Raw genomic sequence first — 136,830 nt, forward strand, 5'->3', positions numbered from 1 at the left:
TGCCAAAATCACTCGTATCCTAGGAAATACTAGCCCCAACCATCCGACCTCTGTTTTCTTATAGGTTACATCATTTCCCAAAATCAGTCTTATCTTAGCAAGTACTAGCCCCGCCCACCCGCCCTCTATTTTCTTTGAGAATGTCATTTTCCGAAATCAGTCTTATTTTAGCAAGTACTTTACAATACCGGATGTATTAATAAAAATCTAATTTTGACAAATGATATACCCTTTAATAAAATAGAGGGCGGGTGGGAGACCTAGTACTTCCTTAGATACGACTGATTTTGGCAGATGACGTACCCTCTAAGAAAGTAAAGGGCGGGTGGGTGGGGTTAGTAATTGTAAAGATAAGACTGATTTTGGCAAATAATATACCTTGTTAGCACTAGCCCTCTATTTTCTCAGAGAATATATCATTTGCCAAAATCAGTCACATCTTAGAAAATACTAGCCCCGCCCATCCGACCTCTGTTTTCTTATAGGTTACATCATCTGCTAAAATCAGTTTTATTTGAGCAAGTACTACCTCCGTCCACCCACCTTCTATTTTCTTAGAGAATGTCATTTTCCAAAATCAGTGTTATTTTAGCAAGTACTTTACAATACCGGATGTATTAATAAAAATCTAATTTTGGCAGATGATATACCCTCTAAGAAAATAGAGGGCGGGTGGGCGGGGCTAGTAGTTGCCAAGATAAAACTGATTTTGGCAGATGACATACCCTTTCAGAAAATAAAGGGCGGGTGGGTGGGGCTAGTAAGTTGTAAAGATAAGATTGATTTTGGCAAATGACATACCTTTTAAGCACTCGCCCTCCGTTTTCTTAGAGGATTTATCATTTGTCAAAATCAGTCTTATTTAGCAACTACTAGCCTCACCCACCTGCCTTCTATTTTCTTAGAGAGTATATCATCTGTCAAAATCAGTCATATCTTAGCAAGTACTAGCCCCGCCCATCCGCTAGTATTTTCTCAGAGAATATATCACTTGCCTTAGCAAGTACTAGCCCCGCCCACCCACTCTCTATTTTCTTAGAGTGTATGTCATTTTCCAAATTCAGTCTTGTCTTATAACAATTACTAAGCCCCGCCCATCCGCTCTCTATTTTCTCAGAGAATATATCATTTGCCCAAATCACTTATATCTTAGAAAATACTAACCCCGCCCATCCGACCTCTGTTTTCTTATAGGTTACATCATCTGTTAGAATCAGTTTTATTTGAGCAAGTACTAGCTCCGCCCACCCACCTTCGATTTTCTTAGAGAATGTCATTTTCCAAAATCAGTGTTATTTTAGCAAGTACTTTACAATACCGGATGTATTAATAAAAATCTAATTTTGGCAGATGATATACCTTCTAAGAAAATAGAGGGCGGGTGGGCGGGGCTAGTACTTGCTAAGATAAAACTGATTTTGGCAGATGACATACCCTTTAAGAATGTAAAGGGCGGGTGGGTGGGGTTAGTAAGTTGTAAAGATCAGATTGATTTTGGCAAGTGACATACCTTTTAGGCACTCGCTTTCTGTTTAGAGGATTTATCATTTGTCAAAATCAGTCATATCTTAAGAAGTACTAACCCCACCCACCCGCTAGTATTTTCTCAGAGAATATATTACTTGCCTTAGCAAGTACTAGCTCCGCCCACCCACCCTCTACTTTCTTAGAGTATGTCATTTTCCAAATTCAGTCTTGTCTTATAACAATTAGTAGCCCCGCCCATCCGCCCTCTGTTTTCTTAGAGGATATGTCATCTTCCAAAATCACTTACATCTTAGGCAGTACTAGCCCCGCCCACCTGCCCTCTATTTTCTTAGAGAGTATGTCATTTTCCAAATTCAGTCTTGTCTTAAACAAGTACTAGCCCAACCCACACGCCCTCTATTTTCTTAGAAGGTTTATCATTTGTCAAAATCGGATTTATCTTAGCAAGTACTACCCCCGCCCACCCGCCCTCTATTTTCTCAGAGAATATATCATTTGCCAAAATCACTTATATCTTAGAAAATACTAGCCCCGTCTAAAGCGAGTTTCCACATTTATAGCCCCGAAGTTTGGGAATAACAGTTTCTAGGACATCCAGGTTAGATCTTTTGAGTTATATTCTATACTTTGACCAGAATTCTTGTACGAAGTCTGCGCCAGATTTCTTTTGACTTCCACTAATTTTTATGAGGGCTTAACCAAAGACCCTTGCAAACTTGCCGCAGTCGAGATGGCTGGGAGGGGGTTTGTCGATGTACCGTAATGAAGACAAACCATACTCAAGACAGAGGTCGGGGTAAGTAGACAAGTTTACAACGGTGGGTGGTTAAACCCTCATCAAAATTAGTGGAAGTCAATAGACGCCTGAGGCGGACTCCGCACAAGAGTTCTGGTTAAAGTATAATACAGGGTTTCTTTAAATGATTATAGGGTCGAAGTAAGTCATAGAAACGTGCCGCCTCTCAATTTTGAACTTTACGAAATGCCCAAGGACTCACGACAAATACCAAATTCACCTGTGTAACTGGTTGCCTAAATGCTTCATATCTTATTAAAAAAAACCCTAATTTATGAGGAAATCTTCCTCAGATACTGAAGGTCTTCCAGGAGATTTCCCTTTGTCGATGCTGCCAGTTCGAACAAATATGTTGATTACGTCTCTAATGTGGGCCTTTAACGATGTTTCTTGGATTATTAAATCACTGGCCAGATATTCTTGCTTGCAAGCGGTTACAGAATACACTGACTCTTCGTTTACGAGGTCCCATTGCGACTCAACGATGTCTAAAGAGTCTTGTTCAACAGAATAAACTAATTTCACAGTCTTCGTTTCCTAGCACAAAAACAATTTCCGTACTTACTCTAATTCTCACTTGAAAAACCTTAAAACAATAAAAACGACGACTTTAAATGACAGGTTACAAATGACATTAATGTGACAAGTGAGAAGTTGAGAACTGTCATAATAATATACATAATTTCAGCTAAGCGGGATTTTTGAAATCCATGGCGAACTACACCCTTAGAGTCATTTATAAATATATATTCATATTCGGGCGGGAAAATTCCCTCCCAAAAGTATATTTGTCTGTTTGGAGGTTAAGTTTTGTAGACTAGCGTATTTATTAAGTTCTTTAAAATTTAAGCGTGTATTGATCTGTTTCTTTCGGTGGTGGAATTGCAATGTTAAAAATTTAAAATATTTCCCCAAACGGGCACGCACAGCAATGATTGTGTAACAACGTACTTAATCGGGTGGTAATTTATGAAGAAGTCTTGTGTTTTAATGAAAATTCTTTTAGAAGTCATAACAGTGCCTTTTCTGCAAAACGAATATAAAAAAAAGCAATAAAAAATTTATTCGTGAAAGAATAAAGAAGGATATAACTGTACTTTGTTTTAGAACAAAACGCTATGGGGCTTTTTTATTGAGAACTTCATATTAATGAAAGAAATAAATAAGATAGCGTAAATAGGGTGGATGTTGTTTTATACATTCAGACAATAATATTTTATATCGGCAGGAGTATAATAAGGGGCATTGTTACATAAAACATAAAGTTTTACGCCTATTTCGAATATGTATATAAATTGGGTTATTCTTAACTAACAGGTCAGGCACAAAGGAAGCTTTATCGCCAAGGAAACCAAGTTATAATTCTTTATCTCAGTGATATAGCGCCATAAAATTATTAATATCTTTAGCTATAATTGAGTCGAAGCTTGATAGGTGTACAATATATTATGGCCCTTTAACTACCGACCGTTATGTGACGTTTAGGACTTATTCGTTATTTTCCTTGCAATTACGTGCTTGCTTTAAGAACGCGATTGTAATTAGTGAAGATATATTGGACGACAATCGTACAGATATGCAGTATGATGACCGGACTGTGACAACCGTAGCGTAAAATACTGCTCCGATTATGTTGTTTTTTGACCGAGCAAATATGAGAGCATTCAAAAAGCAATTCCGGCGTGCCGTATCCATAGATTGATTTCGTGTGAAATTGCCGTATACTAATCTACATGAAATAATATTGTGGCGCCCTCCGCGGGCCTAATCTGCATTGTGAATATTCCCAATCCGTTTTGGGTGACAGTTGCTGCGTTCACCCTCAACAAATATACATATAGATTCATAGGCATGTTGCATCTTCGTGCGCATTTCCATACAAGCAACCCCTTGTCAATCATTCGTGTATGCTGACGGCACTGCTTTTAAATATGTTTGCCCGAAATTGTTTTTATTTCGAATTTAAAGTGGGTGTTTTGTACGACATGATGGATGTGTGTTTGTAGACCTCGTTTTCTTGTTATTTCGGTTTTTGATTTGAATTTTAGAACGGCTCTTCCTTCAGGCACTTTATTGACATTTCGAACAGAAGCTGTTCCTTATTTATTTACGTAACGCGTCTCTAACCAATAACTGCTTTAAATAGACGTCTTAACTATAACGTAGACAAGGTGATTCCTTTTCTCCTGTCGCTGACGACAGGACAAACAAAATAAAGAAACTAAATTAGCCGAAAAGCCAACTCAATACTGTCGATATTTCTTTACGTAACCCAGTATATATCATTTTGATTAAATTAGGATATGAAAAACAAATCTCTTTGTAATATATTGCCTTTGTTGCGAATCGGATCACCGTCCCAAGAAACATTCAATCATAAAAGGCAGGTTCAATAATGTAGCAGATTTTTCCAGGGAGATAAAACAAGCCATGATGAAAATATAGCAGTTTATCATCCACTGACCGAGATAATGGTTTATCAAACAAAAGGATGCCAGCCTGTGAGATACGCTGAAAGCACAATCATCCCAATAAAGCATTTTGACGATTTATTGACATTCATGGCTGCGACTCAATCTGCGTTAGATTTGCGGTCACATCTAAATATTTTTTATCAAGAGGGATTTTCACAAATCTGAATGAATTTTCCGGATTATATTTAAAATATTTAGACTCAAACTAAGTGTTATGACCTTTTGACAATGTAGACTTTTATTGACATCACTTTGTGATTTAATGAACATACATTTTCACTCTGTTGTCAGTCACCTGAACAAAAATTGAACAAAAAACTTAAATTACTTAATTCTTTTGTAATTTAACATAAAAAGTAAACTTTCAACGATAAAAACGCTTCTTGTTTTTGTTTAATCTCACGGGCAGATACAATTTGCTTTGACTCGTTGCTCCGGGCACTTTATTATATTTTCGATTTTAAAACATGAGCCTTAATTGTTCTTATATAGGTACAGATCGAGATATTGAACTCCTAGAAATATGATTAGAAGTTATATAGTGGGGCCTCTGGTCACTTTCTGGCGGGAAAATTTGAATACGTGGACAAGCGCGGGCTCTAGGCCACTTGTTGACGGTGCACTTCGGTAGGGTCGACTAACTTCTGTCAGTGTCAAATTAGTCAATCACGTTTGACTAACTTAAGACACTATGGACGTTTGCATTTTGCGTAAATTAAGGTTTCAATAAAACACATTTTGATTCCATGTACTTGACCCCTAGATTACGAAAAAATAGGTCTCCCGTTTGCGTATGTCCGTATTTCTGTCTGTCTGTCTGTCCGCCGTGTGTGCTGATTTTCATTAGACAAATAATTGCTGAAACCGACCAATTTTAGTCAAATTTGATATCTGCATTATGGTAAAACCCTAACCAACTAGTTCTACACACGCAGTTTATGAGTCTGTCTTGAAAAAAAATCAAAATTTTACAGTTTAACTTTCGAACTGCAAAACCGAACTCTCTGAAATCTTGCAAACATTTTAATGTTATACCAAGTATGACAAATCGTTAACAAAAATATATCCGTCTATCTTCTCTTTTCTTTACCTTTACGTTAACATTAAATAGATATCTTTATTTTAATTTACAGGGGTTATCGTAAAAAAATAAAATTCGCAGAAACAAATGGTATAATTTTTCGAAAAAGCTGAATATATTGTACTGTACTTCAACGTAAATTCTGTCTAAGTAATCGAAGAATTTTTGCTTTAAATTGATGCCGAAATGAAATTCAAATTTATGCGCCTAGAACCTGAGCATGCGCAGGCTCAAAGTGGCCAGAAGCCGCGCCTGCGCACGAATTCAAATTTTCCCGGCAGAGAGTGAGCTAGAAACTTAATTTAGTACATTTCAAACATGTCACTAAACGCACGGTTTGTGATATCTCATTAATTATTAGAGATATAAAAAGTCAGAGAATAAAATTGTACGCCTCCTGAGTAACATACATTAAAATTATTTTTGATTAAATAGAGTCTTTTGTTTTCGAGGCACAGCACACAACTTAGATTTTTACTCTCCATGCGTAAGCTAAGGAAGTATAGTAATCGAGTCTGTCCGACGTATTCCCACTTTCATGTTTTCTCGATGTTTCATGACTCCTACAGTACGAAAAAAAGTAGTCTTCCGTTTCCGTCTGTCTGTCTGTCTGGTGTCTGTATCCATTTTTATTAGATAAGTAATCTCCAAAACCGTTGATCATGTTCAAAATATTATTACGAAATAAACCCATGCGCCGCCCCGGTACAACGCCTATGGGCCGTCGAGAGCTTTCTGGTATGAGACGGTGGCCGAGCGGCGTTCCATAAAGACAAGTCTGGAGCGAGTTACCGGAAGTGGCAACCCAGAAAAACCTCGAAGCGACGTTCGCGATCCATCGAAAGGAACGTATAGGTTTAAAAAAGACCACCGTCGGAAACGAATTCAATCAATTCAGTCCACGAGAGTACAGTTAAGTTGCGCCGGAATTATTTTGTACATAATCGCTGTGTAATCAGTCGTGTAAATTCGAGGTATTAAGAAATAAATTGTTGATTTTTAATCACCGATCGATGTAACAATATTTTGTTCCGTTGTGGCTCAATTAATAATTGTAGTCATCTGATTGAGGCGATCAACTTCAAATCAAAAAAATTTCTACGTGACATTCTTTCGATGTATAAACATAAACAATCGAACTTAAGCATACTCTTTTCAGTTGGTCGGTGGTTCGAGGTGTCATTTACACCACTGCTTTTTACCATATAAAGGTTATCAGAAAACAAATATTTTATATCATTTTTCAAAGCGGAATTTGTTGGACTCTATTTCAAGGGGGAGGGAAGTTCTTCGACCATTTTTTTTAATAGAATACCTAATTTGTAAGGATACTTTATTTTTGAAATTTCGATTTGATGTTGCCACTTCATTTCAATTTTTTGAAGTGTTCACAAAAAATCACAATAATGATAATTTTAAAATCCGTGTTGCAATATTGTATGGAGAGGTAAACAGAGGTACGCTCTTTGTTATGATATTAATTAAACAAAATTGTAATATACAGAGTGTTTATAAAAAAATAGACTTTAGAATTTTCAAATACTTACTGTATTTTTCATTTTTATTTAATATGTCAGGGTGGCTTAAAAAAGTAAAAAGTCATAATAACCATCAACTTTAAAATATAGAAAAATCATCAAAAATAGAGTGTTATTATTTTAAAAAAATTTAATATCTCTTACGATTTTTTTGTGAATCCTTCCTTGCTAGAAAATTTCAAAAAAATTGGAATAACTATCAACTATCATCATAAAACCCAAAAAGAGTTCAATCAGGATACACAAAATATATAGGGTAAAAACTAAGTGGTGTTTTACGCCTTAAAAACAGAATAATTGAAAATAATTTTGGTGCATAGTTCTCAAAGAACTGCACAACTTTAGTCTTGGAGCCCAATTTGAAGTTGATTTAGCGACGTCGCAAACGACGTTGCCGTGGTGATGTCACAAAACTCGTTTAGACTTTTGCGACATCACCGTTTTGCGACGGCGCTAAATCAGATTGAAATTGGTCCCTTAGACTTTTTTTCTATTTTTGATCATTAATGTACCTTACTTGGTACCATTAATATATGGCGTCGGCGTCGCAATTTTGTTTTAAATTGCGACATACAATAAACACAACATATTCTATGCGCGCTGTGAAATGTCAACCAACAATATATAATTTTTTGTATGGCAGCTGTCACCTGTTTGTCACGAGAGTAGAGAATAGTACGAATCTGTTAAAAATGTACCATAGTACCCGAAGAACGATAAATATGTAGACGTGAAAATCAATTGCCAATTTATTAGTATTGACCCAGAGGCGGCGATCACGTGGGTGCAGCAGGATCCAAACACCCACGGTGTCAAATTATGTGGATGCTGTGCACTCATTTCCAATTATTATCTGTTGCTTGTATTCAAAATCTGTAAATTCTGTCTGATTTTAACCGGTTAAGGATACTTTAAGTACGGTCAGATTATATATCTTTTGAAAATTGGTCCCCAAACTTCGAAAAATAAATTTAAAACCAGTTGCTGCCCGAATAACTCCATATTTGTGATATCAGCCAGGTAAAACAGAGACGTGTGAGATATGTTTATTATAACCCATAACCTAATGTACACAAATACAATGTTAATATTACTATCACCGTCGTCACTTGAATGATAATCCTCAATTTGATAAGTGATAACTTATGGTTTCGTTTGACCCCAATATTCTGTTCCGATCTAGTATCCACACCAAAACGTGTGTTGTATCTGACAGCACAATATAAAAAATAAATCAGACTAAAATAATGCGTGTCGTATCTACTGATCTTTGGACGAGCGGTTCGAACCCATTTTTAAAGCTTAAAGAAAAGATTTTTTGTGAGTCGTTAAATTACAGAAGTGTAAATATCGACAAATCTGGCTAAGTCTGTATAGCACTTACGTTATCAATTTTTTTAAGTAATAAATTCACGCTTCCGTCTACATCTTATTATGAGTCTTTTTGTTTTTTGGTATCATTAATTTTACTAGTGATAAGTTTATTACGTGAAGTAATTTAATTTAAGCATGAATATTTCAACAGACTACTTCAGTCGAGATGTCTGCGACGTCATTACAAAAGCGACTTCCCTCAATTAAGTTTGTATGCCTCTTTCTTCAGTGGAGATACTTTACTTGAGACCTGAAGACTTCATAACATTTGACTTGCGGCATTCTCTTATTTCATTAATTATCTGAAACCCAACATTTCTGTTTTACTAATTTTAGCCCTCCACAATGACAAAATGAATGTCTTTCAGGCGGGCGTTACTGAAACAAGAGAAAAAGAGTGGAGATTTGTTTGCTGGAACTTATTCAATTAATTGTCACTTATTAGTGTTACGCAAAAGCTTTGTATGCTTTTTATAACTTTACATGAAAATATTTCGAGTGATTTTAAATTCATAAACAAAGATAGTGTCTAATGTGGAATTAAACCTTATCTGTTGTGTCATGTTTGTCTTCGCTCGTCCTGAAATCGGCTGTAATCATGCCCACGCTGACCTTCTATCCTGTCGTTAATTAATTATTCTACAAAATTTCCAACGCTTGATGCTTACTTATTACGTTTATGGTAAATTAAAAACGTAATCTAACGCAGAAGTGTAAATCTTAAAAAAAGTTATATATTAATTTTTCAATTCAACGGACAGTTGTTCCAGTAGTATAAAAGCAGTAAGTCAGGTAAAATTCGCTTTTAATTTGAGACATCACGTGTCGCAAAGTTGTTGCACCGTAATATGTTGCTTTACTACGTAAATGACCAGTATCTAAATAACTGATTGTTAGTCATGGCGCTATTAAATAAAAAGGTAGTAACATTAAGCCCTCGCATATGACACTTTCCCAAGAAATTGTATTTATCTTGATAATGCGATTCACGTGTGAGACAACGATTTGTCGCCTAGTGAACATGTCGTTGACGTGAATTTATTAATTTAGGGCGATAAAGCTCTTAAAATTATCTACCTCTAAATCGAAACTAATTACGAATTCTGGACATGCCTGAATAAAATTAAATAAATTAACGAAAATCTTTCTCGTATTAAAATTTTATCTTACAAAGAAAATTAGTTTGGTGTACATAAAAGTGAGGGGTAATTTCATGCAAGCTGTTTTATTCCTGGAATATAATCAAAGTGGCTATTAAATTTAATCGGATAAAACAATTATTTTTAAAGAAACATGCCGTTGACTACAATTATCGAAGACCTCGAGTTGCAACAACCTCACACTCGTTTGTCGTAAATTCACCCATCCAATTAGACAGCGTTCGCGGCTAGATTGATATTTGAAAAAATTAATTAGATGTCATTTCTGGAGAAACCGAGATCAATAAATGCCTACACAAAAGCAGAAGTAAGTTTTGTCAGTGTACATGTTCTGAGTATCGGTGTATCTGGCGTCTGGATGCTCGCAAGCAAATTGACCACTCAAGTTGGCACTTAAAAGCGCTAAATATCCCTGTTTGGAATTACCACCGTGCACGAAGGGCTTAGAACATCTTAAAGGCAACATTAAAGTAATTTACTATAAGATAAAGCATTTCGGGTAACAATAAATTCTCGAGATGTAAGCAAATGCCGAAAAACAGAAGCAATTTGTCGTGATCACAGCTCCCTTAGAGAATGAGGCCGCACAATAGGATTATCCTGATAAGTAGCTCTTTTCAGCAAAACGTACAAGACTAATTTCGTTTTTAATTTAATTCTACTGCATGTGGAAAGCAAAAATGGATCTAAAAAATTTACTTCGCCGTTTGAAGCGCACCGAATACGTACACGTGGGGACGTCTTTTTTTGTAAACATTTCCTCTACGGACACAGTTTAGTGTCATTTTCCTACATCTTTAATTTTTATACAACTTCAATTTGAACATTTATTTTACGGCGCCGGTCAAAGCGAAGCATGACCACTTTATTTTGATTTTTACCAATTTCATATGTGCCGTCGTGTTTATTTCAAATGTGTTTCAGGCACTCTATCAGAAATATGAGATTGGCATTTTTGTATAGTTTACGGTGTGAAACGTCTCGAAAACCGGAAATTAGCCATTCGTCAAAATCGAAAGTGGTTAGAAAAGATAAGCAACTAATATGTCACGAAGTAGCTCTCGGACGGTAAAGAATGGCCATAAATTTATTCTGTACTAATTAAGCAGTCCAAAGCGTGGCTTTTAGCTTTGTACTTGGTCTAGTGACTTCACCTCTGTCACGCCTATAGGACATACAAGAATTCGGAATCGTTCGAAGATAAAGCAGTAATTTGTAAGTCGTTCTATTTCTGGTTCGTTTATTTACGACAGTGCCCACCCATCTGACACAGTTTCGAAAATTTGACACTTGACTTTTTGTTTGTCGTAATGACGAGTGGAGAAATGTGGCAAGTCGTAGCTTTGGACGTTTAGATTTATTTGCATTCTTGTCACCGTGTCTTACTTCTGTTCCCGCAGTACAATCTGTGGAAATCTTTCCGGCAAATATATTACGTGGGGTTGCAGTGGAATATTTATTTTTAAGCGAGCAACTTTAGAATTTTAAATGATTACCGAATGCCAACCGCAAGATTAATACACGTTATTAGAGAGACCAATGAACATGTTTGCTTTCGTAAAAAACTACCTAATTCATATGTCTTAAGAGATTACACTTAACAAATTGCCTTTGTTTTGGAGCAGAGCTCGTACATTACTTATCTTTCACGTTCACATGTTGCGACGTTATCGCACAATTATAGTAATGTTTGTGATAATTTTAGTGACGGTCGTGCGATGCCTCAAGAAAACAAAGACGAGTTGCAGAAAAATGGCAGTGACGTCACATTCACTACAACTGTAAATCGTATTGACAGATTCCGGAGATTCCTCCGCACAATATTGCCGCAGTGCCCATTGGAGCGGCTAAAGTGGAGAATTTCGTTGATCACCAATTTACCTCACAGATAGTAGTTAAGCCAGCCACTATAAATTCAGGATTCCAATAAAAGACTTACTACTCACATTAATTAAAAGAAATGTGCTGCTGACACATAGATGCCGAGTGCTAAGGAAACGCATTTCACCCTGTTTTATCTTTATTTATTGACCGACTTCCGAGCAAAAAACACATCTTTAAAAAGGGTGTTAAATTTATTATTCTAAACGACGAATACATTGCGTTGCGATGGATTATGCAGATTACAAGCTTAAAAACGCTTCTGTCCCGGTGGTTTTTTGTTATATTTATCTAAATTATATAAAATATTGTACTTGTGGTTTATAAACCTGTCTTGAGTTTTTTTTCGCAAAGAACATCAAAATTGTCTAAAATTTTATTATACTATGTAATATACTTAAGAGGAATGTTGAGCAATAACCTCAAGAGGTTCAAACGCGTGCTAATAACACGAACGTCGCGGATTCGATACCCTCATGAACCACTTTTTTACTTTTGCGAACATAAACTAAGGAAGTATTGTAATAGGGTCTTTCCGATAAATGAATACTTTCATGTTTTCTGGACGTTTAATGACGCAGACATGCCCGATCGGTCTAAGACAAAAGATCAGGTTAAAGCAAGTCACGTCAGGTCAGGTCAGGTCGGGTCAGGTCAGGTCAGGTCAGGCCAGGCCAGATCAGGTCAGGACAGGTCAAATGCAAAATGATGGAAAGTTGACAGGAGAGATGGCAAATTGCAATGGTTGGGGCCTGGACAAGGAGGTTGATCCCTAAGGTGCAAGACTGGATTGAGAGAGGAGAAGGAGGAATAGACCACAATTTTTAACGGGTCACGGCTACTTCGGGACATACTTAAGAAGAATAGGGAAAGTCCAAGAGGATACATGCAAGTACTGTGGAGGAATAGACGCGCCGGAGCATTTGTTGGGCTGTGTGAGATGGGAGAAGGAAATCGGTATGCTACTACAAGAGGATCTTACGGTAGATAATTTTAATAAGGTCATCAAAGAAGGGAGGTGGGTAGACATTAAGAAAATGATCCCCTAGGAGCGAAAAAAAAAAGGTCAGGACAGGTCAGGTCAGTGCTGTATTTCAGAGACCTAGATGAGCTAACCATTAAGGCGGAAATAGAAGGTGCACTACGTACCTGCGTAACAGAGGAGGATTGAATGAAATTAAAATAACGTCGATTAGAGAGACATTTGGAAATACAAAGGTGCCAACCATACTGGTCCCAAAACACCTAATGCAAAATTACCAATAAAAAAACGATCAAGGTTGGTCTAGTATCCTGTAGGATCAGGGAAAAGATAGAAGCCAGTGCACAAAATGCTGGCAAACTGGATCCAAGAAATGGGAGTGTAAAGGTCCAGATAGGATATCAGATGTGAGACGGAGGCCACAGAGCAAAAGAGTGTGAAGAAGAAATTCTAAAGGAAATGGAAACTCTGGAAAATCTAGGAAAAGAACGAACTAGAAAACGGACTTCCAGGAGTCCACCTGGAAGAGACGTCCGAAACCGAGAAGATTATTATTATACAAGACAAACTTTAAACAATCAAGAACGGCTTGAGACCTAGCAAAGAAAAGAGCTAGAGAGATACAATATCCTACATAGACGTGATAGCGGCCACCGCCGGGATAGCTAGGAGGGTGACGCGATAGGAAGTCTATGACGACCAGGAAAACCTAAAGACCATAATGAAATCGAGATAGAAATAAGAAAAGAGCGACAACATAACATGAGGAAAGAACAAGGAACAAAGTGGAGGGCACCGAAAAGAAGAGAAGAAGAATTCAAAAAAGGGATAAGTATTTTGATAGACCAGAAAAAGCCAAAAGATGCAGAGAAGTTAATGAAGGTTATCACAACGACCTGCGGGAAAGTACTTACTAAGACGAAGACGGAGGAAAAAATAGGCGGTTTGTATTGGTGGACAGAAGTAGCAGAGTTGAGAAGAAAATCTATAAAAAAAACGAAGGAAAAGGCAGCGAATAAACGCAACAGCTGGAACAAAATAGGACGAGAAGGAAAAAATGGAAGCTGAATACAACGAAGCCAAGGGAACATTTAGGAAAATAATAACACAATCAAAAGAGAAGAAATAGAAAGAGGTATGCAGAGAAGTGGACGCTGAGCCTTGGGGAAAAGAGTATCAGATAGTAAGTAGAAAAACTGGGGCGAATGCGAGAGCGACACTGGAGAGTGAAAAAGTGGGAGAACAGAACAATAGCAAACGATAGAGAAAAAAACGATGTGACGGAAGAATAGATTGTTGCAGTGGCAAGTCGCATAAAGGTAGGCAGGCCACCAGGACCCGATGGAATACCACCTGAGGCGATAAAATGGATGACAGAGAAGAGACCAAGAGAAGTAGCAAAGGTATCAGGAAGGAACATTTCCAGCACAATTAAAGAAGGAACAAGAAAGATCGCTGGATATAGACCCCTGTGTATGTTGGACACAATGGGGAAGCTATATGAACAGAGGTCATAGTCGCAAGGTTTAGAAAGGAAATGGAGGAAAAGCAAGCCATCAGTGACAACCACTACGGAAGGAGCATACCGACACAAGAACCTATGCCTACTGGTCTCCCTGGATGTCAAAAATGCCTTTAATAGCGCCAGGTGGAATGACATCATGAGAGAAATTCAAAGAAGACAAATAACGACAGAATTGACGAGTGTGGTTCAAAGCTACCCCTCAGATAGATAGCTAAGTGTCCATGGCCAATGGATGGAAACAACAGCAGGAGTACCACAAGGGTCCGTTTTAGGGCCAATACTATGGAAGATTCTATAAGATGACGTGCTGAAATTGGATATTCCGGAAGGGGTGACAATAATAGGATACGCAGATGACTTGGTGCTGATGGTGGTAACGAAATACAGGACCCACATAGAGAATGAGGAGACTACAGAGAAAGATGGCCTTGGGGATTTCTGCCGGATATCAGACCACATCCACTAACGCGCTGCTAGTGGTAGCGGGGATGCCCCCGATCGAACTGATAGTAGAAGAGATGGTAAGAAGAGCCAAGAAGGAGAAAAGATCGGTGGAGGAAGAGAGACATGACACAGTGAAGAGGTGGCAGAGGCTATGGAGTCAAATCAATAAAGGGAAATGGACGGGGAAACTGAAACCAGAGGCGACACCATGGTACTACAGAGACAATGGACAGAAAAACCACTTCTTGACACAACTAACTACAGGCCCTGGGGATTTCAACCAGTATCTCCACAGAATAGGGAAAATTCCCAACGCAATGGTCAGTGTGGAAGCGAAATAGAGACGGCAGAGGATCTATTTCTAAAATCTGAAAGATGGCGTAGCAAAAGGGAAAGTATGAGACAAAAAATAGGCTCAGATATTAACACCGATGAAATAGGAGGACATATGATTTGGACAGGGACGCAATGGGACGCGGTGAGTGAGTTTACGACAAGGGTTCTAAAGAGGAAAATGAATGAAGCAAAGGCCACAAATACACGAAACATGGGAAAAATGCGGCACGGGCGATCAACCACCCCCTCGAAAAAATGCCAACGCGATTCCGGGGGAGTGAAAGAACAGCTGATCGGGAAGGGGTTTTGGTTGGTACAAGTTCGACACTACCAGGGGCGCTCGAGCCTAAGTTCCTGGTGCCCATGAGGGTTTCTAGTTTCGAAGAAAAAAAAAGGTCCGATCAAGTCAGGCCAGGTCAGGCCGGTCAGGTCAGGTCAGGTCAGATCAGGTCAAATCAGAGGAGCAGAAAAAACAAGAATTAGAAATAGATCTTAAAACAAAAATCAGCGTAGGAATCCTGGTGGAATTAATGCTCTCGAAAGCCGAAAGTTTGAAAAGGATTAAAAGATATATGAGGAACATAATGAAGATAAACGAGAAAGATGATGGAAAGGGAATTTGAATATAGACGATCGAGGAAGAAAGGGGAGGGCTTTTAGTGATGTAAGAATCCTACATTTCCCCGCAGAATCGATACCTTCCCGCGGGAAGCCTTTTAAAAGTTCCTTCCCCCCCCCCCAAAAAAGGTCAGGTTAGGTCAGGGCAGGTTACATCCTTGCGCTTTATCAATGCACTCATATTTTGCAGCAATTTTTAATCGATCGAGTTTCCGCTTGTTATGGTCGATGGAGAAGTGGCAAAATTTTGAGATGATGTCGTCAAATTTTTGGGGATAATCAAATGACTGCACGATATTTTTAAAATACATATGTATCGCTAACAGGCACACGGAAACGGGAAACCTATTTCTTTATATTCTAGGAGCTATGAAAACCATGTCCAATACGTGCATCTCTATTTGTACCAAAGAAATAAAAAGAAAGTCGTATATTTTTGGACTGAAGCTAAACTCAGTGTGTAAATGTTTGCGAATCCACCCAGTACAAGTTTAGCCGTAACATTTTGAAAACTGACTGACACTAAGAAGATTCCAGCTGCAGGGGAAATTAACAGTATTTCTCAGAGACAATAATTAATGAACAGTTTTGTAAAGCTGCGACAATTGCCTGATAACGCCTCCGTTATCACACAATTAATGAGAAAAGAGATTGAGTTTCTGTGGCGAAGCTTGTCTACGTCGGCTCTGACACGCGCTGTTCATTTGTTGTTGTTTCCTATTGTATCCCGTTACAACTCTTTATACCCAGACTCGAAAATAATTACAATAAATGGCTTATAGACAGAACATACATGCATATAATAATAGTAAAGTAATTGATTTATATTACAAAGGATGTCGCTACGTTCTAACAACTACTCACGTACATTGTCGGCGTTAACATTTTAACGCCAATGTCGTCCACAATGGACATGTTTATATTATTTTAACGTATCAAGATACGGTGTAGAAAAACCGTAAGAACTACTTTCAAAGATGGCAAATTTAATTATATTTAATTTTGGACCCTTTTTTACTAGTTTTTTAATGGGAAAAATTAAACCATTAGTTAGCGTTACAGTGTGCACATGATCGCATGTTTATGATTGGGTTGCTATACACGTTTCTAATTTTAGATTCTATTTGTTTTACTTTTTTCATGTAGTTGATTTTTTTGTGAATGTCGAATTTTTAATGAGTCTTTTGGACCGTAAATCACGTAAACTTTTATCGATATAAGTTTATATGCGATAAAGTAATTCATGCATGAAAAATGCACCATAAACGTCTGGAATTTTGCATGCCAATTTAAATTAAAAAAGTACATTCATTTCGGATAAGTCAATGTAGAATTGATAAGGGTTTATCTGCGCAAAAAACTAGCAGCTTGCTTACATATTCATGTATGCAATTGACTGTGTGGTTACAAAAGCGCCAATTTTAATAATAATAATAGAAGCGAAAGCAGCAAAGAACAGGTTGGGTTTAATTTCTATTAATGGCAGTTAAGATAAGCTTCTTAAATCGCAATCATTTTAAGTCACGCTAATAAATATGAATGACAATAAGGTGGAGTAATAAGCATGTAGGTATTTATTGTCGCACCCCAAAAGCCGCGCAGTTCGACCGCAACCGTTGCCGCTAGACCCAGATGCAGGCAGCAAGACATGGGGTTGCGTTGTTAAGAGATGTGACCAAATTTAATTCCGCCCTCGTCTGTCAAAGCACTCTAGTGTAAACAAATTTCATTGAAATACTTTCAATTTTTAAATTAAGGGGTAACGCTACTGCGATTTTTGAATGTGACGTTCAGGAAACGTCAAGCGCTGAGTATTATTGAGACTGTCACGACATCTGCCAGGAAATCCGTCAGCCAGAGTTTGATGCAGTGTAATTAATGCTTTAATTTTGATTCAAAGACATCAACTGTCACGAGTTCCAAATCCATCTATCACAGCGGAATACCCGTTCGAAGCTTAAAACCACCCAACCGCGAACTTTCGTAATCCGTATCGACAAAAAGCTCGTGGTAATTGCATGCGTTAGACTATGTTTAAACATACCCGACAACGTGGAAACACGTGTACTGTGTGAATTACTCTACGATAAAATAAAATATAGCCGTTATTAATTCCAACAAACGTGAATTCTATTCTACGAATCACGGATCAAACAAGACGAAATTAAAAACAAACCTTTCCATGAAATCGGTGCGCTGCGTGTTTTAAATTTCAATTCTATTATTATCCACCTCACTTTCAGGGAATATTACAAAGCCGACTGTAAATTTATGTGCACTATTTGTGTGAATCAAAACCTAAATGGATAAAGTTAGACAAATGTGTATTATACAATACATTTCACTTTACCCTCCAATTTCGTGTTCACACCCTGACGTTTCAAATTTATAATCGGTTCAATGACGTACGCATATGACGGTTTTAATTTTTTTGAATTATTTCTACACATTTCCTCCACATCAACGTCCTTTTTAAGTTCATATACTTGCATAAATATTACGTACGATTTTTTAAATTTGTTCAAATTCAAGTCGTTCATGACACCAATTTTCGACGTGTTCACTTTTTTAGATCAAATATTACTAAAAATTCGCTTCGTTCGTACTTAATTTTTTCACTTGAGTGTAATAAGCTTTTTTTCGTCATTAAGTAAACCTAATCTTAAATTTTAAAAGTGACAAAAGTGGTTCTGTCAAATGTTTTTACTGTCTATAAGGTTAGGTAAGTGACCTCATATAGTTTTTGTTTTTTTACCTCCCGAGCGTAAGCTAGAGTATGAAAAAGTAAGTCTTCCGTTTCCGTCTGTCTGACATCTAGCGTCTGTCGTCTCTTTGTAGTTTATTGGCGATGTTTATGTTTGGTCTGGCGTGGAGTGTCAGTTCGTAGCTCTCCACCGATCTTTCTGACGAAGATGAAATGTATTAGGTGACCAATTCCTCCAAGAAATATCCGCATATAGACAGTATATATTAAATATAAAGATTTATATCAAAGGTTACTTAACCGTCTACCAGCATAATGTCGAAGTTTCTTGTTATTCTAATTGCTGTGTTAGTGCATGTTCGGAACTAACAACCTTGCTCTACTTGCAGGAATAATTTGTCACTTGGAGTAGCCTTGTTTGTCATTTGTTTAGTGTATGAAAGGGATTTTATGATTTTGTCGCTCATATTTTGAAGGAACCTCCAGCAGATAAAGCTGTAAAATTGATTTTAGTATTTTTCTGTTGAATAATTTACATTCGAAGAATTTAATTCGAATTTTATGTCACAATAATATTCTTGGCTCACTTTCCGGATTATTTTTACGATGTGTTATAAGAAATTAGATACTCATAAACACACTTGGATTTATCCACGCGGAATGAATTAAACCAGCAATAATTTCTTATTTTACAATTTTCCACATTCGCGCACTTTGCAAAATCAATTTTCATTACTCATCGTTCGAAAGCAATAAAAAGATAAATAAGAAGTCTGCAATTCCACGCGATGAAGACCGTCTGATAATGATAACTCGTTTAAATCATTTCTGTCGGAATGTAGAATATTCGTATAAAATATGAATATACTTACTACCACAGTTTTCAAAGGTAAGCGTCGTAGCTTGCTTATCTAAAAGCATTTTAAGTAAAATACATCAGTAAACGCGTCTTCGTTGTCGCGGCAACATAAAAGATGGCTTTTAGACCTAGAGTAGGTTGTACTTTTGTCAACGAAGAATAGTGTCCACTAATAGTAGATTTTTTCGCATTAATATAGCACTTTAGCTTATGACCAATTACTGGTTTCGAGTTAAGTATCTTATCTTCGCAGTTACGCTTTGAATATGAGTGCATTAAGTGCTAATACAAGATATTTATAAGAGGCAATAATATGAATGCTTTTAAGAAAACAAAAAACAATATGTTGAAAATCATCTGAGACGCCTCTTTCGCATAGCTAATGGCACCAGGTGCTAAGTTGATGGTTGGTCAATAGCTTTATGCCGTCCCGCATAGTGTAAAACAAATCTAGCGTTGCTTAATAAAACTATATATAAAATTATGTATTAAATCGACTGACCGTGCAAAGAGCAATCCTTGCTGAACCTTCGCTCGCTAAACAATAGCTCTGCATCGGTGCGGTTCATTTGAAATGTTATTAGGCACTCTTCCGGGTCTTCGTTTATAACCAGCATGATAATATCTCCGAACGTCCCTTCGTCATCTTTATGGACACTAACGTGAATGATCCTATTATTTGCACACCTTTTATTATGCCAATGCCATTAGGTGATTTTAAATAAAACCCACTCCCAGAACCTTAACCGAATAGGCAGTGAATGGCTGATTAAGCCCTGTACATCGTCCCCTAAAATTCAGCCCTACATTTTTATAGTTTGCCGCTGTTTTTTACTTCACGCTGTCAAATGCCTACGCGCTTTCTGGAATAGAAGTCCAAATTAACTCTAAATACGTTTTATAGCACAACAGATTTTGGTTGAGAAGTTTCTGATAACCGAATTTTTATATATATTGTGACGTTAATGTATTATTAGACTAATGTACGTTTTCCGTTTGAGAAACTTTTTGCACGGAAGTGTAACTAATATCTAATATGTTCTTTACCCCTTCAAGTTATTGATTGATAATGAACGCATCGCATTATTATATTTTGGTTGAGAGCGAGTCATCCGTTCAGTTGGGGTTACATTTCCACCATTTAGTTCGCAAAGCGAAGAATGTGTTCATAGAAGCCAGGCATAATATGTTCTAACTAGTTAGGCAGGCGACCGAGCGGAACTAACAGCACGCCTAAGCACCGACTCTTATCAAAAATTAAAGCAATGAACAAATCTCGAGAAGTGTAGATGGAATACTTATGGTTTATGTGGGTGCCAGAATGGCGGATGCCCGCTGAATCTTTAATAACGCGAACACGTTCCTTGGTCTTCTTTTATCGCTATTAACTCACTGCGCCACAAAAGAGACACTTAGCAAAGCTTCAAAATATTTAAAGTCGAGTTAAATTAGACGTGAAAAATGATTACACGATGTTTTCGGAAATAAATTAAACGTCCCCGTGAATAAAACAGCTATCAATAGCTCACACAAAACCAATGGATCATAAATCCGTAAATTAGCTGCATGACTAAACCCGCTTGATCCAACAATGCTTAGTTCGTTTTTTATATTATATTATACGTGAATGGCAGATCTTTCCTAGATTTACCACCTCAACCCCAAAATAGAATTAAACATCGCCACCCCAAGATCTAACGCGACAATCTCGATACTTAGGGTGACACTTGTAATAAAAAGTGGCAGTTGCACTGTGGACTGCGGAGATCATTTAAGCAACCCTTATGTCACTGAAAAAGCACTCATTCATATTATTGTATTTCACGCAATTAAATTTTGTATTAAATGCGTTCACTGAATCTCTTGTTACCGCGTTTTATCGTTTCGAATTGATTAGATTTACCGGAGACAGCGCGACATTTTAACCCCATTGAAGACACCCTTTCAAATTTTTAATTGCCAACGAAATTTTGCCGCGCCATCACTTTACACGTTAAGGCATAACAAACATATTCTTCTCACTTCAAAAGAAGAATCGTTAAATCCACAATCCCAGCGGGATACAAAACGAAACCGACAATATTATGACAAGCATTTTTTGGCCCTTTTTTAAATTTATTTTTACTGTGACATTTGTGAGCCACCTAGATTGATCTGAAATGGAAATTTAACACTTTTTATTTTTAATACAGGGTTTTTATAAATGATTCCAAGGGTATAGTTGACTATGGATTTCAAAAATCACGCTTTGCTGAAATCATGTTGTTGTTATTTATGTCTGAATTACGTACGTAATTGTCGTTGATCCAAGCTCAAAACTCTTTCATTGTTATGTCTTATTGTCGCAGTGGGACAGACGTTCGTAAACGGAGAGTGGGTGTATTCTGTAACCGCTTGTAAGCAAGAATATCTGCCCAAATACTTGTTACAAAACATTTTTGAAAATAAGAAAAAGACATGTGTCTTGAAAACAAAACATTTTTAACATTTACTGTGATGTTTAACCACAATAAATTTGTTTATTTTTGTTGTAAGTTTTATTTTTTAATAATATAAGATGTGGATCGTTTAGGCAACTAGTTATACAAGGCGTGTGGTATTTGTCGTGCGTCCTTGGGCATTTAGTAAAATACACAAAGTGATAGGCGGCACGCTTCCGTTTCGACCGATATACGAGAGGAATCGTCTTATTTGTTCATCTAGTTGTCGCAAGTCTCTTTGTTTATATTAACTGGTGTCAAATAGAGAATGTTGTTTAGCCTATTGTTCTTCAAACGACATCGAGCTTGTTATGTTTTCGATAGTAGTAGTGAAGTTACGATCTTCACATTAATTAACGTATTGTTCCTTGTTGTACAATAAATTGAAAAAGGACGTTGTTTTGTCCGTAGCCGCTTATTGGCCGTCTCTTAAATATACCTGCATGTTAGATGCTTACGATAATTAAGTTTTGATGTACTTGTACTAAGTATGCTGAAAGACAATGTTCAAGAGGTCATTCATAGTAATCAACATTTATCACCGGGCTGGGATCTCGTTGTCCAGATTTTTGCGTTTAATTTGTCTGGCGGTGGCGGTAATGAAATATGGTTTAATAATATGGTGCGATAATCCAGTTGAGATATTTGCTAACTGAAGCAATGTCGTGGAAATTAATCTGTCGTTGCACTTGTTGAGAGCAGCTGTAAAAAGCAGGGTTTTTTCAATTTTGTCAACCTATCCATTAATCTTGCCGTGTGGGATCTCGTTTTTGCGCTCGGTATTTTATTGAGTATCCATTTGGAGAGCGAGTAACAAATTTCATGATGTGACAAGCTGACCTAATCTAATTGGATGCCGGCGGCCTAATGACATTTTTCGTTTATTCGGTATCCGTTTCGCAAGTCGAACTTAACTCGATTCGTCCTAATATCGGATTACGGGAATTCGCAATATGGGAAGCCGTTAAAAGAAATCCGTTGTTAGTGTTGTGAGACAACGGCAGAAGATTAGTTGAGAATATTGTATGATTCGTATCACGTGCGGTGCACTAATGCTCAGCCCAGTGTAAATATTTGAACCGTGTCCTGTGTTTTATATCGATCCAATATATCCTTCGAGGTTTTTATTTGCTGCTTTTAGGATTTCCGCAGGAAACAAAAGTTGTCCTTTAATTAATTCTCTCGCCACTTCTCAAGGATAATGAAATAATCCCATGTCACGTTATTTTTAAATCCTTTGTCTCTGTGCAAGGACTCTTACGATAGCATTGATTTTACCCTAGCACACAGATATGGGTCATCAAGTCTAAACTTTATAAATAAATCCAAGGTAAAAATTGCACTATTATCATTATTTACAACCCCACTTCAAATGCAAGAAGCGGAATGGGAAAAGTTTCAGCGACTGGCCCTCCAAGGACATGAAATACGCGCAGGAAATGTCACAAAGCAAACATCCTATTTCAATATTGTTTAATATGAACATCAAAGAACTCACCTTTGTAGAAATTCATTTCTTTAAAAGAGTATTGTTATTACTGTCAATCCACATGTAAAATTTAATCCCAAGAGCTGCATTTCCCCCACGATGAAGTCTTTCAATCATCCAATGTTCTTCTATATATTAGAACAAACGAAAACGAGACATTCAAGGTAAATAACAGAAATACTGAATATCTGATGTAATGAACTGTAGGCAAAGTCATTCCGAATATGCTTTTAATAAAGATCACAAGCTTCCGCTGCTGTTGCTTTAAACAGAACATTTTCGACGGATTTACTTCGCCAAATTACTCGTAGCTCGCTCAATATAAAGAAACACAAACTCAGAACTCTAATTATTTTCTTAGACCTTTGCGAAACGTTCTACACCCAGGCCGTCATTTCTCTTAGTATAAAACAACCCATTATTGATGTTAGTATTAGAACAATGACCCGACAAAGGTCCATCAATAAATCTTTACTGGCAACCTTGAAATAGCCTTGGTTAGAATCAATAGCCCAATAGGTGGAAAAATCAAATGTCAAATTCTACTTGAGTCAATCTAGATTTGGAAGATTTGTCCAACAAGGCATTTTTGAGTTTTGCCTTCGGGACCACATTAGTCCTAAATCAACCTAACCTATCCTTACAATATACAACACAAACTTACTTTATTAGGGTATTAATGCGTCCGGTACATACAGCTTTCACGAGACGACCTTTACTGCGTCCACCCGTTTTTTTACAATTCAATACACTATGTTTCGTTGCGACGGGCCAGGATATCCAGTTTAATGGGTATCTGTGAGCAAAAAAATATTACTTTGGGTCATCTATACTCATCGATGGCTTCGCATCATAAGAAAGACTATAATTTGGAATCAGCAGCGAGGTCTAATGTCAGCTATAAATTTTCCGTCAACAACGAAACAACGATAAAGCAATTGGTGTGAAATTCATTTGTCCCCTCGCGGTCTTAATCAATCCTCATAACACAAAGATAAAGCTTCCCAATCTTGAAGAGTTATTGTCGTACTCGAACAAAAGTCAGGCGAGGAAAGCTGATTGGATCTAAAAGAATACACTACTTTATAGAGGAGGTGAATTTAGATGACAAATAGCAAAGATTACGCTGGAGCGCGTTTGGCGACGCCGGTCGTCGGGACGGGAAAAGATCCATCATTCCACACTCCACACGTATAACAGTTACCCTTCGTCTCTCACCATCTGACCTACTGTAACAACAATCGCCCACTTTATCTGAAATCTAGACGCCATTACACACGAAAACATACTTATATCTTTTTCCCCGTTTCGTAACTCCACTCCACCTCGGTGTTCGGTGGTCGTCATAAAAAGTACAAATAACGCGTTGTTATTTTAGCGTGGTCGTATATGACTTCGATGACGTTCTTTACTGCAACGTGCCATTAATCTGTAGGTATCTTTTTTTACATAATGGTTAGATACCGGCCGAAACCGCAACCCCACTGATGATAACACGCTATTTTTGAAACAGAGAATTTGATTAGAGACTACTGCGCCAGTTGTGCTATAATTGACATGTAAAGTGCATAATGATTCAGAAAAATCTATAATTTTACCTAATTGATGTTAAAAGGCAATTTGATATCTTTCAAGGGTAGCACTGGCCGGTACTGTCTTTCCCCAATTTTAATCACGCAAAATGTCATTTACCGCCTGTTCTTACATGTTATGAGTGTTTCCTATTATAAATGTGATACACATGTCACTATATTTGTACGTACACAGGTGGCCCATTATTAAACGTCATAAATTCAAATAGACCGCTAATTTTCTATATTTACTTAATATTGATTTCTCCCGCCTTCTCGCTATCCAGATTTAAAGGATGGAACTGTAGTTAATTGCACAATTAGCCTACGTGTGCAGCTAAATTCATATTACATTATCGCCGGTCTGCCAACTTTACTGATTGAAATCGAGCTGCTTCAAGCTGAATTAAAATTTAATTTTCCGATATTTAAAACGGACAGAAAAATAGGGAGCTATGAATATTACTCACCGCCATGTGAAGCTTCTTTGCCATATACCTACTCTTCTCGGGTTAAAGAATATTGTGCAGAGGGCAGCTACGCGTTCACTACGTGAGCAACCGCAACGATTCTGACTCATCGCATGCTAAATCCAACGCATTATTCGCACGAAAAATGGTCAAAGCGGAACGCATAGTCAATTCAACTATAACTGCATCAGTTGCGTTTAAAGCACGCTTGATTTATTTACAGCAAAAAGTGGCGTTTTGCGCTGTTATGAAGATTGACATTCGTCTCATTTTTTCCGAAAAACAGTTTTGATCTTATGCTTTATGAATTGTCTCACCAGAATATGGGTCATGTCTGAAAATCAAGTTTCAAAACACGCAAACACCAAAGAACATTGTTGTCAACAGCGAAGACGGTAAGAACTGAATAGTTAACAGCTATTGGTCGCAAAACATCTACCATTTAGCTAAATCAGTTTATTCATTATGTTATTTCTGTGTTTACCTTTCTAAGGCACAGTAGTAATACCTAAATTTACTGAGTGTTAAACGAGACACTTCACTGTTAAGTGGAACTGTATCGTCATTAACAATAAGTGAAGATATATAAGGCAAATACGAGTAGTTGTCTTCAAGTTCCACCGGCCAGAATTAACACTGGAGTGATAGACGGAGTTGTGGTACCAGAGATATAGCCTTCGGGTTCAGGGGATCCTGAACCCGAAAGCGTTCTCTTCCGGGATGACAATAATACAGTGCGCACACGTCCCTCAAAAATATTCTAACACTTCGGTGGATTTTTATAATTTTCGTAGATTTATTTGACATTATAGGAGATTTCTGGCGCTTTTGAGGTTGGGTTGAAACTAGTATTTACAGGAAACACAAAGTACAGATTTACTTGCAAGTGTAAGAGTAGCATTAAGGTCATGTGGTGTTGTAATCAATATTCTAATTAAGAACCCTTTATGCGATTTCAGTCGATTACAACATTGTGCTCTGTTAGATACTTGATCTCACGTGCCATAAAGGAAATCAAAGGATTCAGAAAGGGACCTTGTAGGCGAAGAACCAACTCTTTCTCCTTCCTTAAAGCGCCCGTAGAAAACACCAAAGAGTATCCAGATTACGCCATCTTCAAGAATGAGGGATGTTGAACCTAAATCAATAGGGACGAGTACATTGTGTAAAAAAGACATGGATTTCCAAATTTTGAAGTTACATAAAAGATTCGGGGTGTACCTGTAGGGGTTTATTAAAGGCACAGGACTCTTACAGGATTCGACACTACAGAAACTGGTCCAAAAGACCTCCAAGTGCAGCTCTACATAATAGGGTCTCCCTTCCCTACCAAAAAATACAACTTAAGCTTTAGATGCGAAAACCGAATGTATGCACATGCGCAATTCAGTTCTTTCCGGGTACGACTTAAGTGAACCTTGATAGACCCACAGTTACTACTCACAGTGGATTTTTGTAAGGTCTTGGTCGCGTACAAAATGTGTGTGGGTGAAAGTATTAACGGTAAGAGTGATTTTTTTAACCTTCTGGGAAAACACACATGTATAGGTTTATTTATTATGAAATGCTTCACGTACTTGACTCACGAGCCGTCATAGTGCTCCACACCATAACCCTTGCCCCCATTGTTTCAATTGAAATTCATGACATACTCAGGAAGCTTGGCATCATCTACCCAGGCCCGGATTTGCTAACTGTGAGACCCTAGCCAAATAATCGTTTTTAGGCACCAATTTTAAAGCCTCTAAAGGTGTGAACTTCCCTTGCAGCTGAACTGAACCACGTAGCAAATATCGGACAAAAATTTTGTAAAGTAGGTAATTGTGATTGTAATAAAGATAAACGATCAAGGCTGATTCATAAACCATAAGTATATTTCATTACTAAATTGCAACCCAAATGTTGCATTGTATGAAATTACTCATTACAACTGGTTTTATCACAGAATCATGTGAATTTAAGTTCTTTTTGTTATTTTAGCGTCGGTATCTAGTTACTCTACATTCGAATAATGATCGACGACTGAAGCGTCCGTTAGTCATTACAGGTCGGAGTAGTTATTACGCAGTTACTTCAATAGCAGGTTTTTGGATTGGATTAGATAGAAAAAGTACTTCATTCTCAAGCGATTGGAATAATGATCAAATGAATCAAATACAAATAATGTTCCGATCATCGTGGTTTTAATTACAGGTGTTGTATAAAACCGACAAGACGGTAACATCTACAACACTTAATTTTATATTATTATCATAGCAACATATAATGTTTCATGTCGGAATTGTGAAATACCTAGAGATGGTAATAAGTAATTCAAAAATGTATATAATTTCGTGCGACATGAATATGTGGTTGCCTAATGACACGCGGAAATTGAAATATACTATAATAAATTTCAGAGACCGTCGGGCTGTTACTACATTAGTGTATCGAAATAAAACAAGGACAAATGTTTTCCCTGTGGCTGTCTTGGTAGATTTAATCCCGTCTAGTTGATTAGCAAATTATGATGATTTAGCTTATGGGTAGTGGCGTCTGGGGCGAGAATCACCGTCCCTCCTTCCGTCGGAACTGGGTGTATAAAGCTTGTTTTGTGTCTACTTTCATATTCCAAGCAAGATTCTCTTAATACGGTAGTCTGTAATCCAGCAAATACTTTGAAGCTCTCGACAACCAGTTAATAATAGCAGATAATAGTAGCGTTTCAGGAAGTTTATTCTTAGCATGCCTGATTAAGCTGTAATGATTTAGCGGGTGTAATTTCTTACAGTTCAGTGGAAGCAACATGTGTAGCTACAGGCAAGTAGAGGATATAACACGCCCAGAGAACAAGCTGAGTTTGTTTGAAGATGTCGAGTCCAGAACTCCTTTACGCGCAATCTTGTTTTGTCAGAATTTTATTTTCGGTCTAGTGATCATTATCGTCCGGTTTATATTTGTCTACTGAAATAAGCGTTGATTGCATCGATAACAATGAGGGTTTATACGTCACAAGTTTTTATACCATTGCATTGTCGTATTTTACTCCAGATAACTTTTAATCATTTTAATGGTTTCTGTCGGAATTAATATTCGCTTTACGAGCGAATAATTTTACTTCTCCAGAGGAAATTGTATCGATATTTCTTGAAAAGCCAACTTTTTGCGCCTTAGGGGAGTCCTTATTCAAAAATACATTGCCATAATACACGACACTCGAACAATCACTTAAGGAGTGTTTGAATTTATGAATCCTCTCGGCTATCCTTCTCATATCTTCTATTTACTTAGCGAAAGAACTGTTATACTTTAATTACTTCTTTAATCGTCGAAAACATTCCTACTTAACGTGATGGTGGAAGTTTTTAAGTGATGAAAATATCTAACGAAGGGCGCACACCTCTGAAAAGTAAACGTCTTAAAAGATCTTAGTCTTCTTTATGAGTATGAGATTAACACTAATTATATTATTCGCAAAAAAGGAAGGGTGCTGTAAAATAAGCATCAAAGGTAAAAACGTGACTAATTACTCTTCAGGCAATTCTTAAGAAGTTTATTCCTTTGTTCTAATTTGTAAGTATTAAGTTGTTCCGACGGAGTACAGCGATGAGTCTTCTGTGTGTTATTGTAATAACAGCTCTATGAGACCACATTATGAAGAGGACACGAAACATCCAACAAATTAATTATTCATGATCTGTTATCATTCACAGATCTTGCAGTGTGGGTATGGAGCTCACCCCCAATTCTCACAGAGTGAGATATCAAAAATCAATACAGTATAAAAATCTTATGCAAATCTGAGTGTAAAGATAAAAACTGTTTCGATTCATTTTGCTGTATGAAGATATGCAAATGCGAGGTATAAAATAAGCTGCGTGAATGCGTTGCCTTCTATTCTCGAGGGATGCAGATACATTTCCTAATCTAAGACGACGCATCGTAAAAATACAATAACCAACATACCCTCGCTTAAGGCCGATCAATTCCCTGCAGTGAAAATTTTCATTTAAAAATTCTTTGATCCAATAAACAACGACGTCTATTGTAGAAAACCTACAACCACAACAAATTAAATGGATTAATTTAAGAAAATTCGTGTGAGAGCTGCGGATTTTATGACAGAGAGGATCCCATCATTTTAGATTGTATTGTTTAGGCCGACGGCTTCACATGAGTGTGAATAGATTAGGATTATGTTAAGACTTCTCATAAGATACTAAACTTTCGATAGTAAAAAGTATGGTCTGATTTCGGCGTGATTTACGCGCGGTTTATTCAAAGCAAGTCGTAAATGTGACTTTATAGCTTATAACGAACGTTACTTTGGGGGATACTTGAATTTGTTTAAACTGACGTATCTGCATAATTTCTGTTTATGTTTACTACTTTAGCCATGTCTTGGCTAAAGTAGTTGCACTTTGAGTTAACCCTTCTTAAAAAAAAATCGACAACCGTGAAATCGGATCAGATATGACTTTCGCATTTTAATGGGGCTATAGCGTGAAAATAGCTTCATTGTCAAAACGGAGCATATGCGTTATTGTGTCCCGTCGGTTTATTTACACGCAATTAAACCTAATAAGTCGAAGGAGGCAAATGTCAAGTGCGAAGCAGTGTCAGGTGTCAGAAGTGGGATGCAGACCAGGATTCAATTAGGGAGTGATGCATGTATCGTTGCCTCAAAACAGGCACTTCGCTCCGTCACCTAAACACTCCTCGTTAAGTTAATTTAGTTTAGTCACTAAAAAGCCCACACTGAGAATGCATCATTGTCAATTTACAGTTTTCCTGAAAAATACCACACCTCTCCTGGATCTCCTAAAATTGGCAAATGAAAATCCAGCTTTAGCTAAAAAGAACAAGTGTGCTGCCGCTGATTGAATACATAAAACTTTTATTGCATTTCGTTGCATCAAGCTGAGTATTGAATTAGAATAAATCGATGAGTATGGGAGATAAAACTTTATTTGCAGTTGTTCGACGCTCCCTTCCATAAAAAAATTCAAAAGCAAAACTTTTTTTGAATAAAACTGAAGACATATGAAGCGTGTAAAATTGGTTTTGAAATGCAGTGCCATTGACGACTACAACAGACCCAATAATTTTGGCACCCTTCAAATGTCATTATAATAGGCGTTCTTACCCGATGCGGAGTGGTCAGCAAACCTAAGGAATAATAAGAAGGGGACACTTCGCTCCACAATTCAATTTTTTCGGCTATAGATCTCACGAAATGTGAAATTGATATGACGCATCCTTAAATTTCGCTTTTATAGAGCACGCTCGGACGCCCTTGCGCTTCCTCCACGGAGATGGATTAAAGCAGTTTAACAACAAAACGACACGCACTTGATTATGATGTGTACAACAAGCAGAAAAAGTGTCGCTATCAATAACAAAACAATAATTAACACTACCAAATAGTTCGCATAGTTTCCTAGTTTTCGATGACAACCTCAAATTCACGAGTATTTACAAAAAAAGGACTCAAGAAACAATATAATGTTACGAACTACAAAAGGAACTGCGATTTTGCAACCCACTGTATTGCTATAACCGTAAGGCTAAACGGTCTTTAGTCTTCCTTATGAATAACTTCACGTACCTCATTTTTCAGAACATTACATAATATTCCGCATTTATAGTTCTTCCACGTGGGAAAAATTCCTCTGAAAGAAAGTCATGCAGGTGCAAAAACACCGCTCTTGCATTTTTTGATACGTCAATTTTTGACTTCAGTGTGAAGTATACACCTAGGTTTCAACAAAGAAACTCGTTACTTTCCAGCTAACCACGACGCAAAAATACAGACTTGGAGCCCCAACAAGGGCAAACTTTGCGAAATTCTGGGTGATCGTGCATAATTGTGTTAACACTTGCAACTTTTATGCTTATGATAGAGCAGTGTGTCGTACTTTCACCTATATTTCAAAATCAGGTTTTCGACACGACGAACGTTCGTTGAGCGTGATTATGCGACATATTTGCAATGTCTTCACGGCCTTCGGAGACCATTCATATATGCTGGAACGTGAGAGAGTGTTTGCCCTCTGACGTGCTTGGTATAATTTCTGTCGGTTTCAAGAAATTTTGATGTGTTTTGTGTACACTATTTTCATGCATCTGAGAGTAAGTAAAAGTACCTTTATTTAAAAATATGGCAAATCTAACGTGGAAAGTGAGGAAATGGAACTAGAGAAGCAGTTTAATAGGATCCATAGAGTATGAAAAAGTAGGTCTCTCGTTTCCGTCTGTCTGTCCTTTATTGTAATATATTTTAAGAATATCATCTCCACCAGAAATTAATGAGGTCACTTTTCTTTTTTACAAATATTCTAATATGTGGGACAACCTTATCCAAAGTGATTTCTTTTGTACAAATTAATCACTGCGTTTGAGTGTAGTACAATGTGAGGGAGTGCAATCTTTCACATTTAGCAGTGACGTGTGACGTCGATTTATTGCACAGGATCCCAAATATGTGCCAATTTAAGTTAAATTTGTAATCAATCAATGAGTAAATGCATGTCACATGCATAAGGCTACCAGGGGTGGTAGTGGACCACATACGGTACCACATAATAGCATGTTACGATCCAACCTACCTAACAGGATCGCAACATTAAACCTAATTACTGGAATTAATTGACATTAATTATTAGATTCTGTTACTCAGATCGTGACGATTAATTAGCCGATGATTCATTCAATATTAACAATGACTTTAACCTAAAATTGGTAAAAACGATCAATACTGAGAACAATGCAATTAATTAAACTTTCAACAAGTTCATATTTCCGTCAAAACAACGCTTTACGACTGTCCAGAGAATTGAAATTTTCGAAAAATATATCGTGTATTCTTTTACAACTGTTCCCAAAAGAAAAATTTAACTCGAGGTAAACCGTAAAATCCGCAATAAAATTTGTAATGGCTCTATTTGCTTAATTACTTAGTCTTTTATATGTTTTTCGTTATCAATATAAAGCCGGAATAATAATCCGTTTTCGGGAGACTTACGAGAGATTAGTTCCTATTAGATGAACAAACAGATATTACGTTCTCCCTACAAAAATTAATGCCACCTAAAAATATCAGATACGACATTAAGTGTCCTATAAAGCGAAACGCACAACCTTAAGCAAAATCTCCTTCAATATAATACGGGAGATGCAATCTAAAATTACTTCCTTGAGATACATAGTTGTGACTTGCAACCTCAATTCGCGCGGATATTAAAGGTTTTACTCGACTTTTCTTTCATACAGCGTGTTCAAAGTTTTCGCTTCGCAACGATAAAGCGGTAATTGGATATCTAATTCGCTTTTCGCTAAAGAACTGTTATACCGGTAGTGAATATGATGTTCTTGTTACTAGAGAGCTTGATCCTAGAACATAATACATGCCAGTAGCTGTAACAAATCGATACAGATTTCCGTCATCTATTGTCGATGTCAAACTAATCACTTGCATAAAACTGTCATCAAATATACATATTCGGGGTCTATCGCTCTAATACTTGAAGCCAACGATTTATTCAAACGCAAAAAAAGATAGAGAAACGTCATTTTTTATTCAAATGCATTAGGATATTAGGTCCGCGTGTAAGATTTATTACTTAGGAAGAATATTACGAATGATAGGAAAATATTGTTGCAAAACTTCATTTGTTATGAAATTTGATTGTAGACCGTTTCAGCGTAGGTAGTTTTTGCTGTCGTAGACCATAAAGTCCGCCATATCGGTACGTAGGTGTACATATATACTTACACAGAAATATTTTACGGTAGTAATGTGGATAAAATTATGGTCTTATTTGTTCTATGTAACATGTTTAGAATCGCCACAAATGCTGGCAATTACTAACGTATTAAATAAACTTATGTTAAAGTGCTACGACTAAAGTAACACTCGGTTCAATCGATTATCTGATTTTTGTCGATTACTAAATCTAGCACATTTATCACGGTGGTAGAATTAATATTATGTATATTATGGTTCATTTAAAATGCAACGTAAAGTTTGTTACGCGCAGGTGAGACTGCGCAAACCATTTTCGATGAAATGACTGTACTGAATGAGCGGCAATTATAAACTTCTGTCTAAAAAATATTATCATAATTTTTATATCTTATAGCTGTTAGAAGTTGCTTACGTTTCAAGTACAATAAAAATGTACTAAAATGAAATAAATTTTTCAAACCGTTAAACTAATACGCGTTTACTTGAAAATCCATAAATTGTCTCGTAGCAATCAAAAGCCAGATATTGTAAGTATATCGCGTTACAGCTCCTATAATTATTGAAATTTGTTTTACGTCTCCTAAATTTGGTATCCTCCATAAAGTTTACAGTACGGATTTTACTGCAAATAAATCTGTTGGTCAAGGAGGGTGCATTTATCGAAGGGTGCGGATTACTTTTTAGTGTTGGCTATCTTCCGCATCAATATTCGTAAACGCTCAAAACAGTCCCTAGAAGAAAATTTTCCCTAACCACGTTCTGATGTTATTATATATCAACGGTAAATGCAACATCATTCTAGAAGCAATCAGTCCAGTTTATTATAGAATGCGCGCCATCATCCTTGTTTGCAGTACTTCCGACTTCCTCTGAACTTCACTTGGAGTTTCCGGCGAAAGCACGTCCATTCCTAACCCGGATGTTGCGTCTTCTTATATATTTGCACGGAGATTGCGCCCATATCTTGTTCTCGTTAGACATAACTACTTCTATTACTTAGACTGGTGCTATAACTTGAGTTATTGTTTCCCTAATGTTTCGATTTATTCAGAGCGAACTGGCCGGATATGAGATTTCGTCTGGGTTTAGGACTCCTACTCGACCGATTGGTCGATTTATTGGACAAAACGTACCAAAGAATAAAGGGAAAAGTATCAATCAGGTGCGTGTTTGGAGGTGCTCCCGGGGATGCCTCCAGCCACAGTATAACAACCTCCCCAGAGAAATTGTCACGTTCCAGGACTAAACGCCGCGTCCAATTTGCAAACTGCTAACAATTCAAATGCAGCTGGAGCTATAGGGTTGCGTAAATCACTTAATACTCAGTTGATGATGCTCCCAGATCATAAAAGCTCAACATGAACCATAAGGTGAGGAAGTCTCTTGTAAAATCTTTTTATGAGCATTTGCAGTGGAACGTCTTTGATTTGATATTGAAGTATGTTTTCGTCAACTAAACTGATCGTTAATAGAGAAAATGGCTGCTTGACTTCCATATACATGCAAACGGTTTCATCCCCGTTAGGTTATATTTCATCGCCATGGCTCATAGAATTTCATTAGGTCGTCATCGGGAAAGCAAGTTCAGTCAAGGGAAAAGCGAAACACTATGACGCTTTATTAGGGTTGTACACCACCGAGCCGATGCTGTTCCATCTCGGGCTTTTGAATTATATATTTCCTTCTTATTTATGTCAATTTACATTCTCCTGCGGAATACGACGATTCCATATTTTATACGTGTTTTATTGCTGTACTGCAAGCTTAATTCCTTCATGTCTTTTCGGAACACAAATTTATAAACATAAATAGAGTCATTAAAAAGTCATTCCGTCTTTACGTTTTACGATATACTGTGCACATTATTATTTCTTCTGTGTTTACTCATCTTCGTGTACTAATTTTGTGTTAATACCGTCTGATGTTATTATCATCAGGGTTGTCAGACTAAAATAAAAGTGGACAGGTGTGCTGCCACCTATTGTTATTCATTACTAATGCCTAAACATTATTTTCACTTCGCGAATTAGCATACGCGGGGGTGAACACATGCAAGGGTAATATAAACGTTCCAACTCCATCTGTTGTGAGCGCATATGACAGTTATAGCACCCTACCCTTCTAATAAAAAATGCGGCGATTCTTTTTATCACTTCTCGGATAAACCTTGATTCCATTACCGCGTTTCTCATTACTTGTAGTTATATCATTGAGGTCATCACTTATAACAATACAGAAGCATAAGTTACGTAAATCAGATGTTTAATGGGTGGAGATAATAGCAACCAAATAGCTTTGCAATTTTTTTATCAATTTTATTGCAAACGCTGTCCCAAATGGGTATAACATTACGAAAATACAATAAACAAGGAATGGTAAGGTCCACATATAAGTGACCATGCACAAAAAAAAGTTATACAAAACGAACAGGTACAAACATATAACGATAGTATGTTCAAAAAAATATAATAATGATTTGTTATCACTAATCTTTGGAGTGTGGTGGAGACCAGAAGCAACATGATGGAAAAAAAACAAAGCAAACTCCCAATTCATGCGTTGTAGGTGTACTTTTTGATCAACTTCTCGTACTCTAACCTATAAGGAAATAAAGGAATAACAAATACTGAAATGTCATCGGCCGATGAGGGTTTGCCGTCTTTAAGTTGCCAGTTATGTTCATTAATTAATGAACCTCTTGCAGATCCCACTAAACATGTAGCTGCACTAACGTAGCGTTCTTTTTCCATAAAAGTGTTTATAGATTTAGCTACCACTTCGGCGGCTTTGGTGCCGCAAACAACGTCCCATAAACCATCGGTGCCCATCACTAGTACTTCCTTTTCAGTAGCACTTGTAAGTTTGTGAACCTGCACTTCCGGGTGACACGACAGGAATGGCTTAATTGGAGATTTCTGGTAAACTGAAACGAGATCGTGGTCGCCGAAACCACGAGTTACGCCGATAGTCCCCATCACGCGGCTCTGCAAAAATCGGGTCAAAAAATTTAAAGAGGGCTTACGAACCGCTTACTCTTTTGCCTTGACCGGTTATGACGGAAAGTTTGAGATCGTCTACTTGAAGCGTTTTGTAAGCCCAGCCGCTCATGTGAGCGTCTCTATACATTATTGTTTTACCTAGTTCCGTTGATTTTGGGGGTCTTACATACTCTTTCGAGGTAAACTCTTGTCCTGAAATGAGTCTCGAATGCAACAATGTTTAGCAACAAGGCAGACAGGCACAGGACAACCACTTGATTAGTTTTCAAAAATTAGGATAATCAAACGCCTAACCTGATTTCTATGTATGCTTGACTAATATATTATAAGATCAAACTGCATGCAAAATACAAAACTGATTAGCAAACAATTAACACTGGACTTATTTGTTAAAATTAAACCAGAATTGATTCGGGTTGAACTAGGCCATCTATTAGAGAATTTATGAAAATATTTGAAACTTATTGTAGTTTTCCCATTGGTCAGTTCCATAAAGTATGCGACATCTCGTGTCACTTTTTCGAACTGTCCCAACTACGGTGTAAGTCGTGATCTACCAATAAGTATTTCCTTAAGCTAATTACTATAAGTTCTAATTTAAATAGTCGACGAATTTATTTGTATGAAGTATCAGCAAACACTTGTGTATATAATTTCAGTAAATTGAATTTATAGTATCAGTACACACATGTTTCGACTTATTCGTTGTGCCACCTTCAATACCGCGTCAATTTTAAACACTTAACCTAAAATTTATATTTTTATAAATGATCGAATCGTTTATCACCGACGTAATTACACATAAAAAGATTTAAAACTTTTTAAGAAATAAAGCAACACGTGTGTTCCTACGTTCATTAATGCGTTGAATTTACATAATGAAGTAACGTAACAAAGACGTGTTGAATGTAACCTACAGCGCCATCTATTAACGAAACGTTCTATCTTGCTATTGATTTCTTCTATTAGCAAATGAGCACACTTATAGATAAAAATACAAACAAAATAAACAAAACTGGAAAACAAACTGATAGAAATTTTTGATGAATCAAAAGTCAAAGTGGAAGTGGCAAGTGCCCTCTATTATTACCTTAAAAAATGAATTAATAATCACCTAATAAATTTGGTTGCTCTTCTGCAAGTCTTCTGATTCTGTCACGTTCATTTTCAGGAGTAAAATCCATGGACATTTGACTAAATTTATTCTCATTACAAAGAATCGCACGAGAATCGCCCGCATTTGCAACAAATAACTTGTCTAAAATAAATAAAGCTACCAAAGCTGTGCAACCACCAGCAGCTTGGTACTTAGTCCTGTCTTCAGCTATAACTTGATCCTGTGACGAAACTATTGGTAACAACTTGTCATATAAAAATACAAAAACACAAACCATTTCTTTAAAAGCCGCTTCTAGAGCACCTGTTACAAGTAAGTCACTAGGTTTAGATTTCAGCCTCTTTTTTTCACTAAAATCGATCCAAATGTCATCTTGAGCATCAACCAGTTTTTCCTGGAAAATTTAGTAATGGTTGGATTAAATTTTACTTGGGCGTGTTTTAACATACATGCAAAATGTGGTGCAGTTGGTTTGCTGCACACAAAGCAGCCCCCACTCCGGCATGTCCATCAAAAATGCCATAATATGTGTATGGAATGGAGAATTTCTGCACACCCTGTTTATCGTTATATTCGACCCTGGTCAAGACACCTTGTCGATAAACGGCTTGATCTTCGTTCCATTTCGATTTTCCAGCGTTAACACATTCGGCATAACCTGCATGATGTGGCAGTGACATGCTGGGATGAATGATAGGCCGTAGTTTGTGGTCGGCTGACATTTGGACTTCATCTTCGCTTAAATTGAGAAAAGCAGGACGACCGTATGAGAATTTCGGGGCTAAAGTTTGTTGTTTAAGGTGGGAATGGGACTCGCCAGGAGTTAAGCCGTTTGTTTCTAAACCACTCACAGCACCTATAACTGCACTTTTAAAGCGACTAAACATATTTGTCAGACTACAAAAAGCTAAATTAAAAGTTTGTCAATAGCGTTATCACATTTATTTTATTTCATTTAAATACTATTTACTGATTACACATCACTAAATGTCATTGTCAAAATACTTCGAATCGAATGGTGAAACCAGGTGAAACTGTCACTTTTCCAGAGTACCAACCCCACGGTAACAAAAGACGAGCATTTCCTGAACTATTTTCATAAAAAATGCGGAATTAAACGTTTTAAAAAATCAAAATGTATGCATTAGTCGCCAACAGAAAAGTACTTGTATCGTTGAAGTACCGTTAAAAATACCGAAATGCAAAAAACTACTTTTGGATTCAAAACGAGTTTTTTTGTTCAAGGTCCATGTTCAAATTAATGGAAGCAACTACTTCATTCAATAACTATCAATACTACTCCTAAAGTGAGATTTCACGCTAAATTTGTGTGTTATTTTTTCTTTTTTTAGTAAAAAAGTAAACCCTCACTTGATAACCTATGAGATAGGCAACACATAATTCACTCAGCTGCCCTTTGACAATATCATGTCGTCACTCTCCTCTAATTACGATTTTCTATGCGTTTATAACACACAAGAGGTCACTGTAGTGTGCTATACGTTTCGTTAATGCAACTGAATAAAAGTAATAATACAATATGCAGTCATTTTATTTATTTCTATCTTACAGCGCTTCCTATTGGCGAACTGCGTTGAAATCAATACAGACAGGGTTGTTCCACCTTCACATGAACATTATTACCCAGGACAGGTCTTTGACAAGCCCAGAATTTAGAGAAAGAATTCTTTTACGTTTTATTTTGTCCCTGATTTTCCAAGCGGTTACCAAGATTTCTTAGATCTTAGCAGAAAACATTCAACATTGTTCTTCCGCGATCCAGAAAACAGAAAAATGTTGCTGGTTTTATTTGTATCGTATAACGCCTTCTGGTGGAAAACTACAAAAAAGCTTCTAAATCAAAACAGACAAAAGCTTATTCTTCCCCTGTAAAGCCAAATGCTATGTTACGCCCCTTTTTTAACACCAATTCAGATGAGGGACGAGGCTGGAGGAAGGGGGCTGAGCGAGGTGTCATCTGTATGTTGGTGGACTATTCTGTAAACTAAGAAAAAGCAATCCTTACTGAATTTTAATGGGACCTTTAAATACAGAATTTTAATTTTTGCAGAAAAGAATACTATATTTAGGAAAAATTCTATATTTACAGAAAACAGCCTTTATGCTAGTATCTTCTTTGTAAAAATTAAAGTTCTGTAGCATTGTTTATAGTATAATCTCTCCCTTCTACTATCAGCACACAGATGGGAAACCAAAAATCCCTCTTTCTCCAGCCTCGTCCCTCATCCTAGTTAATAATAATAATAATCTCTTTATTTTCCAGCAGGTGATTTTCACCCAATTACAGGAACTAACTAAAACTTACATAAATGTAGGTATAACTAACTTAATAATATGATTAATTTAAATAGGATACACTAATAAAAATTAAAAAAAAAAACTAAAAATTAAGAAATTCTATGATGTAATGAAAAAAAAAAGATCAGTCGTACTTCAATAAATGAAACAACAGACACAAGGACGAAAAAGGACGAATAAGGGCGAATTAGAACGAAAAAGAACGACAAAGGACGGAAAGGACGAAAAAGGACGATAAAGGACGAAAAGGACGAAAAAGGACGAAAAAGGACGAAAGGGGCGAAGAAGGACGAAAAGGACCAAAGGACGAGAAAGGACGAAAATGTCGACAAAGAACGAAAAAAGACGAAAAATGACGACTACGGACGACAAAGGACGAAAAAGTACGAAAAGGTCCAAAGGACGAGAAAGGACGAAAATGTCGACAAATAACGAAAAGGGACGAAAAAGGACGAAAAAGAACCAAAGAGGAAGAAAAGGTCCAAAGGACGAGAAAGGACGAAAATGTCGACAAAGAACGAAAAAGGACGAAAAAGGACGAAAAAGATGAAAATGACGAAAAAGAACCAAAGAGGAAGAAAAGGTCCAAAGGACGAGAAAGGACGAAAATGTCGACAAAGAACGAAAATGGACGAAAAAGGACGAAAAAGAACGAAAAGGTCCAAAGGACTAGAAAGAACGAAAATGTCAAAAAGAAGGAACAAGGACGAAAAAGGACGCGAAAGGACGAAAAGAAACGAAAAAAGACGAAAAAGGACGAAAATGATGAAAAAGGACGAAAATGATGAAAAAGGACGAAAAGGTCCAAAGGACGAAAAGGACCAAAAAGTACGGAAAAGGACGAAAGGGCCGTAAAAAAAACAAAAAGGACGAAAAGGTCCAAAGGACGAAAAAGGACGTAAAAGACGGAGAAGGACGAAAAGGACGAAAAAGGACGGATAAGGACGAAAAATGACGAAAATGGAACAAAAGAGGCGAAGAAGGACCAATAAGGACGAATAAGGACGAAAAAGGACGAAAAGGACGAAAAAGGACGTAAAAAGACGAAAAAGGACGAAAGGGGCGAAGAAGGACCAATAAGGACGAAAGAGGACGAAAATGGACGAAAAAGGACCAAAAAGGACCAAAGAGGACGAAAAGGTCCAAAGGACGAGAAAGGACGAAAATGTCGACAAAGAACGAAAAAGGACGAAAAATGACGACAAAGGACGAAAAAGGAGAAAAAGTACGAAAAGGTCCAAACGACTAGAAAGGACGAAAATGTCGAAAAGAAGGAACAAGGACGAAAAAGGACGCAAAAGGACGAAATAGGACGAAAAAGGATGAAAAAGGACGAAAAGGACGAAGAAGGACCAAAAAGGACCAAAGAGGACGAAAAGGTCCAAAGGACGAGAAAGGACGAAAATGTTGACAAAGAACGAAAAAGGACGAAAAATGACGAAAAAGGACGAAAAAGGAGAAAAAGTACGAAAAGGTCCAAAGGACTAGAAAGGACGAAAATGTCGAAAAGAAGGAACAAGGACGAAAAAGGACGCAAAAGGACGAAAAGGAACGAAAAAAGACGAAAAAGGACGAAAATGACAAAAATGACGAAAAAGAACCAAAGAGGAAGAAAAGGTCCAAAGGACGAGAAAGGACGAAAATGTCGACAAAGAAGGAAAAGGGACGAAAAAGGACGAAAAAGGATGAAAATGACGAAAAAGTACCAAAGAGGAAGAAAAGGTCCAAAGGACGAAAAGGACGAAAAAGGACGGATAAGGACGAAAAATGACGAAAATGGAACAAAAGGGGCGAAGAAGGACCAATAAGGACGAAAAAGGACGAAAAAGGACGAACAGGACGAAAAAGGACGCAAAAGGACGAAAAAGGACGAAAGGGGCGAAGAAGGACCAATAAGGACGAAAAAGGACGAAAAAGGACGCAAAGGACGAAAAAGGACCAAAAAGGACCAAAGAGAACGAAAAGGTCCGAAGGACAAGAAAGGACGAAATTGTCGAAAAGAAGGAACAAGGACGAAAGAGGACTCAAAAGGACTAAATAGGACGAAAAAGGACGAAAATGACGTAAATCAACGAAAAAGGACGAGAAGGACGAAAAGGTCAAAAGAACGAAAAGGACCAAAAAGGACGAAAAAGGACGAAAGGGGCGAAGAAGGACCAATAAGGACGAAAAAGGACGAAAAAGGACGAAAAGGACGAGAAAGGACCAAAAAGGACCAAAGAGGACGAAAGGGTCCAAAGGACGAGAAAGGACGAAAATGTCGACAAAGAACGAAAAAGGAACAAAAAGGACGTAAAAGTACGAAAAGGTCCAAAGGGCTAGAAATCACGAAAATGTCGAAAAGAAGGAACAAGGACGAAAAAGGACGCAAAAGGACGAAAAGGGACGAAAAAGGACGAAAAAGGACGCAAAAGGACGAAAAAGGACGAAAGGGGCGAAGAAGGACCAATAAGGACGAAAAAGGACGAAAAGGACGAAAAAGGACCAAAGAGAACGAAAAGGTCCAAAGGATAAGAAAGGACGAAATTGTCGAAAAGAACGAACAAGGACGAAAGAGGACTCAAAAGGACGAAATAGGACGAAAAAGGACGAAAATGACGTAAATCAACGAAAAAGGACGAGAATGACGAAAAGGTCAAAAGGACGAAAAGGACCAAAAAGGACGAAAGGGGCGAAGAAGGACCAATAAGGACGAAAAAGGACGAAAAAGGACAAAAAAGGACCAAAGAGGACGAAAGGGTCCAAAGGACGAGAAAGGACGAAAATGTCGACAAAGAACGAAAAAGGAACAAAAAGGACGAAAAAGTACGAAAAGGTCCAAAGGACTAGAAATCACGAAAATGTCGAAAAGAAGGAACAAGGACGAAAAAGGACGCAAAAGGACGAAAAGGGACGAAAAAGGACGAAAAAAAAACAAAAATGACGAAAAAGGACGAAAAGGTCCAAAGGACGAAAAGGACCAAAAAGAACGGAAAAGGACGAAAGGGACGAAAAAAACCAAAAAGGACGTAAAAGACGGAGAAGGACGAAAAGGACGAAAAAGGACGGATAAGGACGAAAAATGACGAAAATGGAACAAAAGGACGAAGAAGGACGAAAAAGGACGAAAAGGAGGAAATAGGTCGAAAACTTCGTAGATTGTTCCATTTACAAAATCGAAACTTTAATTTCTGAAAATAAAGCAAATAATAAAAATTTCTGTTACTTTCCTCTTATACGCCTTCTAAAACTGTAACAATTAATGAATGGTACAAAAAATTTCCCAAATTGGTTTTTATACAAGATATGACCTTCTGCAAGCCAAAACTTCAGATAAAGGATTCTTTTACGTTTTATTTTGTCCCTGGTTTTCTAAACGGTTGCTGAAATTGCATAGAACGTAGCAGAAAACGTTCAGTGTAGCACCAGTGATGATAGCACTTGTAGGATCTTCTTTTCGCATTCCAATAATAGAAAATTTTAATGCACTGGTTATACCTTCTAGCGCTTTCTAGTGATGAACTGCTAAAATAGCTTGTTTTAAATTAATACAGACAAGGGTTGTTCTTCCTTGTAATGACCAAATGCTAGGTTACACACCCTTTTTAACACCAATTTGGATGAGGGACGAGGCTGGGGAAAGGGGGTTGAGACGGATGCCATCTGTATTCTGATAGGTTGTATTGTAAGCTAACAAAAAGCAATTGTTAATGAATTTTGATGGGACCTTTAAATACAGAACTTTAATTTTTGCAGAAAAGAATACTATATTTAAAAAGAATTCTATATTTAAGAAGAATTCTATATTTAAGTAGAATTCTATATATTTAAAAAGAATTCTATATTTACAGAAAACAACCTTTATAGCAGTATTCTTTTTTGTAAAAAGTAAAGTTCTATACCTGTATTGATTTAAGCGGAGATACTTTTTCTAAAGCATATAGAGAACTTTATTTTCTCCAAAGAAGAATGCTAGACTCTCAAAATCAGACAGTTAACTAACAACAGCAGACAACTGAAGTGTCGGACGACAGTGAAAATGTCAATGGTAAACATTTAATGTGTGTTTTAGCAATTAAGATGTCAACGATTCAAAATATGTCACTTCAAAAGGGTTTTAAATTGTATAAAATAACGTATTCCTACACGTGCAGTTTATGACTCCGTATTGAGTTTTTACACGAAACGTATAGATTTTTGGGAAAAAAATTAAAATTGCAAAACAACATTTTGAAATTTAATTTTGAATCTGCAAAACCGAATGCTTTGAAATCTTGGACATGTTTTAAAATTATCATAAGCATTGTAAATTTTTGATTAAAATGAATTTGCTCATTCCGCCTAAAAAATTGATGACGTCACGTCAAAATATTGCTGAATAAATTATTATTAAATTATAGTTATAGTCTTCGACCAATTTTTTATCGATCATATTAAGAACCTCATTTTCTAGAAAATGTGAGAATATTAATATTTTATTTAATTATTATGATCATATAAGAAGAATAATCATGTTCAAACAATTTTGTAGGTTGATGGCACTGTTTCGACGTATAAACACAAACAATCCAAGTTAAGTACGTGAACTGATAATAATACACAGACATTAAACAAATATTGACTTGTACCAATTCTTCCCTATTTGATCAATATTTGTTAACAGACTCCCAGATGAAATTAACTATGTCAATTAATTGATAAAACTAAAAAATAAAACAGCTGGGGGACCCGGACGACCAGGTCGGAAGTGGCCTGGAGGTCCAGACGGTCCTGTGAGAGTCGCTGATCTAAGCGCAAAAGTGAGACATTTTTGTAGAATTTATAAATTGGGAGAAATTTTACTTCTTGGACTTCCTCCTCGTTGAAGCTTTTATCCTGAAACATGATTTTGAACTGTCAGTTTTTAAATTAATTTGCAACTAGTAAGAATTGCTAGTTGCCTACATAACAATTTTAAATTTAGTGCAGTTCTTTTGATTGACGTTTCTAACCTTGAATTTGAATGCATTCCACCAATCACATGCGCTGACGGATTTAAATGTCTAGCACAAAAATCATTTCCACTGTGTAAAGAATATGTGAGTTTTTTATTTTAAATAGAACTTTACCGTTTTTATTTACATAAAACTGGATGGTGAGTTATTTGAATTCGTTTATTCATTTGAGTGTTAAATTGCTTTTAATTTTGAATCTGAAGTACCTTTTTTTTATGGCGGTTTTTGTCAAAGGTTTAAAGCAGTCAATATCTGTCTGAAAAACTATGTAATAAATTCTCGCCCATTTAATTTATTTAGTTCAGGCCTTTCACGTCATACTGTGAGATCTAATTCCAGTAAAAACGCTGCTTTAAAATCATTTAAAAATAATTCAAAACAAAGTTAAAAACTCGATAAAAACTATCCGTGATAATATTTTCCTTCTTTTAGATGGCCCACCGCCACCGTGACGTTGTTCCTACACTCACTGCGAAAGCAGGAAAATCTCACCGCATTAAACAAATCAACCTGACAAAACGACCACCATTAGACGAGCTAAGTAACAAACTTAACAATAACAAGCCCGAAATCAAGAAGCCAGATGCCGCCAAAGAACCAAAAGAAGCCCCCAAACCCGTCCAACCAGCAAAAAAAGAAAACCACCCCACCATTAAAGCCTTCTCTACTTCCCAGTTAATGGGAGCTCCTGAACTTGACTCAGAAACGAGCAGTAACCCCCAAATGGTATCAGAATACCAGGCTGATATTTTCAAATACCTCTACGAAATGGAGCTGAAGTACCCCATAAGAGAGGATTTTCTGAAAAACCATAAGTCGACGTTTCAAATGCGTGCCATTTTAGTCAACTGGTTAATCCCAGTCCACGAACACTTCAGACTTTGCCCCGAAACCCTACACATGTGCATTTCTCTGACTGACAGGTACCTCCAAGACAACACTCAGGTGGGTCGAGACACTTTGCAACTAGTGGGAACTTCGGCTCTGATGATCGCTTGTAAATACGAGGAAATATTCTACCCGGAACTGCAGGATTTCAAGTCTGTATGTGACAACTGTTTTTCGACTGAGGAGATTTTGAAGATGGAGATCAGTATTTTAAAGACTTTGCAATATAATCTAGGGAAACCGCTTCCCATACATTTTTTAAAGCGATATAGTAGATTAGCGGATGTCAAATTAGAACAGCATAATCTTTCCAAATACTTGTTAGAACTGGCCCTTTTGGACCACAATGTGTCACATGTTAGACCTTCGTTGCAAGCTGCAGCTGCTTGTTGTTTATCAATTGCAATTTTTCGCAACGCAAGTTGTCCATCTAAAGTATGGACTACACGTCTCGCCCAGTATTCTAATTGTCAATATTCCGAATTCGAACACGTAGTTGTTAAATTTGCAAGACTCCTGATAGCTGCAGAATCCTCAAAACATAAGTCTGTTCAACAAAAATACGCGGATAGTAAATATAATAAGGTTAGTTTGGATCACAAATTAAAAGGGTTTTTAGTTAGAAAACTGGCGAGACTTCATTGAAAGTGTAATTCTTTTTTATATAGTTTTTGACAAAATGTGATAATCTTGTCGATGATAAAACATTCTGTACTACAATTACAGAAAAAATGTGTTTGTATTATAGAAATTGTCGAATAAAGAAGTATCCACAAAATATTTTGATATCCTTTATACTATCAATTTGGTCCACAAAATCTTCTATTATAGTTTATAACAACCAAAGTGTAACATTAAAAAATTGTAAATGAATTATTAAATAAATAATTTGTTGTGTGAAAAGTGTAAATGATAGGCAACCCATAATTCTGGATAATTGGGTAAGACAAGGTAGGCGTTCGACGGTCAGAAAATGTATACCGAGACATTTTTACTTCCCGAGTGTAAGCTAAGAAAGTATAGTAATCGAGTCCATCGGGCGAATTGACACTTCATGTTTTCTCGACGTGTCATGACCTCTAGAGTACGAAAAAACTGGTCTCCCGTTTCCGTTTGTCTGGTGTCTGTATCCATTTTTATTAGACAAGTAATCTCCGAAACTACTGGACCGAAATTTTACTAATCATCCTCGCCACCACGGTGGTAGAAGTAAGGTGTGGAAACAAGCCGCTCCAATTTGTTGAATAAAACACGCATCCCAGTAGGCTTATTTACTACGAAATAGTATGCAGCACAGTATGTCCATCTATGTCTTAACATTTCAACTTGTCAGTGTATTTATGAATGAATTAAGTGACAGATTCGTTGGAGGGAAAATAAATCACAGCACTACGGTTTGTGGTTGGTCTTTGGTGTGAATCGTGTGATTGGTGGATGATTCGACATTTGTGATTGGGTAATAAATAACATTGACATAAATGTCAAAGATTTAATGCAGTTTTCTATTACTTAATTTCAACTGATCTCTCTAGACGTCGCTGCGGTGTGGACAGCTAATGACATATAATCCAAACCACGCGATTTGTGTTTTCTACCAATGATTTTGAGGAAAGTTATGAATGAGGTTTCCACACCTTACTTCTACCACCGTGCTCGCCACTAATGGGATGACATGTCGAATTTTCTCCCTAGACATCCAGAATTTTTGGAAAAAATTAAAAACTGTATAACAATATTCTGCAATACAAATGCTCTGAATTTTTGTAAATATTATAAGGTTATCGTAACCATGGTAAATCGTTATTCAAAATTTATGCGTTTATCCCCTCTCAAAAAGTTAATGACGTCATCTTAAAATTTTTCCCAATAAATCCACTCTGAAATAAGCAAAATAGTATGACTCAATGCTTGTGGTTTACTAACGTACTCATAGTTTTTAGAATTACTTATACAAGATGAGTCAACAAATTAATGAAAGGGTCAATTTATTTTATTGATTAAATGCACAACCGAATGCTCTGAAATCTTGCAAACGTTTTAACCGTACCTACCGTGAGTATGCTAAATTTTTAATCAAAATATGTCTGTTCCCGTCAAAAAACTGATGACGTCATCTCAAATATCAGTATATCTTTATTTTAACTTACAAGGCTTCTCATAAAAAAATAAAATTCGCATAATCAAATTTGATCATTTTTCGAAAACGCTGGATTTGTTATAGTGTACTTGGACCAATTTTTTTATAGGTGTGCTGGTTTCTAATCAGTTGAACCTCACCAAACTGGCTACAAATTTTTAAATTTTAGGGAAAAATGGCACGTTTTCCTAGAACATCCTACAATTGCTGTCAGAAATTTTAGAATTTGTAGAATAAGTATTTCTGGAAACCGGGTAATCCCAAACGCTTCCAGGCTCTCAACGATTTTGGAGTTACTTCTTGCATTGTGTTTGGGTCTTCAGTATCAGACAGTTAAATTAGCAGCAGGTGTCTACATAGTGGATATTTAGCAAAAGAAATACTTATCTAAGCTAATATTCCATTTTAAAATATAACAAATAAAAATTACATATGTCTTACTTGGTTACAAATTTTATTATTACTTTGTTCGAACACATTATTGTGCAAACTGCAATTGAGATCGTGTATTAAGGGTCACAATCACACTATCCAGCGAGAGTTGTACTGTACAAAGGATCACTTTGTTGACTAAATGTGTTACGTTTAGTTACCGCAGAGATGGTAAACATATAGGTGGTATGAGGGCTTAAGTCTGTGATGTTACCACGAGATATAGCATTGCCAGGAAACGTGATATTTGTTGCTGGAGCTAAAATGAAACATAGTAAAAAAGTAAAATACAGAGTGAGCGAGTACCTGTGCATTCTGCGTGAAGCGGTCCTTTAATGGGACAGTAATAAGCAATGTAGCCGTAAACGTTAACTATTCCATCTTTACAATCGCGTGCCCAACCAAGTTCGACGAACGTGACTCCCACCCTATAAATCCAAACGTTTCTCAATTTACCCCTTTTATTTTTGTAATATTTAATCTTGCAATCGGACCACAACATGCCGCTACTACTGTCTTTCGTGTTTGCTGCTATGGCAAGCTGGAAAATTTGATTTTTATTCACTTTCATATCAACAGCTGTGGTTTTATTTGAAACTACCTTCCAGTTAAGCAAACCCTAAAAAAGTTTTCGTTACAATACGCATGTTTGAAATTTTCCAGAATCATACAGTACACTGATCAGGTCTATCCCTTACGTTACTACAAGTGAAGATCGTATAGTTTGTGATATATTGATTCGTCGATAACTCAGGAGGTTCCCAAAACAACTCAAAATCTCCTTCGCTGAATTTTACTGCAATAAAATTCTTTGGTTCTTTCACATCTGAAAAAAAATTATTAGTATCTGCACACAAACGACTTAAGCTATGTCGTACGATCTGCTTCCTCAGGGACACGAACAGTTGATCTTCCAAGCGATGATCCGTTCATATTTTCTGACCAAATGTGGAAAGTGTAGCTTTTAGACGCAGGTAAATTGTCGAACTTAGCGTAAGCGTTTGTGATTTCAGTGGGTTTAATAGAATCATCCTCCTCGCAACTAATTCCATATCTAAATAAAGGCCCGTTCTTTTGCTTTTCTTTAATATGCTTCCAGTAGATGTAAACTTCTCTATACCCGTCATCAAAAGCAACAATCTCAAAACTGCCAACATCCGTTAGTGGTGGTTCATCTGGTACTGAAATGTAAATGTTATCATCGACACAGTTTTTGTACGACAACCTCACTTTTACTGCCCGTTCGCACAGTAATAGATGCGTTTCGAGACCACATAGATTTATCATCAGGTAAAGCTTTGGCCGAACGTAACGAAACTCTAATTTCGCATATAGTGTGTGCATTTGGAAGATTTGTTAAGTTAAAACTTGTTCTTCCGCGAAAGCTTCTACCAGTGAGCATACCTCCAAGCTTCCACTCCTTTTTTCCATATTTACATTGATACAAGATTCTATGATGTACGCCTGGTGGAAAGGTTTGCATAGACGAAGGAACCCTCCAGGACAAATACACAGACGAAGGTGTCACACTCTCTGCCATTAAGTTTTCGGGAGGACCAGACCACACTAAAAGAGATTTACGTTGTGCTAGTTCTAACGTAACAAAGAAAGACAAACCTTTGGAAAAATGAACGAAATACACATTTATCTGATTCTGGCCAAAAGTGTTGTTCATTTTGAGAGTGAAATTGAAACTCTCGTATACTAGTCTATAGTGAGGTGTTGTTAACTTGTCCCAGAAGCAATACTTGCGTTTATTATTAGCTTCAGACTGTAGAACTGGGCATAAGTAGATATATCTACAAAAATAATAATTCGTTTACTTCATCTGAAAATAAATAGCAACTGCACAAAAATTATGTAAACAAAACCAGAATACTATTCGTTCCCAAATGATCAGTTTACCTAGCCGCCCTTCCTTCTCCGACAGTAAACGTTAAATTGTAGTCTGTAGAGACATAGTTGTTTGGTGTTGTCCACGAGCACGTTAAGTTATCATAATTATTCGATATGCAACTGAAATCCGTAACTTTTTGTGGTTTAACTGGAATCTAAAAATTAGCTTTTCGAACTGAATATTAAATATACGTACTTCCCACTGAAACATACGTCTTACAAACGGTTGTATCATTTGATATACATGTATACAAGTCTTTGGATACTAATGCTGGCTTTGGAATGTGTAAATTTATGACAGTTGAATTAACAACATCAATCTGCAACATTTATTATCAACACAAAAAAGAACTATATTGAACTTTAACTTACCATTTCTGATGGAATTGGTTCATCATTTCTAGTAAAAGATAAACTATCACTTTTATAAGTTGTGTCAGTTATAACACATGCTAAATTTAATGGATTGCCGTATTCTATTTCAATATCATGTCCTTTGGGTGATATATCTATAAATCAAATACCTAGTACATATTTAACAACTTATGTTCCTACCTACATCCAATCTGACAAGCAACTGCAAAGTAAATACTTATACAGAAGAATGCGAACAGTATTTGCATATTTATTTTCTATATTTGCAAAGTACAATTAATGTTCTAAAAATTTTCGGTAATGAGAAATATCAGATTAACAACTGACTAGAGTAAAATCAGTAGAGCCAAATTTTAGTTACAACATACTATCTAACATCGCGAATAACGAAAGAAATTAAGATGCGTTACATACATACTATATCGCAGTGGTGTATTTTTTATTTTTGTTATGGTTCCAAGTAACGTTCGCAAATTAAAGGTATTCACATTGTGTCATTTGTATGGTGATAATGATTATTATTATTATCACTTTCTTTGTAATTCTATTTGATTTTTTTTATAGGTGTGCAGGTTTCTAATCAGTTGAAACCGCACCAAACTGGCTATAAATTTTTAAATTTTAGGGAAAAATGGCACATCTTGCTAGAACTACCTACAACTGCTTTAAATGTTAGAAGTTTTAGAATTTGGTTGAAGTTGATCACGTGATCAAGAATTTCTGGAAACCGGGTAAACCCAAACCTGATAATAAAGTTTCTATCTCATCTAACCGATACAATAATTTATTCTTCTAAATTTAGATTTATACATACCCAATGTTAACTGCCAGACTGCTGACGTTGTTATTTTTTTATTAGAACACATACTCAATTAAGGATACTAAATATAAGCAGTATTATTATTATTAGAAATGTAGTTTATGTACAATTATTTGTCATTTTACCATAATAAAATTTATTCAATAATAGGTGTACACTTTAATAAATCTATTCTATATTATCTAACAAAACCAAACTTTGGTTATAATATCAATTTCTCACAAAAATTTAACACTCTAAATTGTAACTGATAAATAACAATAAATTAATTATAAAAACTTATAAATGTAGTATCACGCCTTTTTCACTGCATTGTTGAGCATTATTTCTTGTGTTGGGTCTGCTTTTTGCTTTTTCTTTAGCTTTCGCCTTCGTCTTACGAAGAAGTATGCCACTATAGCTAAAATCACCGCAGCACCAATTGGGACAACTATTAACAATATAGTCTTCATTTTTGACTTTCGAAGTTCTTCCTTCAGTTCACCGATACATTTCTCGTACACTTTAAAATCGTCTATGGGAACATCCTGAAGGCATTCTGCAACGACATTAAAGATACATCAGAACTACAATGTTTAACGACGATTATTATTAAGTATTTTTCAACTTTGTTTTGAAATAACTCATTTTAATCTGATTGATATCTGAGTGAGGTTCAGAGTGATGTGATAAGTTGCAATGTTTATCTAGTGGGCGATAGAACTGAATTTTAAACTAAAAAAAAATCACCATGTATAAACCGGAAATTGCTTAATTCCAGTTTTTATCTTGTGATAATAAGTGTGTTAACGTGAAATGGCTTGATTTTTAATCAAAGTGCTTAATTTAAAAGGCAAAGCAATCATCTCTCTCTCTCTCTCGCATTGCACCAGATACTTTGGAATCATCTAAGTTAATCGCTTGTTTTTGTGTGGATTTCCAACAAACGTTTGAAGTAACTTATCTCGGGTCAAAGATTATTATAGTTGATACATATAATATAACATCAACATAATTTTTTCACAGGTTATGGTTTTGCGGCAACATTGACTCTATATATATGCACACAAACATATTAAAAGGTTATCGTATAAATCTGATCCAATTAAAAACGATAGCATGTGCATTTTCTTCTGATAGTGCGACTTATTTGCTTTCGAATTCGATTTAACCACAATAGAGTTTAATAAACCTACTCTGTTTACTTAAATTTTATCACGAGTCAGGTGTACTTACCAGCTTCTTTTCTATGACAGACGAAAGGCTTAAAATTGACTTTTCGACTTATCAGCCACCTGTTTATCGTCCAACATCCACACCCGTCTTCTTCGTATTCGATCGAAACATTCGTCGTGTCCAAAAATTTCAAACTGCAAAGTCCCGCAAAATGTTTCGTAGTCATCGAGATCAGTTTATTTCCTGATATGTTATACTTTTCCAGAGTCGGCATAAACCCGAGGTCTGGTAATTCACCGGGTTCTTCGGTCATCACGTAGCTGATATCTAAATGAAACAACGGGCTTTTTATAGGTTTTGCTTTTTCGACGACGTCCACGATGTTCATGTTTAAGTTCTGTCCTAAATAGAGTGACTGAAGTGACGGAAGTTGGAATAATACTGGCGGTATTTTCGTCAAGGAATTTAGCGACAAATCGAGAGTTTGTAAGTAATCACTTCCTTCGAAAGCTTGCTTGTCAATAGCAGCTATAGAGTTGTCGTTTAAGTACAAGATCTTGAGGTTCGAATATTTCGTTAAGTCTTCTTTCGCTAATTTTCGTATTCTGTTGAAGGAAAGATCAACAACCTATAAAAATGTTATTTGTTTGCTAAATGGTGATTAATGTGTCATAAATTTACCTCAATGTCTTTTCCTAAGCACTGCGTAAATTGTGTCATGTCTTTACCGTGGCAGTCAGCCGCCTTCATAGAATGAATTCTACTAATTTTACATTTTCCTTCTCTTTTGCAACTTAGTGTTTCAATCGAAGCGAAAGACACGCACAGAGTAACTATCCAAATGTAAACGTCCATATTCAAAACTGGAAGCACAATAAAATATCAATCATAAACACTTATCAACATTCTACTATCAACAGATTTATTTACTTCATTGCAACAGTTCAGTTATTTCACATCGTTCATTGGATGCCACTGATGCGCAGCATTTAAATTTTCATTTTAAACTCATTAAAACCGTATTATAATAAAAGTTTTCAACTTGAAAATTACCTTTATGCACTTAACACATTTTCCACAACACCTACTACAGTTTTGTATTAATTAAAAAAACACTTAGGAAGCGGTTTCTGGACGCGTCATCTTACTCATCATTAGCAGCGTACACGATTAACTAATTATCTAAAAACCGCGTAGCCAAAATCTGACTTAAGTCACTTACACGGAAAACTTACTTACGCTTTATCACAGGTTTTTGTTATGAAACAATTATCCGAACAGATGTGAGATAGCTTACAAGAAGATAAAAACTGATAAACGTACCATTTTATATAAAACAAATGAATTATATTACATAGTAATTGGGAGTTTTTTATTTAATCACTACGAGCACATCCACAGGCCACAAAGCTACCCACCAATAAACTTAACTGGCTGAATTGCATAATTAAACCAACGATCAAGTCTGTGTTAAAGACACTTATGACAAATAAAAGCACGTATTACATTGTCCTCAAACCGAAATTTCTAAAGAAATACTTCAGTCATATAAAAAACCGACTGGAAGATCACGACCTCTAATTAAAAATACTTAAGTTCTGCGCTTATCTTAAAACCGAAGAACGGAGATACGGGACTTGATGAAAAGATAATCTTTTAGGTTTATATGTTCGGTTTAAAACAATTGCGCATCTTGTTACGCCTTATCATAAATATAATAAATTGTACTAGTTAAGTATGTACTGTATTACACAACTAGGTGATGTATTTGATAAGCATCAATAAGATGAAGGAAAGTTTTTAAAAGATTTATTTATTTGTAAGGCTCGACGTTTGACTGTATTTAATTGAATGTGTTTATTGGTGCAGAACTAATTTAGATTCAGTAAGGGGTGTAGCTCATTGAACTAATAGAATAGGTGACGTCACTAACTGATTGTTAATTGGAATTACAACCTGAAAACTTAAATTAACCCAATTAGAAGAACTATCAACAGTGTTGTGTTATAATTAACACTGATAATATAGTTTTATTTTTTATTAGTGTATTAATTTGACTGTCTGTGATGAGGCGCATAACATTGTTATTGCATACTTTTATGCAAACACTTGGTAGCTCAGTCTTAAATTTAAAATATTGCTCTACGTATATGTAGTTCTGTAATCCCTAAATTCCAAAGAATATAGTATCTCACACGTATGTACAGTATTTTCAGAGTGATGTTTTTCCATTGCAAGTGCCCATGACATTATAATTGTTTTATTTGAAATCTATTAAGATAATTAAATTAATACCCAACACCAATTTTGTTTTGCGCAGAAAACACGCGCATCTTACTTTAAGTACAGTTTAAAAAAATTGTAGAGATTGGTGTTTAAACTTTTTGATAGCAACTGTCATGCCTGCTCACGCCTTGCAGATAATGTGAGTTTTAAATTTGTCAAAAATATTGACAATGTATTTTACTCATCCCTTTTAAAACCCGTCTGACGACTCGTTTTGGGATTTTACTCTAAAATAATGCCTTGTGAAGCTTGTTTTTTGATGTAGCTACTAATATGGCTTTAGTGAGTAATTATTTTAACCAATTTGGGGTTTCTTTTGGATTTTGGTGTACGTGATTTTTTAAAAATGTGTGTCTGGTGTGACAACACTGCACTGGCGAATTTGTCAAATTTTGAATTCTTAACGCGCGAGAAATCAAGTAGTTTGAGGCTGCGCGTCCTTCTTTGAATCAGCCAATCACAAGCGACCACGAATTTGATGACCGATGTTGGCGGATTTGGATAAGACACCGGCTCAAAAATTCGATTTTAATAAATTGTAGACAATATTCGGTTTATCATAGAGCAAACCAGTCTGAAACAATCACTTAAGCGAAATGTTTAAATTATTAGGTGAGTTGGTTTGTAATTCGTTTAGTTATAGGTTATGTAAATATAAACATTTTTTCAGTTCTGGCTGCCTTGTCAGCTAGTTCTTGGGCCCTTTACCCCTCAAGCTCAAGTGTTGTTGAATTGACGCCTTCTAACTTCGACAAATTAGTGATTAAGAGTGATGAAGTCTGGATCGTAGAATTTTTTGCCCCCTGGTGTGGACACTGTCAGGCCTTAGTCCCCGAATACACCAAAGCGGCAGCTGCTCTCAAAGGCGTGGTCAAAGTCGGGGCTGTGAATGCAGACGACCATAAAGATCTGGGTGGCCGCTATGGAGTGCGTGGTTTCCCCACAATCAAAATCTTCGGCGCGAACAAAAACAAACCGGAAGACTTCAATGGGGCCAGAACTGCTCAAGGACTCGTGGATGCAGCCCTACAAGCCGCCAAAGCCAAAGTCAAAGCGAGTCTTGGTGGAGGCTCTTCGAGCTCAGAACAGGTACCAACCAAACAAAATTTGCTTACACTGGACTCATTTTTCAATTTTTCAGGACGCTGATAATAAAGACGTAATTGAATTGACTGATAGCAATTTTGACAAGTTAGTTATGCAATCGGAGGATATGTGGCTGGTGGAGTTCTTTGCTCCATGGTGTGGCCACTGTAAGAATTTAGCGCCCCACTGGGCTAAAGCTGCCACTGAACTAAAAGGAAAAGTGAAAGTGGGAGCGCTGGACGCCACTGTTCACCAAGTTCAAGCCTCAAAATATGGTGTTCAAGGATACCCCACTATTAAGTTCTTTGCTCCAGGGAGGAAGAGTTCTGATTCAGTTTCTGATTATGATGGTGGACGTACAGCTAGTGATATCGTCACCTGGGCTTTGGAAAAATTGGCAGAAAATGTGCCTGCACCTGAAGTTTTGCAAATCATAGATCAGGGTACTTTTAAGCAAGCGTGTGATCAGAAACCTCTGTGTGTTGTGGCTATTCTTCCACATATCTTAGATTGTCAGTCAGAGTGCAGAAATGACTACCTTAAAATATTGACAGAACTGGGAGAAAAATATAAGAAGAAAATGTGGGGGTTAGTGATACTTTTTTTTTTTGTTAGTGTGAAATACTTAAATTAATTTTGTAGCTGGATTTGGTCAGAAGCAGGGTCTCAATTTGATCTTGAAAACGCGCTAGATATTGGCGGATTTGGTTACCCAGCGATGGCGGTCATTAATGCAAGAAAAATGAAGTATTCGACACTCAGAGGTGCATTTTCACGAGACGGAATTAACGAATTTCTTAGGTTAGTGGTTTGTAACATCTACTACTGAAGCAAAATTTATATATGTATTTTTAAAGGGATTTGTCATATGGTCGTGGCAACACTTCTCCTGTCAGAGGGCAAGAACTTCCAAAAATAGTTGGTATTGAACCATGGGACGGTAAAGATGGGGAACTTCCACAAGAAGAAGATATTGATTTGTCTGATGTTGACCTTGATAGCAAAGATGAACTTTAAAGAAAACTACAAGACTAATTAGTTTTAATACCGTTTTTATACTACCATTTTGTGTTTTTGGTAACCAATTCCTGATGTAATATTGAATGTTTGTATGATAGTTATTATTTAAGTGTTTCCTTAATTATTTTAATAAACATATCTTTCGTAGTTTGCTTTTTTGTTTCGAAATTGTCGCGATCAATAAAGGAGGGTGGTTGACATAAATAAAAAAGTTGGTCGAAGTTATTGACGTCATAGCATCGTTGGTGGGGATGATCAGACAAATTTTGGTTAGCGTTTTACCATCGACACGATATTCCTAATGTAACATCCGGTACAATAGTTTAGAAAGTTATTTTGAGACCTGTGTTGTATTCGACGGGTCACGAAACGTCGAGAAAACATAAAAATAGTCAGTGGCTGAAATTTTGAAAGTTTTAGAAATGAGATCAGTTTTTGGCAGTACGTATATGAGTAGGTGTACAATTCCTCCAAGAAAAATGTTGCAAATAAGTGTCTAATGTTTCCTAAAGGTGGATTCATTTTGATAATTTTTAATAAAAATGAATTGTCCTCGTACTTTTTATATATTTTGTAGGTTATCAAAAAAGCAATAAAATTTATCCTATTTACGACAGCAGTTTCTAATAATTAAGGAATAACCGCAATCATGCACATGTCAATTCTAAGTATTAATATTACAGTTACAATTATAAAATTTGTGGCACGATTTCACAACATTCGGTTTTAGCAAGTTAAACTGTAACATACCTATTGTTTTTACAATGTTGATTTTTTTTTCATGAATATCTTATTTTATAAAATTTAAATAATATTTGCTACCGTAAATTTTGGAGATGACGTCAACAAATTGTTGGTAGGGATGATTAGCCAAATTTTGATCATCTACACATATAAAATTTGACAACAGGTTCAGCAGTTTCGGAGATTATCTGTCTATTAAAAATCCGAACAGACGGCAGACAGACGGCAGATGCTCTTATTTAATATTTACATATATCGTTTTTTATGCATCATATGTGAAAAATGTAAATAATTGTATAAAAAAAGAGAAATCGACTGTTTTGGGGCCCAGCGGGTAATTTCCCGGTATCCCGGCGGCACAATCCGACACTGGGTGAGATTAAAAAAGGGTTTAGAGTAGAAACTTGGTTTTCTGTTTTCTAGAGATATCTGACTAAACCCCAACGTGTTTTTGTGCCGCTTATTTCGAACATGAGCTACACCACTTTTGTGCCGCTTTCGTTAAACTGGAAATCCCGGACACGATTTTAATTTCCGAAAATTTACTTTCTGATCAATAAAAAAGCTTGAATTATTATTATTATTATTTTGAAAGACAGTACTCACCGCATACCCACACTTTTGAATTGCTGTAAAACAATTCTACATTTCTATTCCGGTTGGGCTTATTTATCCTGGCCAAAGAGACCATTTGGTATATTAAATTCAACAACTGCCGATTCTCGATTACATTTATTGGGAAGATTAGATAGCATTTAGCAACATTTTATATTTATTGATTTGATTGTAGTAGCAACAAAGAATGCAGCAGTACTAACTTAAAAAAAAATTTGCCTGCAAGTACCTGGAGTTTCTGTACTGGAAGTACTCTTACAGACAAAACGAGAAGGTTTGAGTGTTGTTATTCTAGCTGACGTTTTGTTTCGAGTGGGTACTTTCGTAGTACCGTTTTAGTCCTCATTTGTATTATTTCAGGTACCTCTATTCTTTTTTCCATAGATAGACGGACAGACAGACATACAGAAACGGGAGACCTATCTCTTCGTCCTCTAGGGGTCATGAAAGCAGGCGCGGATCCAGGGGGGGGGGCAATGGGTGCAATTGCCCCCCCCTGACACACGACCGAGGTACTTTATTTTGACCAACTTCAAAATTTTGAAATCGCTTTTTATTTTGTAAATACAGTACAACCTGTATAATCCGAATTCACGATTATCCGAACATCCAGTAATCCGAACAGAGGCTATTTGAAGTCGATGCTTCTTTAATCCGAACAAAAACTCGGAACTGAACTTGGAAACACGCACCTACTTGCTAAAATAACGCAAAATTTTTCTGCATATGTTGTATGGAATATTTTGAAATTTTTAAAAATTGCCATATTTCAATGCACTGAATTAATTAACAAATTCTGGAAAAAAGGTTGAAGTTATCAAAGAAATGATGATCTGCAAGAAAAAGTATTTAGTTAAATTTCGAAAATCGTCGAAAATGGGTCGAAATTTGCATGAGGAAAATTTCATTTTTGAAAAAGTTTCCTAAAAATTCTGAAAAAATTCAGGGATATATGTATATCCCGACGTGCTGATTCCAAAATATAGCATGTTAATGGTAACCGAGCAATATTTTCGGAAAATTTGGTGTGAAATTCGATTTTTTGGAAATTTTTAAAAATCGAGCTATTTCAATTAGATGAATCTGGAAAAATGGTTTAAGTTATTGAAGAAATGAAGCCAGAAGTGACTTCTGAGGCCCAAAATCTACAAGAAAATGTATTTAGTTAAATTTCGAAAATCGTCGAGAATGGGTTGAAATTTGTATAATGGAGGTAATACATAATGGAAAATTTAATTTTTGAAAAATTCATCAGAAAATTCTGAAAAAATTCAGGGTATAGATCCCGGCGTGTTGATTCCAAAAAGATAGCGTGTTTATGGTCACGGAGTAATATTTTTTTCGAATGTATCTATTATCCATTGTTGCTTAAGAATTCTTTAATATTGTTTAATAAATTAAGGTTTATTTCTTGAAGTTTGTTTTCAACTGTGTATGAAGTTGTTATTCAATTCCCTTTTTTGATTTTTGGGAAAATCGCTGATCCGAACAAATCGTTAATCCGAACACACCTTTTTCCCAATTAATGCGGATTATCGAGGTTCTACTGTACATTGAACGTGTAACGAAAACAACCAAATGTTATGTGAAAAAGAGTATACTAGCTAAAATTAAAAAAATTTTTTTTTCGAACGAATTTCTGAGAGATAGGTAAAATCGCACAAAAATTGCCCCCCCTTAACGAAATCCTGTATCCGCGCCTGCATGAAAGGTCGAGAAAACGTGAAAGTAGAGAGTTTCGGGAAATAAATAAATGTTGTAACAATTGACCTTGTTAATAAATAAGATATTCTGAATGTGTATATCGTTCCAAGGGCACATTTTTGCGAATGTGTTCATTCCTCCTGATAAAAAATAAAACATCCTGTATTAATTTTAAATGAAACGAACAGTGCTACCACTACAAGCTTATGTCACTCGTTGACGTAACAAAAGTTCCTAGTTTTGTGACGTTTGAATAATTTTCGAAAAATTTGTCCCTGCTCAAGTTATCCTTTTATCTACAGTGATCAAAGGTGAATGAGGTCAATTTACAAGCTTTATCGCTTTAGTATTACCTAATATCGAAATAGTTAACACATTTTTTAAAGTCGCTGCCCGAAATGCCGTCTGTTGCTGTGCCAAAAACCAAACCATCTGAAGAAACCCCAACAGGCATTAATGCCATACTTTTAGGGCCCCCGGGGTCGGGTAAAGGCACCCAGGTACGTGACAAACCTAACCTCGACAAACATTCAAAAACGTGTTGTAGGCCCCCAAACTTAAGGAAAAATATTGCGTCTGCCACCTCTCGACTGGCGACATGCTGCGTGCCGAAATCCAGTCCGGCTCAGTTCTAGGCTCTAAATTAAAGAAAATTATGGACGAAGGTAAACTCGTCAGCGACGATCTCGTTGTTAACATGATTGACAACAACCTCGACAAACCTGAATGTAAAAATGGATTTTTGCTTGACGGTTTCCCAAGAACTGTGGTTCAAGCGGAGAAGGTATGACTATTTGTTTTAAAAAAAGTGTCTGAAGTTGCTTTTTAGCTGGATGAGTTGTTAGAGAAGAGAGAGACGAGTTTAGATGCTGTCGTTGAATTTGGAATCGACGATAGCTTGCTTGTTCGTCGCATAACGGGGCGTTTGATTCATACCCCTAGTGGACGTTCGTATCATGAGGAGTTTCACCCTCCTAAGAAACCCATGACTGATGATATAACAGGAGAGCCTCTGACCAGACGCTCTGATGATACCGCTGACGCTTTGAAGAAACGTTTGCAGGCCTACCATACTCAGACAAAGCCTCTGGTTGATTATTATCAAATTCGTGGGATTCACCACCGTATTGATGCCGCTAAGTCCGCTTCAGACGTCTTCAGTTGCATTGATAAGATTTTCACCAGGACTCGCAGGTCCAGGGTTGGATTGTAAGATTCTCTTTCTAATTTTTTCATTTTTTTTTTTTGTTTTTGGAGGCCATTTTCTGCATGGCTAGATTTGTTGCATTTATCCATATAGTTTTGTGGGTGCAAATTTCATATATTTTTGGCGTTTGTTATTGATTGACCAATTATATAAGCATAGTTGTGAAATTTGTTACCCATGGTTTACCACAGATTCCAAATACAAATTTTATACTTTTTGTGAAGTTTGTATTTTGTTTCTTTTTCCTTTCAGTTTTACACAAGAGTTCGTTTTGTCATTATTTTTAGAACCTTGATGTAGTTGCGTGATTAGAGTTCTTTTTGTTACTTTAATAAATATTTGTTTTTATTTTGTTTGTTTTTTATCAAAGTACAAATCGGTCACTGCCCATCGTTTGTAAAAAGCTTTTTATATCATTTTTTAATAAGTGACGACGACGACAAAGGTACTAAAGTTTATTTATTTGCATGACAAAGTAGACAAGCATTCTGGAAAGTCATTTGGGACTCGAAAGCTGGATGATGACACTGAGGACAAAGCCATGTCTGGCTTAGTTCTTCAATGATCGATTTTCCAGAAGCAATACACGTGGGAAAATGGATTTTGCACTTGGGACATCTAGTTCTCCTAAAATGTAAATTCTTTACTTCTACACAAATTTCGTAGATCGACGTACCAATCAGATACAAAGTGTTGACAGTTAGAGCATTTTAGTTTATTGTGTCTTAAGTCTTTAGGCTCATTTTTTGTAAATATGTCCCATGCAAGTTTTATGTAGTGACTTCTAGTTGTCTGACTTAACTGTAAAGATAAAATTTAGATATCTGTTGACTAGTTGTGAATAAAATGTAATAAATCACTTACTTCTGGTAAAGTTTTAAGTTTTATAAGCGCCTTTGAACAAACTCCGAAAGATCGGTCCAAACAAGCCGTCAAAGCTAGCAATGAATACACGTCAATGGGACGTATATAATTGACGTAATCTTGAAGTTTGTACGCAGTACATAAAGCGTCATGAAGTTTACCACTGTATAGTTGTTCCTGGGCGAGCATGTAATAGTGATAGGCCTCCGCCCCTTTCCACGCGTTTTCGTAAATCATGGGGTCCGAAGCCCACTCCGCTACAAATCACAATTTAAATAAATTTATTCAATTGACATAACTTCCCCTAAATTAAATGTCACTTGTGACGTTTTGCACGACAAAAATGTTCCCAAAATAAACAACACTAATAAATGGAGTAATTAGGGGATGGTGGATACAAAGGGAAACATGATTCTAGTTTTAACATGAGTAAAGCTGTCATACCCGGATTTGGATTTTTCTTATGCATTTGAAGCAATCGAGCTGCATAAACGTAGTGTTTTTTTATCCTTAAAACATTTTTGTTTGACTTCTGACTTTCCTGATCGGCTAACTGAAACAAATTGTCGTTTTATCCGTTTCAAAATATATAGTTATACCTTGTATGCGTGTTCCGCTGCGTGCAAATAAAACTTAGCTTGAATATTAACATCAATTGCCGCAAAAAGCGACCCCTGCTCTTCCAAATGGGAAGTATATTTAATAAATAAATCGGAAATTTTAGTGATGTTGAATTTTTTAGCTAAATCGATCGCCATGTTCCACCTATTATGTAAAATGCATAAGTCGATAGCCGCGTTAACATTTCCAAACTAAAAATCCACATTTATTTATTTTTTTAAATCAGAGTGACTTTATTACTTTGCAATAAGCCTGAACCGCCTCCGAATTAACAGCATTTATGGCAAACATATCACCAATTTTTTTCAAAAGAGGGTCGCCTTCTTGTAAAATCTGGATAAACGACTCGAGTTTTTTATAATCTTCTAACTGAAAGTAACACTCAATCATCTCTTCAGTGTTTCCTGCCAGTTCGTAATACTCGACTGCGGTAGCCCTACAACAAAATTGACATTTCTTGTGTTATTTATCGTCTAACTGTACCAGTTATTAAAATGGACAAAATATTCCGCCGTGGAATTGTACGCCGTCTTGAGCAAATAATCCGGAGCTGAAGCCCCGTTTTTCAAAATTTGTATCACCCTAAACCAGTCGCCTAAGATTTGTCTCAAATTTAAGGCGAGGTCGCTAAAATCCATGACTTAAGTTAATCACACAACGATTACACTAAGTACCTGCGGTCCGCTTCCATGTAAATCTTCTCCGCTTCGTCAAAATTTTTAAGATAGGTGGCAACGCGGGCCTTCCTAATCGCTTCAGAATTAATATCTTTTAATTTTTTGACGAAGAGAAGCTTGGAATAATCGCGTGATCGCACGAACGCGGATTCCGCCATCGGTAGATTCATCTCCTTCAAAGCGGCTTCTGCTAATAACCGCCAGAGTCTCGGGTGTGGGTTTTCTTCAATGAAAAGTGACGCTTCATTGATGCCAACCTTCTCTAGGAGTTGTCTCGTATCGCGCAGACTTTTTACTTCGAGTTTGATTAAGTGGTCTTTGTTGCTGGGGCGCTCTGGCGATTCCATGATTTCGTCCAGAAGTACAGCTTGAATCTCTAGATCCTGTTAAAACTGGTTTGTTTATTAAGTAGCGCATGCGTGGAACGTGTTACGTTAAAACTGCAGATGTAGCCAGAGCAGGACACAGGTTCCTCTGGATATATCCCCTTGAATATGTACATTCTGGTTTTTTCCATGATGGCAAGTAATTGAGGGTTGTCTGACGCCCAACACATCGCCCAGACGTCTTTACGTTCCAGTTTGTTACCGTCGGTGTTGGTAGATGGACGTCCGACGGCGTCAGATATATCAAGAACTGTCATAATGCCAGCTACATCAATCACAGACAAACGTCTATAATTGATCGTTTCAAACGACATACATTTCATTTTAAAATAACTTACGTTGAGTTACAATTTATGGCGATTTTGTGAGGCCTACTTGCGATTTTATATTTATTTGTTAGTACGACGTGGGGTAAAGCATAATACTGTAATAATCCCGACTCGCGACCGATAATTAGACACTTATCTGTACATGTTATACAACAAGCGGGATCTACAGACTGGTGAGTGCTTGTAGGAATCTTGTCTAAGTGTTCCAAGTCTTGGATAACTTCAACAGCGCCTGTGGGGTTATCGTCGATGTGAAACATAGTACATTTCGCACGATTTCCTAAAATAAAATGTGTTGTCTAACCAATCGGAACGGTTCGAACGTTGTACTTACCAGTGACAGGAGAAGATTTAGGTGTTTTGTATTGCCACACTATGAAATTGTTTTTTGACGTTACAATGACATGTAACGAGTTCATTGTAACCGCGATTGGTTCTATATCGACATATTTACCGTCTACAGCAGTGCCCAGTGTATTGCAAAGGATCAAACCATACTGACCAGGGGCTTCGTCTGCTTCTGATCGTGTTACCAACACACAATGGTCACCAAATCCATCTAGCGCCAACAGTATTGGTACATAAACACTGTGACACTAAAAACAAACACGTTGATAATATAATAGAAAAATGACTTGTGTATTCACCTGGTTGTTACTAATATCCCAAAACGACACACAAATTCCCGGTCTTTGGGGTCTACAACACGTAAAAACTACGGTTTTTTTGAAATAGCACCACTTATAATCTGGACGGATGTTAGCGAAGTAGACGAACGAGTCAACAGCGAGGGCCACCCGCAACGACCCACCCTCCCATACACAACAAGAAATCGAGTTTCCTGGTACTTTGAGTGTGCGTAAGTGCTACAAAAAGTCATCAGTGTTTTGTAGTAAACCTTAATGGAAACAAACCTCGCCGAAAGGGTTGTAAAATTGGACTAAATTGACTTCTTTTTCGTCGTTGTATTGTCGGCCTGCTACTGCTAATAGTGAACCATTGTGGTTCCAACTACAGTGCACTGCTATCATTCTTGTGTCCAAAATAACAGGATCTGGGTTTTTAAACACTAGTATTGGGATAGTACAAAAGTATACTTACTTATGTCACTCTCATTGCGCATGATCTGAGCACGACCGTTTTCATAACATATAGCTAAATTGGGACAAAGCGCGTGCATGTGGCCATTTTGTCCATTGTACCAATCAAGACCAACCACTGGTATCAGCTCTAAAGTAACTTCATTACAAAAGATTTCAATTTGCATCTGAAACGTCATCAATGTCACAAGGGGATTAAACGTCAGTAAAAAACATACAATAAAATTGCCTTCGTTGTCATACAAGTGTACCTGGCCGTTTTTAAGACTGAATAACAGTAGTTTACCATCAGGTGACCATTGCACACCCGATAGATACACATTTTTGAGTTCTCTTCCCCAAATCCTGTTACCTTCCACAGAACCAACAATCACGGCGCCATCTTCATATACTATACAGATTTTTAAACCATCGGCGCTCCACGCCATACCCACAACCGTGGACTTTTTCCTATTGTTGATCATTTCTTCATACCAAGCACCCTACAAAGTTACTAAATTAGCACCTCCAGGATTGTACATTTTCGTACATACTTTATACATCATCCATACTATAATTACGCCATTTTGGTCACTAGTGGTGAGTTTTTTGTGCGCTTCGTTCCACACTAACACTTGAATGCTTTCAGTGTGGCCTTCCAAAGTCTGATTCATTGATAAATTACTGGAGGCGGCAAGTCCTCTTGTTTTAATTCCAGTTTCATTTTCACCCCCTGCGTCCAGTTTCAGTACTTTGAGTAAACCATCTTCGCCCCCAACCGCTATGTAACCATCTTCTTTGTTCCAAGCGATTGCGTTGATTTTGGTGTTGTTGGGAATGGCAATCTACAAATGGTTGTTAGAAGTGGTTTTGGCACCTGTAAAACTCACCTTCTTGCTGAGATAAATAAACATTTTGTGTGATTTATTGATGCCTGAAAAGTTAGATGTTTGTTGCCATGTTACTATGGCAACTCGGTTGTAACAATGATCAGATGACGCTTGACCGGTCATTAACTTTGGTGAATTGCGGGTTACCTATATCACTGGATATGTTAATTAATAAATAAGTTAATGACTTGTCGCATCAAAGTAGGCATTAAATTTTGCCGCCTTGTTGAAAATTGGAATTATAAATAGTCATAGTGACAGCTTTACATTACGATTGATCTAGTGGGTGTCAGTATAAATACAAGCGGTAAAATTAAAGTTGTAGTTTGATGGACAGACATACATTTAGTAAAAACTACATTATCTAATTAATACTAAAACTAATGTTTGCGAATTTTAATAAATTGTGTCTGATTATGTCCTACCTGCGTATTAAATGAATTTTTTGGGGTTATCTACTTTACTGTGTTCTACCATCTATTGAGTTTAATTAATAATGTCCTGAAATGTAATAATTTTATTTTTCTTTTTGAGTTTTTTGTTCTGCAATAACAATCACAAATTGTTACAGTGTATTTAAAATAAAACTGCTAGATCGTTGTCTCTTACAAGTTAATTAATAACGGTGATCTAACACAAGTGGGCAATTAAAGAGAAAATGCTGTTAAACGATACGGGGATTTTCATACTGAATGAAAAGCAAAGTACTATTAAAAAATGTTTGATTTTATAATCCTTCTATACATAACATTTTTTCTTTAAAATATTATTGACATGCACAACTCATTAGCGACTGTCAATAATATTATACATTGTAGTATACCAAGTGACCTTTTTATAAATATTACAAAGGTATAAAACTGGAATACCAAGCTAAAAATTTGGCACCTGCAACATTAATACAATCGAAAAACCACCTCGGAAAAAACAAAAAAAAAAAATGTATAAGAACATTTATTTGAAAAAAATATGGTAATGAAAAACATACAAAGTTTTTTTATAAATAGTTAATTGATGAAATAAACTGAGTATACAAAATTTTTAACAAAATAAAATAAACGAAAAAAACAATACTTTCAGGAGACTAAGACCTAGATGCTTAAGCATAAAAGGAAAATACGTTTTCTAGAAAAAACTAACCTAATAAATAATTTTAGAAACATGACATAACAATATTTTTGCTTCAGTAGAAAAGAACATACACAAACATGTGTGAACTTATTGCAGATTTAATAAAAGAGCTGTAAATCTTATTTGCACAGATGTATTAAATTTCAACATCTGTCTGATAGACCTATTAGATTATTATATACAACGACAAACTGCACATGTAATTTAAATATTTTACATATACAAGGAAAATTTACAGTTAGAGGTACTAAAAGATTGCAAACGTAGCAATTACTATACAAGTAATCATTTTAGTTCATCAGACGATACACCACCAGCTTTCAGATAATTTGTACTAAAGTGCATCCACTCGATAGCTCGACTAGTCAACAGAAACAACTAACAAATTTAACTTAAATACCATGCTATACACGTGTGCACTATCTTTTCTTGTTTAGGAAGGCCTTCTTGTGCGGAGCCGGGGTGTGAGGTCTCGACGATGGTCTCTTTCGCGAAGCGCCGCCATCTTGGGAACCATTACAACAAGAACACATTTTTTTAACACTGCGTCTAGCACCCCTACCACTCGGTGAACAGTCTAAATCGTCTTCACAATGTAACTCTTCACAGCTTTCGTCATCTTTTAATAAATCACTTTTTGATATAGCTACCGTTACTACTTTATAGCTTCCATCACTGAGTTCCTCGTCACAACTAACACTGTGACCGTGTTTGTTGGTACACGACTCCGGACTATGGCTAGAACTTTTACCTAGTTCCGTACTACCGGTCGTGTCTTCCGAACTCGATACTTCCACCGTCCAAGTTTCGCAAGCCTGTTTATTCCTTTCTCCTTTTCGGCGATTACTGTATTTAAATTTGTACTTGTTCAAAGAAGGTGGTGTGTTTTCGTGATACGGATCCGGCGAAACAGGAGAATTCAGCGTGACGTCGGACATCGAGGCGCAATTTTGCAAAAGCGTGTGGTCCTCGCACGAAGAACCCGACTCGTTACTCGCGCTGCTTTGACCGTTCGTCAACTGTTGATTCTGTTCGTACTCTAACTCAGTTCCCGATGGCTGGTACTCGACCGACTCAAATAAAAAATCCGTCCGCAAAGAACTCGAATTATCGTCGTCACTAAACAATGTCATTCCGGGCTTATTCTCTTCTTTGATTTCTTGAGGCGGAGGTCTCTTCACGAGATCTTGAGAAGACTGGTCAAACGATGGTGAATGATTCGCGTCGAAAAGAATATCTGCTTCGGGAAACAGATCGCTGGTACTCGGTTCATCTACGCCTAAATCTTCGCATTCTTCGGATAAAGATTTCTGAAGACGTAACTCTCTTTCGAGCGCTGCTTGCTTCCGTTGCAAACTTAACTGATGCATCTCTCTGTCTAACCTCGGAGGATTACTATTTTTCTTATTTTTATTCTGGAAATAGGTAGCATTTCCTTGAAACTGTTTCTGCTCGGTATTGTTTTGCTGGAAAAATCATTTATTATCGTTACAAAAATGACCAACTAAACTCTCTGTGGCGGTATGAGATACTGATGTCCCAAAAACTGCATGATAGATGGAAATAAAAGCAAACCAGTTTATACTACACGCAACAACAAAAAAAGTCGCAACTGTGACTAACAAGCGACGAAAAATGTTTTCTTGTCGTACCCTACAATACAACAAATACACAAGATCTACTTGTCCCCGTATAAACTAATTTACTAATTTATGATGAAACTTGTCTTTTCTATAACCACCCCGCAGCTTAAGTCCACTACAATACTTTTAGTTGGACCATACACAACACTATCTATTACATAATCGCAAGGATTTCTAAAGCAGTAAGTAGCAAACAATTAACGCTAGTGATTACTGTTGAAATGATCAGCACATATGCATTTTGTGAGGTTAAGTGCTATATTATTTGCGTACTATAACGGGCGTACCAAAATATTTTGACGTTTTTTTAAGTTTCGCTTTTATGAAGTCATTGATGTAAATAAGAAACACAACTGGACCCAAGACTGACCCCTGAAAGACGACTAAAATATGTAACAGGGTCCAGTTGGCCAATGACCAACTTCATATTTTCTCAACAATTCATAGCTCTTAGAATATGAAAAAGTGGGATTCAAAATCTTACTACGCGGACAAAGTAATCTCCAATCAAAATTCAATTGTTCATCCCTTCCAAAAGGTTGATGACGAAATATTTTGACACCCGGTATAGTCGCACACTTATTTTGGAGCCGAAATACCGTGTGTCCCAGATTTTCTTATACAAGCAATAGTTCCCAATTTCTGAAGACACCATGTAATAAAAGTTAATTTTAATGACAAGTGGCGTGACGTACAAAGCATTATCGATTACCGCACCAGGCTGCCGACCTCCATCTTTAAATGTCATCTGTGATATGTTTACTTTTCACTTATCAAAACTTTTACTAAAATGTTGTATCCGGGTTAAATTATAAAAATATATACATTGTAAAAAACGCTTACTATCCTTTTCAAAAGCTTTTGTAGCCCACATTTTAAATCCAGTGGTAACCGAGAGATTGCTTGTAGAAGAAAATCTGGGTGACCCGGTATATATGCAACGTCGCAAATTACTGTATCATTTGCAACAGCCAAATGACTAACATTAAATGCTGAAAAAATGCTGATTACCTTCTCCCCATTATGTAAAAATTCCTCCTTGTTAGAAGGTTCATTATTTGTACCTGCTGATTCCGAAGGTTTGCGGTATCTTGGAGGTGTATGCGACAGCATGGGTCCATTTGACGTGCAAGCAGTAACTAATACTGATTGAACCCTTTCTAATGTCTTCCCCGACTCACCTATAACCACAATTCTTAAAAACGGTCGCACGTTAGGGTGCGAATTCCACCAAGCGAGCACTCACGAACACAACCGTCGCAAGTGCTCGCTTAATACACAGACGTCTTAAAAATAATCTTGCTTACTTTTGTTGTTTTCAGAAGTGATATTTAAAGTCATTGAATTGTGCGTGGTGTTTTGTTCATTTGAAGCTATTTCTTCCTTCACACAAGAAGTCTGGGCGATCACGGGCGTTGCAATCGGTGCGGTACCCATCGATTTCTGATACGTATGGTACACTTTCTCCGACGTGTTGTCCGAATGAATAATGGTTTCTTCTAATTCTATGTTACCAACAGTGCTAGAGATGCTATTAGTACTATCGGGATGGGTCGTCGACTCCGTCGACGCATTTCCGTTGTCTCGGGGTTGCGAAATTGTTAAAAGCAACTCAGTATTCACTCTATCACTGTCGTCGAGTTTTTTTAAAGTCAGGGGCTGCCCGAGCGTCACGGCGGTCAAATGTTGGGAATTCGGCGGCAAAATCACAGGCGGTTGTCCACTAACCCCAGCCAAATTCTGCGACGAAATTCCCGAAATGGGTTGGATAGTTGAATACTTGACGGTCGGAACGCCGGATTTACCACGATTTTGGTTTAAAAAACTTTGAAATAACAACATGTTGGGTCCAGATCTGGCCGGCACGGTGGCTAGAATCTTACTCCCGCCAGACACGACAGCGATCTGTTGCCCGCCTTTCACCATCGACACCGGCATTATGTAATTCCCCGGAACCAGGACCGCGGTATTCGGCATTTTTAAGGCCTCCCCGACACTAGAATCCGCGATTATCAAATTCCGCGTTTGATTATTACTAGCGTCGGTTAAAATCAGCTGCTGCCTCGAATTCGAAGTACTATCGTTCGATTCAGTAGTGACCGTCTGCACGTGTTGTTGCTCCTCTTCTTGAACGGAAATCTGGACCACGCCACACGAGCTATCTTCACTACCTACAGTCCTATGGTCTTCTATATCTACCTCTGACACCATACTACTACACTGTCCGGTTTTCTTTGAACCGGAGTTTTTTTTCCGCTTGGAATTCTGGTTGGGGTTAGTCGGGGGGTTGGACCGGCGTCTCGGCGCCGGTTTGTTATTCAAATCGGGGGAATTCCGCAGCTGCTCGGCGTATTCCGCCAAAATATCAAAAATCCTCTGCGTCGTGTGTTCGTCTTCTTGCGGTTTCTGTTGCGGTTTAGGAATCGGAGACGACTTAGACGCTTGCGTCGTGGTGTTCTTAACAGTTTTGCCTTTCGAGCTTTTGGACGAGGTTTTGGGAACGGAAGGCGCAGGCGCGGGAGTCACACACGGACTTAAGCTACCTTGCGACGTAACGCTTAACGCTGGGGATGCCGCTGGTTGCAAATTGCAGTAACTACTAACCACGACTACCGGGGACAACTGAGTGTATTTTTGACCTTGATTTAGGTACGTCACGCTTATTCTTTGGGAGGTTTCGCTCGACTCGGATGTGTTTGCTTCAGACGGGGTATTGGTGCTACTTCTTTCTTTGATTTGTTTATAAACCATGTCGAACTCTCGCAGTTGTTCTAGAGTGGTGGAACTTAAATTGGATTGAGGGCTTGTGCGTATTACGTTTGATGGTATCTGAAGGACCGGTTTTACGATACGCGCGTTTTGCACTAGGGTTGGACGTGTGACGGTCACCCGAGTGCCTGCACCTTCGTCGTTAGTATTTTCGCCGTCGGACTGAGCTTCTGAAGGTTTTTGTTTCCCTTGGAGCGCAGCAGCTAACAAAGCACTCATTTTACTATGGATTACTGTATCTTTAACTAGAGATATCTGGTCAGAGTTTGAGGTTGCGATCCGAAACACTTGACCTCTTCCCGGGGGGATTAAATTGATAGTTTGTCCTACGGGCATTTGTCTCGTGTAAATCACTCCACCTTGAATGGGTTGTATATTAACCGACGAGTTCTTGGCTTGCGCTTTTTTATTAATGTCGGTATTGGTGATGGTTTCTGTACACGTGCTACCCGCTTCGGTCGTTTCAGTATTATTCTGATACACCGACTTTCCGAAAGCTTGTTGAAACTTAGGCAGAGTCGATTTACAAATGAACTGTAAAATAGTCCCTTGGCCACTTGAGTGTGTATTAGACACAGTTTTAGTAGTCGTGGTGGCTGTAGTAGCAACCGACTTCGCCAAATTCGCGTCTTCGTGACCCGACTGTTCCACGGTTGACGAGACTTTCGCTGAGTTAGTCTAAAACAACAACAATTAACATTTGTACCACATCCACACAAGTTGCGACAACTTTACCTGTACCTCTTGCGACGAGTTCAGTGGGGTTTTGTTGGTCTGAGTAGTCGCCGGTCGTATGATTTGTTGCGACAAAATGTTGATAAGAGGCGACGACCGGTTTCTAACGCAGTTGCTCTGTCCGGGTCTTATGATCTGCTGCGACAGTATGTTGATGAGAGTCGACGGCTGAGAGGTGCTGGGTTTGGTGGATGCAGCTGACGCAGGAGTAACCGACGTGGACGTCGTAGGCATATCTGAGTTCGAATTGTGTTCGGGTTTATCGGAGCGAGGCTGTCCGATTCTTTGAATGTGAGGCGTGATCTGAGTACTTGTTTGCGTGTTTTGTACTGGAACGGTGGAGGTCGATCTTCCCCCGGAAATTTGAACGACGTTAACGATGTGATTTACGTTCGTAGGTCGGATCATCTCGTAGTCGTTTAAACCCGGTACGTTTGACAGCACGGACCTGACGTAGTTGGAATCTAGTGGCAGTCTTTCGAGTACTACTCGTGGATTCATGTCGTTTCTTTGTTTATCAATATCACCCTTCTTCGAAGAAATTAGCTTGTCGTCTTTATCACTAAAATCTTTTTTTGGTTTCTTTAATTTATCACTATCGTCATCTGAAAGCTTCTTTTGTTTATTACTGTTAAATTTTTTTATGTTTTTATTTGAGCCAGTCTTCTTTTGTATATCACTATCTCGTTTTGAATTCTTAGAACTAAGTTTCTTAAGTCTATCACCATCATATTTTCTAAGCGCTCTTAAAGAATACTTATCGTAGTCTATTCGTTCAAATACGCGATTTGCCGAAGAATTCGAATTCTTCAAATGAGATAATTTATATTTACAACACATAACTTTACGCGGTCTTCCGACGGCCTTCTTTTTATTGTTGTAGCCGCAGTTACAATTCTGGGAACCGCTATCACTGTACGTAGGAATGAAACTCTTGATAACTTCGTCGGATAATCGGTGCAGGATTATCTTGACTTCTTTGTTAGTGCTCGCCTTCGACTTATCCTCCGGTTTCGACTCGTCGTCTTTGTCTTCCGGGCTGGAAACGCGCCTCTCGAACCCTACTTTCTCTTTTATACAATTGGTGAGATCCGCGCGACAACCCTCGACCTCTTTGATACACCCCTTGTCCGACTTGTCGGTTTTTTCAACAATCATAGGAATATGTTGTTCTGAAAGCGTTTTGAGCAATAAACTTCTACTTTGGTTGATTTCGTTCTTTATCGACTCCTCCACGTCTGTTTTAATGTCTGCCTTACCGACGCCACTTTTGTTAGTTTGCGCGGGACTTCCATCCAGGTTCTTGCAACAAGGGGTTTTAGGAACATTTTTGTGATTATTGTTATTCGCACTTGGAGTAGATTGCGTAGTCTGTACAGTTGGTGTTTTACAGTTGATCACATTTACCTTTTTGCAAGAATCGCCCTTGGTGTCGTCCTTGTTGTTACTAGTAGGCAGACAACAATTAGCGTTTTTTGACGAATTTTCATTTTGTACACAGGTTTCCGACTTTTCGTTATCGTTTTTAGTCAGCAGCGACTTTATTATCAAGTTTTTATTCAGCTCTTTTTCAATCAATGGAGGTATTCCGTTTTTTGGACGAAATGTTTTGCTTGCGCCCTCGTCAAATTTTACCTTCTTCTCGGGAATAACCTCCATCTCGTGATTTTTTGTCCGCTTTAGGTGGGACTTGTCGTCGGGTTCTTCGTTTTTAGGGTTGTGAAAAAAATTCGCCGGCTTCCTTTGGTCGGTGGATTCGGTTTTATTGCTACTGGCGACCGTTTGAACTTCGCACTTGTCGGTATCCGGGTTCGAGAGCAGTTTTTCGGTTTTTACGCACGTGATGGTTTGGGTTTGGTTGTGTAGCTTGCCGTCGCCTAGACAATTCGAGTCGGTTCGTCGGGAAGGGGGTGGCGGGATTTTGTCAAAACTTGGAAAACCTTTACTTGGTGCGATCGTTTCGTCCTCTTTGTTTTTAAAGTCTTTGAAATTCATGTTTGAGATGACTGTCTCGGTTCGGGATAGGTTTTTGCTATGAGAGGATAGTTTGGTGTAGTTCGTCAGGTTCTGCGCATGCGGTGTTGCGTCCTTTTTTGACAAATTGATACCGTGGGCTGGCAAATTATCACATTTACTTGAACTTGATTTTGGATCACTTTGTGCTCCGCGCTGGGTTTGTGATGCATGATCTGATACTAATTTATCATGTTTTACTAAGTTCAATGATTCACTGTGAGATGGCACTTTGTTTCTTTGGAGATATTCAATTAATGACATAGGTTTGTCAAGTAGAAAATGCGGCCGCGATTGTACTGTTCCGACTTTACTTACACTACGTGAGGTTAACTTATTCTTCACCAAATTTAACGTTTCACTTTTTACATGTTCTTCTTTAACTGAGGTTGAACTTGATGGTGAATGTTTCGAAACGGGTGGTCTTGGTTGCTGCGATTTCGTAGTCCTTGTACAACTTTGGTTTTCTGTTAAGGTATCCGGTTTGCTTCTTTTCATTTCGGAAGTGACGCGAGCGAATTCATACGTAATCATATTATGCAAAAAATTATCACTAGACGACGTTACTAAATTTTGATAATTTTCATAATCGAACATCGTGTTTTCGAGATTATCGGTTGGTTTTCTTTTATTGAGATTATTCCGAAAATCGAGAGCTTCCTTCGCGTGCCTTTCGCGACTCGCGCTTGTCGAAAGATCGGTGATTCCCTCGGGCGAGTGCTTCGTTTCCGAGTTATTTAAATGGTTGAAGAAGACGCCAGAAAACGACCTTCCAGAGTTATAAAAACCATTTCCGCTCTGTTGTTGGTATTCTGGAAGCCTCTGTTGACTATTATAACTAAAAGCCGAATCCGAAGAATGTTCAGAAAACCAACTTTCTCTATAATTTTGTGAGTTATTAACTAGATTATTGCTTTCTAAGACAGCTTGTGCAGATTGAGGTTTATTTCTCTTAATGTTATGCCTAAACATCCGCAGCGTCTTCAAGGTGTTAGGATCGGACTTCGCCTGCGGCAATTCAGGAGGTTCAGGACTGCAATTTTCTATCATATTAACTAACTTTTCGTCCGCGTAGAGAAAACTTTCGTAACCCCTTTCTATTCCAGCTAACTCGTCCACCGGCTCGCGCTTAACCGTCGCAAACATGGAATAATCTATATCGACGAATTTAAGCTCCGTGACAAGATTTTTAGTGCGTTCCATATCATTCAAGTACATCTCACACAGCCTATGCAAATCCTCCCACCTCAACAACCAACTCAGCAAGTGATACCGCGGTCCGTTTAAAACAACAGCAAGATCATCACATAATTGGGATGAAATTCCCAGAGTTTCAAAATTCAAGGCCTCATTAAGAGCAAAGTTAGTTGTTAAGCGTAAATCTAGATTCGGTTTGCACATCCATTTCCCGCAGGAATTACACATCCAACAAATTTCGTCAGACGCGGTGACAGGTGGGTGGAGCTTACACTCCCAAATCTGACCGGTGTCCAACACATTGAAACCAGATTGTCTTGCCAAATCTTCGATTTTTCGCAAACGTTCCAAGGTCGGTTCTAAACTAAACGCGGTTAAAGCACACTCCCTACTAACTTGAATGTTGTCTTTTAGAATATCAGCCAAATTGTAGAAGCCGCTGGCAAGACGTTTCGTCGTTTCTTCCACCTTCTCGGCGTCGTTCTCGCTTTTTTGGGACTCGAGGTTGTTCATGTCCGTCGTTAGCGCCCGTATGTACAACTCGATGGTGAACGTTCGCAGCTTCAAGCCAAACTACGGGAAAAACAGTGTCAGAGTGATTCTTCAACAAATGTAGTTATACCTTATTGTGGATGATTTCGCAACAGATGTAGATGTGTTGCGCCGCCGTCGCCGCTTGAATAATCCGTCGGATGGAAACTTCCACTTTATCAACCATGGAGTGTTCTATACTAAACGCAATCCAAGTGTCCAAAAGCTCCTTCAGAACTTCCCCACTTTCACTAATAGGTTTTGTAACAGCAGCAGTAACAAACACTTGAGAAGCCAGAAACGTTATTTCAGGGTAATTCCGCCAGACTTTTGAGATTTTCACCCGTTTTTTCGCAAAGCGTCGAATTAAATGTAAACCTTCCTCCAAACTTAGTTTCTTAAACTAGAAAAAAAATCGTCAATACGAGACTGTCATTCATAAACCCTACTCACCAATCCAACTATATCTGATCTTCTATTGTATCTGTACAGTAGCGCTACATGAATATCAAAACAAAACAGAATGTGAATTTTAGTTGCATTGAGACTGAAATTTTGTGTTTGAGACAAATTGTAACAATTCATAAAAGCGGTAACCAAATTCAACGCCAAATCTTCACACTGGGATTCACACAATTTCTTCAATCGAACGGAAACTAAATACGCCGTTTCAACGCAAAAAAACTCAATTTCTGGAAAGAGACTGTTAGGTGAGAAAAACACTCAAGTGTGGTTACCTTTTTGCCCGATGGTTGCGTTGCTGTCGTGTAAAAGGTTGGCCAAAACGGGATCGTCCCACGGATTCTTGATAACGTCTGCCAATTTTTGAAACTTTTTTGAGAACACATCGCTTATTTTCATCAATTCGTGCTGGGTTTTTTCCACCTCGCTTAACAATTTTGTTTCGAAATCAGCTGAAATCAAAGATTAGGGTCGCCGGGGAAGGTGAGCGTGTCGTACCTTTAAACATTTTCCATTTTCCTGTTAAAACAATATTCAAAGTGTGTAATTTCGCCCAGTCCATAATTTGTATGATGTAACCAATATCTGAATTTTGTTGATTGCACTGACCTAAGCTTTTCCATATTTCAATAAGCGATTCTATTTTCTTTGAGAACGGTTCGAGCTTATTTTTGAGGATGTGTTCAAATTTCTGAAAGAGAAAGTCACATTACTCATAAATACTACAAAAGGTGTATGATATGCAAATCTAATGAAGCAAATTTAAATGAAAAAAAAAAAAGTGAAAATCTCAACTATCTGAACTAAACTGAATAAATTATAAAGAGTGATATCATAAATGTTGTGAGGGATAATGGGATGGTTTAAACTAAAACAGAACGTGCATACAACAAATTAAACGCCCTTTGGGGCAATGTTTGTGATTAAGATGTTTGCTGGCGTGATGTGGTGGTAATGAGAAAGTGACAAAGTGGATTATGAGATCACTCTTTTAAAAAAAATAATAGTATAAAAAAGATGCGTGCTTTAAACGGTGTGAAGTCGTTAACTCCCTGGCATTTAGAACTCATCTTGGATGGTAACACAGGAACAAGCAATTAAACAAACAAATCTCCAGCTCTAACAACAGAACTGTCGGGAACTAGGTGGCATTTTATTCGAGGCACTCCAACAAAAACACAGTCTACACGAAACATGATCATATTGCACTCAACAATTTTGTCTTAACATCTCAAACTGGCCAAACTCTTCAATTTTCGTAAAATTTCTTAATAGAACATGGCGGCCATGCGAAAATGTAACTACACACTGTCTTTCACAATAATCATGCGAAAATTAAACAAACTAATGTGCAAAAAGCACAAAAATTTAAATGTTCACCTTATACACATTTATAAAGTTTCTTTCTTGCTCTTTGTTTATATTTGATTTACTCTCAAGTTTGTTATCGTCCTCCTGTGACGCCATATTTACACCAGTTATCTGCACGCATACGCTCTCACCCCTACCCACAAATGCCAAGTTATGAAACAATATTACCAACAGACTTATTTTTATTTTACCCCAAATCATAACACATAACCTAAAACGTATATAAATAAACCGAATTTTGCATAAATAAAACAAACAACGCCAATTAACACTCGGATTTAATTATACTACGACACAAAAAAAAACAAGGGACTACAAATAACAAAAAGCTATTTATTTGTCATTAAAAAAACATTATAATGCCTATATTATACAAAAATGGTTATATTCAACACAACGTGATAAATAATAAAATTTTAAAACTTAAATTTAGCTTGACCTTTCACGCTCGCAAATTATAGCCACCCTCAAGTTAGTTATGTAAAAGCATTAGCAATTTTATAAATTGCATCTGCTTTTGTCATGATGCCAATGTCAGAATCTAAGTAGCGAAATATAGGAGCGACTTCCTCAGGTGAGTCCTAAAATAATAAAAAAAAATACACAAAGTTGATATACTATACACACAGTATACCTTATTAATAAGCGGCGAAATTTCCCTCCATGAGAATGCATACAAATTGGTTTTGCTATTTATAGGCCCAAAATCCACAATACTGGGTTGATCTGGATATGACATAATAACATCAAATATATCTGAAATCAAAAATTTTAATTCCGCTTCAGGAAAGTGCGCACCTGAATTACAGTGTTTGCGTGGAAATCTGCCAAGGATATTTTCTTTAAAAAAATTTGTTAATGTGTCAATGATTAAAGGGCCTTCATCCTTAAAATGCGCATAGTAAGTGGGCCAGTCTCTGGGGGTTATTCCTAAAATTACAATTAACATGAAAATATAGTAAACTCATACATTTTGCACCTCTCAATACATTGTTGATCACTATGCAACGGAATTCAGACGCTGGATGTATACTCTTCCACGGCTTCAAGGCCAAATAAAACGGAATGCTACTCTGTTGTGAAGAAAAATCTTCAGCAATAATATTTGAAGTAGTTAAGTATAAAAACAGATCATTCACGTTTGTAACTTTTAACTCATTCCCAAAACTGAACATTTTGGCGTCCTAAAATATTGCTATTAGTATTGGAGCGTTGTCCCTCATAATAGTACCATAGGGGCATGCCAGTTGTTTTTCACAAAAGCATTATTGTCCAAATTATTGATAACATTTTTTAAAGCACCCATAAACTCTACGGGACAAACCTAAAAAAAATCATCTAATAACAACAATAACATTTAATAACAACAATACCTCTGCAACATCTGTATCTGAATCATCTGATTTAAGCTTGTCTACAACTACCTCTGGCAACTCCAATAATACTGTTTGAAGCGCAATATGCTTAAACGGCTCATACCACCTGTGAATCGAAAAATCTTTCAAATCTTGAAGTTCCTGGAACAAAGTTTACAATCATTTTTTTTTTTATTTCGTGTTTGACAACTACTAACCAACATATTCACGCCACGAAAAGCTGTCAATATAATTAAATACAAGTACTTTTAACAACAAGAATAATTTGTAACAGGGATTAAATTCTTTTTACAGGCAAATTGTTTCAATCTGAAAAAGTCGTAACCTCAATCTTGAATTACAAATTACAAATAGTGCAATTGCGCAAGCGCACAGTATGGTCTCCCATGGTCCCCCCCTCTGTGACAACAGTAGATCAGAGGTTCTCAAACTCTTGGTCGTGTCTTGTGTTTACGGTCTCGCTGGTGGCCTATCCTTAGACATCCATAGATGTCAGCAGTGTCGTGGCCTCTTTTTATTGGTTGGCGTCAAAGTTTCCTCTAAAAGCTAACAGTGTCCTATTTATACCTGTCCCAAAGAGTGAAATGGGCTTACACTTCTTAATCGCGTTTCAAACATATTTCCCGTTCGTTATTATATTTGAAAGATATTTTTTTGCAAGATCATATCATTTTTATATAACTAAGAGAAACACTTATTATTGTTGTTTAAATTGTGAGTAATCTACAAAAATATATAAGTATCATGCTATCTCATATTTGTTAACGTATTATCGTTCTATCTTATCGCATGTTGACTCAAACCAGAGAGGTAGTAATCCGATTTATGCCGTGAAACAACCTAACGGTCCAAAATGAGAGAAATATTGCATCTTCAAGTGGGTCAGTGCGGGAACCAAATTGGCTCTAGGGTAAGTTTTGATTTGACTAAATTCAAAATGAATCCGCTTCGCTTTATTCCTAATTTAATTACACCCAGTTATCAGTGCAAACATTTCTAGTGCACCGACGCCCTATGTAATTGCACAACTATTAAATTTCAGTTTTGGCAAACCATCTCTAAAGAACATGGAGTTGACCCAACTGGGAAGTACGTCGGAGATAACGATCTCCAGTTGGACCGGATCAACGTCTACTTCACCGAGGCCGCTAATGCCAACTACGTACCAAGAGCCGTCCTAGTTGATCTAGAACCCGGTACTATGGACACCATTCGTAGCGGACCCGTAGGTACTCTTTTCAACCCCAACAACTTCGTCTTTGCCCAAAGCGGCGCAGGTAACAACTGGGCTAAAGGTCACTACACTGAGGGAGCTGAAATATGTGAAAATGTCCTCGACGTAATCCGTCACGAAATCGAACGATGCGACTGTTTCCAAGGGTTTCAATTCACTCATTCGCTTGGTGGTGGTACTGGGTCGGGTTTTGGTACTCTCTTGACAGCTAAAGTTAGAGAAGAGTACCCCGATAGGATGGTCACTAGTTTCAGCGTAGTACCATCCCCCAAAGTGTCCGAGGTTGTTCTGGAGCCATATAACGCCACACTATCTGTCCAACAACTGATAGAAAATACGGATCAAACGCAATGCATCGACAATGAAGCTTTGTATGAAATTTGCTTCCAAACTTTGAAAAAACCAACGCCGACGTATGACGATTTGAATCATTTGATTTCTTTGACTATGTCGGGGGTAACAACGTGCTTCCGTTTTCCGGGACAGTTGAATGCCGATTTGAGGAAATTGTCGGTTAATATGGTACCTTTCCCCCGGCTGCATTTCTTTGTTCCGGGATTTGCCCCCTTGACTGCTCCCAATAGCGTTGCGTACAGGAAGTTGAGCGTTAAGGACTTGACGGAGCAAATGTTTAGTCCCAAAAATATTATGGCGGCTTGCAACCCTACAGCCGGTAGATATTTGACAGTTGCGACCATTTTTAGAGGACCGGTGTCTATGAAGGAGGTGGACCATGTTATGTTCGATACACAAAGCAAAAATTCTGCCTACTTCGTGGAATGGATACCTCACAATGTGCAAACCGCAGTATGCGATGTTCCGTCACCTCATGCCCCTATTTCGTCTACTTTCATTGCCAATACTACCGCTATTCAAGATTTGTTTAAACGTATTCAAGAACAATTCTCTGTCATGTTTAGACGTAAAGCATTTTTACATTGGTACTTGGGAGAAGGCATGGATGAACAAGAATTTACAGAGGCAGAGAGCAATTTAATTGACTTGATTTCAGAGTACCAGCAGTACCAGGTATGTACAAAATTTGTATTATTGTTATTTTTGGTAATAAAATACATTCTCATCAAGAATAAGTACCTTGATATATAGGTATACTTTGAGATAAGTGAGTTTTACTTAGAAATCAAAAAGATAAATATCTGGATTAATTTTGTGTTCGTAGAATTTGTTGCATAACAGAGATTTATTAGATAAATTAAAAATTATCTAAAATGACATAATCGCTTTAAATATAACTACTTTTATTGTTGTTTCCAGGAAGCTGAAGCTGATGACTATCATGACACTGACGAGGAAGAGCCGCAAGAAGAGGAGGAGTGAAATAAATAAGTTATATCAAACTGTAAATGATATGAATAAACATTAATAATAATAATAATAAAGTTTTAAGGTCCAAACACATAATGCAGAAATTAAGAAATAAGAAATTTCATTTCACTATTGTGGATTATTGCTACACCCATTTGTACGTGCTGAAAATTTTTATTTCTTATTTCTTATTCCTTGTATTGTGGTTTGGGCTTTTATTGTTACCCAAAAATATTTTACCACGAAGAAGAAAAATTATACGATTATATATACCCCATGATCATAAATGATGTTTTCTATGATTTCCAGTTATCAGCTGTCAAGATTAACAGATTCTTGACATTTTTAATTTGCAAAATGTATCCAAAACATACCTAAATTTATTGCATGTCACGACTGACATATCTGTCCACAATTAGTTCCATTATGCCAACATAAACGCAAGAAAAGTTCACACACAACTGCAAAAATACATTTTATTGATAACTTGTTGTATTGTGTGTTGCATAAGTTCAATTCAGTACTCAAAATGTTTTTTTTTTAATTTTATCATTTGTTAAATGATATAATACACGTTTTAGTTTGATATGGCGATGTCTAGAATAATTTTTAGACATATTCTCCCTCCTCCAAGAACCAAAGAAAGTCTCCTTGATCTGGCGCATCCACCCAATTAGATCAAATTGGTCTAAATCGTGCTTATCCGAAATTGCTAAAAACTGGTCCCAACTAATTGAAAAAGCGGCTATTCTATGTGAAATTTCTTTAGAATCGCGAATTTATGTAAAATAACAGAGAAAAGATGCGTTTACTTGACGCATCCACCATGTTCAACGAAATATGAAAGTTACTGCATTAATTTTTCATAAAAATGCAAAATGCAAGGTGTATTGAATAACAAAAGATACAATTCAACAAACGTTAATACAATTCAACCGAATTGTATTAACGTTTGTGATTTTTTTGTCAGGTTGGCAACATAGCTAAGATTTTATTATAGAATATATCTGATGGAAAATAGAAATTTTGGACACCAATTCAGTATAACAACTGTGAAGAGACATGCGAACATTGCTTCCAATAATTCAGAATTGTAAACCTAAAAATTTGCTTTAGGTACGTATATCAAATGTACAGACATTTGAACCAGACGTGATAATCAATGAACGAAGTTTTCGTTTGATTTGTTATCATTCTGTTCTATTTTCTCATGATTTTGCTTTTTATTTATTTTAGTTATTTCCTACACATATTTTCATAAATTTTACAAATGTAAAATTGCATCCGATGAATTAATTTTTCTGTTTTGGTGTTCCCTCTCACACATTTTCGTTTATTCTGCAAATTTTCCGTTTGCTCTTACTTGGACCCTCGTGATCGGCGCGTCTTACACGCCACTGCTCCACAAATTTAAACTTGGCGCCGTTTCGCGTATGAAAGAAAGGATTTTGCTACCTGACAGAAAATAATGTCCCTACACCTAAAAACAGCAGCAGGTGTAAGGTCATGAACCTTGTTCAAAGCATTATTTCTCTTTATCATGCAACGAAAGGTCGCACAGTTTTTAGTAAACCCACAGGAAATTTCGTTCATTTAAGGTAAAGTCAATGAAACCTTAAGATCTCCAATTTGGTGGTTAGAGTGTGTGGGCAAATCGCAAAAATGGATATAGAACATAGTATTAAATCGGAAATATTGAGTGATAAAATTAGAAATAATTCGAATAACTTGTGCCTGACGGTGGAACTGTGTGTGGTCTGCGGCGACAGAGCTTCAGGGAGACATTATGGTGCTATTAGTTGTGAGGGCTGCAAGGGGTTTTTTAAAAGGTCTATTCGAAAACAACTTGGTTATCAGTGCCGGGGAAGCAAGAACTGTGAAGTTACCAAACACCATAGAAATAGGTGTCAATACTGTAGATTACAGAAGTGTCTCGCATGTGGAATGAGAAGTGATTGTAAGTACTTTGGGGACAGAATAAAGTTAGGGTTGACACTGTGTATTTTAGCTGTACAACATGAGCGCAAACCTATTATAGATAAAAAAGACTACTCGAATAACATAGGAAATAATTATAATTCCCATAGTGTAAATAAGATTTTTATAAGGAAGGATTTGAACACTGATTCGTCAGGATTGTTACCAGCGCCTTTTAATCCTTGTGATTTGGGGTTACAATTTCTCAACAAACGCATAGGTAAGTGACAAATTCATCTACTATTTATGTTTACGCGCGAATATTTATTTGGTTCTTCACACTTGATAAATATCAAGGGGTGAAAGGTCATCACAAATGTCACTCTTGTGACATTTACAACTAATGATCGTGCTATATTTAATTGATAATAGTCCAGACAACATAATTGATTATTTGCATCCATTGTTAGATATACAGGCTGAGTCACCTCAATATCTCACGAATTATCACAAATATAAAAAAAATTGTGTAATTCTTCCATTAAAATTATTTTCAACTATACAGAGTGTTTTACTGTCAGTTTATTTTTGAAATTCTGAAGCGACGTTGTCACGTTATTCCAATGTTCTTAACAGTTCGCTAGTTCCGACGGACATCTGTCAAAATAAAAACCGAAGATGAAGGATAATGTACTGCGCAAGCGCACATGGTCGCCAATGAAAATGTGTCAATTTAGCGGCAGATATGAAATTTTCAAATTGACTGACTAGCGTGTTCTTTCAGGCAACAGTGGGTCCTCTGATTTGCCCTACCACTTATCTCCCAGTCAAGCCAGCATTGAAGATGACATTTCAATGGACAGTACAAACACTGGAGCCGGCGAATTAAGTGACGCTCTAATAATGGCACGTGATAAACAACTAATATCGAAAGCCTTGGACACCATGGCACGAGTCCAATGTTTAAACGGCACCGATTTATCTTCCTTAAGCGCATCCGACGAAAAATGCTACGAATACGAAGGACCAATTTTGCAGGAACAACATATTACTTTTAATCTACAAATCCCAGGACCAGTACCACCGTATTTAAATATCCATTATATTTGCGAAAGCGGATCTAGATTACTCTTCCTCTCGATACATTGGACGAGAAATATTCCGGCTTTTCAGTACTTAGCAACTGAGACTCAAATCACGCTACTTAGGGGCTGCTGGGCAGAGTTATTCACGCTGGGTTTGGCGCAGTGCTCGCAGACTTTGTCTTTATCCACGATCCTGTCAGCGCTGATAAGTCACTTACATACGTTGATCGCGCAGGACAAGATGTCCGCCACTAAGGTGAAACAAATCAGCGATCATATCGTGAAACTACAAGATTACGCAACCTCCATGAATCGATTAAATGTGGACGAACACGAATATGCGTATTTAAAAGCCATCACTTTGTTTTCAGCGGACCAACCAGATATATTGTTGAGGAAACACGTGGAGAAGTTGCAGGAGAAGTCGTTCCAGGCTTTGAAGAATTATGTGCATAATAGTTTTCCAGACGATACTGACCGGTTTCCGAGGTGAGTAGACGTCTTACACACCCTAGAAATCGTTACGTTGTATTGGTTTCAGGCTGCTGCTGCGTCTTCCTCCACTTCGTGGCTTGGAACCGATAGTCTTAGAAGAGTTGTTCTTCGCAGGTTTAATAGGACAAGTGCAAATAGACAGTGTGATTCCGTACATTCTGCGCATGGGCAGTGGGATGCCGACGCCTACGAGTAACAGACACGTCAAGTCGGAACAAATTGAAGATTTTATGTGTAAATAATGTTCGTCGTGCAATGTTCCTTACACTTTTGATGTTTCTTTTTCGTGATTTATTTATATTTTAGAATTATTTTTATATATATACAATATCTTTTGTAACAAATGCTCTCCTTACTTTACATATTTATTCATAACAGGTGTGGATGAATTATCTCATGTACCTTTATAGTTCTAAGTTGTAGTTTTAGTTACGTAGGTATGAAATAAGTGTTTCATTCCTCTGCGATAAGTTTGTGTTTTGAATGTGTGAAAAGGCAGTGTCGAAATCATCCAAAGAACCAGTGAAAATGGATGGAACTGAAACTTGCTACTTAATGACGTGTAAAGCATGCGCAGTGTCACTAACCCCACTTTTCGTAACGTCAGCCAATCACGCTTGTCATTCGAACATTCCGTAATCGCTTCCGATATTTATTTGATTTATCGTTTCATAGTTTTGATTGCAAAATCCCATTTGGTCGTACTTAGTTCTAGTGCCTGAATTGTGTAGTATTAACAAAAATTGTAGGAGCATTTTGACTTTATTAATATGGCGAAACTTTTAGTTCCAGCCATTTCTCATGTTTTATGAAATTGTCCAACCTTTTTGTATACTTAATAGTTTATTTATATTAGTGTAGTTTTCTACCGTAACTTTGAAATTTCTTAACTGACTTAAGGTATTTGGTGCAATGCACTTATGATGTGATAAAGTAGGTTTGTGCCTTGGCAATTTTATGGACAATATGACTTAAATTGTATTGTATTTTTGGATCACTTAATAAAACTTTTCTTAATACCCCCTCCTCTCTCATTATTTAGATAAGTACGACATTCGAGATAAGCCTTATCTGATTTAGATCACACGCTCAGTCCAAACCAGGTTGTTAAAAAACAATGTTCTCTTCACCAATTTAACAAATTAATTTCATTTTTCATTCATTTTAAAGCCAAAAATACAAAATGAGATATACTCTGACATATACAGCCAGCGTGCTAAGCACCACAGTCATCCTAATTCTAAGTAAGTAAATTCACGTAGGTGTGAATGGTCATGTGATTAATCCAACCAACCTTTTTTCGTAGCACTGTATTACGTCTTCACTGGTAAAGGCGAACAAATCAGTCTTGCATGGTGAGTATTTAACCCAATTTACACCCAAAAACTGTATCCCGTTTCCAGGATCCTGGAAGGCTTCTCCCCCTATCTATGGGCCGCCATAGGCATAGGGATGGCAGTCGCCCTCTCCGTCGTCGGTGCCGCAGGGTAACCTCCCTAAACTTAAAAAACCCACCCACACAAAATCATTTTTCAGAGGAATCCACACCACGGGGGTCAGTATCGTGGGTGCCGGAGTCAAAGCGCCAAGAATCAAAACAAAGAACTTGATTTCGATCATTTTTTGCGAAGCTGTGGCTATCTACGGCCTGATTACCGCCATCGTCCTGTCGAGCAACTTTCAGGTGAGATTCAAATTCAATTGGTCGGTTTACACAAACTCCATTGGTCTGTTCAAAATAACGGTCGAATGCGTGACGCTCATTGGCTTTCAGGAATACACTGGTGTGGTCCTCACTGAAAAACTTCGCGCTACCAACTGGCTGGGGGCTTACATTATTTTCGGGGCTGGAGTTACCGTGGGTTTGGTTAACCTTTTCTGCGGTTTGTGTGTCGGGGTTGTGGGTTCGGGCGCCGCGATTGCAGATGCCGCGAATTCGTCGCTTTTTGTCAAGATTTTGATTATCGAGATTTTTGGTAGCGCTATTGGTTTGTTTGGGCTCATCGTGGGAGTTTATCTTGTAAGTATATTGTGTGTGTTTTCTTGTCTAACTGGTTTGATTTTAGACGTCGAAAGGCTCGATGGGTGTGTAGAGGGCTCTATATTAGGGTACAAGTTAGTTCCGTCTTTGTATATTATCCATCTATGTACGTATTATTTAAGTTGTGATGTAGACAAGGAAATTAAATACACTGTTAGTTTAATTGTTTTTATTGAAATGGAAACAAATTAGTGTAACGAGAAATGTCATACGCACATACTCACGAAATTAAAGAAAAACTTAAATAAACTCTAAAAAATGTAACAAATGAGAAACATGAATATAATTAAATCACACAATGAAAACCTGAACGCTGCCATTGCAGTTTGACACAATTGTGGTGCCGTAATGAAACATTTGTAATAAAATTGCAAAAAAACTTTCTTACTCAAAATATATTTTAAAAAAATAACAAGACTTAATGGTCGTTAGGAAAACATTAGTTCGACTTTTATAATTATGTGTTACTTTTGAAAATTACTTAGTATCAAATCCATTAAGTCTTAATCACAACAGTTTACTAAATCACATGGAATATTGCATAGTTTCCACAAATAAGTTAGGTTTGGTGACTTAAGTTAACAACTTGATAACATAGAACTGGTAACAGAACGATACCAAATAACTGAAGGGCGAGTAGGGAAAGTACAATTAGTCCAAAATGCCAGCCAATTTTCTGACTTAGCTATGAAATATACACCTAAACGCTACGAGAAACAGAAAAACACTAAAAATAGTACACTTACTACGTGTATTAATTTTAGACAACGAAGACGACTAAATTTGACATAATTTGTAGGTGATGATTAGTTCGTGCCATTGTAACAACGACCTTATAGCAAGGTTCGTTAGGGTTACAATCGCACGTACCAAGTTATTTCGTTACCACCTACAAATTCGATTCGATTTTGGACTTATTACATTTTTCCCAGGAAGCCTCCAAGTTCATAATACTTATATATAAAGTGAAGCCATTTTCAGTCTTTTGACTATAAATCCTTAAGTACTATAGAAATATCACATCTGGTTAGAAATCATCGAAGAATACTAATCAAAACGCTAGTTTTACCCTGGATAAACCTCGACGATTAGAGCCCAAACCAGGAGAATTTCTTTCTTCTAACGTTCTACATGAATCACTTGAACTGTTTGACTCATCTATGCACAAGTCTCTAACCTTTTCACTTCCATGGCTTCTATGTACAATAAATTTAATTCTCTTGTTTTTAATTTTCTGTTACATACTTACAGACTGTTGCGTACTTCATACAAGGGTCTTCTGGGTGTTTCTACAATGTTATTATTATCAAAATGGCTACACTTTTCGAACGAAAAAGTTTCTTCAGATAACCCTTGCTACAATAAAGCATGAATCAACACAAAGAAACTCAATAACACTTACACTTACACAATAATTATTCCTAGGTTGCTTCAAGTCTTGTTTTTGAATTTTTTTAAGGTGTGGATTTTTGAGTAATTTAGCTGCTTGTGGTCTCTCCCAGTGAACAGTAGACATCATTTTTTCAATAGTAACAGAGAATGACCTTGTCACACCTGTTTTCAGTGTATTAGACACAATTATAAATAAAAATTTCAATAACACACCTTCATAAAACGCTGATGGTAAATACTGTTTACGGATTTGGTGCCACAAAGGTCCAAACTCTGGCAACTCAATATTCGTCGCTAATTCCAAAAGACTGATCCCCAAACCAAAAATATCGCACGAATAAGTATAAATCCCATCTAATACTTCACACGCCAGGTATTTAGCATCACCATCTGATATTGTTGATATTTTCCTTCCATTATGCTAAAATCAAGCCACTTGAGAGAAATTTCTAATTTTTACTCACACCTTACTTTATTTAGGTCAACAAGAAGACCAAAATCCGCCAATTTATAGAAGCCTTTACTCATCATAATATTCCCCGGTTTGACATCTAAATGAATGAGATTCTTGGAGTGTAAATAGTCCAGTGCCTTTAGCATATCATACAAAATCTCCCACAATTGAGCCTCCATGATATTTTGTGCCACAGTTGCATACTGAGCCAAACTCAGATTACAATATTCCATTTGTATATGAATAATTTTGAACTCCTCCCATGCCATAATAAACTTAACACAGTTGCTGTGCTCCCCCACTTTTTCATAGTTTTGAACTTCCGCATTCCCATATTGTAAATTATGTGACGACTTCAACTGTTTCACAGCATAAACATGATCATCTTCACGCGACTTCACTTTAAAAACAACCCCAAACGATCCCTCTCCAATGACCGCATTCTTAGCAAAAATTTGATCGAAGTATGGTTGTTGTTTATCCGGACAATACAGTCGGCTTAAATTCACTGAAACCAAGAAGCTTATGTTTGGTCACATGTCCCTTCTGTACTCACCTGGTTGACTAAAGAACACCGGTCTCGCAAAACCTTTTTCCTGAAATAGGCTCCTTTGTGACGTTCTTTTGTTAACTTTCGGAGGTTTCGGGGGGCACTGGGGGTAGCTCCTTCGTTCCGCTAATTCCTGAATGACAACATAACCTAACTTTAGCACCACCACAATTCGGCACAGAAATCGTTTCAAAATCGCAGTTACGTGTAATAATTACCCTTTTGGTTGTGTATTCTTGTCCTTTGGGGGGCACTGAGCGAAAACCGCGTTTACGTATATCCATTGTGGGTTACCGAACACGAATGTGATTTTCAGACGAGAAACCGTGGCTTTTTCATTTATCGAGAAATTTAACAATTTTTGGGAATAAACAACACCATAACAACACAAACTTTTACAATGGCGATCACAGTTGGGAAACCTATTTAAATTTGATTGAAAAAAATGTAATTGGTTCCATAAATAACGGAAACTGGGTTCGTGACCAATCAGAGGAGAGGTCGGGCGGCCATTGTCATGTTACATGACCTGCGCGGTGATCGTTTTTAAAAAATTTAAAGAATTTTTTAAAAATTGCAAACGACTTTGGGTTTTTAGGGGGTATAAAGTGGCAATTTGGTGATTTGGGGGGCGATTTTTTGGCAAATTTCGCGCTGACGTTTGCAAGTGAGGCATTTTTTAGCGTACAGGGACGCGGTCGCCGCAGTGGCGTAGACGAAGGGGGAACGTGGTCTCAGCAATTTTCGATAACGATTCTAAATGTGTGTTATTAATGTTTAATTTTACGTGTAGCAGCACTTATTAGTGTTTAGAACACCAAGTAATTATTTGTTATTCTAGTGCTTATTAACTTATTCGGACATCTTCATGGGAGTAAGACTGCAACTATAGTACCATCTATAGTATTCTAGCCGCAACTCAAGCTATTTGACGGCCAATAAAGTCCCTAGATAACCATCTATCTAGTGACTTTAACGGCCAAACATTGGGTGCACCATCTCTCATAGGATGGGACTATCGCCCAAAGTCAAATCTGGGTCGTTTATATAATAGTTTTATAGCCTCATTAACAAGTGTCCTTAAATAAAGTAAAGTTTAACTAGTTTACTATACTATATATCGGTGTTACAAAAAAAGATGTTTGAAGGTTATTTTTTATTTTCCGATTTAATCAATAAAATAAAATGACTCATTCATTAATTTTTATGAGTCACCTGTATAAGAAATTTAAAAAGTTGTAACGCAGTGATAATCACAAGTACAATATACATATATTTTGCACATTTTGGATGGGATTTATTCGGCAAAATTTTGAGATGATATCATCAGTTTTTTGAGAAGGGGTAAACAAAAAAATATGGCTTAACGATTTACCTTGCTTCCGATAACCTTAAAATATTTACAAGATTTCAGAGCAATCGGTTGTGCAATTTCAAAGTTATATTGCAAAATATTGTTATTCAGTTTTGATTTTTTCCAAAAATTCTGGGTGTCTGTGGTGAAAATTCGACACGGATTCACGCACCACCACTGCACGAGTATCTTATTTTATGAAATTTCAAAAAACTTTTCATTATAAATTTTGGAAATGACCATCCACATGATATTTCTAGTATACATACAAATTGTGACAACAATCGGTCCAGTAGGTTTGGAGATTACTTGTTTAATAGACAGACAGACAGACGGAAACGGGAGACTACTTTTTTCGTATTCTGTGACTATAGAAGCGAAATTAAAGTTAATTCGCAATTAATTTTTAATTGAAGTCCGTTGCTAGGAAACGCACATATTTTTAACCAATCACGGGCTCATATTCTAAAAACTCATCATATTTTGCACATTTCGGGTAGACTTTGGAATTCAACTCGTTACTATGGAAATTTACAATTTAACATCTTTAAATTTCACAAGTTTTCCAAGATTAATAGGGACAAAATCACTTTTATCGTAACAAATACTAGACCCACCCACCCGCCCCTTATTTTCACAGAGTTTACGTCATTTGACAAGATAAGACTTATGTTAGCAAGTACTAGCCCCGCCCACCCGCCCTTTATTTTCTCATAGAGTAGTACTTGCTAGTACTTGCTAAGATAAGTCTTATTTTGGTAAATGATATAAACTCTGAAAAAATAGCGGGCGGGTGGGCGGGGCTAGCATTTCCTAAGATATGACTGATTTTGACACTTTTGACATTTTCAACCATTTTTGAGATTGAGCTAGACATTTTCGTGTAGATTTCGACATCCAGAAGTCATTTCCGACTTCCTTTTTTTCGGAAATTGATACCGATTTTCCAGAATCTCCAAACGAAATATGGCAATTTTCACAATTTTTTAAAAAGTTCACGTCATCTCATGTCAACGAAATAAGAATTTAATATTGTAGCACATAGTATAACAAAAAAAAAAAAAATATATTAGCGCTTTTTTTCCTTTTTTCACATCTCGTATTCTAATAGTTCCCACTCCCACTCCTTAGGAAAATATAACTAGCCCCGCCCACCTACCCTGTCTTCATTTCAGTGATTAATTTTATCCAGTCTGAATGAAATGAATGATCTTTTATTGCACAAAAATACTATTAGTCGTTAGAATGAAAAAATTGGGGGTGGGCAGGGCTAGTACTTACTAAGATAAGACTGTTTTTGGCAAATGACTTATTTTCCAAGAAAACAAAGGGCGGGTGGGTGGGCCTAGCATTTCCTAGGATATGACTGATTTCGACACTTTTGACATTTTCAACCATTTTCGAGATTGAGCTAGACATTTTCTTGTAGATTTCGACATCCAGAAGTCATTTCCAGCTTCCTTTTTTTGGGAAATTCCTACCTTAGCACTTGCTAAGATAAGACTGCTTTTGACCCTATTAAACTTGTAAAAACTTGTTAAATTTAAAAGGTGTTAAATTGCATATTTCCATAGTAACGAGTTAAATTCCTAAATCTGATTGGATTTTTATTTTTTAACAACTCAGTCATTAATTTTTCTGAGACACATCATATATTAAAAATAAATCGCAAGTATAGACTCATCATATTTAGCACATTTGAGATAGGATATATTCAGCAATGTTTTGAGGTGATGTCATTAGTTTTTGGAGGGGATAAACAAATATACTTTGATTAAAAATGTATTATGCTTATCGTAAGTTTAAAACATCTGCAAGATTTCAAACCATTCAGTTTGGCAGATTCAAAATTAAAATGCAAAATGTTGTTTTATAATTAGGATTTTTTTCCAAAAATCTGGACGTTTTGGCTAAAAACTCAACACGGAGTCAACTACTAGTACCTAAATGTAAATATGTATACCAAAAATGTGTAAATTTGAAGATTCTTTTTACTGTTATTAACAAATTTTCGGAAAATTTGCAGTTTTGTCTCGACATTTGCATATTTTTTTGTGAATTTGTACAATAGTTATAAATCTCATGTTGCAAAAGTTGAACGTTTTTAGTTCCCGAACGAACGCTAAGAAAGTAATAGGGTCCATCCGACAAATCGCTACTTTCATATTTTTTAGATGTTTCATGACCGTTTGAGTACGAAAAAGTAGATCCCGTATTTCCGTCTGCCTGTCATCTGTCTGTCTGTGTCAATTTTTATTAGGTAATTTCCTAAACTAGCATTATCAGATTTTATATGTATAGTTGTCTAATTGACACTAGTAAATTTTATATAAATTTTATAAAATAAGATGCTCCTGCATTTGTGGTTTATGAATCCGTATTGACTTTTTACCCAAAATTGCTTCGAAACTGCAAAACCGAATGCTCTAAAATCTCTTCGGGACCACTGGTTTTTACTTTATACAAATCACCACAAAATAAAAATCGTAAAATCTAATTTTCTCATTTTCCAAAGAAGCAGGATTTGTTGAACTGTCCTTTATAGGCGAGGGAAGTTCTGTCCAAATAATCTACGACTAATTTTTTACTGTTGTAGCGTTGTAACAACGTTCTATTGGTGGTAGATTACAACCGTGGTAGCAACGTTCAGAATGACAGCTTCGTCACATTTTTAAAAACCGCGCTATTCATCAACCAATCAAACATGGCGTCACTATAGAGATGGCCGACATCACTTCCGGCCATACTGCGGTGTGTTGCTGTTGAGTATTGTGTCAACGCTTGTAATTGTTGCTAAATTAGTAATGCGGACTTTATTTTATTAAAAAAAGTAGAAAATGTCAGAAGGTGAGAGTAAAAAATTATCCGAATTACGTGTGGTTGATCTCCGAGCCGAGTTAGAAAAGAGAGGTTTGGATAAAAATGGAGTAAAAAAGGACCTCGTTGAACGACTCCAAAAGGTAGATATTAAATAATCTGTTACACAATCGCATCCTCGGTATTCATTATAGGCGCTCCAAAATGAGGGAGTTGATATTGAAACTTACACTTTCGACATTAATGATAAGAAGCCAAACAAGCGGCTTTCGACGTCGTCATCATGTAAATACCGCTAAAACAAACAAAATCGTTGTAATTATCAGTTTTCGTTATAGATCAAGGTGACGATAGCGTGAGTGAAAAAACCGAACTAGACGCTGATAAAACGGAAAAAAGCGGCGAAAAAGAAATGAATGATTCAAGCCAGGATGAATCAGAGAGGGCTGAGCGTGTAGACAAGTCAGAAGAAATGGAGAAGAACGCAAACGAAGCCGAAAACGAGAAGAAAACTGAGGTTTGTGTGTTTATTAGATAACGTGTATTCATGTTTGCGCTAATCAAAATTTGTGTGAAAACGAGTTGATGACGTCACCTCGAAATTTTGAGTGTATGAATCTGCCTTGATTTTTACCCTAGGTTTTTGTTATTTTTTTTATGATTTTGTTAGGAGTCTGGTCATGATGATGGAGAGGAGAGCGGGATTGCTGATAAAAATGAGGAACCAGAGGCCATCAATTTGTCGTTAGAAGAAGAGGAAAACATTAATGAAGAGGTAGTGCAGTAGACGGACCTTTCGTGATTGTTAATTTTCCGATTTTTCAGAATGTGGAACTAGACGAGGAAAATGCAGAGAAAAATATCACATCATCAGGTAAGTGATTGTTTGATGTATGCCTTTTATCGCGATTCTAGGCTTTGATGTGAAATAACATGAAAACTAAAGTCACAAGTATAGTGTTAGTGATTGGACTGAAGAATCTCGAGTGTACTCAGGAACGTCGTCTTCTAAGAAGAGTGATAATAGTGTAAATAGTGAAGAAGAGAAGTGCGGATTACTGTGAGGAAGATTTTGTGCTAAAGGGATTGGCGACACTTGTACTTTAGTTTTCTTGTTATCGGTAGTCATCGCCTTGAATAAATCACGTTTGAAGAACTTGCATGAATTTGGTGTTTAAAATTAAGTGAAGTGCCGTATCAAAATTTAAGCCGTTTTAAATACTTAGAGTTCCGGGGAATCGATATTGTTGGCTAAGATTTATAAATCACAACGATTTCATTTCTTCCTGTAGATGAGAAGACAACAGCTGCAAAAGAACAGGGCCAGGTTGAGGAATCCAAGGAGTCTGCTACAACCAGTTCTCCACAAGAGGCCTCCAAGAAAAATCAAGATGCCGAAACTGGAGCAAGTTCTAGGTTGGTTTTGTTATGCCATAAAAAGGCCCTAACTTTTTTTATCTCACTTGATTGCACAAATCATTCATTGATATCGAGGAAAGACCTCATAATTCGGAGCAGTGGACTTTTCAACTTGTTTCTTTAACCCACTTTGGGCCAAAGATACTTTTTGATCATATGATCATGGATTTTGATCGATAGATCAGATAATGAAGCTCATATTTGTTAGTGGGTTGAAGGATTGTTCTATTCTCAAGAGAGTTATGGTATGGTGGTGTTTCAAGGTAAAAAGAGCTGTTCAAGCGGAAGTTTACAGATTCCAGTTCTAGTGTATTTAGACACAGTAGCATTATTGGGTGAATGATTTTTGCCAAAGATTTCTGGAAAGTTGATGAATGAATATTTTCATTATATGTTATTTGAGAAAATTCAGTTTTCTTATTGTCATGATTTTTATAGCAATGGAGCTACTGAAGAATCCAATCCTCAAAAGAAGCCGCAATCTAATCCGAGAATACTCTGGATAACCAATGTTCCAAAAAATACGCGCGCAAACGAGCTTAAACAACTTCTTTCGCCATGTGGTAAAGTCGTATGTGCTAAAGTCGTTGTCAACGCAAGATTCCCAGGATCTTGTTGCTTTGGTTACGTCACAATGGGAACAGCCGAAGACGCTTCAAATGTTATCGCAAAACTCAATAACACCGAATTTAATGGACAAATTATCAAAATAGATAAAGTATGATCACTTTTAACTGATGTTACTATTTACTTATTAATTTTATTTAGTTCGAAAATATAAAAGCAGATAACTTAAATCCTGCGCGGAAAAATAAAACCGAAGAAAATAAGAAAGCACAGACTAGCGAAAAGAAAGAAGATAAGACTAAGAAAAGTCCCGAGGGTAAAGAGAAGTCTGAACAAGGGACGAAAAACGATGATAAAGACAAAGCTGAAAGTCGCGCCAGCCCTGAAAGGAGGGTAACTATTGTTTGTTTTATCTGTAGTTTTGGTTAATGCTGTGTTTTCTGGAAGAAATTCGAATATCACCTATCAATTAAGACGCGTTACATCTTTAGTTCCAATTTTCTATTTATTTTTCGGATCGTGCTATAACACAATTCAGGACAATCAATTAACACTACTTTCATTTCTTTCTCTTCGTTTTCTCACGCGAACGTCAATCGACCAAAATTATCAATCACATTCCAGAAACTATTAATCGTCACCGCCACAAAAACCACCCACCCATTCGCTTTTTTGTTTTAGAAGTCTATGACTTCGGACAGGTCGAGCCGTGGTCGACGGCGCACGCCCTCTAAGGAGCGCGTAAAAGACCGAGAGCGACCCTTCCCCAAAGCCGACTCCCGGGGAGCGGCACACAAAGTCAGCGTCCTCACTTTTGATAAAATCAAAGTAATTTTTTTGTGTTCACCCGTAAACGCAATAATCGCTGTGTTTGTAGGAGGAGCGAGAGAGACAGCGCATGCGCGACCGCGAGCGCGCCCTGCGCGAAGACAGCCGACGCCGGCACGAGGAAGCCATGCGCATGCGCGAGATGCGCGAAATCTCCCGTCGACAAAGAAACGAAGCCGAGCGTCTTGAACGCGAGCGCGAAAAACTTCGACTCGAACGCGACAGGATCGAGCGCGAAAAGAGCGAGTTGATCAAGCTCGAGCGGGAGCGGCAGAGACTCGAGCGCGAGAAACTCGAAATGGAGAAGATGGAGCTGCAGAGATCGCGCATGCGTCTGGAGGAGGACCGCAGGGCTGTGAAGAGGCCGCTGCCGGTCCCCTACAGGCGCGAGGAGCCCTTCGAGGAGCGCAAGCGGCCCACGAACGACAGGCACTTCGAGGAGCCGCCGCGGTTCGAGCCGCCGCCGCACGCAAGGTAAGTCGCGAACGCTACCATTAACGGTGTTTTTGGTTAGGATTGAGTTTGTTGTTTTACAGTCCGATACAGACTAAAAAATTCTCGGCTCCCAAAGATTTTAAGAGATTGCCTTATAAACATGAGAGTTTCTCGGAAAAACGTGATTTTAATTCCGAACGGTCACATCATTCTTCATCCATAAATCGCTCAAACACTTCCGTTAAGTATGATCGATCGTTTGATAACGTGAGGGGGAGAGATTCCAGAGACGCTCCATCTAGGGAATCTGAATCAAACCTATCGCTGAGGTAAAGTAGCAACTTTTATAAATAAATGACTACTTTGTTTTGTTTAGGACGAAAGAGTCGAGATACACGGAGCGCGATAGAAGTCCGCATTTTAGACCAATGTCTGACAGTAGGGATAGACACGTGTCGTCTCAAGTTAAGTCTGACAGAGATCATCACTACTCTGAACCAAATGGTACTTAGTTCAACTATTTCAACAAACTTGTGACTTAATCATGTTTGTAGTGTCTGACCGTTGGAATCATCCGGTGGGGTCCCAAACGAAGTTTGGTTCCAACAATCAGAAGCCTTGGGCTGCAAAAGGAGGAACGTGGCGTCCAGACCCGCCCACTGTTGACAGGTAAACAATACCAACCTTTTAAAATGCACTTTCACTGAAAAAAATATAGGTGGAATCCGGGTTCAAGTTCTTCGAGCAGATCTTCGCTGAACCAACAATTTTCAGGAAATTCCAGCATGGCCCCCACCTGCCCCCCACCACCAGGAATCAACAATTATTCAGATAGATTCGATTATAATAAATCGAGTAGCATTAGGAAATATTAATTGGAGTGTCTCTGTAAATGGTCTTGTGTAAGCTTGTTCATTTTGTTTTGTTTTTTAAGTTTAACTACTTACAATTTAATTTACCGGTTTTGACCAATTGAATACATATTTTAAGCTGTGAGTGTTTTATTTTATTAACAAAGAATACAAAATACTTGAACAACACAAACACAAAAGTTAACTAAAGTCGTGTTCCACCAGGGTAAGTAAAGAACTGCGTTTGGCAGAAGGCGCCAACAGGTAAGATTTTTTATTTAATTTGAACGGAACTAAAACTCTTACGTCATCTAGTTCACCCGAAAATTCTAATTTCCATCCTTCTATGAACCAATATGAATAAATGAAGTATTCGCCGTTGGTGGTCACCAAGCAAAGATAAGCGTCACTGATCCCAAATCCTAAAAAAGTACTTCATGAATTAATACAGCTAAAAAGCATACAATTACAATGTAATTTTAGAATCATGACGTAATTTTACGACACAAGCAATTATTTTGTGCCCTTTATCTATCTGATCATAAGAGACATTTTCCCGCTATACGAAGTTTGGCAAGATAGGCAACCAACAATTCATCGTTTCGTAATGAGGTGAAACTAACATTTTTAACGCACGGAGACTTTAAACACGATGCACTTACAGTTCAGTTGTAATATTTATAATACAAATGAAAACATTATGTCTTGTTTGTAGAAAACGTGGGTTTTATCAACAACTACAAATGTAAGATCGCGTCTTTCGTTTTTAAAAAATAGTGGCGCAAATCATCAACTCCCATCAATCAAAAACAAGTAATTTCAGAATGTGTTTGTCACCACAGTGGTACCATGACGTTAGTCTATGAGTAAAGTGTGAAAATACGCATACTTGTAATAGTGGTATCTACGTTATCTGACATTTTGACTTTTGTGGTGTGGGTGATGGTAAATTGCGCCACTTTAATTTACCCTTCAAATCAATAATACGTATAACATTGTAACATATATTTACCTTCTGCGTAAAAGACGGACAACGATGATATCGAGTAATCCAATTTAAAAGTCTGATATAAATAATAATTGTCAAAATCGGGTTGGTATTTTAGAATAAGTAAAGTTGCTCGTTTGTTAGCTAAAATGATCAGACTGTCTCTTTCTAGCACAACTCCTTCTGCATATATACTTCCAAACGTGGGAATGTCTCTCAAAAGTTCAAACTAAAAACAAAAAACAAAAAAAGTTGTAGGTTAAACACAAAATTATATTTAAAATACCAGTTGTTTTTGGTGATTAAATCTAAAAATGTGTGTATTTGTAAAATTATCACTTAAGTCAGATATTTCGCTTCCCATTATTAAAACAACGCCCTGTGCCGTAGGGAATAGCGAAACTGTTTTCATCCCTACAGTTGGAATTTTTTGGATTTCTTCAAGTTCAGTCTGAAATTAGAACTATTCAACCGCAGGGAGCTTCACGGTCGGGGCTACCAACCTTATCACCGTTAAATCTAAGCACCAATGTATCTGCATTGTGCGTATCCAACACCGGATCATAATAAATTCCAATAACTACATAAGTTCTTCCATAAATCGTGAAAAATTCAACACCGCTTATAAACCCGTGGAAAAAACCTCTGTGAATGAAAAATCCTCCAGTACTATTTTCACGCGGCGGCAAATTCCACGTCAGACTAGATACTTCATTGATGACTTTCTTTTTGCTCGTCCTGGAACACTTTCCGCGTTAGTACATCAATAATTATTACAAAAATATTTTGAAATACCTGCAGTATGAGCTAGTGCTAACACTGTGGGTGATTACATGTATAATTATATCGTCGTTAAAATAACTGTAAATTCTTTGCGTTGCCTTATTCATAAAAATGTTGATAGAGCGTTCTGATGCAATTTGCATTGTTTGTTGAACTGGACATTTACATGTCTGAGGTAAACCGCAAAAACTACCAATTTCTTCACTTTCTAAGTGAATGAGAATCTCGTTTTTGGTTTCTGCGAGACGAGCATTTATTACATTGGGTAGCGGAATTTGCAGTTCTGTTGATTTTTCCAAATATATTATCTCAGTTGGCAATCCTGAAAACAATCGTGAAAGTGAAACGTTCATTGAATCGGGAAATAAATTAACTTATCGTTGAGTTCAGATATTTATGGATAAAACGTGTAAGAATTTTAGTGATTTCGTGTATTTGGTGAGCCTCGACTTGTAAAGAGTATTTAGCATTAGTGTCCAACATGTACTCCATAGGAACATTATTTATGTAATTAGTTTGGATGTTACCCTCCAGAAGTATTGGTTTCATCATTCGCTAACAAAATTTTTTTTTAATAAAATAATAATAGTAATAATGAAAAACTTACCATTATCCCTGTGAAATTAGTCTTCTCGTTTTTCAATGCAGCTTGTTCGTACGACTTTGAAAGATCCAAGCCGTTAATTAACTCAGTTCTCATGTTACCAGCAATTATCAAATCATTGATGAACCTTTTCGGGCTTGATATTGTTTGGGTACCTTTATCATAAACCATATTGTCGATGTTGATATCATTGATATGAGGTGTTTCAATATTTCCTAGCAAAACAAAGTCCAGACAAGTATTAATTGATACTAATTATATAACTCACCACGGAACGAAATTTTCCTAAAAAAGTAATTTCCTATCACCACTTGCTTCGGTGCGTCTTTTAAAAGCCGCTCGTTTAGAAGCACATCAAGTGGCATTCCATTGATATAAGTGATATTAAAATTATCAACAACACTTAGCGACTCGAACATGGCATTTGGCACTTTCTTTGGATCATCAAAACTGACTAAGTTTTTCGCTTCGATTCCTGATATAAAATCAGTCTAAAATTTTAATAATAGTAGGGATAAAATGATAATGTTAAACTTACTTCAATCTTGTCGGTTTGCAATCCTCCAAAAAATACCTTTTGCCCTCGTATCGGTCCCTTTAAGATTGAGTTCTTGGTGACAATTTTAGACTGGACGTCCAAAATGTTGATATCGTTTATTGCCGAAACGTTGGTGTTTCGCAAACTTTTCATTTCATTGGCTTCTATTTGGGAGAAGGTTTTTCGGCCTGTTATGACCTTTTAAAATAACATAGAATAGAAATAAACCTTGACGGTCAGAAGATTTACCTGTTCTATATCTGGTTTGTTCAAAAAGGCATCTTCTATTATTTCCATGATATCAACGTCATTGATAGTTTTCAACGTTGTGATATTATTGACAGAAATGTGGTTAGTAAAAGTTACCTAAAAAAGCAATAATTGGAAACAATACACTCTGTGTTTTAAGTAACTCACTTGTCCCTCTATTACGGGATTATTTTTTTCACGTGTCACAACTTTGTCGAAAATTCGGCTCACTAATGACTCTCTATCCCAAAATGTTGCGTTACCAATAACTGTAACTTTGTTCCAAAATTGTGATAGGGGATTGTGCAAATTATTTAAGCTTTCACTAATATCACAGCTGAAGTTACCAACCAAATTTTTGATTTTGGTGCGGCTAGATATTGTCAAACCATGAGAGGCAGAAATGGTTTGTGGTTGACTACTCGAAACGTCAACTATGTTTTTCATGTTGAAGTCATTAATTTGTTCGCTTATCAAGTTAGCTACAATTTCGGTATAGTTTTCTAGTACATATACAGTTAAAAAAAAAACTCACTTGTTTTCAAGGTAGTGAAAGTAAAATGTGCCACGATTGGTTGGTTCCAAGACTTGTATAACATTCGTTTGGAGAGGTTTTGTAAATTAACATTATTAACATTGACGATATATAGATCTTTGACTTTTACTTTGCCAAGGAACTTTACGGTGTTATGAATGGTGTTATTTTGATATTGCGCACTCTAAAACGATCGTCAATTAAACGACAATCATTTGAAAATAATTAAATAAAATTACTTACGCTTTTTGCCAAGAGGTCACTGACTTTTCTATTATTGATTGTCGATAATTTCTCCACATTTGTTATTGTGACGTTGTCAGTCACATAGACAAAATCAATTTCGTCAAGAGTGTCAACGACTTTCAATTTTGCCGTCAAAGCATCCATCTTATTGCCATTTAACTCGGAATTAACAAAAACGCTGTGACCTGAAATTCTCGTTCTAGGAACAACCTCAAAATAAATATCACTGACCTGTAATATTTTCAAAAGTGAGTTTTGATATGTTTTGTGGTACGTCAATGTACACCGTATTTTCAACTAAGTTTTGAAGATCAACATCATTAATGGTTTCAACTGTGATATTGTCAAAAGTGAAGTCGCCTTTAACAATCAAGTTAGAAATTCTTCGTGGTCCTAGAAAGTCTATAATAATGTTGATTCGTGATATTAAATTACTCTTACCAAACGTTTGCAGTGGCTTTTTTTTCAATACTATAGTACTATTTCTAGTTTGAAGATGACTAATTTCAAGAGCGTCCACTTTCAACGTGTTACTATAAGTTTTACGGCCGCTTATGACGAAAGTACCATTAGTTCGTACCCCTTCCTTTTGAATTCGTTCAAAATTCGGCGAGTGTTGTTCACTAGAATTCAAAAACACATTTCCTTTCACTATCACTGATTCGAAATAAAATTTAGAGCCCTTCTTTTGTTCTGTACCATTTAGTAGATAATCGTTCACTCTAACTTCGTTGATAAACTCAGTAAACAGATGAGGTACCGACATTCCATTTCGTGCCTCAAAATGTGTATGAATCGTTTGTTGGGTACTTTTCGTCCAAAACTGCTCCATTTTTGGGTCAAACTCTTTCCCCGCCACAAAAATGTGCGCATTTTTTCCTAAATCAAAATTTTTGACAATCAAGTTTCCTTTAATGGTGACGTTCCCGTTATATCGTTGTAGAAAGTCAGATTCGTTAGTACCAACAATGTGGGTGTCGTTGATTAACAAAAACTCTCGACCTACGGTACCATTCAGGTGTAGGTTGTTTGTAACATTGAGGTGCTTAATGCTAACAGGACCTAAAAAGAGAAGTAGAATTTGGAAAAAACGAGACAGCGGTGGTACCAATGATGGTGTTGTCGTTGAAAGTAGCCACCGAGTTTCTAAAATCGATTCCATTTATCGTCGTGGTCTTGACATTTTCAGCAAAAATTTTAGAAATAGTGATAGACGATGTTACTGTTTGATTGGTGGAAGTTGTGAAAAAGCTTGATTGGTTGCTTAGTGTTTTAAAAAACATTTCTTTAGCTTGTAATTGTGTAAAAATCAGGTTGCCGTCAATAGTGTCTCCGTGTCCAATACGGAAGACAGAATTTCTGAATTCGTCAAAGTTAACACCGTCTATGTTCTGTACCCAAAGATTATCGATTTTCACGTTTTCCGCAAAACTGTATTTTAGAATAGATGAATTAGTTAGAAGTTTTGCGACTCGAGTTCCTGGTATCTATAACAATATCGTTAAACTATGAAATAACCAAAATATAACCGTACTCCGTTTATGGTGGCAGTATCTATATTCTTGGCCTTAAGTTCTGGAAATGACTTTAGACCTTGAATAGTGACAGGTTGGCTCTTGTAGTAAATGTTGTCTACAGAGATATTGTTTAATGATTTAGTTTCAATATCATTTGCTTGTAAATTATTCGTGGTAATAAAACCGGAAACAATCTGGTTTCCATTTGCTAGTAAGAGATCTGGAATGACAACAATAGACAATTATTTCGGTTTTTGTTGATACTACCGACCATTGAAGAGTGGTTGATTTGTTTTCAATGTGTCAGTGTGAAGAACGTGAGCTTTCACAGGTCCAGATACAATTTGTGGCAGACTATAAGAAAGCCATTTATGTGGCTGCCATTTTTGGTTATTAAGGGTGTCAAAATGAATATTTTTAGCAGTAACTTTTTTGGCACCTAGTGGAAAATCAAGAATCGCAGTTTTGTTTATAACCTATAAAAAATCTATATTGTAACAATATTACAATAATTATACCAATACCAGTGTTTGTGATTTTTTGTTATGCGCTTTAAGTTTAATGGTACTATATTTATTTTGTAATTCTTCCCATTTTCTAAATGAAAACTGAAAAATATTAACTTGTAGTTACTGTTATACCTACCAAGCCCAATATATTTTTTTTTATATTTACTAAGAATACAAGTGTGCTAAATCTTTTGTTTAACATCTAGTTCTCACTTGATGACATTTTTGTTGTACTCTTACTCACACCAGATTGTGATGTGTCGTCATCTGTATCTCTCATCAATAACCTACTACTATTTTCTAATTCCGTAATTTTATTCCTAAGAACGTAAACAGCTTTCTCCAGAGTTAGAAAGCAACTGGACAATTTTTTCTCTTCGACAACATTTTCGTCTAGAAGATTGTACTTTTTGACTGTTTTGTGATATAAATAGAATACTAACGTTGTTCAGCGACGCCTATGGAAACAGAAACCGTTTTTATTTCTACTCTGTTCTGTACAGTTTTTCCTGAAACTCCGAACACATTTGGACCTATAAATTTGTGGGTCCATATATTCGTCCAATTTGAGTTGAACTCGGAATCGTAAATTTGTAAAAATTTATCTGACAGAGTGAAAATTACAAATTTGGTCTAAAATTTTAGCTGTTAGTGGAGGGTTTTTTAAATGACTGGTTATTACGTTATTATTGACAAGAAGATAGGGACTGTTGTTGATGTAAAACACTGATTTACTTCCTGTTAGGGCAAATCCGGTGGTGTATTGCTCCCAGAACAGTAAATCGGAACCTGAAAGCAAATTTTATTGTAAACACTCAATATATAGACTATATGTTTCATGTGGAATAAAAAATTTCCGATTGTACTTAAATTTTGACAGTGAGTGTACTAATTAATAGCAAATGGGCGGGAAATCTTCACAGTTTAAACTTGGTATTCAAATAAGACGTTAAAATTCTGACGTTATTAATAATATAAAAAAGATTTCATAATTTAAGAAAAATAATTTAACTATATTGCACAGAAACAATATAATGTCAACACTGTGCAACGTTTTATCTCGTAAAACCACACCGAATTGACCATAACTTCACGATTTGGTTGGTTATTATACAATACATACCGGTCCAAAAGTACACGCTAACACTAGTCGTGTCAGTAAAGATCATCAAATACTGTTCTCCAAAATAACTATAATTTAATACTTCATCAGCGTTATCAGTGTCAATTTTTTGAATTTTCCGAATTCTGTCATGTTTGAACTCATACAAAGACGCCGTCACCTTAAAAAATACCTTGTACAAAACAAAATTAACCAAAATGTCCAACAAACTCCAGATTTTTGCAGAACCATTATAATTTCGCTTCCGTTGTTATGAAAAGTGTGCAAGTTTGTGGCACCTGAGGCAAAAAATTTCTCGGTTTCATCAAAATGCGAATGCATGAATTTGTACACCCTACAAAAAAGGAGTGGTGAAATGTTTACCACGAAGTAGCTGCCTTACACGATGGATGTAAAATCAGAACTTTGGTAATTCGCAACAATTAAGTATAGTTGGTTTTGGCATTCAAAGAGCTCCATATCTGTGACGTTCAAGTGGACGAGATTTTGAATTTTGAAAAAGTCTTTGGTTTTGTTGTTAAAGCCAAAGATGTGTAGAAGGTTTGTTTTCGTGGCGAACACCAAGAAACCCGTGTTTTGGAACTCGATGCTCTAGAAGTAAACTTGAAGGGGGAAAAATAAGTTTTGGACTTACCTTTAAAAGGATTATGTTATCATCCGGTAGGATTATGTGGATCCTGCTGTAATTATTTTGCGTTATTTTGTAGACTTCTCGATCCATCACGGCGTAAGCGGTGCCGAAAAAAGAGAAAATTTCTCCTTTGGTGTAATTTCCGATCAGTTCCACAGTGTTTGTGTCATTAAATTTCACAGTGTAAAAATTTTCTTGGTTTCTGGCATGTCGAATTAATTTTGCACTCACGATTTTAGCTTGGTCGTCTAAATATTTCATCAAAGTGGAGTTGCATTTCACAGAGTTAATTACATGGAATAGACACTGAATTGATTATTTATTGAAAAACAGTTATTTATTGTCTTACTATAAATAAAGGCAGAGAAATTTTCATTGTTAATGGAACAGATGCAAATTTCACCGTGGGAAACACGACTGAGATACACTTAACTGAAAAAACTGATAAGGTATTTCTTTGACATGTGCTGAATAAGTGGCGCGAAACAAAGCAGAAATCTATTTATTTCAACTCATTATTATTTAATTTATTAGTTATAATTGAACTTTGAATCCTGGTCACGGCACCACTCAAGCATAAACAAAAAAAAATGTAGTCAACAATGTAGTTTATTTATTAATTCTTTGGTAAAGTCAGTACAATAAATATTGATAATACAGTTTTTGTCACATAAATATTTACATAAACAAAGTACATTAGTGAAAATAAATATATTCAAAGTGAAGGTTAGTGATGGTAGTGAAGATGATGATAATGCGTTCTATACGGGCTACGATGCGGAACTCTCTTTTCATTCAAACCGTGAGATTTCCCGCCGTAAAAGTCAAAAGAATGCGATTTTTGTACTTCCACGTCACTAGAATAGTTATCCAAATTCTTCAACTTGTAAAAATGTTTCAATTTCTGCAACTGCTTCTTCCTGTCGTTGATATACGTTTCCAAAGAATCATCCTGAACCCCCGGTCCGTCATAATTATGATTCGGAACTTTGGAAGTTGTTTCAACTTTTCCATATGTCACCGTGGGATCAGGCGCTTCCAACTTAACCAAGGTATTCCTCGTCGTTTCGTCAAACTTCACGTAATTGTTACTACCATCAGCACTATACGGATCCGTAATTGATGAAAAAACTTCTCCGCTTGGTGCCACCTGCTCGGTCCTATGGTATGGCGAGTCATAGTGAATCGGTGCTTCGTGCTGAGTCGCCGGCACTCCATACGAATTCAGCGCACCTGGAGTGCCATAGCTCGCCGATGACGTGTCATACGTCAGCGGATGCGTGTGGAAGTTCTGCGGAATGTCATACGCTTGGTGGTACGTCACTTCCGGGATGCCATAGCTCGGGGACGAATGACTATACGAAGTCGTCTGCGACTCGTATCCAGAAAAATGCGACGGCGGCGCTCCATACGACTGCGACGGAGGCGGTCCGTACGAGTTGTACGAAGGAGGCGGTCCGTAGTTGCTCGAAGGCGGCGCATACTGAACGGGAACGCCGTACGAAGCGGAAGGAGGCACCGGAGGACTGTAGCTGGGAGACGGAGCTCCGTACCCTGATGAAGGCACCGACGGCTGGAAGGAGGGCGGGCCGTAACTGGGCGAAGGCGGGTGGAAAGAGGGCGGCGCGTAATTGGTGGGCGGAGGCCCGTACACGGGTTTCGGAGGCCCGTACACGGGTGTCGGAGGCCCGTATATGGGTTTGGGAGGACCGTAAACCGGTTTGGGTTTAGAGGGAGGGCCGTACACCGGGCGAGGGGGCGGGCCGTAAATGGGTTTGGGTTTACGGCGAGGGGGCGGGCCGTACGAGTGTTTTATGGAGTGGTAGATGGGCGGTTCTCGTTTAAGGCGCGAAGGGAGGGTCGACGAGTTGGTTTCGGCGCTGCAGGGTGGTATCCATGTCCATATTGATAAGAGAATCTGAAAAACAAAAATCTGAAACAGCATCGATGCCCAACTTTTTATATACTCAGACTTTCATCGGGAAAATAAATTTACTTGGCGTTAAATCACCGAGACTGAGGGTTTGACAGACAAACGATGACATATTGATGTATGTAAAATATTTAATCACATTTTTATCGGGAAATTCCTTCGGAAATGGAAAACTTGTGTTCCAATCAAAATTTAGAACGAGCAATTAGATAAAAGAGAGTGAAAGCTATGGTGAAAAGAGACTGACAATCTTACTTTTAATGTTTTGATTTCATTAAACAGTTACTCGTCATTAAAACTATGATATTAAGATTTTTTTTAAATCTGTTTCGACGTGATATTGGCCTTTTGAAACTGTTAACATCACGTTTACTGCATTTTAAAACATGTAATTCTGTTAGTAGAATATAAATTTACTATTAAGTAGATATAACTGTATACTTATGGCACACAATACTTTAAATGAATAGAAATGGTATATTTTAAGTTGAAATTTAACTAATTTTTCTAATTTTTTAATGTTTTGATTTCCGTGTGTTGATATTTTTGTGACTTAGTAATTTTTAGGTTGTTGTATTTTGCACATCAGGTACTTATTCGAGCATAAAACACAATAGGTCATAAATGAATTACTCGGTACGCGTAAAAATGTCCCGAGACGTGCCCATCACATTGGTGAAAAGTCATTTATACCCATTTAAAGCGATACACAACGTAAATAGAACAATAATAGTGAACGTATTCACATTACAATTAAGCGGGAAATTTCTAAGATACACTTTGCCTTTATTCTTTAAAATAATGCCGGGTTTAGCCTAGTTTAAACGTGTCTTTACGGATTTGATCTACTTCGGCAACGTAAGAAAAATAAAAACAAAACAAATCTTACTGTCAAAGCAATATATAAGTCCATAATTTCCACGTTTTTCAGAAATTAAATCACCGTTATTGCACGTGTAACCACAATAAACATATTCGTAAACAGTGACCGCACTACACCACTTCTGGCCGAGCGAACAGTGAATGGGCAGGCATGGTGGTAACGTGCTCTTTAAAGTATATAAGTAGTAAGAGTAAAATTGGAGTTTTGTCCCACATAACGCATCAGTTGATAGTATGATGTACTCAAACTGTCTTTTTCCTTTTGACCACCCATCGCTGGAGAAAGTCTCGAGCGGTAACTTTACAACACTTTCAAAATTTTAGCAACAAAAATCAATTTTGCCCGCGATTTTAACATGCGTTTGATTTTTCAACTAATCAGTCAAATTTTTTATGTGTTGCGTCACGAGTGGGTTGATAAACGAATGTTTAAGTACCGGCATGAGGGTTTTCAATCTTACTTTCTATAACAATAAAGCGTACTTATTTTTATTTAATTTATAGGTATTTTAGTACCCGAATGTTGATGGTTGGTAATCATGTTGAAAGTTTGTCTCATTTTTGACGGTATTTAAGCACTCTTCTAAACGTGCACAAAAGTAAAAGGAAACAATTTAAAAAATAATTATCAACTGCTAATGTTTATAGCGACAATGATAGCGCATGTAGGTTTCTTGGTTCAGGAATAATTGCAGCCAACATTACCAAGAGTGATTGCAATGCGTTTTATTTTTTACGAAAAGTGCAACACAATAGGTTTTCAAAATAATTAAATAGGATGTATTTCAGTTATTACAGTAATTGTTAGGTTGTTAATTAGTTCTGCATTATTATTACAGTGTTATCGTTTGTCGGCAAATTTAACTCTCTCTAAAACCACAATCAGAACTGAAAATAAGTTTTCTCTCTCACGCACTTATTAATAATCGTTTCTTTCGAAGCTTGATGTTGATAGCAAAAATTCGCAATTCGGTAATCCCCTCCAAAAAACTGATGACGTAATGTCGATATTTTGCTAAAAAAGATACTTACGTGAAATGTAGCTTGATGGATCGCTTTATCTCCAGAACGCCGCAGTCTCGGTCGCTGACCAGCAGCTCTGGGAACTCGGGTGATTAAATGTGCGATGTTCTGCGACTGTTATGCGACCTCCTGCTCTTTTTGTGGATTCTCAACACGTACATATTTTGTAAAATAAAAACTTTGGGGGTATTTTTGGTGGAATTATTAAATCTGAGTTTACTGAAAAAAAGTACTATTCAAAATAAAAGCTAAAAATATCTTGGCTTTAAGTTAAATTAAATGTAAATTAGTAATGTGAAGCACAAAGTTTTGGTTTTAATTCAGATTTTGTGGACCATATCATACCCAACAATATACTTACCATACGTAATGATACGTGTTTTCACTTTCTTTAGTGCATGACAAATTATCAAGACGCATTGGTAAAAAACTCAAGGTTAATTCGTATTATCCATATTTTAGTGCTTGATAATGAGCATAAAAACCATTGCTGTAAAAATGCATACAATTTCCTTACACAGACGACACATGCGATTGCATGCGTTTCTTTTTTAGAATATTTACTATTGCATATACAGTTCTATTCATTGAAATAAATATTGCTAAATATTTGAATCTGAATCTCTGTACGTACCTAAATTATTTGAATCATAATTAACATTATTTAGGTCGTGGTTTTTTATTTCCAGTTGGCGGGATTTGCTGACGCGTCTAAAAATACCGTCTTTGAAACTTTAGTCACTATTAACACGTTTTTTGACATTTGGGCATGCGCACATTAGTCTATCAACAATTTTTGTTTGTGTGTGTCAATTAGGGTTAGAATAAATTCTCTACAATTATGGTTTTTTATGAATTATGATAATGGAAAGAAGAATAAAACTGAAAACATTAAACAGTCATATAACATGTAAGATATGTAGAGGATACCTAATTGACGCCACCACAGTGACAGAATGTCTTCATACCTGTAAGTAAAACACGTAAGTTTTTCATGATTTAATTAACAATAAACGAATTTTAGTTTGCAAGAGTTGTCTCGTAAAACATTTAGAAGAAAACAATACCTGTCCAACATGCAATATTGTAATCCATCAATCACATCCTCTACAATACATAAGTTTCGATAGAACCATGCAAGACATTGTGTATAAATTAGTACCAGAGCTGCAAAAAAGTGAGTGGTGGGGCGGTGGGTGAGTGTTTGGGTGCTAATGGGTGGTTTTAGATGAGATAACACGGGAGAGAGAATTTTACCACCAAAGAGGTTTACCTTGTCCGAAAGACATTCCTCCAAATCCCAGCGATTTAGAGGAAGAAAAACCATCAGCAGACGTGCACGCTGAATCAGACTATCACCGGCAAGATGAACAAGTTAATGTTTGTTTAGAATGTATTAGTTCAAATTTAAAGACGCTGAAAAGACGATTTATTCGGTGTTCGGCGCAGGCTACGATACTACATTTGAAGAAATTCGTCGCGAAAAAAGTTCTGAATGGAATGGAAAAGTACAGAGATGTGAGTACATTGTGGTGAATGTAGGGTTTCACAACCATTTGGCGATTTTGGTTTTATTTAAAAATTTTATTATTTTTTTTTTGTTTTGTTCCAGATCGATATACTTTGCAATGATGAACTATTAGGGAAAGATCATACTTTAAAATTTGTTTATGTAACACGATGGAGATTTCAGAATCCCCCATTGACTTTACAATACCGACCGAGGATTGACATTTAATTTGCAGGAATACCACTCCTCCCCCCATTTTATAATGTCCCTAATATCTGTTGCAATATTAAGTGAGTAGGTTGTGATTTTTATGTTTCAAATAACAGCAACGCCAAGATTTCATAGTTTATTACAGAATTTTATAAAATAGTACAAATTTTTATAAACCTATTTGTTATTGTGACCTAGGTAATTATTTCCACTTTTTAGCATTTTCCAGCATTTATTTAGAGTGAATAGTACTTGTTTTTGATTCTCTTTTGACATATTTTTATAAAGCTGAGTTGTAAAAGAAAATGGTAAATATCAAACGATGTAAATTTAGTTTAAGTTTTGGGAGAGCGTTTGGTACTAATTTCCAGGAGATTGTTTTCTTGTATTTATTACTGTGATTTAGAACCGTCGTAAAGCCTTATTTACTGGTGAGGTTTTATGTAGATAGATTAGGTACTTAAAAGTATCAGACGCTTTTAGATAATGTAAAATAACATGTCAAAATCATTCTGCATTTTAAATTATTCTAGAATAATTTATAGTACATTGTAAATTTTAAACTTCTGATTTCCTCTTTTATTTTATTTTCTATTTTAATGACTTGTACTTCCTATTCCATCAGTAGACCTGAATATTTTACGGGGCCTGAATAAGTTAATTCATTTTGTATATAATAATAGGGTCATGGATTATTATTTTATCTCACAATGTTATTTTGCACCATTTAAGCTTTAACTAATTTTATCTTAAAAAATAGCCGTGAACACTTATTTTACTTGCACTGACTTTGTGTTAAATTGTTTTTAATGTATAGTGCTGTATTTTGTGCAAATGTGTAGTATTGTAACTGTTTTTGTAATTTTTTAAGTATTATCAAAAAGAAACTGACCAGCCGTTGTATTTACAAAATCAAAAAAACCTTAAATTTTTTATACATTTTTGTAGTCATAAATATGCCGGGGCCAACGCGGTTAGAGCATTGCCATGTGTAAAAATCCCTCAAATTTATTATATTTTGTATGAATTTTTGCATGTTTTCATATTTTCTATTTTGATGTGGCATGAACCCCCATTTTTCGTTAACCTCCAACAATTCCTGTCACTAGCCCAAGAATTGTGTTACCACCTAACCAAGCTCCACTTAAAAAAAATCACCTTGGGCTCGTCGACGGTAAAAACTATTAAAGCGTTTTTGGTATGACTAGTTAACGTCTATAGTGCCTAAATTTATTACGCAAGTGTTGTGTACAAGTCGCACAAAATACTCGTTTCTAAATCGTATGAATTGCGACATTCGTACCTGGCTCGAATTGCAAACTTGCACTCTCAAAAAACGGTATTGTGCAGACTGTACATGAATGCTGACTCACTGGTGTTTTTATTTTGTATTTTAAAGTTTGATTTTTGAAGTGGCTAGTCATACTTAAAACAGCGTGTGAAGGTAGGCAACCAAGCCTACGTTAATAATGTAAATAATATGGGAGTCGGACGACGCAGAATGGGGGGCTAAATTTGACGGGAGAAAAACTGTCATACACATGGCACTATTTTAACGGCCTTAGCCCTAGTAAATGGTTGACTACGCATTTTTGATATTAGATAAATGCAGATTTTTCTTGCATAGTGATGTGAAACCCATTGATGAGTCAACACTGCAATTTTTATTTTTTACATTGACTCTTTAATGACAACACATTGTTAGAATTCGGCTAGAGAGAGAGTCTAATTCTAACCTTTTTTTCCATACTTATTTAATATAAAATTTGTATGTAAAAAAATTAAATATTTTTCAACAAACTCGTCATTGTTATTAATCACCCATTAAAAATGCAATCAACTTGATTTGCTTTATTCAGATCTGCGGTTTTAACAATAAACTATATTCAAAAGTAACACAAAAATGATTTAGCTTTGGTCCGTAACGTTGATCCCAATCTCCTTAATATTTATGCACGGGAATGACGTCAGTATTCGAATTCTTAGTAACCAATTGCAGAAGACTTCCACTTTCGGGTCGATTTTTCCCACGGATCCATTCCACGAAAAGCCTAGGAATCCCCATTAAGCCATAAATAAATGATTACTCGTTACTTACTCGGCTATAAACTCGAGGGGAGTCCAAGTCGTAAAATCTGCTTTAGGCATCCATTTTCGATTCATGGGGGTATCTAAAGTGATGGGCAAAATAGCCACAACCAAAGAGTTTTCAGGCAAACCGCTATCGGCTCCCGCCAGCGACTTAGTCAAATGATGGACTGCACTTTTGGCCATTCCATACCCAATCATGCCGGGAGTTCCTTCTAAAGCTGCTTTGGCACCAGTGAGGGTCACAACACCCCCGGTTTTGAGGTGCTGAGCAGCGATAGAAGCACTGATCAAAGAACTCCAAATGCTTTGGCGCCACATTAGGTCGGAATTTTTTATTAAGTCTGGAGTAAAGAAAAATGTCTACGTATAAAGTATACATTTTAAACTTTGGTCAAAAATTTCTCAAACAACTGTCTTGTTATTCCAATAAAAGCAAAATTTAATTGAAAAACGGTCAAACGTCAATCTCTGCTCAGAAGTTTGATTTGTCGCCAAATTGAGGTTATGTCTGACGTGACGTCACGTGAAAGCGACTGTCAAAACTGTTTGACCGTGGTTTACTTATTTTATTACATTATAAGTTGCACAACTTTTAATTAGAAAAAATATGTATTTTATTTCACAAATATAAGATTTCTAATCTGGATCAAATTTTTTGTGCTTTATTACCAGAATCTGGTGAATTAATTGTCGGATTGTCTCACCTTTCGCTGCATTTCCCCCGGCCCACCCTCCAGCTACGCAAATGACAGCATCCAATTTCGACCCTTCTAACGCCGATTTAATTTTATCCAAAACTGTGCCTTCCTGCACAAATTCCAATAGTACACACAAAGTTACAAATAATTAATGCAAACAAACCTGTTGCACCAAGTCTGAATCCTTCTCCAAAACAATGTTTAAGTCGGCTTCTGGGTTCTCGTTGAGGTCAATCGAGCCGACCCACTTGTAATTATTAATAAAAAATTATCAGTTTTATTTATAAAAATTGATATTAACACTTACGAAATTGTTGGCTTTAAGGGCAGAGACACATTTAGAGCCGAGGGCCCCGCGACCACCGTAAACAACAACACGACCGGCTTGGGACATTTTTCGCGAGATTTTGACGGTTTCTTTCGTTAAATTTGCGTTTGTGTGCAAGGAAATTTATGTGCTTTCGATTGATAGGCGTTTCGCAACCACAACCTCACCACAAACTGTAAAGATTGATCTAAATTCTCTTTCCTTTCCTTTCGATTTTCAAGGTTGTCAGTATTTGTTGTTTTGCGATGACCAGTGGCTACAAACATGTGCTGAAACGATGGGAAAATCCCTCGGGAAAATACCACGGATGATAATATACTTAGAAATAACAACAAACCATGTGTCTAGTGTCAGGATATTAGTTACTTGTTGCTTCAAGGATCAATGTATTTATATCGCTAGCATCTATTGATTAGGCAACACACAATACACGTCAAACAAATAACAGATCTATACAACAAGATTTCAAAAGTTGTCGCTTTCAAAATACGCATAAAACTTGCATTTGCGTATTTCACGAACTTGCAACACCGCCAGGGAAGTATTTTTTTTTGTTTGAAGTTCACCCAAATTTAAAATTACTTAAATAAAACTACAAACAAAGCCTGACCGTCTACAAATTATTGTCATTAGCACTTAAAATGGGTTGTTTTCTTGAAATAAAACAAATGACCTTCATTATTTAGCACTGTTATATTGCCACTTGCCGTATTTACCGTTTGTAATAATTGAAGGTTTCACAGAATGCAGGTCTGATGAAACATTCTTCTGAAAATTAGATGTTTTTAGCGAATAAAAATAGCGTGGAGAAAAACAAAATTGTCCACTTTGCTAAACAAAAAAAGTAACTTTAGTTCCGCCACGGCAAGCGGTTTTTTGATGAAAGCGCTGTACTCAAGCAACTACTGTCAGGTTTTTTAATTTTGCGCTTTTTTATAGAATGTCATGACAATTTAAATGTTCTTTGTCTTGTAGGGAAGTTTGATTAGGTTTGGAGAAAGTTTACACTTCCGTTTAGTTACTAGTACTGATCCACGCTCATTTTAGACTTTGTTTTTAATAACTATATAGTATGCAAATCTTTTCAAGTGTTGCACGGAAATGATTTAAATCGATATGGGAACATCGGTGGCGTAGTCGCGTTCTTAAAAACGTTCAGTTCTGCGCAAGTGACCAAAAGACCCATAAGGACAAAAAACCTACAGACGTAATTAGGTGTTTTTATATTTTTTTTTTGTCATTGAGCAACAAAAATATATAAAGTGTTTTGATGTACTTTATTTATCAGCATTATCACATATTTAACGGGTCAGTGGCAAATGCCAGCGTAATTATAATTACAGATTTCACATAATTGTTTATGAAAAGAACTTATCAGTCTGACTTAGAACGATTCTTTGATAATAAAGAAAACTATACAACTAGAACCCACGTGTGGACAAATAAACAATTACATATTTGAATACGATTAATTGTGCTGCCACCTACAGTGTATGCAAATTATTAATATCGATTGCACCTTTTGGCTCAAGAACCTATTTATTAATACAAATTCGATCAGTTTCTCACAATTATTTGCATAAATTTTGAAATATTTCGTCAGTACGGTACTAGCAATTAGTAAACAGTTGTGTACGGGTGATGGTGGTACTTTAAAGCAAAAACTCAAGAATACACTGTTTTATTCACTCACGTTAAGTAAAATATATTCAACTATGAAAGAATACATAATAAAAATTATGCTCCTGAGATGTTGACAAACGTGTATAGATAGTATCTGTATAAATCGAATTTATAAATATCACAAAAATAAAATATTAAGGTCACTTCCTAAACATCATTTGTTACATTGTACATAGGAAGTCACAACAATTAATATTCATAATAAAATTATCTCCAAGAAAAATGACAGCTAAAGCTATACATAATAAATAGACAATAGTATAAAATAATGATCTGTAAAAAATATAGATATGTATATAAAACTCGTTTGTTATGATCTGGTAACTAGAACATGTAAACAATTCACAAAAATGAATTCACAAGCAACACTTGCTAAAAATGACTAAATTTACACACAATAATAAAATCAAAAAATTGATTAAATCTAGGTACATTCATAAGGCACGAATCACAATTATAAGATTAGTTGACTGAAGATCGCAAATTACCTTCCCAGGCATCCTTCTCGTTTTGTTTGAGCAATCTCTTCATTTCTGAAAGAAAAGACAATTTGTACTTATATAGGTTTCCAGGTACCCAACTCACCTCTCGCGTTTTTTAAGTCCTGTTTTTCTTTCGCCATCTGTTCCTTCGTTATTTTGCTTTTTGTACCTAAATGTGTAGTAATTAATCTCCTAGCAGTCTGTAAGTTAGTTGGCGGACGTTTCATGGCTGGTTTTAAGTCTGACTTATTTGCTACATCCATTGATATGGCGCTTGCAGCTGTCATTGGACGAACTTTGATGAGTGGATTTCTCATATTAATAGCTTTTTGAGCTACAACAAATACTATTGATTCAAGTTTTTCTAAATTTTTATTAATACCTTGGGTTAATGAACCTAAAACTAGTAGGGCATGGGTATCATCGACCCATTTTATGTACATAGCATCACTATTGATGTTACTAAAAGCTTGAACTAAATCGTGTGTTTCTAAGGTAGGTGGAAAATTATAAAGTTCAACAATATGTTCCAAATCTTCTGGAGGCTTATTTGTATACGCGGTGTAGTCTTCGCTCGCTTTCACTATTGTTATGTCATCTCCAACCTTATCCACGATCTAAAAAAAAAGAACCTGTATAAATTTCCATTGTTATTCACACGACGGAAGCTTCCGGTTATTTAATGTCTTTATTCTACTTTTACTTAGTCAATGATATATACTTCTGTTAATAAATTTTCCTGAATTTCTCCGTTATCATCAAACAGATCTTCCCAATTATTCACACTGTCGTCTTTATCGATTCGTAACGTATCGTTCGAATCATCCACATATTTCATTATAGGTCTCGTTCTCCTATTGATGTATTCCTTCGTCATCCTCATAATCTCCTTCTCTTGTTCGTGTTGATTATCCGATACTTTCTTTTTCTTTTTATTTATTTGATTTTTTACTATTTCTTTATTAGTTTTCGGGGTTTCGTTCGTTCCATTTGTGTTTATCGTGCCGTTCGTTTCATTTTCAGTTGCTTTTGTTTCTACTATTTCGACTTTTTGTGCCTCATTTTCAATCGGTATTGCACTGACAGTTTTTTCTAATTTCGCACTAATCTCTAACTGGTTTCTAAAGTTTTTGCACTGAAACAAAACAAACGAAAAATTAAAGCGCCATCTATAGAGATACGACGAAAATTTTGATACTTGTTATAGAAATCGTACTATATATAAATTTGGTTGTATAATAACGGCAAAATTACAAGATTTTTCATATCACAATTGATGCTCAACTGGGTACCACTAGTCATTAATAACATTATAACTTTAGTTGTAAACATTAGTTCTGCATCGGGCACCCACTGTTACCAAAATGATAAACAAACAAATACAGCGTAACTTTCATGTTATGAATTTATGCTAATCATACAAAGACCAACGAACTAATTAAAATTAATTATACCCTAGTTGCGTATCAGTTTCATGTTGTCTAAATACCGTAATTTATTAGTTTCGAGCATCTAAATTACTGCGGAAAGCATCGAGAATTCAAAATATATTGTTTTTATTTCCTTTGTAAGAAAGAATGCAGCTAACACAAAAAGACACTTGAAAACCTTGAATCAATTTAATGATCCGACAATTATACTATATTGAATTCCAAACACATTTATAGAAACAGGAAAAATGTTGACTGCTATGAACAAACTTCCTGGTTTCTTTGCATTTTTGAAATAGCCGGCAACAAAACGGCATTAAATGCAACGACAGGTGGCAATTTTTTTTTTATTTAAGTATTAAAATAGAAAACTATCAAAAATTTACTATTTCCTTTCATCTGCGAACTTCCCGTTTAAATATTATTTATTAACATTGTAGAAGTGTTTTGAAAGTGAAACTATGTTTCAATCACTACCGTTCTATGACCGACATTTTGGGTCAATGGCATCGCTTGAAGTTGCTGCTGAAGATTAATCACTTACAAATGATATAAAGATTAACGCAATCAGTAAACTCCTAGTTTTTTGTACAAAATTTAGTAGATTACGCAAACGCTATAGGCGCACTATTAATCTACATGTTACAACATCTCTTAGTTTACTTTTTTTACTCTATGTCATGTCATTTTGACATTTTGATTATAATCTTTATTTCGACAAGGCGGAAAACGCACGCCACTGTGATGACAGTGTGTAACGTTACTTGTGTTACGGTATATTTTATAGTATGTTAACGTGCGATGATTTTCCTTACAATTTAATCACAGGAATAAAAAAATAGAAACACTGATTCAGTATCTTTTGTCAATAGTGTCGTTCGTAGGTTGGTATGGTGTTAATTTACATAAAAGACGTCAAAACAATGTCATAATCGTCACGTGTGCGACAGTATGACCAACATAATAGCTTTTGTTGAACTGACGCCAAGTGACTTTGAATTTAAAAACTGTGAAACAAACGGAGTGACAGAGTCAGGACACTAAAAAATTTCGCTAACCAACTGTCTCTTTCAACTATTTGTATATTTTTAATGTAAAAATATTAACATTATCCGCAAAAATCGATTTCATCACCATTTGATTTGTATTTGTTATAAAAACCGCTGACTTTCTTCGCTATTTATTCACAAATAAGAAAATTATAGAAAGTATACGAATTAAAATTACATTCTATGGGTGGATGTTTAACGAAATTGTCGGTTTATAAATATTAATATTGCAAAAAATTTTAAACAATGACGCAACATTGAGGTTAGCGGTCTCTGCTATAGTTGTTTTCCGCTGCTGACTCTCAAAAAAATCGATAAAAAGAAAAATCAATTCAATGTCACTTACGCAACATGCGTGCTATAATTGCATAAGATTGTATTTGTATGATATAAACGTTGGTTAATATAATTAGCAATTTGTAAACTACCGTAGAATTTAACCACAAGTGAAAGTAACTATAGAGCGACACCACACAACACGACATTTGTAAAAAACTAAGGAAATAATAACACAAATTGCACGAAATTTCAAACGCTGAGAATTTCCGTTTAAACAAATTAAATGAAAACGAACAAATTAATTACTGTGTTTATGTTCAACTTTCAAAATTTAAATTTCTTTGTCGTCGAGACTCACACGCTATCATTATCCTATTACTGCGGAATTTGAGTGCGTTTTTTAAATGCGGAAATACTTTCAATGAAAAAGTAATTAATTTATTGGGAATCCAGTTAGAATGGATGGAAACTTGAGTTAATTATTTGAATACAAGTGAGTGCATTAAACCACTTATCGCTGAAAGAGCGAATTGGACGGTAAATTGGCATTTAAGAGCCGCTCTCTGCACTAAATTGCATACTGGAATGCGTTTACGGTTGAGCGAGTTAAATTTAGCGCCCTTTTTACGTCCACGTGATTGGACAACATTTAATTTTGAAATATATTAAACATAGATAGCTGTGTCTTAAATTGACATTTGATATGTCATTAGTAATTATTTTGCAGTTAATCACTTGACACAAAAATGTCGTTTTTAGTGTTTTAATAGTGATTTAGACGTTATTAGTGCTTAATGGGGAACAATTCGCTTCTGTTAAGGTAAACAAAAGCACTAAAATGGTAATAACTAACATAGTGAATGCAAGCACGTGTCCGACACAAGTGTAATAAATTTTACATTCTTTCGAACTAATGGTAAGTTTAGAATACTTACACAAGTGGTTGCATCATGTTTTTCTTGGCACTCATGAAGGTATTCACCATCTTGTATCGAAATGATGAACAAATGTCCTAATTCTATCACTGAAAGATCTACTATGTGGCAATTTTCTAACTCATCACAAACTATATCACACTCTATTTTATACAAACTATTTTCATGCTCATCCGACTGAGAGACTAATTTTTGAAAATCATTCAAGTCATGATTTACTAAAACTGCCTGAAAACGTCACAATTAATAAAAGAATAAGTTGAAATTGTAGCTTACTGGTGGTTTATCAGCAGCAATCTGAGGATAGTCCAAATCATAAATTGGATATGATTTAAATTGTCTGTCAGATTGAGACCACTGCAATTCACTTAATCTCCACCACACATTACCAAGTAACACGAAATTATCATAAATTTTGATAAAATTCTCAGCTTTTAACGCAGCGTCGTATTTTTTAAAATTCAAAAACTTGCGAAATTCACAATTATGATGCTGGTTACAGATCTTGGATAAGCTTCGGAATTCACATGGCAGAGCATTAAAAAAATAAACCAGATTCACAAAATCACTCAGACTTAAAACACTAGAACACGAATCACTTAAACTCTCTTGGCATTTAACACTTTTGTCTTGCACTTTATCCGTCACTTTTTTCTCGCACTGTTTGGTTAAAAGTCGTGATGCTCTTTGTGCCGGAGGTACATACAGCTGCCTTTCGGGGCGTTTTCGCTTAGAGCCCGATTCTGCCATGGTTTCTTCTTTAGTTTTTTTTCTGAAAAAGAACGACTTTACACTTGATTTTAGCTGGTTTGGCGACTTACAAGTGATCCTTGTGGCATACTGCGACTGATTTGAACTTGCCTGAAGGTGAGGCGAGGTTGAAGACTGCTAAATCAAATATCCTCGCTTGGTAGCGAAGAGCTTTAAGATAGATTGGCCCCAACGTTGGAAACACGAGGACACTGAAAGTAAATGAAAGTAAAATCAAAAGTTTTACATAACTGGTGAGATCACAACTGAACTTTCTCTTTCTCTGCATTACATTCCTTTTCCGCATGTTAAAGAACAACGGTTGTGATCATTTTTGGACAATTTTTTACTTTAGTGCCTCGGCTAAACCACTCACCAAATTTTGGTCTTGTTGTCAAATATCCTCTGGAAGTCTTCAATTACACAACAGACGAAATCACGATCACAAAATATTTTGTTGAACTTTATGGATAAATAGTTAAGCACTTCATCCACATCGGGCCGACTCATAATAGCTAAGGATCATATTGTAATTTGTACTTTCATTATTTCGATTTTATTTAACTTAAATTTATAAAACGTAATAGTTATACTGCAATGTCATGTGAATTTGTTGAAATGAAACTGAAAGTTATAACGGACATGCGTGACATGCGCTGTCAAAATCTCCAGGACCGGACTCACCGACGCACCTTACCGCATGTGCAAACGTCTCCTCCCGAGTCTAAAGAAATTACGCACAACCGAAGCTCTAACCACAGCCGGTTTCATCTACGTTCGCCCACCGAAGTCCAACACATCACATAAGTTAGACATAAGATGTATATGTATATTTTTTTTTCTTTTCTTTGAATTGTATCTTAATTTAATTATAATATATTGTCCTGTCATTGGATAATAATCTGTTGGGCAATAAAGTCTTATTATTATAAGATAGTAGGATAACAAGGTTTGTAAAATTATGTGTAAAAATTATGACATGACGCGTGGTACTACTATCATCAGTGAGTAGTTTTTACATGTAATTAATACAAAATCCCTAATTTCTTTTCATTTTTTTAGATTTTAAGTTACTTATTACTTTTATTTTGTGTTGATATTTATTTAAAACACTTTGTTTTTTATTTTTATTTTTATTTTTATTTTTTAGTTTTGTTAGTTAAAACTAGTCGTTTGTGTACTTCCCGAGCGTATGAAAAACTAGCTCCCGTTTCCATTATTTTAAGCCAATGTTTTGTATCACTTCTGTAGCTGTTCTGGGTAATAAACAAATTATCAAAATGTTGCGTATATTTTTATTACTACAAAGAAATTTTGTAGACGTAGTCAATTACGTAGCTAATGATGTAGTGGCATTGAAAACAAAATGGAAACTACACGACTCATTAGCCACTTACTAACCCTGACATAAAGTCACAACTGTAATATGAAAAATGTAAAATGAAATGTTACTACAACAATAATATAAAAACAAATATGTGAAAATACAAAAACAGTACGTTTTTTAATCGTATAAAAACCCACACCTGTTTACTTATGCTTTAATTATAGCTTTCATTATAGAAAAAAGCGTGCGCTTCAATATCTTCGAGAGGAATGACACTTTAAAAAAGTGAAACTCGCGAGATAATTTATCCATTAACACTAGGTTATTTTCAATTTTATTTAATTTCATGAATCGATTAAAAATATTTATTAAACGTAATGACACCAACCTGCGACTAAATTAAAATTTTATCGTGGTAGATTGAACTAAAACAAAAAGAGTAGTTGTAAATCGTGATAGCCGAGTAACGATAACGTAATTATAACGGAGTTTATTGTAAAATATTCACACCACGTGACTAAAATGTTGATACCCTATAACTGCAACAATACTCTAATGTATTCAACTATCAGAAAATTAAATAACTGGAATCAACGAGAAAGAACTAAGTGGAAGCACAGTAATCAATAATCGTATACGGGTTTTGGACATCCTTTACGCGCACGGGTTTGTATAGGCAACCAGTTATACACGCACGAATTTTACCGGCGCGGTTGCCATATTGGCGCTAAATTAGCAACAAGCGACCCGAAAATGCTATGAACAGTGTATCACAACACGTATTAACATTTAGATATTTATTTAAACTGAGACTTTTCCAAGAGTAAGTTTGTCACTGTAATAAATTAATAATGCAAAATATAGCAACAATATTAGTTTCATTAATTTTTAAAAATCGTAATATTTGATTACGTGACAAAGGTATAAGTCGCATGTTCTTCCAGTTGTTTGTTATTTTTAATTACCCTACATTGTTTCGTATGTAAACGTCAAGTTATCTATTGTTTGAGCGGGTCCTGCTGACAAAAAACCATTCCCACTGAAAAAAGCGAAGGCATGAGAATGCCGGAAAAAAATTATTAACTAGGCGCATCCCCGAATATATTAAGCGGCTTGTTCTCTCTCACCAAATATAAAATGACTTTTTTGTCTTTTTTTTAGTTAACCCTTTAGACATGGTAAAATAAAGCTGTGGTGAATGGTAACAAAAAATCGCCTGCGCTGGCACTGGACAAGGCACAGGTATAATCTTGGAGCGCGGAGAAGACAGGGAGAGAAGTTTTTTCTTTTCAATTTACATACGAGGGGGAACTTAACCGGTCATTTTATGATTTCGTATGAGATCCATTCTTTAGTGTATTGACCCTTGCTTTCGTTATAGGGTGGGTAATAGACGCGTCCGACTACTATTGAATTTATGATTCAAACACTACCTGAAGAAAGGAAGTAAATCCATTTTAGTTAATGACAAACAGACTGTTGGGCAATATTTTTTGTTTTATTTGAGTTGAGAGTTCAACGGATGTTTCGACTATACAAGACGCATTTTGATAAAAGAAAGTTTGTGAATTTAAAATTTGTGCAAATAAAAACAGTTTGTTAAATTTGCGCAAGCGCAGAGATTAAGGATGCCAAAAAATAGAAAGTGTGTAACTAATTCACTGAAACGTCATTTTGTGATAAAAAATCAGCTGTATGACATAAGTGTCCTTCTTTACTTTTTAAAACCGCGATTTTGCAGCAATCAAACTGTGTAAAACTACTAAAATTATTTCGCGCATTTTTATTGTTTTATCTTTGAATCTTAACCGTTTAAATTAGAATTATCTATTATCTCACCCCTCTGCATAACTTACCCTAGACAAGCCGACATGTATGAAGGGTGAGTAAAAAAATGGCTAACCGTTTCCATGCTCGAATTGCTATTTCTGAATAATCGTACTAGAATAACTAGCAAGAAATTGCATCAAACAAATTTCAATTTTAAATTAAAGTTGATAATGAAGTAAACATATACGTTAAATAAAAATAGAAAATGCGTAACGTTCTTACGTTAATTTATATAAATTATTAATATAGAGTTTCGCAATGTTTGTTTTTCTATATTTTCACATCCATGAAAAATGAAACGACTTCCAGATTTTGACATTTGCAATTTTTGTCATTCTTTATTAATTGATTCCATAATTAGTAATTTTTGTTTGATAAACAGAAATATAATTTAATTAAAATAAGAAAAAACTGCACAAAAAGTGCATGCACTCCCTCTAAATGATGCAAATCTCCCACTCACCTGCCAAAATATCAGCTTAATTAATTTAAGTATGTTTTCGAGCGATTATATTAGCATAATTAGCTTTTGGCAAAAAAGTCATGTCGCCAAGTTGCAACGTAAAACACAATTTGTACCAATATCAAATGCAAATATGCACGAAATAAATGGTGAAGGATTTTTTAATCAAGCGACGGAATAAAGAATGTTAATTTGGGTCGGTAGTCTACACTCTAGTTTAGCCGTTACCAATTTATTTTTTAACAAATTTTATAAGAGTGTATTATAATAACGTCGTGTTGAAATCAAAATTTAACGCTCATAAAACTCTGCTTTTGGCGGTTTAGTAGGTCTTGTTCAGTAAAATTGAGAAAAAACTGCCGCTAAAAACGTAACCGTTACCTACATGTTGTTAATTTTTTACCTCACATGTAATTTTAACGTATCAATCAGATGTAGAGTGTTTTGACGTAAAGCCTGCATTGTTGTTTTTGTTTATTGTGAATAACGGGAAACTTAAATTTTGGCTAATTATTTCCACTATATTTTTGATCGCTTCACAAATATGAACAGTAAACAGACATATGTAAATAAATATCCTTCTACAAGAATTTTACTGAAAGCGGAGTAATTTAGATCACATGTTATTACTCATATAGATATTAATTAACACGATAATCATGGAAAATTTTGAATTATAAAACTGGTCACGTTTTATCTGAACGTTTAATGAGTTTAATCACCACTACTCTGAAATAACCCATTTGGTGCTAAGTTGAGTCAACATGATCAGACTATTCGCTCAGAACTAATTTTTTAATTTCGTTTGCTAAACTACTGTTTGTTACAATATTTTAAACTATATTTACAAGAAATAAAAGGCAATTTTACAATAGGGTACTCCGCAGATCATTCCTTACTAGTCGTTGCGGTCATTACTCGTCTTCGCCTCGTACTTTACGAAAACTGACTTCCCTCCTCGGATGCTTTACCCAACTCACCTTGCTTTTTTGAGCTGACCTAGCCAGTTTTCCTTTCAGAAGCACCAGCTAAGCCCCTGCGAAAGTTGACAACGAGGTGACCGACTTCTTTTGTGACAATATGCTGAATGTACAACGTATAACAGTTGTTGAAAACTTAAAAAACTAATTTACAACCACGACTTTATCTAAAAAATAGATTTTTGGGTTACCTATGCCAACGAAATTGTGTATCTTTTTTATACTCAGAACGTTATTTTTGTATGTACAAAAACTGTATTACGCTGTGAAGTTAAAGGCGGCTGTGTGTCGTCCTAGGGACGTATTTTTAAAATTTGGATGTACTCTCATAAATTTTCAGTTGAAACAAAAATAACGTTCTGAGTGTGTACTAAATTATTGTATGCTGCCAGACTAACCCCTAATCATAATCTGTTGTTTATCTAAAAGAATTATATCAACACTGAATAAATTATCCCAGTACCAATTTTTTAATTGTTTTAAGCAATTTTAGTAAAAAATATTGGAAATCATTGAATTTGTAATATATTTTTTCTTTATATTTTTTCCATAAATGTTAGGTACCGTTGTCGAGTTTTAAAGTCATTGTCATTTCTAATTTCTTTTTTTTTGCTATAGGGTTCATCTGACAAACCTTTATGTTTTTTCAAGGTTTCATGATGCCTAGAATACGGAAAAGTAGGTCCCCGTCGTCTGTGTCGATTTTTACTTACTATCATTAAATAATATTGTAATCTGAATATGTTTTTTGAATAATAGTTTCTAGTAAATATCCAATAAAATTATATATAAATACATAATTACTATGTTGATTAAATATCTGATGTAAACAGTGTAGTATCTCATGTTTTCTTCTCGTTTTGTATTCTCGTTTCATATTTTCTATTGGAGGGTTCGAAAATGTTGGTCCGTCGTTTCCGTTTGTCTGTCTGTTGACGATTTTACTAGGCAGATTTTATTAGTGGATAATTACGGAAAAATTTGACGTGCAGATGGCACAAAATTTGTTTGTACGCCAAACATTTTGGTTGTTTTCGGTGTTGTGGAGGTAAACGTTATATTAAGCGTGATTTGTTGATTACAGCACATCGACTAAAATTTGTCTAATTATTCTAGAGGTGTGATGATGTTATAACAGATATCTTTAAACGAAATTTGTATTGACAGAAATATGGTTTAAATCGTGTTATTTTTGAAAAAAAGTTCGATTTTTGCGTCTTTCATTAAAAAATTTTGATCATTTTTTGTAAAAGTAAGCTAAGTTTAGCTTTTTTCTAGTTTTATGAGCAAACAGTAGCCCCGCCCATCCACCCCCACTTCATTCCAGTGACTACTCTTAATATTGTTCAGTTTTATCGCGGCAAGTTTTAGTGCCGCCCAACCGGTCTTTATTTTCTTAGAGGATGTCATTTACCAAAATCAGTCTTATCTTATCAAGTACCAGCTCCGCCCACCCGCCCTCTATTTTCTTAGAAGGTATGTCATTTGCCACAATCAGTCTTATCTTAGCGAATGTTAGTGTCACCCACCTACCCTTTATTTTTTTAAGCAGTATGTCATTTACCAAACTCAGTTTTATCTTAGCTAGTATTTGCTAAGATAAGACTGATTGTGGCAAATTACATACCCTCTAAGAAAATAGAGGGTGGGTGGGCGGGGCTAGCACCTGCTAAGAAAAGACTGATTTTGGCAAATGAGATACCTTCTGAAAAAAAGAGAGGGCGGGTGGGCGGGGCTAGTACCAGTTAAGATAGCACTAATTTGGGCAAATGGCATACCTTCTAAAAAAAGAGAGGGTGGGTGGGTGGGGCTAGTAGTTGCTAAAATAAGACCGATTTTGGCAAATGACCTACCCTATTAGAAAAGAGAGGGTGGGTGGTGGGCGGGGCGAATACCTGCTAAGATGAGACTGATTTTGGCAAATGAGATATGACTTAAATGACGTATCCTTAAAAATGTAATTAAATTATTGTAAGAAAACACGCTAGAGGCTCCAAAGCACTTTCAAATTCTTTCCAGACAGGAATGCCTAGAACCTCAAGATTTTTACATTTTTTAAATTTTTCAAAAAAAAAAACGGGGTCCCAAAATTGACTCAAAAACAGGTCCAAAAATATAATACCAAAGTCCCCTAAAATGTTTTTAAACAATTTACAAAAAAAAGCTTCATGGGCTCCCAAAATAATACACCATGCGTACTCAAATTCTGCGGCACTCAAGACTTTTTCAAATTCGTAAAAAATAAAACACTGATAGCTCAAAAGGTTTTTTCAGGTTCATCTAGCAAGAAAACACCAGATTTCTTTAAACTTATCCGAAAATAAAACACCAGGGGATCTAAAATTAACTGACACGTATATCAACTTGGATTGGTGCAGTGTAGTACCAAAAATAACAGTATTATATTCCTAAAATTTTCTGAGAAAATGGAGTGAGCCGTTCCTGATTTAATCAATAAAATAAATTGACTCATTCATTAATTTTTTGAGCCACCTGTTAAAGCAAATCACAAGTAAAAACTCATTACATTTTGCACATTTTGAAAATTTGAATTTATTCGGCAAAATTTTGAGATGACGTCATTAATTTTTTGTAGGGAATAGATATATTTTGATTAACAATTTACCATGCTTACAATAACTTTAAAACGTCTGCAAGATTTCAAAGTATTCAATTTTGCAATTCTTGATTTATTCAATAAAATAAATTGACTGATTCATTCATTTTTTTTGAGTCACTCTGTATAACCAAATCTAAAAAATATGAATGCAGTGATAAATTACAAGTATAGATTCATCATATTGTGAACATTTATATTCAGCAAAATTTTGGGCTGCCGTCATCAATTTTTTGGAGGAGATGAGCCAATACATTTTGATTCAAAATTTATCATGCTTATCATAACTTTAAAACATCTGCAAGATTTCAAAACATTCAGTTTTCCAGATTCAAAATTAAATTGCAAAATGTTATTTTATACAATTTAAAACCCATTTACTATGTACAGTTTTGAACTGACATTATTGGTGGGGATGATCGGTCCAGTACTTTCGGAGATTATTAGTCTAATAAAAATCCGGGACGGTAAACAGACGGACAGACATATGGAAACGGTAGAGAGTCGGCCGACGGACTCGATTACAATTCGCTTACGCTCAGGAAGTAAAACTACGATAAAACACAAGTAATTTCGGAGGCTTGCACGGTTGGAATCAATACATGATCATCGTTTTCTGAGTTGGAACCATGTAAATTGAGTTTTTGGGCTCAACGTTTCGCACACTTTCGTAAGTGGCATCTTCTGGAGCAGGGTTAAGAATAAGGCAAAAAACCACGGTAACTCAGTATGTCAACCATACCAGAAAGTGTGCGAAAAGTTGAGCCCAAAAACACAATTTACACGGTTCCAACCCGGAAAACGATCATGAACTACAAGTGTACAGTCATAACATTTTGGATATTTCAGAGAAGATTTATTCGGGAAAATTTTGAGATGATATAAAGTTTTTAGGAGGGGATAAACAAATAAATTTTCATTAACGATTTACCACGATTAGGATAACCTTAAAACGTTTGCATGATTTGAGAACATTCGGTTTTGCAGTTTTAAGGTTAAATTGCAAAATGTTCTTACACAGTTTTGATTTGTTTTCCAAAAATCTGGATGTCTAGACTGAAAATTCAACACGGATTCATATACCACAAGTGCAGGAAAATCTTCATTTATCAAAATAAAAACAAACTTACCATTTAAAATTTTTACCATCTCCAGATAGTTCTAATATACATAGAAAATTTGATAACAATCGGTCTGATAGTTTCGGCAAACAGACGGACAGATAGACAGACAGACGGAAATAGGGACCACATTTTTCGTACTTTGAGGTCATGACTTGATGACACATCGAGAAAGCATGAAACCGGCAAGTCGGCCGATAGACTCGACTGTACATACTTCCTTAACTTACGCTTTCCTGACCCCTGAAGTACACTCTAATAAATCCCGCTTCTTTAAAAAATTGTAATGACGTTATCTATTTGGGGGGAGGGGGAAGATAAAGTTACATTAACGATTTATCAAGCTTGCTATAACCTTAAAACGAACTTTTGGTTTTCCACTTACAAAGTTAAATTTTGTTAAACAATTTTGATTCTTTACCCAAAAATTTGGACGTCAAGGGTAAAAACTATCACGGATTCATAAACCACAACTGCAAGAGTAAATATACTATTTTATAACATTTTATTTAAAGTAGTCATAAAACAATTTTTTTGTTGACTGCTCATGTAATTTTTCTGAAACTGTAGGAAGCTTGTTATAGTGTCCCATAAAATTGTATTCAAAATTTGCTTTTGAATATAAGGATAACATGTTGTTTTACCAGTGATTTAGGCAACTTTAATAAATCTTTCAATTGGATTAGAAAAAACAAATATATACAGAGTAGAGTAAAAGTATGGAACCGAAATTTTTCAAATTCTGTTTGTGTAACATTAACTTATTGAAGATTGTGGTGATAACGTTTTCCGTTCGTTGTTGTCTTGACAGAAACGTTCCCCATATTTATTGTATTGTATTCATTTTGATATGACAGAAGACAATCAAAGAATTACTTCGTGATAATGATGACGTCGAATGAATAATTAATTCTCTGGGGACTGACTAACCTTTCGATATTACGGATCAAAACAAATTTAGGTGTTGCTAAAAGCTGATAAAATACATAACGAGACGCGTTATGAAAAAATTGATCTAGGTTTTGTTTTAACGATTTTGTTGACAGGAAATCTTTGGTAAAAAATATCTTGACATGCACGAGGTGTTGGTCACGCTTCAAAGAGCGAGGGAAATACTGTGTAAACTCTGGGCTAATTTTTATAATATTGCTAAAGTTTACGTCACGAATAAATGACATTAATTTTATGTTTGGTGTAAATTTGGAAATAATTCACTAGGGTTGGAACTACCAGTTTCCTTAACTGGGATATATGAGTGTATAGGTATAAAAAAGCTATAGTGTTGTTTTGGTGAAAAAAATATTATTCCATATGTGGTAGCGTCACTGAGGGCCCGGTTTTTAGTTCCTCGGTGCCCGTTTTGTGGGTATGGGATTAAAGGGTGCCGTCCCTCGTCCTGTCCGCTTCCCTGATCCTGCACCCAGAGCGGCTCCTTGTGCCCTGCCGCCGTTCGTAGTGGGGACGAGGGCCGCGCTGTACTATCGGAGAGGGAGAAAAATAAACTAAAATCGCCAGGTTTGCTGCAGTTGTGGTTCGGACGGTTCAGAAGTTGCAATCTTGCAACAACTACCTCACTCTACCGCCGATCGCATTCCGATTTCCCGCATTTTCTCGCTGCATTTTACATGGTGTGTGAAATGGACTCGACGGGTAACAACGAGGATGGCAGAGCCAGTGCCGAGCCTGCCGGTGCCGCTTCCGGGACTATACTTTCCGGTGGAAATTGTGCCAATGCCAGACAGTCGCCGAAAGTGTGCGTCCCGACGCCGACACCGAATTTGACTGTGGCCCACAGGAACTCGACGTCGCCGTCCTTGCCCAAGAAGATCATGAGCAGGAACCACAACAACACAAGTAATTCCGTTTTTAGCTTAGATTTTCACGTGTGGAGTGACTGACGTTTCGAAAACGTGCTTATTTCGGAGACTGTTAATTCATGTAAATAAAACCAACACGTAGACTTAGCGGGACCATCATTATTTCGATAAACCGAAACTTTTAAATTTGCATTTTACATGCATTGAGGTTTTTTGAGCTACGTGCGTCATTCTTGACCCTAATGACACAAAATCTGTTTTGATCTCATTTTTTCTCGGCTTGTTGCGGTAGTAACTTTTTTTCCTCCAGCGAAGGTATACATTTTCCGTTTTTTTCCACGATTTTTTTGTAGAATGGAGTTTTTACTAACTAGTTTTCCAGAGACATTGACGTCACGAAATTTAATATTTATTAACTTGCATAGAACAAGTTTGTTTTGGATTTGTGTTGAGAATTTTGGCGCGAAAATTTCCATCTTCCGCTGTTGATATTATTAATTGTAAATGTACCTATTTTTGTTAGAACTTAATAAACAACATATAAATTTATTTAGATTCCAAATGTTATAGCTTGATTATCCGTCTTGTATTTGAATTCCTATTCCACTGCTGACAAGTTTACACTTTTTATTCGGTTTTTTAAACACAAAAAATTCATTTAAATAATTTTAACCTGTTTTATAATACGTGCATAAAAATGCAAAGTCTGGTTTTTTGCAATACTTGTTTAATAAATATCTGTTTCTTTTATTTTTGTTGAACTTATGGGCGTATTATGTAATTACCTAATTTACTGGGCGCTTATGCATTTGTAAGTATTACGGAATTAACGCTAGTTCTTTTCGGGGTTGCAATAAAACGCATTAATTCTAAAAATACAAACTTTTTCTTTATCCTTCCTCAACATCCTTTCACTTGACCAGTCCAAACCAGTGTGCTTTTCGTTTAACCGAAACATATTTTTTGTCTTTGAGACAGCATCATAACCTTCTGATTATATGTCTCACCTCTTTTTCAGTTTTATGATGCGTTTCTTTCCGCATACTTCGGTTCCTATTAACTCAACTTGTTCTCCTTTTCTTCAGAAATTTTGTTCATTTTTGAATTTTTCAAATAATTATTTTTTTTGTTCAAAAAACTTACGTGTAATTAAATTAATTATCAGAACAAATAATGTCGGAAACCAGAGCTGAGCGCTCAACTTTAGTTTCCTCAATTTTAACTACATTATGTCTTCTTACTAACGCAATATAATGACTCTAAAATATGTAGGATGTTTCAGCGCATATAACCAATTAGTTATTCAGACTTTGAATTGGAGTTTGTGACACTTAAATGTAAATAGATTCCATAATTTAAAAACTTTAGTTCCGTTTTCGTATTTGTTTTTAAGTTTTGGCATGTAAATAGTTGACCTGTAGGTGACGTCGCTAGTCGCTTAAATTTTGACCAATTGTGACGCTAATTTCATTTTTCCTCGACATTTCATAGTTTCTAGCAAGTGAAAAAGTCGGTACTTGTTTCGTCTATCTGGAGTCTGACGTGTGTTAGCGACTTTATTAGACAGATAATCTCCGAAACTGCTGGGTTGGTTTTTACGAATGCCATAGAGACGCAAAGCGCAGCAAAAAATGAAAAGAATATTTATTAAATTTTGTTGAAATTTTTGCATCAAGTATTTTAAAAAATTTTGGAACGCGGTTTCTACCGCTGATTACAGTTTACAATCGTACCAGAGATATTTTCGACTTTGTTGGAACTGAGGTACCGTAAAAAGAAGCGTCTATCAGCTGCTACAACGCTTTTTTATCTCGTTTCTAATAAAAAAAGTCGACAAAGATTTCTTGAGCTGAAAACAGTGTTGAAAACCGCGTTCCGAAATTTCCTTAAATAATTGAGATTTTGATTTTTAAAACAGAGCTTCCCGTTTACTTATATAAAGAAAGTTGTGTACTGGCCTTAAGCTTCAGAAGTATATTTTGTTTTTACTGTTTGTACAGGAGTAAGATTTAAAAAGGTTAGTAATTTTGTTGATTAAATCAAGATTGCCCAAAATTCGGGAAACACGGTCCGATTTTCAAAAGTACGTAAATAAATAGTGACCATTTTTAGCTTAAAATTGCGGACATTAAAAATACTGAAAAATATTTGAAAGTGTGGTAAAAAATGTACCATATGTTTTAGCACATTTTTACTTTCCAAATATGACGTCATGGCTCGAAATTTATGACGTCTAATGCCCAAATCTCTAGTAAATTATTGCCGTTCTATCGTACAAAAAATGTAATTACTTTTGATATTTATTTTTTGAGAAACTTTCACACTGTGAAATTAAAATATGATCTGTCAATTTACATGTTGCCATTTTAAATTTGTCCCCTTTATTAATAAATTTCTTAATTTTAAGTCATACATTTTTGATTTTACTTTTGGTAATTACCAGAAATAAGTGACAAAAAAGTAAACGTAACCTCATTTTGGATTTTTGAAATGATGCAATACGAGGACAAATTTCGCACGTTTTAGTTATTGTCAGGGAACGTCTGTCTCCACTTTTTCGTTTTGATTTACGTTGTTTTTGTCGTTTTTGTTTAATATTCATTGACCCGTTTCCTATAGTTTTTTGTATTTACAAATCTATAGATTTTGACACTTAAAATATGTAACATATTTAATGATTTATACCATAAATTTAAGAATAAACGTTGTCATAACAAGCGTAATTTGTGACAGATCCTGTAAAGTTCTTTGTTAGTCTGCTGTATTACCCAAACGTCATCCGTCACGTGTGAATCAATACGTGACAAAAAAAAACGTTTAACGCCCGAATCGCGGACATGAAATCTAACCTCTTTTCAATTCCCCCAATTTGAAGAAAATTATAAAATGACAACAATATTAAATTACAGCACCGATCAACGACTTTTTGCGTTAGCATGACTTAGCATATCGGCAGTTTTAGCCAACTTTTAATATTTAACCGTGTCGACGTTGATCTGACCATATTTAAGAAGTACATACATCCAAAAACGCGTCTCATTTAGATCCGCGTACAGTTCCACCTTCGTCTCCCAATCTTTTTTGTGCATTCCTTCGCGAAAAAAATCTTTCGATTGTCGAGCGTAACGTTTCGCGGCACCGAGTGTACATCAGCAATTTTAAATAATACGGTCCCGGCTTCACTAATATTCGTCGAGTACGTAGTGGAATAGGTTTTTTTCCCTCCAACTATATTACAGAAGACGTTTCTTGCACCATATCTAGCAAGTTCTTGAGTGACTTTTTTCGACGAGGAATTCCTACTTCAATTTCGGAGCGGTCTGAAATCGATAATTTAGTTTTTTCGCTTCGAAGGTTGAAAAATTTTGGGGTAAAAACTAGTCCACAACGAGTTGCTGCTGCGCGCTACAAAAAAACGTATTGATAAAAAATCCAAAAGACAGTTTTTCATGCGAGACGGCTCTGACTGATTTCATAGTAGCGACCGAAGCTTGCGGTGTACACGTTATGTCATAAGTTTTGAGCGGTTACATAAACACGGTCGACAAGGTATGGTTTATGGTAAATATTTTTAATCAAATCGCAGTTTTTGTCTTTTCAAAACGATATTTAAGCGAACCGCGCAATGTTGCTTTTTTTACGTAACGAAGACCGCTTCAATGCGAATTCGCAATAGACAAATTTAATTTTTTCACGATTTCAATAAAAAAAAAACAAGGACGAAATTTTTGCAGTGTAATTGTGAAACACTACGATCGTAATAACAATAATCTGCGTGTTTATAGTGTAAGTTATTGTTGGCGCTGCCAAAAGACGACAAATCAACGCTAGATTATGTTGCAACAAATAATAATCTTGTTTATATGCATCTGTCAAACGCGTTTTAATACTTGTCAACGCCTTCTACATAGAGCAGGTTTTAAAAATAATTGGCAAGATTTTTATTTATTGTGATGGTTGATTTTGACAGCGATAATTGTTTTCTATAGGTACGTTGTCAATATCACGGAAAAATTATAATCGATTACAGTGTATGTAAACTATGTTTATTTTCATACGGTGGCGTTTTATTATTCGACGCATGTCGATGAAGTGATCGCACGAGCTGCAATTTTGTTCTTTTGAGCTACTTAATAGTCAAATGTCACTTTATTGACGTAAAGCGGATTTTGCTACAAAGTGTAGTAGGTGTTTTGGCGCCTTTTCTAAGTGTCAAGGTAAAAATGAGCGGTAAAATTAAAACGATGTAAATTTCCAGTTGCGGGTCGATCGATCATCGTTTATAGACACTTATAATTTACATTGCTACTATGAAAATGTCTAGATTTGCGTGACCTTGGTTTAGAAAATAATGTTAGTTGAGTGATAATTAATAGTCCGCCTACGACCGTAGATACACTTTCAAGTTGATTAGTACATCTCGCTAATAATTTGTACGTGGTTGTTGATTGAATTGATTTGTTGTAAAAGTGTCGCAAATAAACAATAGGACGGTCTTTGATTGTTCCACTTCTTATGGAGCGATGTAAGCGGTCGGAGCTCACAAAAATACTGTCGCGGAGTGTACATCACTACAGTCGCCATGCCAGAACAAGACAGTTTTTGTTTCAGTTAACTCGATCTTACCTGTAGTTTTTTTGACAAATACCGATAGTTGTGTAGCTTAAACAATTACAATGACAGAGTACAGTACGTCTCATAAGAAATGAGTCGTTACACGATTACGTCGAAACGAGCCTGAAATACGAATAATAAAAGAAAAAAACTGTTGAAATATTTACATGTTTGACACTAATAACAAGTGACCTTTCTACGAAATGCAACCGAAAAATTTGCTTTCTCGTAGTTTGCTGGTAGATTGACAATATGGCACCACGAATTACGAAAAGTGCCGTTAGAGCTCGATGGGGCGGGTTTGCCATTGAAAGAATTTAGCAAATGCCCCTGCTATCCCTAGCCGCGATTGGTGGGCTTCGTTTAGGGTGGGCCAACAGGAAACCCTCGTTGAAAAAGATCCTCCATTTCAAGGTTATAGGAGGAACTTTTTCACCATGCTAAAAAAGTTAACCCTTTGATATGAATAATGGAAAGGTACCTACGTCGTAATGATGGGAATTTTTTTTATGGATTGTCTTACCTGATATTTAAGGCCATGAGAAAATAACGTTGGGGACGTGAAAAGTTTTATTGTGAATTTATTTGGCGTTGATTTAATCTGCGCTGCGGTCATTACGAAAAAAAACTCACCTGGGAGTCGGTTTGTTACGTTAAGGTTATTTCAGCGCGCAAAAAACTGAGTAATCTTAAACAAAAACATGTTTTTTTGTTATCTTCGTACCACTCGATATTTTAGGTTTGTTATGTAAATGATTAAAAAAACTAATTACTTTTAAAGGTTAACGTGTATACAATTTAAAAGAAATCAAAGAAAATTATCTCATAGCAGCATTAGGAATGCATCGTTTTTATAACGTCATCTTATAAGTAGGTATAAATTTACTTTTTATACGTCTGTGAAATCAAGTAGTTCTAGTTTTTTCCATTCGACAAAAAAGGATACTTTTCTGTTTCTAATGTTTATTCATTTATAATGCATTAATTTACATTCTTCCTTCTAAATATACATCGAACCTCGTTTATCGATTTTTTCAAATGTCATTGAAAAATGCTAAATACTGACCTAACATATTGCAATGTTCAGCGGAAAGTCACATTATATAACGACGTTTTGTGTCTGGGACGTCACAGCATCCATGATCGCTGTGTTTTGAAACTTGAAAAAAAAGTCACTAAATTAAACACTAGTACGGAGCAAGCAAAGAAATGCGTACACGTTCTGGACTAATAACTGTCGATTAAAGACAAATTGACATTGTCAGCCCCACACGTAACTCGTAATTATATCGTGTAAAAAAGGTATAAGATTGTGCATTATTAAAGGATATCAAGGAAGTGCACAAAAAACTCATGCACCTTTACGACCAGTTTCGCTAATTATTCAATGCTGCCAGCTTACACAGCAAATTTCGGAAAAAACTTTGGGGCTAAAGAACACCCAAAT

The 136,830-nt window shown here is 36.3% G+C and overlaps 20 protein-coding genes across 36 annotated transcripts in view; 9 read left to right on the top strand and 11 right to left on the bottom strand.

The window, feature by feature from the left end:
* Positions 1-14,721: 14,721 nt before the first annotated feature.
* Positions 14,722-15,084, top strand: LOC135141887 (uncharacterized). Its single transcript, XM_064073462.1, has one exon. The coding sequence runs from the start codon at positions 14,722-14,724 to the stop codon at positions 15,082-15,084; it is 363 nt and encodes a 120-aa protein (XP_063929532.1).
* A 20,202-nt stretch (positions 15,085-35,286) lies between these two features.
* On the bottom strand, positions 35,287-38,140 carry LOC135141565 (protein phosphatase 1H). Its single transcript, XM_064072782.1, has 5 exons — positions 37,562-38,140; positions 37,387-37,506; positions 37,110-37,332; positions 36,030-36,187; positions 35,287-35,980 (listed from the first exon to the last, which is right to left on the bottom strand). Exons 1-5 carry the CDS (start codon positions 37,997-37,999, stop codon positions 35,549-35,551), a joined length of 1,371 nt encoding a protein of 456 aa, XP_063928852.1. The 5' UTR covers positions 38,000-38,140; the 3' UTR covers positions 35,287-35,548.
* A 9,726-nt stretch (positions 38,141-47,866) lies between these two features.
* Positions 47,867-50,630, bottom strand: LOC135141195 (cytokine receptor-like). Of its 2 annotated transcripts, XM_064072057.1 has the most exons (11): positions 50,317-50,630; positions 50,130-50,266; positions 49,954-50,077; positions 49,767-49,905; positions 49,479-49,660; positions 49,092-49,427; positions 48,740-49,042; positions 48,533-48,687; positions 48,463-48,480; positions 48,168-48,402; positions 47,867-48,120 (listed from the first exon to the last, which is right to left on the bottom strand). In XM_064072057.1, the coding sequence occupies exons 1-11, from the start codon at positions 50,378-50,380 to the stop codon at positions 47,957-47,959; spliced, it is 1,857 nt and encodes a 618-aa protein (XP_063928127.1). In that variant the 5' UTR covers positions 50,381-50,630; the 3' UTR covers positions 47,867-47,956. The 2 variants fall into 2 exon arrangements, with proteins under 2 accessions (XP_063928127.1, XP_063928126.1); XM_064072056.1 differs by having other exon boundaries at positions 48,168-48,480.
* A 388-nt stretch (positions 50,631-51,018) lies between these two features.
* On the bottom strand, positions 51,019-53,758 carry LOC135141197 (slit homolog 3 protein-like). 3 transcript variants are annotated; one of them, XM_064072062.1, is made up of 4 exons: positions 53,526-53,758; positions 52,789-52,970; positions 52,168-52,735; positions 51,019-51,490 (listed from the first exon to the last, which is right to left on the bottom strand). In XM_064072062.1, the coding sequence occupies exons 2-4, from the start codon at positions 52,960-52,962 to the stop codon at positions 51,246-51,248; spliced, it is 987 nt and encodes a 328-aa protein (XP_063928132.1). In that variant the 5' UTR covers positions 52,963-52,970; positions 53,526-53,758; the 3' UTR covers positions 51,019-51,245. The 3 variants fall into 3 exon arrangements, with proteins under 3 accessions (XP_063928132.1, XP_063928129.1, XP_063928131.1); XM_064072059.1 differs by having other exon boundaries at positions 53,431-53,758; XM_064072061.1 differs by lacking the exon at positions 53,526-53,758 and adding an exon at positions 53,161-53,369.
* A 1,038-nt stretch (positions 53,759-54,796) lies between these two features.
* On the top strand, positions 54,797-56,646 carry LOC135141196 (protein disulfide-isomerase A6 homolog). The gene is made up of 5 exons (XM_064072058.1): positions 54,797-55,005; positions 55,064-55,482; positions 55,535-56,067; positions 56,122-56,280; positions 56,337-56,646. Exons 1-5 carry the CDS (start codon positions 54,990-54,992, stop codon positions 56,494-56,496), a joined length of 1,287 nt encoding a protein of 428 aa, XP_063928128.1. The 5' UTR covers positions 54,797-54,989; the 3' UTR covers positions 56,497-56,646.
* A 3,136-nt stretch (positions 56,647-59,782) lies between these two features.
* Positions 59,783-61,336, top strand: Ak2 (Adenylate kinase 2). Of its 3 annotated transcripts, none has more exons than XM_064072369.1 (5): positions 59,783-59,873; positions 59,949-60,062; positions 60,110-60,346; positions 60,392-60,771; positions 61,249-61,336. In XM_064072369.1, the coding sequence occupies exons 2-5, from the start codon at positions 59,961-59,963 to the stop codon at positions 61,289-61,291; spliced, it is 762 nt and encodes a 253-aa protein (XP_063928439.1). In that variant the 5' UTR covers positions 59,783-59,873; positions 59,949-59,960; the 3' UTR covers positions 61,292-61,336. The 3 variants fall into 3 exon arrangements, with proteins under 3 accessions (XP_063928439.1, XP_063928438.1, XP_063928440.1); XM_064072368.1 differs by having other exon boundaries at positions 61,246-61,332; XM_064072370.1 differs by lacking the exon at positions 61,249-61,336 and having other exon boundaries at positions 60,392-61,117.
* LOC135141343 (WD repeat-containing protein 35) lies at positions 61,211-65,740 on the bottom strand. Its single transcript, XM_064072367.1, has 17 exons — positions 65,616-65,740; positions 65,280-65,570; positions 64,965-65,228; positions 64,748-64,913; positions 64,561-64,700; positions 64,294-64,512; positions 63,981-64,242; positions 63,656-63,926; positions 63,365-63,605; positions 62,929-63,314; positions 62,738-62,881; positions 62,495-62,690; positions 62,233-62,445; positions 62,078-62,186; positions 61,634-61,890; positions 61,446-61,570; positions 61,211-61,396 (listed from the first exon to the last, which is right to left on the bottom strand). Exons 1-17 carry the CDS (start codon positions 65,736-65,738, stop codon positions 61,225-61,227), a joined length of 3,579 nt encoding a protein of 1,192 aa, XP_063928437.1. The 5' UTR covers positions 65,739-65,740; the 3' UTR covers positions 61,211-61,224.
* A 377-nt stretch (positions 65,741-66,117) lies between these two features.
* Positions 66,118-77,602, bottom strand: LOC135141754 (uncharacterized). Of its 4 annotated transcripts, none has more exons than XM_064073152.1 (9): positions 77,477-77,601; positions 76,595-76,787; positions 76,372-76,548; positions 76,088-76,326; positions 75,726-76,037; positions 71,894-75,676; positions 69,697-71,836; positions 69,401-69,570; positions 66,118-68,212 (listed from the first exon to the last, which is right to left on the bottom strand). In XM_064073152.1, exons 1-9 carry the CDS (start codon positions 77,561-77,563, stop codon positions 67,166-67,168), a joined length of 8,148 nt encoding a protein of 2,715 aa, XP_063929222.1. In that variant the 5' UTR covers positions 77,564-77,601; the 3' UTR covers positions 66,118-67,165. The 4 variants fall into 4 exon arrangements, with proteins under 4 accessions (XP_063929222.1, XP_063929223.1, XP_063929224.1 ...); XM_064073153.1 differs by having other exon boundaries at positions 77,122-77,601; XM_064073154.1 differs by having other exon boundaries at positions 68,062-68,212; positions 69,454-69,570; positions 77,477-77,602.
* Positions 77,603-77,780: 178 nt separating this feature from the next.
* LOC135141637 (translation initiation factor eIF2 assembly protein-like) lies at positions 77,781-79,548 on the bottom strand. Its single transcript, XM_064072911.1, has 8 exons — positions 79,438-79,548; positions 79,041-79,389; positions 78,841-78,984; positions 78,699-78,791; positions 78,447-78,651; positions 78,275-78,397; positions 78,102-78,223; positions 77,781-78,048 (listed from the first exon to the last, which is right to left on the bottom strand). Exons 2-8 carry the CDS (start codon positions 79,044-79,046, stop codon positions 77,944-77,946), a joined length of 798 nt encoding a protein of 265 aa, XP_063928981.1. The 5' UTR covers positions 79,047-79,389; positions 79,438-79,548; the 3' UTR covers positions 77,781-77,943.
* A 68-nt stretch (positions 79,549-79,616) lies between these two features.
* Positions 79,617-81,477, top strand: LOC135141635 (tubulin beta-1 chain-like). The gene is made up of 3 exons (XM_064072906.1): positions 79,617-79,753; positions 79,886-81,106; positions 81,353-81,477. The coding sequence occupies exons 1-3, from the start codon at positions 79,697-79,699 to the stop codon at positions 81,413-81,415; spliced, it is 1,341 nt and encodes a 446-aa protein (XP_063928976.1). The 5' UTR covers positions 79,617-79,696; the 3' UTR covers positions 81,416-81,477.
* Positions 81,478-82,876: 1,399 nt separating this feature from the next.
* Positions 82,877-85,919, top strand: LOC135141634 (nuclear receptor subfamily 2 group C member 1-like). Its single transcript, XM_064072905.1, has 4 exons — positions 82,877-83,360; positions 83,412-83,600; positions 84,105-84,894; positions 84,947-85,919. The coding sequence occupies exons 1-4, from the start codon at positions 83,066-83,068 to the stop codon at positions 85,140-85,142; spliced, it is 1,470 nt and encodes a 489-aa protein (XP_063928975.1). The 5' UTR covers positions 82,877-83,065; the 3' UTR covers positions 85,143-85,919.
* Positions 85,920-85,995: 76 nt separating this feature from the next.
* LOC135141638 (V-type proton ATPase 21 kDa proteolipid subunit c''-like) lies at positions 85,996-87,104 on the top strand. The gene is made up of 6 exons (XM_064072913.1): positions 85,996-86,144; positions 86,207-86,255; positions 86,304-86,387; positions 86,437-86,584; positions 86,675-86,920; positions 86,967-87,104. The coding sequence occupies exons 1-6, from the start codon at positions 86,084-86,086 to the stop codon at positions 86,991-86,993; spliced, it is 615 nt and encodes a 204-aa protein (XP_063928983.1). The 5' UTR covers positions 85,996-86,083; the 3' UTR covers positions 86,994-87,104.
* On the bottom strand, positions 87,096-89,784 carry LOC135141636 (membrane-associated tyrosine- and threonine-specific cdc2-inhibitory kinase-like). Of its 4 annotated transcripts, none has more exons than XM_064072908.1 (7): positions 89,556-89,783; positions 89,344-89,470; positions 88,805-89,295; positions 88,547-88,754; positions 88,350-88,495; positions 88,191-88,297; positions 87,096-88,134 (listed from the first exon to the last, which is right to left on the bottom strand). In XM_064072908.1, the coding sequence occupies exons 1-7, from the start codon at positions 89,619-89,621 to the stop codon at positions 87,993-87,995; spliced, it is 1,287 nt and encodes a 428-aa protein (XP_063928978.1). In that variant the 5' UTR covers positions 89,622-89,783; the 3' UTR covers positions 87,096-87,992. The 4 variants fall into 4 exon arrangements, with proteins under 4 accessions (XP_063928978.1, XP_063928977.1, XP_063928979.1 ...); XM_064072907.1 differs by having other exon boundaries at positions 87,096-88,137; XM_064072909.1 differs by having other exon boundaries at positions 87,999-88,134; positions 88,191-88,230; positions 88,344-88,495; positions 89,556-89,784.
* A 3,618-nt stretch (positions 89,785-93,402) lies between these two features.
* LOC135141749 (SAFB-like transcription modulator) lies at positions 93,403-97,753 on the top strand. 5 transcript variants are annotated; one of them, XM_064073135.1, is made up of 14 exons: positions 93,403-93,651; positions 93,703-93,793; positions 93,847-94,025; positions 94,179-94,283; positions 94,334-94,382; positions 94,801-94,924; positions 95,366-95,645; positions 95,696-95,887; positions 96,176-96,322; positions 96,372-96,796; positions 96,859-97,086; positions 97,134-97,261; positions 97,312-97,426; positions 97,476-97,753. In XM_064073135.1, exons 1-14 carry the CDS (start codon positions 93,529-93,531, stop codon positions 97,630-97,632), a joined length of 2,343 nt encoding a protein of 780 aa, XP_063929205.1. In that variant the 5' UTR covers positions 93,403-93,528; the 3' UTR covers positions 97,633-97,753. The 5 variants fall into 5 exon arrangements, with proteins under 5 accessions (XP_063929205.1, XP_063929209.1, XP_063929206.1 ...); XM_064073139.1 differs by having other exon boundaries at positions 97,532-97,753; XM_064073136.1 differs by having other exon boundaries at positions 94,182-94,283.
* On the bottom strand, positions 97,666-105,752 carry LOC135141748 (uncharacterized). Its single transcript, XM_064073134.1, has 27 exons — positions 105,681-105,752; positions 105,335-105,637; positions 105,083-105,291; positions 104,911-105,034; positions 104,701-104,860; positions 104,260-104,366; positions 104,021-104,210; positions 103,822-103,970; positions 103,593-103,676; positions 103,340-103,544; positions 103,086-103,288; positions 102,660-103,038; positions 101,993-102,613; positions 101,783-101,944; positions 101,549-101,736; positions 101,306-101,489; positions 100,939-101,252; positions 100,771-100,887; positions 100,522-100,719; positions 100,252-100,474; positions 99,987-100,198; positions 99,754-99,934; positions 99,392-99,701; positions 99,100-99,334; positions 98,883-99,047; positions 98,621-98,825; positions 97,666-98,030 (listed from the first exon to the last, which is right to left on the bottom strand). Exons 1-27 carry the CDS (start codon positions 105,705-105,707, stop codon positions 97,810-97,812), a joined length of 5,676 nt encoding a protein of 1,891 aa, XP_063929204.1. The 5' UTR covers positions 105,708-105,752; the 3' UTR covers positions 97,666-97,809.
* Positions 105,753-105,927: 175 nt separating this feature from the next.
* Positions 105,928-108,293, bottom strand: LOC135141482 (uncharacterized). The gene is made up of 2 exons (XM_064072615.1): positions 108,154-108,293; positions 105,928-107,249 (listed from the first exon to the last, which is right to left on the bottom strand). Exons 1-2 carry the CDS (start codon positions 108,175-108,177, stop codon positions 106,059-106,061), a joined length of 1,215 nt encoding a protein of 404 aa, XP_063928685.1. The 5' UTR covers positions 108,178-108,293; the 3' UTR covers positions 105,928-106,058.
* Positions 108,294-109,935: 1,642 nt separating this feature from the next.
* On the top strand, positions 109,936-111,920 carry LOC135141751 (polycomb group RING finger protein 3). Its single transcript, XM_064073143.1, has 4 exons — positions 109,936-110,139; positions 110,194-110,346; positions 110,398-110,687; positions 110,782-111,920. Exons 1-4 carry the CDS (start codon positions 110,028-110,030, stop codon positions 110,905-110,907), a joined length of 681 nt encoding a protein of 226 aa, XP_063929213.1. The 5' UTR covers positions 109,936-110,027; the 3' UTR covers positions 110,908-111,920.
* An 805-nt stretch (positions 111,921-112,725) lies between these two features.
* On the bottom strand, positions 112,726-114,355 carry LOC135141750 (dihydropteridine reductase). Its single transcript, XM_064073142.1, has 5 exons — positions 113,986-114,355; positions 113,842-113,925; positions 113,685-113,787; positions 112,988-113,321; positions 112,726-112,940 (listed from the first exon to the last, which is right to left on the bottom strand). The coding sequence occupies exons 1-5, from the start codon at positions 114,070-114,072 to the stop codon at positions 112,832-112,834; spliced, it is 717 nt and encodes a 238-aa protein (XP_063929212.1). The 5' UTR covers positions 114,073-114,355; the 3' UTR covers positions 112,726-112,831.
* A 1,330-nt stretch (positions 114,356-115,685) lies between these two features.
* LOC135141428 (uncharacterized) lies at positions 115,686-121,244 on the bottom strand. Its single transcript, XM_064072523.1, has 8 exons — positions 120,991-121,244; positions 120,686-120,826; positions 120,141-120,636; positions 119,865-120,092; positions 116,893-117,306; positions 116,554-116,788; positions 116,275-116,505; positions 115,686-116,222 (listed from the first exon to the last, which is right to left on the bottom strand). The coding sequence occupies exons 1-8, from the start codon at positions 121,122-121,124 to the stop codon at positions 116,152-116,154; spliced, it is 1,950 nt and encodes a 649-aa protein (XP_063928593.1). The 5' UTR covers positions 121,125-121,244; the 3' UTR covers positions 115,686-116,151.
* A 9,191-nt stretch (positions 121,245-130,435) lies between these two features.
* LOC135141581 (NGFI-A-binding protein homolog) overlaps positions 130,436-136,830 on the top strand; it is a 12,234-nt gene continuing 5,839 nt past the window's right edge. The window contains exon 1 of one of the 2 annotated variants that reach the window (XM_064072813.1): positions 130,436-130,806. In XM_064072813.1, the coding sequence (XP_063928883.1) occupies positions 130,578-130,806 (229 nt within the window). In that variant the 5' untranslated portion in view covers positions 130,436-130,577. The remainder of the gene's footprint in view (positions 130,807-136,830) is intronic. The other variant, XM_064072814.1, reaches the window with a different exon arrangement.

Source organism: Zophobas morio, unplaced genomic scaffold (assembly GCF_036711695.1).
Source record: "Zophobas morio isolate AGI-343-1 ecotype UQ-CSIRO unplaced genomic scaffold, CSIRO_AGI_Zmor_V1 ptg000044l, whole genome shotgun sequence".
Taxonomy (NCBI): Eukaryota; Metazoa; Arthropoda; class Insecta; order Coleoptera; family Tenebrionidae; genus Zophobas; species Zophobas morio.

Bases quoted from the DNA above. Each gene is read 5' to 3' on its own strand.
- LOC135141887 (XM_064073462.1), top strand. From the start codon at position 14,722: ATGGCCTTGGGGATTTCTGCCGGATATCAGACCACATCCACTAACGCG.
- LOC135141565 (XM_064072782.1), bottom strand. From the start codon at position 37,999: ATGTTTAGTCGCTTTAAAAGTGCAGTTATAGGTGCTGTGAGTGGTTTA. The intron at 37,507-37,561 runs GTATGTTAAAAC...TAAATTTTCCAG, and splicing joins AACTGCACCACATTTTGCAT to GAAAAACTGGTTGATGCTCA. The intron at 36,188-37,109 runs GTGATTATTAAT...GACTCATTTCAG, and splicing joins AGAGCAACCAAATTTATTAG to GACAAGAGTTTACCTCGAAA.
- LOC135141195 (XM_064072056.1), bottom strand. From the start codon at position 50,380: ATGCAAATACTGTTCGCATTCTTCTGTATAAGTATTTACTTTGCAGTT. The intron at 50,078-50,129 runs GTAAGTTAAAGT...TAAATGTTGCAG, and splicing joins AACCAATTCCATCAGAAATG to ATTGATGTTGTTAATTCAAC. The intron at 48,121-48,167 runs GTACTCGCTCAC...GTTTCATTTTAG, and splicing joins GCTTCACGCAGAATGCACAG to CTCCAGCAACAAATATCACG.
- LOC135141197 (XM_064072062.1), bottom strand. From the start codon at position 52,962: ATGGACGTTTACATTTGGATAGTTACTCTGTGCGTGTCTTTCGCTTCG. The intron at 52,736-52,788 runs GTAAATTTATGA...ACATTTTTATAG, and splicing joins GCTTAGGAAAAGACATTGAG to GTTGTTGATCTTTCCTTCAA. The intron at 51,491-52,167 runs GTAAGTACACCT...ATGTCGTTGCAG, and splicing joins CTGTCATAGAAAAGAAGCTG to AATGCCTTCAGGATGTTCCC.
- LOC135141196 (XM_064072058.1), top strand. The intron at 55,483-55,534 runs GTACCAACCAAA...TCAATTTTTCAG, and splicing joins GCTCTTCGAGCTCAGAACAG to GACGCTGATAATAAAGACGT. The intron at 56,068-56,121 runs GTTAGTGATACT...TTAATTTTGTAG, and splicing joins TATAAGAAGAAAATGTGGGG to CTGGATTTGGTCAGAAGCAG.
- Ak2 (XM_064072368.1), top strand. From the start codon at position 59,961: ATGCCGTCTGTTGCTGTGCCAAAAACCAAACCATCTGAAGAAACCCCA. The intron at 60,347-60,391 runs GTATGACTATTT...GTTGCTTTTTAG, and splicing joins CTGTGGTTCAAGCGGAGAAG to CTGGATGAGTTGTTAGAGAA. The intron at 60,772-61,245 runs GTAAGATTCTCT...TGCATGACAAAG, and splicing joins CGCAGGTCCAGGGTTGGATT to TAGACAAGCATTCTGGAAAG.
- LOC135141343 (XM_064072367.1), bottom strand. From the start codon at position 65,738: ATGACCGGTCAAGCGTCATCTGATCATTGTTACAACCGAGTTGCCATA. The intron at 63,927-63,980 runs GTAAGTACAACG...ATTTTATTTTAG, and splicing joins TAAATCTTCTCCTGTCACTG to GAAATCGTGCGAAATGTACT. The intron at 62,691-62,737 runs GTACAGTTAGAC...ATTTTGTTGTAG, and splicing joins TTTGTCCATTTTAATAACTG to GGCTACCGCAGTCGAGTATT.
- LOC135141754 (XM_064073152.1), bottom strand. From the start codon at position 77,563: ATGGCGTCACAGGAGGACGATAACAAACTTGAGAGTAAATCAAATATA. The intron at 76,327-76,371 runs GTAACCACACTT...GTCTCTTTCCAG, and splicing joins CGCAACCATCGGGCAAAAAG to AAATTGAGTTTTTTTGCGTT. The intron at 75,677-75,725 runs GTATAACTACAT...TTTTTCCCGTAG, and splicing joins GCGAAATCATCCACAATAAG to TTTGGCTTGAAGCTGCGAAC.
- LOC135141637 (XM_064072911.1), bottom strand. The intron at 78,792-78,840 runs GTATTGTTGTTA...GATTTTTTTTAG, and splicing joins CAGATACAGATGTTGCAGAG to GTTTGTCCCGTAGAGTTTAT. The intron at 78,224-78,274 runs GTAATTCAGGTG...TTTTGATTTCAG, and splicing joins CAGATTTCCACGCAAACACT to ATATATTTGATGTTATTATG.
- LOC135141635 (XM_064072906.1), top strand. From the start codon at position 79,697: ATGAGAGAAATATTGCATCTTCAAGTGGGTCAGTGCGGGAACCAAATT. The intron at 79,754-79,885 runs GTAAGTTTTGAT...ATTAAATTTCAG, and splicing joins GGAACCAAATTGGCTCTAGG to TTTTGGCAAACCATCTCTAA. The intron at 81,107-81,352 runs GTATGTACAAAA...TGTTGTTTCCAG, and splicing joins CAGAGTACCAGCAGTACCAG to GAAGCTGAAGCTGATGACTA.
- LOC135141634 (XM_064072905.1), top strand. From the start codon at position 83,066: ATGGATATAGAACATAGTATTAAATCGGAAATATTGAGTGATAAAATT. The intron at 83,601-84,104 runs GTAAGTGACAAA...GTGTTCTTTCAG, and splicing joins ATTTCTCAACAAACGCATAG to GCAACAGTGGGTCCTCTGAT. The intron at 84,895-84,946 runs GTGAGTAGACGT...TATTGGTTTCAG, and splicing joins GATACTGACCGGTTTCCGAG to GCTGCTGCTGCGTCTTCCTC.
- LOC135141638 (XM_064072913.1), top strand. From the start codon at position 86,084: ATGAGATATACTCTGACATATACAGCCAGCGTGCTAAGCACCACAGTC. The intron at 86,256-86,303 runs GTGAGTATTTAA...TCCCGTTTCCAG, and splicing joins GAACAAATCAGTCTTGCATG to GATCCTGGAAGGCTTCTCCC. The intron at 86,921-86,966 runs GTAAGTATATTG...GTTTGATTTTAG, and splicing joins TCATCGTGGGAGTTTATCTT to ACGTCGAAAGGCTCGATGGG.
- LOC135141636 (XM_064072907.1), bottom strand. From the start codon at position 89,621: ATGGATATACGTAAACGCGGTTTTCGCTCAGTGCCCCCCAAAGGACAA. The intron at 89,296-89,343 runs GTGAGTACAGAA...TCTTGGTTTCAG, and splicing joins GGTGTTCTTTAGTCAACCAG to TGAATTTAAGCCGACTGTAT. The intron at 88,138-88,190 runs GTAAGTATGTAA...TATTGTACATAG, and splicing joins TATGAAGTACGCAACAGTCT to AAGCCATGGAAGTGAAAAGG.
- LOC135141749 (XM_064073135.1), top strand. From the start codon at position 93,529: ATGTCAGAAGGTGAGAGTAAAAAATTATCCGAATTACGTGTGGTTGAT. The intron at 95,646-95,695 runs GTATGATCACTT...AATTTTATTTAG, and splicing joins AAATTATCAAAATAGATAAA to TTCGAAAATATAAAAGCAGA. The intron at 95,888-96,175 runs GTAACTATTGTT...TTTTTGTTTTAG, and splicing joins GCGCCAGCCCTGAAAGGAGG to AAGTCTATGACTTCGGACAG.
- LOC135141748 (XM_064073134.1), bottom strand. From the start codon at position 105,707: ATGAAAATTTCTCTGCCTTTATTTATA. The intron at 105,638-105,680 runs GTAAGACAATAA...TAATCAATTCAG, and splicing joins TTTCTCTGCCTTTATTTATA to TGTCTATTCCATGTAATTAA. The intron at 101,737-101,782 runs GTCAGTGATATT...CGAGAATTTCAG, and splicing joins CACTTTTGAAAATATTACAG to GTCACAGCGTTTTTGTTAAT.
- LOC135141482 (XM_064072615.1), bottom strand. From the start codon at position 108,177: ATGGACTTATATATTGCTTTGACA. The intron at 107,250-108,153 runs GTAAGATTTGTT...TTTGTTTTTCAG, and splicing joins ACTTATATATTGCTTTGACA to ATTCTCTTATCAATATGGAC.
- LOC135141751 (XM_064073143.1), top strand. From the start codon at position 110,028: ATGATAATGGAAAGAAGAATAAAACTGAAAACATTAAACAGTCATATA. The intron at 110,140-110,193 runs GTAAGTAAAACA...AACGAATTTTAG, and splicing joins GACAGAATGTCTTCATACCT to TTTGCAAGAGTTGTCTCGTA. The intron at 110,347-110,397 runs GTGAGTGGTGGG...GGGTGGTTTTAG, and splicing joins AGTACCAGAGCTGCAAAAAA to ATGAGATAACACGGGAGAGA.
- LOC135141750 (XM_064073142.1), bottom strand. From the start codon at position 114,072: ATGTCCCAAGCCGGTCGTGTTGTTGTTTACGGTGGTCGCGGGGCCCTC. The intron at 113,788-113,841 runs GTTTGTTTGCAT...GAATTTGTGCAG, and splicing joins ATTCAGACTTGGTGCAACAG to GAAGGCACAGTTTTGGATAA. The intron at 113,322-113,684 runs GTGAGACAATCC...TCTTTACTCCAG, and splicing joins CGGGGGAAATGCAGCGAAAG to ACTTAATAAAAAATTCCGAC.
- LOC135141428 (XM_064072523.1), bottom strand. From the start codon at position 121,124: ATGAGTCGGCCCGATGTGGATGAAGTGCTTAACTATTTATCCATAAAG. The intron at 120,637-120,685 runs GTAAGTCGCCAA...GTTCTTTTTCAG, and splicing joins GTATGCCACAAGGATCACTT to AAAAAAAACTAAAGAAGAAA. The intron at 116,789-116,892 runs GTATATATCATT...CTTTTTTTTTAG, and splicing joins AGGAAAATTTATTAACAGAA to ATCGTGGATAAGGTTGGAGA.